Genomic DNA, 142,194 nt, shown 5'->3' with positions numbered 1-142,194 from the left:
CGCGCACAGCTTGTCGGTTCCGCGAGACATGCGGCTCCGCTACAGCCTGCACCCGAGGCTCTTCGGTGACTCCGGAGGCAGCGAGCGCGCCCCCCCCCCAGATGGTGCGGCCGGCCCCCCTGGCACCCCCCATGCTACGCCACTGGGAAGGACTGTAGCTCAGTGGTAGGGCATCTGCCTTGCATACAGAAGGTCCCAGGTTCAATCCCTGGCATCTCCAGGGATTGAACTCCTACAATTCTGATTCTATGAAGAGTCTGTCCGAAACCCTAGAGAGCCACTGCCAGTCAATATAGACAATACCGGTCTGGATGGACCAATGGGCTGACTCTGTACAAGCCAGCTGCCTGTGTTTCTAAGTGGCTAGAAATTTTGGCATCTTTCTGTCCCTTCATTGTCAAAGTCTGGGTCATCCAGTGAAATGGATAGGCAGTAAATTTGAGGCACTGGCTTCTTATGAGTTACTAGATTTGGATCTTCCTCTATCACCTGCCACAAGCTCAGACATCTCTGTCAATTTCCAAGACAGTCTTCCAGAGAGGCATCATTTTTCATGGTGTAGGGTCCATGAAGGGTTGCCATTATTTGTCACCCTCTTTACACTATACACACACGCGCGCACATTATTGGCAACCCAGTACAGAAAAAGAGATTAGCATGAACAGGGGCATCTTGGAAGTGGTTTACTGAAAAATAAGCTGTGAATTTTTGAGGTTAAAAACTAATAACCAGGACTATTCAACATTCTTTGTCCATTAACACAAGGGTAGATTTAATGCTGCTCCCTGGAGGAATCTAATGCAATAGTTGCACTCGTGGAAACCCGTGCTTAGAGAAGGATTTCACAAGTAGGGTTGCCATATAAATTCGATTTCCTGCACTGGCAGACGGTTGGGCTAAATGGCCTTTGTGATCCCTTCCAACAATTCTATATCCTTCGTTACTGGTAGGCCTGTGCAATTATTTTAAAATGTCCCTTTAATGATCTCTTCCTGTTGTTTTAAAATGTTTTCATGTCCCTATGCACTACCCCGATGTTCTGCGAAACAGCGGTGAAGAACTACTTTGATAAATGAACAAAATTTAATATTATTAATGCAAGCGAGAAATCCTTTGCAGAAATGTCAGCTTCCTGTTTCGGACATCATCACTCCATGCCTCTCCACTTCATGCCAGACTAGATAAAGACATCTTCCACTTTGGTATTTCTAAGAACATAAGAAGAGCCTTGAAAGATCAGGCCAGTGGACCATCTAGTTCAGCGTCCTGTTCTCACAGTGGCCTGTGGGGAGCTCAAGAGAAGAGAAGAGTTTGGATTTGTTATCCCGCTTTATCACTACCCGAAGGAGTCTCAAAGCGGCTAACATTCTCCTTTCCCTTCCTCCCCCACAACAAACACTCTGTGAGGTGAGTGGGGCTGAGAGACTTCAGAGAAGTGTGACTGGCCCAAGGTCACCCAGCAGCTGCATGTGGAGGAACCGGGAAGCGAACCCGGTTCCCCAGATTACGAGTCCTCTGCGCTTAACCACTACACCACACTGGCTCTCTTAAGCTCAAAAGCAGGACCTGAGAGCAAGAGGACTTTCTCTCTCCTGTGGGTTCCAGCGACTGGTATTCAGAAGCATTGCTGCCTCTGAGAGCCAGTGTGGTGTAGTGGTTAAGAGCGGTGGACTCGTAATCTGGTGAACTGGGTTCGCTTCCCCGCTCCTCCACATGCAGCTGCTGGGTGATCTTGGGCCAGTCACACTTCTCTGAAGTCTCTCAGCCCCACTCACCTCACAGAGTGTTTGTTGTGGGGGAGGAAGGGAAAGGAGAATGTTAGCTGCTTTGAGACTCCTTCGGGTAGTGATAAAGCGAGATATCAAATCCAAACTCCTCCTCTTCTTCTTCTTCTTCTTCTGACTGTGGAGGCAGAGAGCTTAGTCCTTGTGGCTAGAAGCCACCGATGGCCTTTCCCTCCACAAATTTGTCTAATCGTCTTTCAAAGCCATTGAATTCTCTTGAACATCCTGGAGATCCCGGGCCACAGAGAGGTTAGGCTCGCCTCGACCAGAGCCAGGGCTTTTTCGGCTTTGGCTCCTATCTGGTGGAACGCTTTCACAAGAGACTATGGCCCTGCGGGATTTGACATCTTTCCGCAGGGCCTGCAAGTCAGAGCTGTTCCACCAGGCCTTTGGCCAACGTACAGCCTGACCCCCTCCTTCGGCAATCCTCACAGAGCTCTAGCCCAATGGTTGCCATCAATTTGATTTGAACTGATTTTATAATGAATTGATTTTAGAATGCTGTATTATTTTATTGTTGTTAGCCGCTCTGAGCCCGGCTTCGGCTGGGGAGGGCGGGATATAAATAAAAATTATTATTATTATTATTATTAAAGTGATGGATTTTGACCAGACCCTCCAGATGAAACCCCACAGCAAATCTACTTCAAACTTGGCTGGGTCAACAAAGGGGAAATTACCCAGTCAGCAGGCAAAGAGGAAAAGGAAACGCTCGGTCACATCTGCAGCAGGATGTTTAAGGCAGCATTTCCCCTTCCTGTCCACAGATGTATTTGCCGTGCATCTGCTCTTTGGAGAATACTCCGAGCTCCTCCACCCCATTCTAAGCTAACAATTGCATTGCATGGTTTTTTTATATAGCATAACACAATCAAAGTAGCTTACAATGATACCATAAACACACACAATGCCTTGCGGCACCTTGAAGACTAAAGGCATGTACACATTAGCAGCTCGAAGCACAATGAGGTCATTTCCCCCCAACTCACCCCGGCTGTGTTTCAACCTAGGTTTCACATTGCTGTACACAACATTACCTGATTTGTTTTCCCGCGCAAAAGCTGATTTCCTCTCCATCCTGTGCTTGCAACCTGCAAAACTCTTATCTAGGGTTCAGCAAACTTTTTCAGCAGGGGCCAGTCCACTGTCCCTCAGACCTTGTGGGGGGCCAGACTATATTTTTTGGGGGAGGGAAGAATGAATTCCTATGCCTCACAAATAACCCCGAGATGCATTTTAAATAAAAGCACACATTCTACTAATGTAAAAACACCAGGCAGGCCCCACAAATAACCCCGAGATGCATTTTAAATAAAAGCACACATTCTACTACAGTGGTACCTCAGGTTAAGAACTTAATTCGTTCCGGAGGTCCGTTCTTAACCTGAAACTGTTCTTAACCTGAAGCACCACTTTAGCTAATGGGGCCTCCTGCTGCTGCCGCGCTTCCGGAGCACAATTTCTGTTCTCATCGTGAAGCAAAGTTCTTAACCCAAGGTACTACTTCTGGGTTAGCGGGGTCTGTAACCTGAAGTGTCTGTAACCTGAGGTACCACTGTACTCATGTAAAAAAACGCTGATTCCCAGACCGTCCGCGTGCCGGATTTAGAAGGCGACTGGGCCAGAGGCATTGACTGGCTTCACGGTTTCCCCCACATTGTGATTTCTGCATAACACACACAGAGACACACAAAATGATTTGGAATATATTGCCAGGTCAAAAATTATGAAACCTCTATCACGATATCGACTTGAAACTGGTTTTGGACAATATATCAGCATATTGCCCAACCATACTGCTAAGTTTACTTATTGTTTTTAAAAGTATTGCTATATTGCCATATCACAACATATAAAGGAAGTGTACAACCCTAAAACGCCACTCAAAACAGTAGGAGGAATTCAACACAGCGCTAAGCAGATTGCTCTGTCAGCTTGCTTGATGGACCAACCTGCCCTCTTTCCCCCCTGCAGACCCCTCTCCAAGAGCCAATGGGGTGCACAGAGGGGAAAGCCCCATTGCACCAGTTTAAGTCCTTGCACGGGCTTCTGTCGGTGGGAAATCCCAGAGGATTGCTTCCAACAAAATTCTACTCCAGAGTAGACCCACTGAAATTCCATCCAAACATTAAAAACATCCACAATTAAAATATACAAGACAACAAGCTAGTAAAAAAGCACATCGATTTAAACATTTAAAAGAGCAATTAAAACAACTTGGTCAAGAAGTTCAAGTTCAGGAGAATGTTGGTCTAAACAGGTGTATCTACAAGAACCAGGAGCTGCTGCTGCTTCTTTGACGATCACTCGTAGCCAAGTAAGATTGGCTTCCATAAACACGGTTTTAACAGTGAGTCCATAAGTGACTGTGGAGGCCAATTCTGGATCCACAAGTCCTTCTACAGTGGGGACATAGGTTTCTGGGTAGGACTTGATCATGGTAAAGGTTTGCCAAGCGTGCCATCCTCTTAGCACTTTTCTGCCTTTCATCCTGAGTTTGAGCGCCTTCAAAGCCCATGACACTTTTGGTAAAGGCTGTGCTCCAATTGGAGCACTTGCAGGCCAGTGTTTCCCAGTTGTCAGTGTTTATACTACATTTTTAAAGATTTGCCTTGAGACAGTCTTTAAACCTCTTTTGTTGACCCACCAGCATTATGCTTTCCATTTCTAAGTTCTGAATAGAGTAGTTGCTTTGGAAGACAACAATCAGGCATCCGCACAACATGACCAGTCCAACGAAGTTGATGTCGAAGAATCATTGCTTTGACACTGCTGATCTTTGCTTCTTCCAGTACACTGGCATTAGTTCGCCTGTCTTCCCAAGTGATGTGTAAAAATGTTTGGAGACACCGTTGAGGGAATCTTTTGAGGAGTTGGAGATGGCGTTTATAAGTGGTCTGTGTTTCACAAGCATACGGTAAGGTTGGTAGTACAATAGCTTTGTAAACAAGCATTTTGGTTTCCCTGAGAATGTCCTGGTCCTCAAACACTCTGCACTTCAATCGGGAGAAAGCTGCACTTGCAAAGCTCAGGAGATGCTGGATTTCGACATCAGTGCTGGCCCTTGTGGAAAGATAACTGCCAGGAGTTTGCCAATTCCAATAGATTTTCTCTTATTTCAGCAGGGGAGGGCATTCCACAGCACTGGTACCACAGGTGGAAGAAGCCCATCTCTGTGTCACCACAAGATCATGGGTCCATGGCAAAACTACATAAATTGTATGTTTCTGGTCAAAAGGCCACCGAACCCCGGCAAACCTTCTTTGCGTGTTCTTGATGGAAGTTTGTTCATTTAGATTCCTCTGCAGGAGGGGTCTGTCTGTCTGACCTCTTCCCCTCCTTACTACAGTCTTAAGTTACAAGGGAAAGACAATTTCAGCCAGTACGTCATGGATAAAAGTCCCCATGGCAACTGGGAAGGCTATGAAGTTGCTTGGCTACCGGAGCTTGTTATACCATTTTGCCCCTTAAACACGGAACGAGGCTTTCTGCAATGAATCAGCCTACCAGCTTGCATTGTCTTGTGGCATTTTAGGATCTTGTTTACAACGTACAGTTTTCCTGTCTCCCCGCTTCCCCGGATCCTTTGTGCACATTAAGCAGCTTTTGGCCTGGCATTCTTGCAGAGGAAGAGTGCAAGGTTTGAGGTGCTATGAATTCAGTCTGGTACAGGGAAAGAAGTCGCGTTCACTCAAAGACCTGTGCATCCCGTTCCGTTTTTCAAAGCTTCAAAAAATCTGCTTCGTTTGTTGCATTTATCCTTTTGTGAGTCAGGCTTCTTTACTCCTTTTGTGAGTCAGGCTTCTTCTTTTGCTGCCTAAAACAGAATCACAAAAGAAGCGAGAGGCTGTAAAACAGCGGCTCCCAAACGTTTTGAAGGAGTGTTCTTGTGCCTGGGTCCTGCTTCCAGTAGACATCTGGTTGACCCCACGGAGAAGAGGGGGCTAGATTAGATGAGCCACTGACCTGGTCTAGCAAGACTCTTCTTAAGTTCTTAAGGGTATTAGACAGAGTTAGGAAAGGTAAGGCTATCAGTAAGGCTAAACACAAGGACCATGTTCTATCTCCACTGTTTATCTCCACTCTTCTGCTCAGGTCCTCCTTGTATAAAGGTAAAGGTAAAGGACCCCTGGTTTTGAATTATGGTATTGGAGGAGACTCTTGAGAGTCCCATGGACTGCAAGAAGATCAAACCTATCCATTCTTAAGGAAATCAGCCCTGAGTGCTCCCTGGAAGGACAGATCCTGAAGCTGAGGCTCCAATACTTTGGCCACCTCATGAGAAGAGAAGACTCCCTGGAAAAGACCCTGATGTTGGGAAAGATTGAGGGCACATGGAGAAGGGGACGACAGAAGACGAGATGGTTGGACAGTGTTCTCGAAGGAACCACCATGAGTTTGACCAAACAGCGGGAGGCAGTGGAAGACAGGAGTGCCTGGCGTGCTCTGGTCCATGGGGTCATGAAGAGTTGGACACGACTAAATGACTAAACAACAAAGGACCCCTGGACGGTTAAGTCCAGTCAAAGGCGACTATGGGGTTGCGGCACTCATCTTGCTTTCAGGCCAAGGGAGTCAGCGTTTGTCCGCAGACAGCTTTCTGAGTCATGTGGCCAGCAGGACTAAACCGCTTCTGGCGCAACAGAACACCGTGATAGAAACCAGAGCACAAAGAAATGCAGTTTACCTTCCCACCGGAGCGGTACCTATTTATCTACTTGCACTGGTGTGCTTTCGAACTGCTAGGTTGGCAGGAGCTGGGACAGTGCAATGGGAGCTCACTCTGTCGTGGGGGTTCAAACCTCTGACCTTCCGATCGGCAAGCCCAAGAGGCTCAATGGTTTAGACCACAGCGCCACCCGCGTCCCTCCTCTTTGTGTGCTTCTCATTGGCATCAGGTGTGCCGCTGTGAGAACAGGATGCTGGACTAGATGGGTAATTGGACTGCCCCAGCAGGGCTCTTCGTATGAGATCATGGAATCATAGGGTTGTAAAGTATTTAAGAGGTCATTGGCTCCATGCAACTACAGTACCTATCTCCTATAAATAAATTAAAATGTGGATCCCATTTAACACAATTCAGTGTGGTAGAAGCTCAGACACACATGCTGCACATTCCCACTTCCTGAACCAGGGAGGGGGAAACAAATGCTGGCTGCCTTCTTGAGCTGACCTACTGAACTTCCTGCCATGTGAACCTTATACCGTACTCTTAGGGGTGCTGACCTCACTTCCTCTTCCTTCTTTTCTATGCCTCTCTTATGAGAAGAGACATCTCTCTTTTGAATCTCTCTCCATCCGAGATGCAAGAGCAGGGAAGGCTCAGTGCATCATCACACCTTAGTTAGAACAAAGATCTTTCCTCTGTCAAGTTATCTATTTCCTACAATAAATGTATCTGTATTATTTTCCAAACTCAAGAGTCTCAGTGTGCTTCTCCAGCAGGAATTCAATTTTCCATTCATCATTTTAACTCCAAACAGCAAACCTGAAAACCCAAGATCTCCTTACTGGGTGTAGGGCATCAATTTGCGGAACTACCTCTCTTTTTAAAGAATCGTTGGAATTGCAGCTTTTGAGAATACTGGAAGTTCTTTGAAACTTTGGGGATTCCCAAGAGTTCTTGACTGCGAAACCCCTTCCCCCTCTGATTTTCTTTAGATTTTTAGTATAAAGACATCAGGTCAGGTCTCTTGACTCCTGCTGAAAATGAGGAAATGAAAGCAACTTCTCTGGAAGCCGTTTCTGTATCGGTTTCAGGAGCATCTCTCATATGGCAAAGGACTTTTCTGAAGGTCTTTTCATAGTGTTCTCCTGCTGGATATCCTGTCTGCATCACTTTTATTAGAAGTAGGATATCTGTTGCATTCGCCAGGATAACCTTTACCCTAATCTACCCATTATAGACCTTTAACGGTGACAATAGCAATCTTTCATTTCGCAGTATAAATAAACCCAGCTGCTATCTCGAAACAGAAGGCAGAAATGAACAAGCAAGACTTGTCAAAAGATTAGAGCAATTTATACTTGCCATATTTCCTGCTATTATTTCTCTGGAAGCGGCTGCCAAGATACAGCCCACTGTTAACATGTTGCCTGTTTTGCTTACATCTTTCCTTCTCTTGTCCCCTCTCCCCTTTTAAATATAGCACCCAAATGCAGCTGTGGTGAGTACTCTATCCAGTTAGCACAGCAGCCCCCGTGGGAGTTAATACTTAGCAACCCAGAGATAGAGCATGTGCTTTGCATGCAGCGGATTCCAGGTTCAATCTCCCGCATTTCTAGGTAGAGATGGGAGCATCCCATCTGAAGTCCTGCAGAGCCATTGCCAGTCGGTGTACTGAGCTAAATGGACCAGTGGTCTGTCTTGGTGTAAGCTATATCCATGGTGGCACTGTGGTCTAAACCACCGAGCCTCTTGGGGTTGCCGATCAGAAGGTCGGTGGTTCAAATCCCCACGACGAGGCTGTGGCGATCACACAGGGTCCCTGGACGTTTCACCGTCTATTGATCCCTGTGCCACCAGCTTATTTCTTGCTGACCACCCAAGCCCTACCTGGTACAATACTGAGTCCAGCCAGGGTTAAATCGGAACATAAATTTCTGTTTATTTATTGCAGTTTAACAAGCATGTGGTTTCATAAACAGTATCGGTCAATTACAATCATGGGGTGACTATCCAGACCTATAACTTCTGCTACCTGCTCTCACTCACTAAACCACCTCTCAGATGTTTACTTGTCTTCCTGGCTCCTAACTGTTCCTGACTCAGCTTATTTCGCTGCACTAACTCAACCTACCCACAGACTCTATCCCAATTCACTCCCACTCCAACTAACCACCCAACTCCCAAGGAACTTCCCCCCTCCCAGAGCTGGTTTTATAGTCCCTCTGACTCCACCCCCTAGGTTCTGATTAGGTAACCTGTTTAACTAGTTCACCTCCAGCACTCTCATATGTTAATGTCACAGGGGAGAGCTCCCGTTGCTCTGTCCCAGCTCCTGCCAACCTAGCAGTTCAAAAACATGCCAGTGCAAGTAGATAAATAGGTACCACCACAGTGGGAAGGTAAATGGTGTTTCTATGCTCTCTGGTTTCCGTCACGGTGTTCTGTTGCGCCAGAAGCGGTTTAGTCCTGCTGGCCACATGACTCGGAAAGCTGTCTGGGGACAAACGCCAGCTTCCTTGGCCTGAAAACGAGATGAGCGCCGCAACTCCATAGTCGCATTTGACTGGACTTAACCGTCCAGGGGTCCTTGACCTTTTATTTCCCCCTACCTTTTTATATATTCCTATACATAGGCACCTACTCCCCTGAGTGCCCAAGCACCCACAAAATTTCCCATGAAGGGACTGGGCACCCACAAATTTCAGCGCCAGGGCCATGCACACTGCATGGCACCCATGGCCCTGGGCACCCACGGTTGCGGAGCCAAGTTGGCACTCCTGTTCCAATACCATATCTTTTGGTAGACTGATTTTACTACCCCAGATAAAGCTAGTGATTAATTCAAATACATGAAACTATCTTGTATGCAGACCTGGTTCTCACTGAGTAAAAGTGTCTAGGATGAACTATGTTATGAACCTGGGGGTGGGGCTCCCATGGCTGAATGGTCCTCCCTACAAGAACAAAGGCTGCATACTGAAAGCTAGCAGTTCAGGAGACTAGGCTGAAACGATCCTATAAAGTGCTGGCAAAGTTGTCATTGGAGCATTGATTCTGATGTAACCAAAAGGGCACTATCCACACACAAGAGGTTGAGATAACCTCAAGGGTTATAGAAGTGGATATATAAATTTGCAGGGTGGAGACTTAGTTGATGCTGAGTGTCTGTTGTGGGGAGGAGGGGATGGGAGAGGAAATGAAAGAGCAATGACCGCTGGCTGGCACATTGAAAAGGAGAACTCCACAAGTACAAGTCTCACTTAAGGCTCCCAAATTTATGGTCCCTGTTTAATTACCCGTTCCTTTTTGCCTTTTTGGTTCTTCGTCAACATTTTGTTAGTGTCGCGCTCCAAATTTCAGTTCCTGTTCAGAGTTCTTAGAAGTTAAATCTTAGAGAGATTTACAGGAATCCAGGAATGGCCTCGTAAGGGATTTTTAAAAAACAACCCATGATGGTGATGATTTATTTATTTAATTTACGAATTGCTTCCCGCCAGACACCCCGAAGCAATTTACAATAACATATGTAAAAACAGTTAGAACAAAACAATTGTAAGTATAAAAAGAGTTTCAAGCAATAACGGCCCATACATAAAATCGATTCAAGTCCAGCAGACAGCAGCTGGGATAAAGATTTTTAGAAGGATTGCATTTGGACCATGGTTTTTTTAAGTGTAGAATGAAGGTCTGGTGGTGGAGGGAAGCAAATAAGCAGGGATGTGGCGACAGACGTTTATAAAATTACGTGGTGGAAAGAAAGTGGAAAAACAGGTGGTTTTCTCTCTCTCCCCCCCCCCCCAATAATACTAGATCAGGGTTTCCCAAACTTGGGTCTGCAGCTCTTTTTGGACTACAAATCCCATCATCCCTGACCACTGCTAGCTAGGGATGATGGGAGTTGTAGTCCAGCAACAGCTGGAGACCCAAGTCTGGTTGGCCACCGTGAAAATAAGAGGTTGAACTAGATGGGCCATTGGGCCTGATCCAGAAAGCTCTTATGTTCTTATCTAATGTGTGATTTTTATGGAAGTCACCATCACAAGCTGTGGGGGCAGCTACTGTGGCTTAGATGGCATTGAAAGAGAACTGGGCAAACTCCTGTAGGAAAAGGGAGTCAGTGACTCAGATAAAGCTCCCAGACAAAGAGGCGTTGTGCTGCTAAGCTCCAGTTGTGGGAACAAGGACAAGGGGGCAGTTGCCTTCGTGTCCTGCCTGTGAGCTTCCCAGGAACATCTCATGGGCTCTTCTGCCCCACAGGAAGCTAGGCTAGATGAATCACTGGGCTGATGCAGCAGGTCTCTTGGTAGGTTTCCTTGGCATCAGGAACTGGCTGTAAATGATTGTTTAAGGCACAGCAGGAGTGCACAGAATCATCGTATATTTTTGACTTAAAAGGAGACTTTTTAAAAAGATAGGGGAGCTGCATCATCCATCACGAAAAACATCAAAGGGAATGTCCAACGGGGACCAGCAATAACACTGGTTTACATTTTGTGCATCGGTCACAACAGCAGGTGATGTGCTATTTGGAGACAGCGTCGCTTATTCTTACTTAGCAAAGATTCCCTCTTTTAATGCCAAATCCCTTCAACAGAAGCGGTTCCTTGCAAGACTGTATACTGCGAGCAATAAAGGAGCATCTGATGTACATTTACTCTATTTTTCGCTCTATAACACGCACCAGACCATAACACGCACGTAGTTTTTAGAGGAGGAAAAGAAAAAAAAATATTCTAAACAAAAGAGTGGATATATGATTTTTGTGGTTCATGCTGTGGCCACAGACATGTGATCTGACAGTGAGTTTGGAGTAGCCCAATGCAAAAATCCTGAGGATCCATGTGGATCCATGCTTTGTAACCATGGCGGAGGGAAGGAAGGGGAACCATGGATCCTCTGCTCACGACTGCAGCAGATCCCCCCCCACCCCACCCGCAGGCATTCGCTCCATAACACGCACAGACATTTCCCCTTACTTTCTAGGAGGAAAAAAGTGAGTGTTATGGTGCAAAAAATACGGTATGTTTCACAGACATAATTATGCAGAACACTTTCCATTTTCTCTTCTTTTGCAAGACTTTTCAGGGAATCTTCTTCCTCCAGTCTTCAGGGTGAAACCTTTCACTTGGTCTTCTTACAAGGCAGGGCTGGTGCCCTTTCAGGAAATGCCTAGCTGCTTACACTGCCTGAAGAAGTAGGTGCCTTGCTAAACAAATTTAGGATGTGGGGAGGCAATGGGCCCAGAGCCATTGTTCTCTATTTCACTTCACATGCTAGAAAGAGTTCCATTGATCATATACAGTGGTACCTCGGGTTACATACGCTTCAGGTTACAGACTCCGCTAACCCAGAAATAGTACCTCGGGTTAAGAACTTTGCTTCAGGATGAGAACAGAAATCGTGCTCTGACGGGGTGGCGGCAGCGGGAGGCCCCATTAGCTAAAGTGGTGCTTCAGGTTAAGAACAGTTTCAGGTTAAGTACAGACCTCCGGAACGAATTAAGTACTTAACCCGAGGTACCACTGTAAATGTTAAACAACATAGGGGATAGGATTGAGAATTTGTGGTATTAAAAGTCAGGAGATTTCAACAGAAAACAAAATTTAAAACAAAATTTAAAAATTTGGCTTTGTAATTTGGAATTTATATGATGTGATTTAATTTGATGTGATTGGCCAGTTAATAAAAATTATTAAAAAAAAAAAAGAACGGACCTGCGGAATGAATTAAGTACTTAACCCGAAGTACCACTGTACACAGATACTGAGATTCTCTCCTGATCTCAGAAAATCAAGCCAGAATTGCTCCTGTTACATTCCCACCCCCATTAGCTCTTTTTCTGTATACAGTGGGACCTCGGTTTAAGAACAGCCCTGTTTACGAACTTTTCGGTTTAAGAACTCCACAAAACCGGAAGTAGTGTCCCGGTTTGCAAACTTTACCTCGGTCTAAGAACGGAATCCGAATGGTGGAAGGGCACCGGAGGCCTCATTAGAGAAAGCGCACCTCTGTTTAAGAATGGTTTTGGTTTAAGAACGGACTTCCGGAAAAGATTAAGTTCATAAACCGAGGTACCAGTGTATTTTGATTGCTCATGTTGTTGCTTGGGGGGAGGGGGACTTTCTTCCCCGCTGTGTATCAGCTGGAAACTGGATTCCCACATACAGTGGTACCTCGGGTTACATAGGCTTCAGGTTACATACGCTTCAGGTTACAGCCTCTGCTAACCCAGAAGTAGTACCTCGGGTTAAGAACTTTGCTTCAGGATGAGAACAGAAATCGTGCTCCGGCGGCGCGGCGGCAGCAGGAGGCCCCATTAGCTAAAGTGGTGCTTCAGGTTAAGAACAGTTTCAGGTTAAGAACGGACCTCCGGAACGAATTAAGTACTTAACCCGAGGTACCACTGTACTGTGTAGTATACTGTGGAAGCAGAGGAATAGTTTGGCACCCAATTGCCAACAATCACACAGGATGCAGAGGGGAAAAGGGAAAGCAGGCCCCACAGTGCCCCAATTCCTGCCCCACCCATGCAGACAGAGGCTCTTATGTGCAAATAATAAACAGATCTCTATTCAGGTAAGTTACGGTACAGGCTTGGCAGCAGACAGAGTTCAGTAGTCACGATTCAGGAGTTCAAGATGCTCAGAACTGGATGGAAGCAACAAAACCATCCTGACGGTTTTCACTCCCCGCCATGCTTTTCAAGTTGAGGCATGACCTGCTCTTTAGTGAGACTTTGCAGGAAGCTTGGGATTGCAAACCACACTCCTCCAGGATGGGAAAGTCTGCTGCTCCCACCTGATTTCAGCATTCCTAAGCCTTTAAAAAGGCCAGCCCTAAACTGCCATGTTCTGCCTTTCAGGATGGTTCAAAAACTATAGCCGGTGCAGAATGCAATGAGTTGCACTGCTGGTGGAAAGTAGGCGGTCAGAATTTATGGCGCCAGTATGAGCATAACTGCACTGGCTGCTTTTCTTGCTTTTCACTTTTAAAGGCTTCTGTCTCAGAACCACAATAGCTGACTGACCACCTTTTCCAACAATGGTGTAGTGATTAGTGTTTAATTAGGACCTGGAATAGGGACGCGGGTGGCGCTGTGGGTTAAACCACAGAGCCTAGGGCTTGTTGATCAGAAGGTCGGCGGTTCAAATCCCCGCAACGGGGTGAGCTCCCGTTGCTCGGTCCCTGCTCCTGCCAACCTAGCAGTTCAAAAGCACGTCAAAGTGCAAGTAGATAAATAGGTACCGCTCCAGCGGGAAGGTAAATGGCGTTTCCGTGCACTGCTCTGGTTCGCCAGAAGTGGCTTAGTTATGCTGGCCACATGACCCGGAAGCTGTACGCCGGCTCCCTCGGCCAAGAAAGCGAAAGGAGCGCCACAACTCCAGAGTCGGCCACGACTGGATCTAATGGTCAGGGGTCCCTTTACCCTTTAGGACCTGGAAGACCAGGGTTCAAATCTTCTCAGCCATGAAACTCACCGGGCAACTTTGGGTCCACTGTTGTCTCTTAGCAAAACCCACCTCATGGGTTGTTGAGAGTATGAAGAACATACACCACATGAATGGGACCTAAGATAGTCTGGATCCAAATACCTCTGCCCATTAAAAACAAAATGCCTCTTTCCACCATTTAACTCCGGGGAATTTACTTTCATTTAATCAGTCACTCGAGCTTGTCAGGCGAAGAGCGGAGACACCTGCCATTGAGTTGGAAGGAATTCAGGGAGACAGGCAGTGCTTGGTTTGTTTTCATTTGATTTAAAGCTAAAAAAGAAAAAAGAAAAAGTACCAGCAAAGGAACAGGAGCAATTATGCCACATAAAGGTATCTCGTCTGCTCTGGAAACCTGGGTATACTACTGCCTTTAGCAGATGATGGCTGAAGTATGTTGTTGTACAAGGCCACTGTGTTCATTCTAGCATACTCTCCAATACTCTCAGGGATATGCTTTTAACACCTATATTTTTCATTCCTGGGATCACTTTGCAAGTTGCATTCCCTCTACTATTTATACATTTATACATTGGTGAAGGCTCTTTGCCTTGTGTGTGCTGCATTAATTTACTCTGCATCCATCCACTAATGTAAAAGCTGGAAGAAAGTTTGTTTGCTTAAATAAATACCAGATAAATCATAACTGCTGTATCTCACCAATGGTTTGGAACAGACATCAGTTGGGTTGGGATGTGGCTCAGTATCCAGTCCCCTTGCTCCTCTTATTTATGCAAGTGAGCAAACAAACCAGAAAGCCTTCTACTAACTTCAGCTTTCCACCTGAGACCAGATTTTCACTTCTTGAAATATGGCAGCCCTAGGTTAACAGTTTCAGAAAAAAGCCAAGACATTAAGCCAACCGCAGGCCACGGCTTCCTTCTTTCCACCCTATTTCATAGAATCATAGAGTTGGAAGAGACCACAAGGGCCATCGAGTCCAACCCCCTGCCAAGCAGGAAACACCATCAGAGCACTCCTGACATATGGTTGTCAAGCCTCTGCTTAAAGACCTCCAAAGAAGGAGACTCCACCACACTCCTTGGCAGCAAATTCCACTGTCGAACAGCTCTTGTGGGCTGAGAAATGGAAAGGGCAGAGTGAACTGTTTTAATGAATTTCTCCACAGAGGAGAATAAATTCTCCAACAAATTCTCAGTGGCAGTAACTACCTCTTTCTTCCCCTAATGATTTTAATTTTTTTGTTGCTGCTATAAAGGCGCCTGTGTTGGCAGCCTGGCCTCCATTTCACATCCTCAGAAATGTCTTGGACTAAGCATCATTGTGAGGCACGGTGGCAAGGGAAATGGCAATTCCAATAAGACCGGTGGCGGATAGTTGAGAAAATTCTGCAAAAAGTAGCCTTTTTCCAAGAATGGGTTGACAAAATTAAATATCTCAAAAGTTTCACAGAAACCTCCAATGGAAAGCTTTCTTCTTATTAAACAAATCAGTCATTCACTCTAGAATCACAGCCAAGAAAACTCCTAAAAGGCAGCAGAGGTACAATTAAAAAGGGGTGTCTGTAGAAGCAGAGCATTTACTTAGGGAGGTTCCTGAAGGCCTGGTTAAGTTACTAATGATGTTCTTGGGAATCAGAAGCCGCGTGCTTCCCCGAAACAGCCAGGATCGTTAATATTTGGTCTTTGACTCACTTCTTTCACTGTGCCAAATTACAAGCGGTAATTATGGAACTGAAATACTTGCAATGACTGGAGCTCAGCCTGCAATCAAGGAAAGGGCTCCCCCCACTGAATTCACATTGTCCTTCTAGTACTTAACACTTATTAATGTTTCCTGTTGGCAAAATTCACAGTTCTAGAAGGCCAGAAGTTTTTAAGGCCGCACCGTATTTTAAGGCTTCTCTCCGGAATCAATGTTGGTCTCCAATTGTGATTATTTTTTTATTTTTGCAAGATAGAAAACTGGCCAATGAAGTAATTTTCCATCCAGACTTTTAATGCACGACTGTCAAAACCGGTTGGCCTAGAGGCAAGCAAAGCACAATTTTAAATGCTTCCTTACCCTATGCACAAGGGCTAAAAATGGAGTATGATTTCTACTATTTCCCATATAGAGAGGGGGAAATCACAGTGGTACACCATTACATATCACACATACATGTGACTACTTTTGCTGGTGTAGAATCTACACTGTAAATCATGGGTTGGCAAACTAAGGTCCATGGGCTGGATCAGGCCCAACGGCTTTCTAAATCCGGCCCGCAGATGGTCCGGGAATTGCCGTGTGGATCTCCAGTGCATGCGTTCTTTCCCTCTCCTGGTGGCGCCGCCTCCTCCTCCCGGCTTCTCCCCGCCCTGCCTAGAGGAGGAAGGGGGCTGGGCTTTGTTGCTGCCAGACCCTCTCCGGAGCCCTTTTGCACACCGCTCATCATTGTCCCATCGCCACCGCCAGCCCCTGCTGCTCGCAAGACACAAGGGTTGGCTGAGTGCCCCTCTTGAGCAGCCGCCATTTAAAGCAGCCCCTCTTCAGAGCCCTTTCACGCGCTACTCATTGTTCCTCCGTCACCATTCATCCCCCCCCAAAAAAAATATAGTCCGGCCCCCCACAAGGTCTGAGGGACAGTAGACTGGCCCCCTGCTGGAAAAGTTTGAGGACCCCTGCTGTAGATGCTATTGGAGTCCACTGGAAGCTTCTCATGCACTTGTCACATGATAGCATGTCACAGTATGTGAATAGCATTCAGTTATGTGAACTCTCACCAATGGATGAGGTTCACCACCTCAACTACAGTTTGTGCAATGCACCTAAGGCCATGGATCCGTGCACTGGCTCCCTGCTAAGCCGTTAGGAAACTTGGGAGCCATGCTTGCATGTTCCATACTCAAATGCTCTCTGCTTAACTGTGGCTAGGAATTCTGTCCGTTTAGAGCCAGCCATTTTTTGTTTGTTTCTAAAACAGGGTATTTAACCATACAGTGGTACCTCGGGTTACAGACACTTCAGGTTACAGATGCTTCAGGTTGCAGACTCCGCTAACCCAGAAGTAGTACCTCAGGTTAAGAACTTTGCTTCAGGATGAGAACAGAAATCGCGCAGCGGTGGTGGTGCAGCGGCCAGCGGGAGGCCCCATTAGCTAAAGTGGTACCTCAGGTTAAGAACAGTTTCAGGTTAAGAACGGACCTCCAGAACGAATTAAGTTCTTAACCCGAGGTACCACTGTAGTTTGAAACAGGTTCCAGGTCCTGGGTTAAGGTAGGGCAAATTATTTATCAATATTTCTTGCTATCCTGGCTTTCCTCGGAAGAACTAAGGATGGTACTTCTTCCCCTAGCCTAAGACCAAAAGACTGTGGCTGACCCAAAGTCACCCAGTGAATATCACAGTTGAGTAGAGGTTTGAATGTGGGGCTCCCCATCGCCTGATGCTTTAGCCACAGTTCTACAACAGAATTGCTCCTGGGAGGCCGCATTCCCAAGGTGCGCATTTGCGTACACCTGAACCAGCATTATACCCGAACCAGCTCAATGTGCAGCCTTCTCAGGTATAAGGTATCCTTATCCTGTTGGAAAGTCTAGAAACAACAACAATACAGTGGTGCCTCGCAAGACGAAAAGAATCCGTTCTGTGATTCTCTTCGTCTAGCGGTTTTTTCGTCTTGCGAAGCAAGCCCATTGACGGATTAGCGGATTAGCGCTATTAGCGGTTTTTAGCGGCTTATCGGATCAGCTGATAAGCAGTTTAGCGGCTTAGAAAAAGGGGGGAGGGGAAAAAACCCGCAGGAACTCGCAAGACATTTTCGTCTTGCAAAGCAAGCCCATAGGAGATTCGTTTTGCGAAGCACCTCCAAAACGGAAAACTCTTTCGTCTAGCGAGTTTTCCGTCTTGCGAGGCATTCGTCTTGCGGGGCACCACTGTACATACGTTCAGGTGAAGGCACCTAGTTCACACCTCACACAATCCATCTCTGCCCATTCGCCATAAATGAGCCACTGTTTCCATAAATGAGTCAGACTGGCCAGCTTGCAACATGAAACAGAATGGAGAATTTCTTAGCTTTTTTCACGCACCCTCTTTAAATCTCAACATATTTAATAAGAACGGCCAATAATTAAGAATTGTCTATCAAAGCAAACAAGTACTGTGTGCAGGGGGAAATATTTGGCAGCTCCTACATAATCCTTTGGGAATGTCTCTTTTTGCATTCAGACACCGCAAAATGGAATGCAGATGCATAATAGGGCATAAGCTGATTTCTTAGTGCCTTAACTATTTTGTTTTTTAAATTTCCAGCCGAAGCCAAAAACATCAACATGAACATACAACTACAGTGGTACCTCGGGTTAAGTACTTAATTCGTTCCAGAGGTCCGTTCTTAACCTGAAACTGTTCTTAACCTGAAGCACCACTTTAGCTAATAGGGCCTCCTGCTGCGCTGCGCCACCGGAGCACGATTTCTGTTCTCATCCTGAAGCAAAGTTCTTAACTCGAGGTACTATTTCTGGGTTAGCGGAGTCTGTAACCTGAACAGTCTGTAACCTGAAGCGTATGTAACCCGAGGTACCACTGTATAAAGAATACTATAATCTTTCCACAAAAGAAAGTTCAGCACTCCCAACCTGCCTCCTCTGAACGATAAAGCATTGTGTCTGCAGAAATCAAGGTAATTCTTTTTTATATTTGATGGAAGAATGTAGGAGAACAAAGCATCCATCTTCCAACATTCACCAGGAGAACTACATCATTCTGGTGATTTCCTAGTAATGTCACTTTCCCAGTAGGAATGTTATAAAAGTATTGTTATAAAAGGTTTATGACCTATTGCATCAAACACATGTAGTTGGGCGAGGCATGGAATAATTGCCTGATATTCAGACGCTCTCTCCCACCAGAAGAGCTGCTGTCACCAATGGAAAGCTTTTGATCCTGTGGAGAAATCTTACTGGCGCAATCAGGAGACAATTATAATCAATTCCTGCCTCCCTCTAAAGCCCTCTGCACCCTAAAAATCTGCTGGGGCAACTTGATATTCTATTGAATAGTATGGAAGGTGACATGGGGGAAAGGAAAAGGGGTGGAAACTCCTCCCTTCTTCTGATGGCAGAGTACCCTTCAGTAGATCTTTGCTCAGGGGATGTTCCTGTTGCCAGAGCAACATCTGGATTGCTGCTATTAAAGTTTTCAAAATGATTGTTTCAGTGCTAGCCAGGCAAATTGTTTGCCCAGAAGTGCCTGGGTGGGCAAACATGCCTGCAGCTAAAATTGAGCACTAGAGCAGATTCTTTAAAGCCCTAAAACAAGTTAGTATAAGGCCCCCTTCCATATACTTGGACTTGAACAAGCCTAGAGATTGCCACTAGAGGCTTTGATGTCTGGCCCATCATTAGTAAAAGAGATAACTGGCGAACAACTCGTCCATAGCGGCACTGAAGTTGTAGAATTCTCCCCGAAAGGAGGTTCACCAAGGTCCCTCTTTCGCTTTTTAACAGGTTGCTGAAAACCCTTTAAGTGCATCAGGATTCTTACGATTGATTTCTACTGTTTTTATGTTGTTTCCTTTGCTTTTAATGTTGCTGGTTTGTGTTTATTTGAAATCTTGTGTGTGTGTGTGTTACTTTGTAAACAACTTGGGGGGGAACTATTTCTAAAAGTGGTATATAAATATATTTTCAGGTGCAAAATGTGGTGTTAAAACATGGCATATATACAATAACGGTAAAATAAGCCATGGATAACCGGAAGATTAAGCGAAGCGGGTGGCGCTGTGGGTTAAACCACAGAGCCTAGGACTTGCCGATCAGAAGGTTGGCGGTTCGAATCCCTGCGACGGGGCGAGCTCCCGTTGCTCAGTCCCTGCTCCTGCCAACCTAGCAGTTCGAAAGCACATAAAAGTGCAAGTAGATAAATAGGTACCACTCTGGCGGGAAGGTAAACGGTGTTTCCGTGCGCTGCTCTGGTTCGCCAGAAGCGGCTTAGTCATGCTGGCCACATGACCCGGAAGCTGTACGCCGGCTCCCTCGGCCAACAAAGCGAGATGAGCGCCGCAACCCCAGAGTCGGCCACGACTGGACCTAATGGTCAGGGTCCCTTTACCTTTAACTGGAAGATTAATAGAGTAATAAAATTGTAGAGCTGGAAGAGACCCTGAGGGTCACCTAGCCAACTCCCAGCAATGTAGGAATCTCAACTAAAGCATTAATGCATAAAAAAAAATGGAAGAGAACCAATCAACTGCTTTAAAAAAATTGTCATAGCGGCAGCAGCCCAAGTACAGAGGGTATGGTTCCAATAGTGTTGACTGAGAAGGCACTGTCCCTAACAACCAGAAACCCCCCTGAGACCAAGCCCCTTTCCCAGAGGGGCTTGCATCCTCCAAGGGACTCACATTCCACCAAGGTGGCTTTTCACATACAAAGTGTGCTCAGTATGAGATCCTGGCAGGGGTGTTGTGTCCCATTTCACCGTTTGAGGAGAAACAGGAAGTGCCGCCAAGCTCCGCCTCTAATTTTCAGCACGTTCTCATAAGATCTCGCAGAAATCCCGCGAGGTCATCTTGCACTCTGCGAGATCTCTCGAGATTTCGGTGAGATGCTGCTGGAAAGCAGTGCCAATGGTTCAGCTGCTGCTGCTGCTTCTCTGCCAGGGCAGGCACCTGTGGGAATGCTGCCTCGGGGGCTTTGGCTGCCTGAGGCAGCTGCTACACCCTGTTTCATGGGCAGGCTGGCCTTGGATCCTGGAGAGGCACGGGAGCGCCAGGCTCTAAGCCAGGGGATGTGCACTAATCAGCAAGGGGGTGGAGCCTTGAGAGGGACAGTCAGGGGCACAGCTGAGATGGTTCTTCTCACAATAAGCTGCCAGCTCCCTGGTCTCTGTCCGGGGTCCTGAAAGATCTGCCTTCAGCTGTCATCATTGTTCACATTTATGATCCTTACTGAACCCTACCTTTCTGTTTTCCGCATCTGCATCCTCTAGACCAGCTTTGTCCGACTCCCAAGAGACTGTGATCTACTCCCAGTATAAAAAAACTGGCAGTGATCTACCCATTGTCATTGGAGGTAGGAGGAGTGTGGGTGGATTGCCCAGTTGTTAAGCTATTTTATTTTTTTTAAGGAGTGAAGTGCCCAGAGTTGAGCTTTTTGGGGGGAGGATTGAACAGTTTTTTTTACTCCTCCCATAACTTCTTGTACACGATAAGGATCCTGTGATCTACCAGGATCAGCCAGGGATCTACCGGTAGATCGTGATCTACTGGTTGGAAATCTCTGCTCTAGACCATGGGTAGGCAAACTAAGGCCTGGGGGCCCAATCGCTTTCTAAATCCGCCTGTGGACGGTCCAGGAATCAGTGTTTTTACATGAGTAGAATGTGTCCTTTCATTTAAAATGTATCTCTGGGTTATTTGTGGGGCATAGGAATTTGTTCATTTTTTTTCCCCTCCAAAATATAGTCCGGCCCCCCACAAGGTCTGAGGGACAGTGGACCGCCCACTGCTGAAAAAGTTTGCTGACCCCTGCTCCAGACACACCCATGGGCTTCATCATAGAGGGGGATGGAGATAGGGAAAGAAACTGAAGATTGGATGGAAAAAAACAAACAAACCAAAGTACACAATGTTACTGTCATAGACATAGCCAATATCCACAACTTGGATTGAGTAGAGATATTTTGTTGATTAAGCGGCATATAAACATTGCAAAATAAAAATAAACAGAAGCAAAACACACTGAAGCATTAAAAAGCACATTGCAAATTCTGAATACTGGTGGACCAGTTCATGCTAAGTGAAACCCATGGCACACCCTAAGTATAAAATGAGATGGTCTGCATTCCCAGTTTTTGTAGTATGCAGATTAGCAAAATATTGGTGTTCACGGCATCATTAGATAGCACAGGGATTTTACATCAACAAAGACATAAAATGAAAAATTTATTTGATTAAATTTTTCAAGAACAAACCTGCATTGGCTACATCTAAACACCAATACTTTAAAATAGGTTTACATCAAAGCTATACAAACCAAACATGGTAGATACAAGATAATTGCTATTTACAAATTCATATACATAAGGTAAAACTCACAGATAAAACGGTATCAAGACCTTACAAAAGGAGAAAGACAAAACTTTAAAAATGGAACACAATCAGATGCATTTTAATGAGTTCTAAAATTGTTCCAAGATTCAATGGTTTAAAAAAATTATCCTTCAGCGCCATCTTACCACTAGGACAAAAGAGAAATAAGTGCATCCAGAAATTTGCTCCGGTCTTCCATTTTCAATTCAATAACTAAAACAATAAAAGAAATGTCTGTAACGGCACAAATACTGGAGAGACAGCATATCACAGCATGATGGACCTGTTCTATATTACAGTGACAACTTGATTTAAACATTTTCTGGCGGTAATAATAATAATAATAATTTATTACGTATACTCCGCCCATCTGGCTGGGTTTCCCCAGTCACTCTACATTGCTAAGAGTCAATTTAGAAGCCACCGCTACCAGTATTAACTGGTAACCGTTGCACACTCAGAATTCATTTTAGGACTAGTTAACCTAAGGGTGGTGCTGTGGGTTAAACCACAGAGCCTAGGACTTGCCGATCGGAAGGTCGGCGGTTCGAATCCCCGCGACGGGGTGAGCTCCCGTTGCTCAGTCCCTGCTCCTGCCAACCTAGCAGTTCGAAAGCACGTCCAAGTGCAAGTAGATAAATAGGTACCACTCTGGCGGGAAGGTAAACGGTGCTTCCATGTGCTGCTCTGGTTCGCCAGAAGCGGCTTAGTCATGCTGGCCACATGACGCCAGCTCCCTCGGCCAATGAAGCGAGATGAGCACCACAACCCCAGAGCCAGCCACGAATGGACCTAATGGTCAGGGGTCCCTTTACCTTTACCTAACCTAAGAAAAGCCACTTTTCCCACAGTGGTCAGCCATGTCTGCGGGAAGGCCGCAAGTTGGACATGAGGACAGCAATTCTCTCTTAATGGTTGTTCTCCAGCAACTGCTCCTCAGAGGCACCCTGATGCTATTTCACAGCCATCATGATTAGTAGCTACTGAGAGCATTATCCTCCATTAATTTGTCTGATCCCATTTTAAATATGTCCATGTTGGCAGCCATCACCACTTCTTGTGGTAGAGAATTTCACGTTTAACTATGCCCTGTGTAACATTCTTCCTCTTTCTCAATGTCTCACTCTTCCACTTAGTTGGATGACTATGAGAGAGAGAAAAGGCTTCTTTCTATCCACTTTATCTACACCATACATAATTTTATGTGCCTCTATTATCTCCCTACTCTTACTATTTTCCCTAGAGCAAAAAGCTCCCAACATTGTAATATTTCCTCATAGTTCATTCATTCATGCATACATACATGATCATCAATCAAATCCCACAAGGACTCACACTCAAAGATAAATGTATCAAGTGTTCCCACCAAAAAGCACTTTAGTTGAAAGAATATCAGGTCATTAGTCTGTGATGTGGGGTTATTTTTTTTTCATACATGCCAGTCATCAGTTGGTCTTGTGCTCATCAAGTGATGAGTGTGCACGCTTGAAACTTTAAAACTAGAAGCTGCACTACTTGACTGCCAAGAAGTAAATACTTGGAGCCGATAAGCCTTTTACCTCTTTGATCCATCATCCATGCAAAGCAACAACAGCTACTTGGTTTTAGGGCACATCAGTAGGTGAAGCACATTGTTGGCTCCTGGTGCACATTCCAAGTCTCAGTGATGTTTGACTGCCACAGCTCTTTTACAAGCTTACAAATACTCAGTAAACTACTCAGACTTGCACGATTTTCTCTGAAATGTGCCTCATTAAAAAACAAGTGAACAAAGGCATGCATGGAAAAGCCTAAAAGTTGCTGATGCACTAGTTTATATAAGATATGCAGCATTTACTTACTAGACATGTCAAAATGGTTGTGTAAAGTCCGAGAACTGGTGTTTTCTGCAGCTTTTTCAAATGCTCTTCCGAAAAAGCTAGAGAGGGAGAGAAAAACAAGCATTTTGCATTTCCCCAGAAAGGAAAAGTCAACAAGCATTTAGCCTTTCTCTAAAAAGTACCCCAAGCATCCATTAAATAAGCACACGCACCAAAAATGCAACCATCTAAGGTAGGCATAGGCAAACTCTGGCCCTCCAGATATTTGGGACTACAATTTCCATCATCCCTGACCACTGGTCCTGTTAGCTAGGGATGATGGGAATTGTAGTTCCAAACATCTGGAGGGCCGGAGTTTGCCTACGCCTGGTCTAAGGGCTATAGCCCTTAGATGGTTGTATTTGGTCCTAGAGTGAAGCACTGATCTCTCCCCCCCCCCAGTTACAGCCCCCCATACAGCTCCAGAAAGTCCACCAACCCCCAGGAGCAGTTTTTCAGGGAATGTCGAAGGCTGTAGGGGATTGGCAAAATCCAGGTGCCCCACGTTGCACAAGTGCAAAATCGTTTGATACAACAGCTTAAATTTAACAAGCTGCAAAAATGGCAACTGTGCAAACTCAGCAAAGCATTGCCATGCTCCCTTTCCTCCAAAGAGTTTAGGACCCCGCCAACACCTCATTTCATCTTTGCAACAACAATACAAGGTAACTTAGACTGAAAGATCACCCAGCGGATTTCATGGCTAAGCAAGGTTTTGAACTTGAGTCTCCTTGGTTCAAGTGCAAAATGCAAGCCATGCGGGTGGTGCTGTGGTCTAAACCACAAAGCCTAGGGCTTGCCGATCAGAAGGTCGCCGGTTTGAATCCCTGCGACGGGATGAGCTCCGTTGCTCAGTCCCAGCTCCTGCCAACCTAGCAGTTCGAAAGCACATCAAAATGCAAGTAGATAAATAGGTACCGCTCCAGCGGGAAGGTAAACACCGTTTCTGTGCGCTGCTCTGGTTTGCCAGAAGCGGCTTAGTCATGCTGGCCACATGACCCGGAAAGCTGTCTGCGGACAAACGCTGGCTCCCTCGACCAGTAAAGCGAGATGAGTGCCACAACCCCAGAGTCGTCCGCGACTAGACTTAACAGTCAGGGGTCCCTTTACCTTTACACCAGGCTAGTTCTCAGCATGCACCCAAACAACCATACAGAGTTGGCCTATTTCACTGCAAATGCATATCTGCGGTTTCTCCCCACTCCCCTACTCCAGAACAATGATCAGACTTGGAACAGCCAGTTCAGTTTATGGAGCATCTTATCTAAAGGGGCCAGCAAATAAAACTCTTACTTCTTTTTGTCTGAGCTTTCCAGATGAGGTGGAATCCCCACCATGATCACTGTGCCTTGCTCAGTGTCCATTGGCGCGGCCATAACCATCGGCAGCAGCTTACAGCGCTTGTTTTTTGTCTGGAAACCAGAAAGCACATTGATTACATAAACATCAAAGACAGAATCAGAAAACTTCAGCTCTGCTTTTTAAAGTACTGATGAGGAGTTAATTTGAGGGTTAAAGTTATCTAAAAAGGATTATAGATCAAACATTCGCTAGACGTTTTGAGGTTCCTTAGGCAGCAGTAAGCAGACAGACGTTGTTTCCAGTAATCACATGCACAGATATTTATTTATACTTACTGCTCTGCTAGGTTTATCAGATTTTATCTTACCCATATTTAAAAGGAACTCACGTGTGCCTTACAATAAAAATAGTTTAAATGCTATGGTAAGTTGCTTAAAGTGCAATTTAATAAAATTTAAAAACAGAAATTGTTACAGTACTATGGTGGATGAAATGCATAATTCTTTTTTGAATGTGCTTTTCCTTGGAAAACCTGGTCTTTTTGTAGATTTACAATGTTCTGCCTTACCAAATGATTTAAAAAAATCATCACATGATGCTCAGAAATAAAACTGCCCTGTAGTATTACTCTTCCAATACAATGCCTTGTTTAAGTCAGTTCTTGAGTTCATTTAGAATACACATGAGAAAGCCTGGGGAAAAACAGAAAAATGGGGAGGGGGGGAATGTGGGCTCCCTGCATTGCTCCTTTCCCCCCGCCCAGGCCCTCACATCAAACTCTAGAGCCAAAGTAAGGAGTTATATTAAATTGCAGCAAATGGGGAGGGAAGAATTTAACCCTTTCATCCCTTGCCCCTAACCTAAGAAAAATCGCTCGCCTGAAAGTGCCATTTTTACTGTGAGTAAATTTCCCAGTAGAATCACTGGCACTATTTGCTTTTTAAAAAATCTGCACATTAAATTCAGCTTTATGCTCTTGGAAAAACAAAAATTAAAAAGGAAAGAAAAAGGGGGCAGATCCCCAGGAAAAATCCCACCCAAAATTGCAACTAATGTTTTTTGACTATACAGTGGTACCTCTGGTTATGTACTTAATTCGTTCCGGAGGTCCGTTCTTAACCTGAAACTGTTATTAACCTGAAGCACCACTTTAGCTAATGGGGCCTCCCGCTGCTGCTGCGCCACCACTGCACAATTTCTGTTCTTATCCTGAAGCAAAGCTCTTAACCCGAAGTACTATTTCTGGGTTAGCGGAGTCTGTAACCTGAAGCATATGTAACCTGAAGCGTATGTAACCCGAGGTACCACTGTACATGGTTTTGGCTTTAGGTGTGATCCCTGAAGTTGCAGGCTTACTGTATGCATTGCAAGCCATGTCCTTTGTAATTTGGTCCTTATGAGTACAATTATGTATCACTTCGGCACACCTCTCTCTAGGAGTGCATTTTAAAAGAAAATTGTGCTGTTCGACATCATGGCGATGATGAGTTGTATCCAGCAGGGCCACTCAACACCCCCCTCCTTTAAATGTGTTCAAGAGGTGTAAGGGAGCTCCTGGAGCAGATTATGTGGGTGTGGGGACAGCAGGACATCTATGAAAATTGCTCCCCCGCCCCATTCTGCTGTGGGAAAAGGTCTTGTCTGAGCAACACTGCTAGACGCAGAACATCAGCGTAACTTAAGCAAACCCAGAAAGGGAAACAGAAAATGACTTACAGAACAAACAAATGACTTGAGTAAGTATTTACTAAGCAGGCATAACGATACTGGTCTGGAGAACAGTTTCACATCTGGTGTGCCCTGGGAAGGAAAAAAGAGATATAATTACTAAACCTGCTCCCAAAAGGCAGTAATTTCCATAGGCAGGCTATAGGGCAGGTGGTCCTTTTAGATGTGTGCCAGAGCTTCTACATGTATACCAGGCCACTGGGTCTTTTTTCTCCCCAACAGATTCTCTCCCTGAGATTCGAAAGGTTCTTGTCAAGCAGTATGCAGGGCTATTATTAAGAGAAATAAAAGTTCAGTTGTGCAGCTGCTTTCCTGAAGGTGATTACTGAAACTCCTGGATCACAAATCTACCACCATCAACGTATAGTATTTCTTACCTGCCCTTCACCACAAACGCCCTGGGGCAGGTAATATAAAGTGTACAGTGACTGGTATCCTTGCAAGTTTCACTCAAAGCCCTGTTTTCATGCAGAGTGAAATCTTAAGATGTTAAAGGAAAAAACACTGCACTCTCCTGGGCTCCATAATGCAGGGCCAAACATTGCAGATTTGCAATCAGATCTCTTTACATTTCTTTTAAAAGCACTTCCACCATCTAATCTAAATTTGGCTCTGAAAAGCTGTAGATACAGCATGTGTCAAGTGTGTGAAGCTAAAACCATTCAGTTTAGAACTTCAAGCTTGTTAACGTAAATGAAGTGTTTTAAAAGTACAGCACAGAACTGAGAAACAAGTTCAGGCAAATTTTACCTCCATGAGATAACAGTAAAGGAACGGTCCCTGATTGATTACAAGATTGGTGCAGATACAGCTGGCTATGGTCTGCTGAATTGCACGAAGTTGCTTTTTGGCTAGTTCCAGCCCTTGATGCAACTTGTCCAGGTTACTCCTGAAAAAAAAGGAAAACAGAAAGAAGCTTACTTTACCAGAGAAGAGAAAAACCTGTACTGAAGACTTCTTAATTTATTATCAGTAACCACTTGCTTGGTACATTCTTATTGACCTTGAATTTTTTATGTAACAGTTTAGAATGCCTTACTGCCAATCAGTTGTGGGTAAAAAAAAATTAAAAAGCAAATTTGAATGAGCTTGAAAAACTATGTGTGTTACCTGGAAAGACTATCCAAAGCTTTGATGAAATTGTCAGTTCCACTTTCGTCCTTCTCCATGTTCTCCATTAAAGAAGCAGCTGCATACACTACATCACTTGCTAAAAACTTATTTTTAAAACCAAACTGGATGCTGAAGGTTTGTACTCTTAAATTCTTCATTCTGCAAAACCAAATTAAGCCAACAGAGAGATGTTAAAGGGCAGACCTGTTAGCAGTGCTTTAGTTTATTTTTAAAAAAATTGATGAACTGTTCATAGTTGGTTGAAAGTTTAGTAGAAATGTAAGGGCAAGGGTGGGTTTCTGCTTCTGCTCAGTCCAGACAGGCTACAATACACTTTTAGGCCATCACACAGAGATGAAAAGGTTTACTAAGACTTCCAAATACGTAAAAAAGTGTTTTACCCAAACTTATTTGCAGATTCTTCAATCATCTCCTGTAGATTCTCTTTCAAGGAAATGTCCATTGAGTGGAATTTCTGTTTTACTTGCTTCAAAGGTAAGCTGAGGGAGAGGAGTGGAGGTGGGGAAGAGATCACATTTTCAGTGATGAAGCAAGTCTGCCAAATCACAATCTCTTCATGTTCATTATTCAAAAACTAATAATAATAATAAAATAATATTTTTTTATTTATACCCCGCCCTTCCCGGTTCAGAAAACTGGGCTCAGTGCTGCTAACAACAAATTTAAAACACTTAATTGATGCAACAAAAACAGCATAAAATACAGTATAAAACGTGAGTAACAATAAATTCAGAATTCAAAAATCAATCCATCCAATAAACATTAGATGATCACCAGGGATGGTTAGTTAATGGCTGTTTTCTAACTGAATATAGAAGACTGCCTTAAACTCCATATAGCTCAGTAGGCCATATAGCTCAGTAATTGTCTACACTGAATGGCAGGATTTCAGACCAGTTGTACCTGGAGATGCTAGAGTTTAAACATGGAACTTTCTGGAGACATTCCCAATAGTCTAGGGGAAAGCACGTCAAACTTTGCCTGGCTTGGCAGCCTTGCTCATGACCTTTACTCGAGCTCCACTACCTTCAGCCATCCAAATGACTCTCCCAATTCTCCTTTTGCCCCTTATGCAAAGGCCTGCATGCAACATTATCCATGCAATGCCTCCTCTTGCTTCCTTCAAAATCCACCTTCAAAACCATTCCTGCAAATCCTTTGTCTCAACCCCCTAGTCCAGGGCCAATGAACTGGATCCAGCTAGTGCTCCAGATCCTGACCTCTCCAAGATCTGCAGGGCACTCCTGTCAATCACCTAACATCACCATGACAGCAGATGAAGTATTTCATTCCCTGCACGATTGGAAATCAAACTGCAAGGGCAAAGGCAGAAGGCTTTGCAGACACTGCCAATCAGCAGATTGGGAATGCCTACAAACCCTGCTGTGAGCAGGGAATCAGTCGGGCATAGGGGTCCCCCATCACTGCCCTAGTCCTCATGCCCTACTGTGAATAAGCCTGTTAACTGAAATAAATGCAAATCCCCCCATTATCCTTTTCTCCGTTTTGCTCCCCTTTCTATGTTGTATCTCCTATGATGTGCTTTTTATTGTAAACAATTCAGAACAAGGACCCATTCTCCTGAACTTTGTAAAAGAGCCACACACATTGATGCTGCTATATATTATATACAAACTCTTTATTTATTTAAAATCTCCTTATTAACTCACCCCATATCAGCAAGGAATTCCTGAAGTCTCTTCTGCCCTTGCACAGACCAAAGCTTGAAGCTGGCAGAAGTGTAGCAGGTATTACAGAGGCTTTCATACAGAGACCAATGTTGATAGAGCGCAAGGCACAAGCTAAGACAATCGATAAGAATTAGGAAAAGTAATTACAGCAGGTTGGATCAAAAAAAACCTGCTATCTTCTAGTTCAAAATGACTTGTCTGGATCACAATGACCTGCTTCAGATATGACAGGGCTGCTTCAATAAACTATAGTTTCTTGGAGCATGAACAAATGGCAACCCCAAGTCCTCCCTCTCCTGCGTCTGACTGTTGAGGGACTTTCTTGGTTTCGGAGACCAGCTTCCAGAGGGGAAAGGGAAGGCAAGAGCGCTTGAGTTCATTGCTCGCTTGTGCTCCAATAAACGGGTTGCTTTGAAATAGTGCCATTATGTCTGAACTCACATAGCATAGGCCAGTGGTGGCGAACCTTTTAGAGGCTGAGTGCCCAAACTGCAAACCAAAAGCCACTTATTTATTACAAAGTGCCCAAAGTTTCTGAGCTTTTTTGGGGGGACACCCCAAAGTTGCTGAGCTTTTTTGGGGGGAGACACAACAGAAAAATCCCTGCGGATCTTGCCATCTCCTTCCCTCTTCCCCCCTCCCACCCTGCGCACCAGGGCGCGCTCCCCATCTGGCTAGCTGGCTCACTCTCGGGCTACTGCGATGGGGAGGACGGAGCAGCCCTTAGGCCGGGTGAGTGGCGGCCAGGAGGAGAGGGAGCCCCCCCACCCCAGCCAGCCAGCCCAACATCCGTGGCTGCCTGCCTGTTCCCCACCTGTGATCCCGGCATGGTCTTCTCCATCTCCCTCCCTCCCTCCAGCAACGTCGCCGCGGCAAAGGGGTGAGGCTGGGTTGGGCCATGCATGCAGGGAGGCGGCGGGCACAAGTGCCCTCCTAGCCCAGGTCGGGCCCGCGGGAGGCAAGGGTCCTGTGGAGGATTGGAGCTTGGGGGGGGCGGCGGCGGAAGGGAATGGGTGAGGCCTGGGTTGGAGGGGGGGAGCTGGGAACTACCACGCAGCACCAAAAAAAGCGCAGAAAAAATCACAAGGAGGGTCAAATAACAAATGCTGTTGCACCCAATCAGAAACAGCCACTGCCACAGCCAATTGAAAAACAGAGCAATTGCTGAACACAATTGCCGGCTACCAGGGGGGGGGAAGGGGGGGGAAGAAAAGGTTCTGGGTTTAAGCAGCGGGCGCACGCAGTAGTGTGGGGAGGAGCAGGAACACAAGTGTAAAAAACAACAAAACAAAAGCACAGATGGGCCGATGGCGCGCGTGCCAGCAGTGAGGGCTCCGCATGCCCATTCTGGGTTCGCCACCACTGGCATAGGCAATTCAACAACTGGTACTACAAACCACTTCACCCAAGTCTTAGAAATATTTCCGCAAAGTAATTTAGAAGGATACTCATATTCAAATGCTATTCTCATGCAGTCAATAGAAAGAGAATTTTCTTCATCCCCGTTGCGATGGTTATGCCGAGATACATGCCGCTGTAGAGACCCAATATCTGTTACGTATTTCATTCTTTTTACAAAGAAAACAGATACAAAATAGTTAGTTCAATCTTTTTTCCAGACAGCTCTATTATCTGCCTTTTAAATATTAAATCTCTTTTGGAGAAAGGATGAGCAAAAAAATATATACTGATATCTACCAGTAGATCTCTAGATGAGCAGATTTGCAAGGGTTTATGTTTGACAACAGTGAAGGCGTTTTCTATGTTAGGTTGGTGAAATTAAGAAAAATATGGGAGAAGCCAGAAGTGGAATTTAGGAAGGGCTGCAAGATTAGTTCTGGTACTAAACACAAATTACTGAGCTCAGCATGTGCTTTGTAGATGCCCTGCTCCTTAACGGTATGAAAGTATATGTCTGCCACCCTCACCCACTGTTTTGCAACTAGCTCTGATTGGTGGAGTGCAGGGTTCTATAGAAAAGGAGATAAAGTTTCACCATTTCTGCTTTCAGGACATTCAATGTGGAAAGAAGTCAATTTATTAGAAACAGCTTGCCAGTAAAATGCATGCTGTAAAATTCCTTTGACATTATAAAGGAATGAAGTCTATTGTCTCTCAAATACAATGCAGCCTTAGCAAACGCTATAAATACCGTGCTTCTCAGAAAAAACAAGTTTCCCAGTTCTTTGCAGATTTGGGGATCGCCCCTAACACATGAAACGGGCACGCCGCTTTAAAAAGTAATTTCTGTCCTACCATAATTGTATACATTAAAGGATTCAATTTGTTATAAAATTATTTAATTCCCTCTTTCTGTCCAGTCACAAGGACACCCAAAGCAGCTAACAATTTAAAAATACCTATTTGAATAGAATATTTACTGCTCACTTACTGAGTGATTTTGTCTTGAATCCACTGGTCTGTTAGTCCAACAATAGCCCACCTAAAAAGCAAATCAAAACAACTGAATCAAGAATTTGTAGATATTCTCTGTCTGTCCCTGCTGAGACTGAATAGTGAACAAATATTTAAAAGGTTCCCTGAAGACTTTAAGGTGCTATTCTATACCTTAGCCTACCTCCATCGTACAACTCCCATCAGTCCAGTAAACATGGCCAATAATCAGAGATGGGATTTATATTTCAAAACATCTGGAGGGGAGCAGGATAGAAAGCTGCTATACATACTTACCTGGGAGTAAGTACCATTGAACTTAACTGTATTTTGTTCTGAAATTGTTCTATGGGTCTTTGGATCACAATAAAGATTATATATATATATTTCAGAGTAGACATGTCTAGGACTTCACTTTAAATATTTCAGATAAGCTTTCAGGTACTCACAGGTATGCCTAAATAGCAAGTATAAAATATTTCCCCACAATATTTCCCCAATGGAACATTTGAAGCTGCTTCACACCAACTCAGACTACTGGTATAACTACCCAGTTCTGCCTATTTCAATTGGCAGAAGCCTTCCCAGACCTTTTCCAATTCTGCTCCCTGGATTCCTTTTAACTGCAAATATCAGGAACTGAGCATGGATGATTCTGGATATATTTCTACTGGATTTGAAATTGTTTTGATGTATGAAATTTTTTATTGTTAAATCATCTTGTTTTAAAGGAAGCAATTATTGAATGGAAATAAATAATAGAATGAATGAAAATACGTATAGCTGTGAATGACATTTAATGCCTGTGCCTCAAGGACATTTCCTTTTATATCTGCCTTATTAAAAGCATACAACCAGTGTTAGAAACTCAGATATATAAGCTAGGCGCCAAATTGCTCCTTAAACCAGGGTTACAGTCACCAAAACAGAATGGCTAATTGCCATTTGGGGGCCAGACAGCTCAAAAGTTGTATTTTCCAATATGACTTTCTGATTCCTGAAATTCATTCTGATTGTGCAGATAAAATATCACAGACAGAATTCTACAGGATGTGTTGCTAGTGTGTGAAAACAGTTGAGATGCAAGGACAGCCCAGGCACCCACCTCCAGGTGGTGGAGACGACAGGTGCCATCCTGGCGCCCGGGCATCTTCACTTGGTCGCAAGTGGCCGATAAAGGTAAAGGGACCCCTGACCATTAGGTCCAGTTGCGGATGATTCTGGGGTTGCGGTGCTCATCTCGCTTTATTGGCCAAGGGAGCTGGCGCACAGCTTCCGGGTTATGCAGCAAGCATGACTAAGCCACTTCTGGCGAACCAGAGCAGCGCACGGAAATTCCGTTTACCTTCCTGCCGGAGTGGTACCTATTTATCTACTTGCACTTTGACATGCTTTCGAACTGCTAGGTTGGCAGGAGCAGGGACCAAGCAACAGGAGCTCACTCCGTCGCAGGGATTCGAACTGCCAACCTTCTGATTGGCAAGCCCCAGGCTCTGTGGTTTAACCCACAGCGCCACCCGCGATAGTCAGGTGCAAAATGTGCCTGGCAAATTTCAAACGCTTCATCAAATGGAGGGCCTCATTTGTAGAATTCCACCATTAAAAAACATGTTTAGTAAAGCATCAGGGATTATGATCTCACCCCAAAAAACTTGAAATAGTAGTTTATATGACATCCGTAAGAGCATAATGAGAAATGCTTTCAAGGGATTTTCCTCTTTGGTAGAGCAACTGGCAGGGGCATTTCTATACAGGTTGGGACACATCTGGAAGCAAGTCAGCAATACTACTATCACAAACTAAATTACGTACCACAACATATCATTTAAGTCTTTAGACATTATCCATGCCAAGTCAAACATCATCATGGCAGACTACAAGAGGGGAAAAACAACAATTAATACCTGAGTGTGATTGGGGAAGGACAGATTTTTCCACACAAGCAAATGTTTTCAGCATCTAGCAGGGCCAGCGTTACTACTCTCACAAAAGTAAGGTGCAGCCATGGATTGTTACAGTCTCTTCAGAAACTGAACTAATTACAGCATCTGTTAACTGTTGTTGCTCTTTTCAGAAAGCAGCAGCAGACAAGAGCTCAGCCTCAAAATGTACAGGAGTGACCTGAGCTTTCTGCTCCCTCCCCACACCTGCACATTCAGAATACAGCACCACCACTCAGAAGTCTGTCGGGGGCAGCTGAATATGTAACTCATATCATCACCAAGGTTTGGGGGATAACAAGACAACCAACATGCTTATGTGTAATTAACACATGAAGGGGTTAATATCATAGAGTAAGCTGTCCTGCTGTGTTAGCTTCCTCTCACCTTGGGAGGAACTAGGTAATCATGCTTCTCTTTACCCCTAGTCCACCTATGTAGCTCAACATGTGAGGAGGTCTGAGCTGGTTGCTGCAACTCAGACTGCGTGCCACTCACAAGCCAATCTTGAGTTCCTATACCAATATTTAGGAACTTTCACCACTTTGTAACTAACCCAAGTTTTACCGCCTGTGCAATTTTCTGAAGTACTGTAAACGGTCCTTTGAAAGGTTTGTAAGTAAACCAATTTTTAACCTCCCAAATGTATATAATGTATATAATGGGAGAAGAGGGAAGTTTTGGACTTCACAAGGGCATGTTTTAAAGGTCTAGCAGCCTGTATTTCCATGCTATACTTTGCTGCATATTTTGTGATTTTAAATCTCTGCTGGGGTTCTCTCACCAAATAGTACTTGCCCCAAATTAGATCTTGGCATTCAGGAGTGTCTGTGTGTGTCTGTGTGTGTCTCTGTGTGTTCCCAGTATAGTATTTCCCTGAAGTGAAGATGCACTCCCATTAGAAATCACTTTCTTATTGTTTGTCTATAAGTAACACTAATTGCTAAACTTATTTATCCCTGAAAAGCAGCATGGTTCAAATGTTTCCCCATTCTCATACAAAGGTTAAAAACTACTGCAAAAATGTCTACCCAAGAAGAGGGTCAGGGGCCTTTCTAAAGATGTGGCATGACAAAAGAGCCAGAAACACAGAATTAATTTATAAAGAATATACTATGGCGCTACTAGCTGAGCTTCCTTTCCACAAAGTAAGGCATCCTGAACTAACTGCTATTAATTTTGCAAAGTAATAACATCTTCTCTTGAAAAAATGGTTCTCCTTCAAGGTCTACTGACACTGATATTTGATACTCACTGAAGTACCGTGATATTCATACTGCTCATAGTCAAACAGAATTTCTTGCCTGAAGAACAGAAAGAAGTCATGGGGTTTATTCAATGCAGCACTAAGTTAAAGGCACCTAGCAATAGAGTTGTGCTGAAGGACTGTCATTGTGCAAAGGAAAACACAAGTACATAACTGAAGATTTATTTATTTCATAAAATTTATACAGCGCTTGACTAGAAAAAACTGCACAACAAGAATCATCTGTTGAAAAACAAGCTTCTGCTAGTGTAATTGTTGCTTTGGGTTCTTTTGCTCCACAGCTTTTAAACGCTGCCCTCCACTAGCACAAGGGCTCTTCCACTAGTGGACAAAGAATGCTGTACTCTAACAATTGTTATGTACAAAAGGTTAAACTTGTAAAAAAATATTTCCACTATGTAATGTGGAAAAAGAGAGCCAACCCAATCAAAAGCACCCCATTGTGTATGCAGAGCTCTTACATGCAAAGGTTGCCCTGTTTATTTTCATGCAAGGAAACACTAGATCTAGCTATATATTATAACTGCTGCCTCCACTGAAGCAACTGGGGAGTCTTTACAGGCCAAAAAAAATTGTGCACAGGAGAGATCCTGTACCCACAAGAAATACAGTGGAACCTCAGTTTTCGAGGGTCTTGGAAGTCAAATGTTTCGGCTTTGAAATGCCGAAAACCCGGAAGTAACTGCTTTGGTTTTTTAATGTTTTTCAGAAGCCAAACATGCCACGGTGGCTTCCCTTTTGAGTTTCCCTATTGTATTGAGGCTTCCACTTTCAGTTTTCAAACATTTCGGAAGTTGAAGGGTCTTCTGGAACAGATTATGTTTGAAAACCGAAGTTCCACTGTATTTGGATTTGGGGAGGAAACACAGTCCAAGAGGTAATCAACAAAGCCTTTCCTACTAAAGGTGACCAATTTCTATCCTTGATAATATCCTTTCATCCAATTAATGCCACATCATAGAATCATAGGCTTGGGAGGAACCCCAAAGGGTCATCTAGTTCAACCCCCTGCAATACAGGAATCTCACCAAAGCACCCATGACTGATGGCCGACCAACCTCTGCTTACAATGTGATTGCCTGAGAGCTATATTTGAACCTATAACATATTTTAAAACACAACTGCTGAGCTCAGATCTTTGTCTTCAAGATATATAAGCTAAGCAGTTTTTTAAAAAACAGAATCTAGATTCACCTTCTATGATGCACTAACCACGTCAATATTTCAGAGCTTGCAATCTCCATTTTACCATTAGACAGAAAAACAGAAGTATAATGTGTATAATCTGGAGACATACCTGCGTGCCTCCCACTCTCTTCTTTGTCGTCTTTTCATTGTTCTTTCCACTATTTCCTGCAGAGATTAGAATAGCAAATTACATTTCCCTTCTCTGTCCTTGTCACAACTGATTATAAAGTAATCCCGCAAGTAGTGCCTGAAAGAACAGTTGCCTACTGAATTCTAACTCCCTGAACTTGTAGTTTTTATGTTTATATAGAATGAAGTTCTCAGAAAAAAACAATAACCCATTTGCTTGCTTAGTGCATCTTCCTTCACTTCCTCATAGCAAAGCGGCTAGTAAATTATGAATGCCTATTTATAAACTTTGCCCTGTGATAGAAACAATTATTTCCCTTTAATACATGGGTATATTTTATTTAAGCTTCCATGATTTAAGGAACTAACCTCTTCAAATCGCCTCCGCTTTCCTGAAGGCTCTGAACCATCACTTTCATTACCAGAATCTTCCTCCTCCTCATCGTCCCTAAAGATATCATCATAGGCAGGAATTTCAAGGTCATCGTCTTGCTTTACCAATAGTTTGATCTAGTAAAAGAAAATGCTTAATTAAATGAAACATTTTAATGAAATAACGATTCAAGTGAAAGATAATTAACAATCATTAACAAGTCAATTAAACAATTACAATCTATAAAACACTATTAGGTAAACAGCAATAAAAAAATTAACTAAACTAAGCATCACAACTACAGCAAAAGTCATCTTATATGGTGAACAAATCAATATGGAATTTATGATCTATAAAACAAGACAATCTATTGGAATTTCACCCATGCCAGTTTAAGGAGCCAGAGTATGTCCTAGAAGCAAAGGATCCATGTGAATGGATTCCGGTCAACCATTTTCTCAAGAAGCAGAATTTACCTGTGACTCGTTGTAAACATTCACTATATTGATAGGCCTGTGTGTGTCACAGACAAAGAAAACACAGTCTTCTTCAGGTTGAAGGACATCAAGCAGATCGACATTGGCACCACAATTTATGAGAACAAAATACTGGAACTGCAAATAAGGAAGTCATATTAATATGCAAGCAAGACTGTTGTTGTTTATGAAATGCTGGCCCATATTCAAAAGATTAATGCTTCCTTTAGTCTCATATCCTCAGGGCTATTATGAAATATTAGCTCTTTACGTTTCCTGAGAGAAAATATAGCTAATTCCCTGGGACTACAGAAAGTAATTAGTCTTCCTCTAAGTTGTCCACAACAAACATGAATAAACATGACACTGTTTATTCTGAGAACTCAGGCCACCCACAGCAATAAAAAGTAATTAACTCCCGTGCAGAATCAGTCGCATGTGGAGAAGGGATATAACTGAGTGATACTGCATCTATGTTGCATACAAAAGCCCTCAGGTTCATTCCTTAGCATCTCCAAGTAGGGCAAGCAAAGGAAATTCTGGAGAGCCACTGAATATTACATTATCTGGCTTAGCTTCATATGCTAACTCTTCTTGAGAGTGGGCTGGACTACTGTAATAAGACGTAGAATTATTTGGGAGGAAGCACCAATAGAATTAATAGGATTTCTTCTTATCAAATACACATTGCGCTGTAACACGAGATACTAGAAAGGAAATGGACTTTTTTTATCCTAATTATGTTTTTACCTGATCTTTATGTTCAAGAAATGCAGTTTCAAGTTCTTGCCATCCAGATACTGGGACTAAAGTATACTGCACATGATCACACTGGAATAAAGCCTCAAAAGAAATGAAAGTGACATTTTAGAGGAAGAGGTAGGCAAGCCATCACCATTCGTTTAATAATGCAGTTTATGGCTTTTGCTCAGCAGCAGTTTGAGCAAGGCCAAACATTTATCACACTGTCATATAAAATTAATAAGATTTAGTTGAAGACAAGCACAAGAATCCAAGCAATCAAAAATTCAAGGAGTTCTGTAAAATAAAACATTGTTTAATGATCTATTTCTTAGTACATGTTTTGCACTCTTAATATGGTAAAGTGTCCCAAATAATATAATTGTGAAAAGGATTTCATTGCTTATTAGCCTTTGGCTAATTAAACAATCTATGGCCTTTTAAACTGGTGTGTGTGTGGTTGTTTTTGTTTGTTACTATGGCCTGTATTTTTGTGTTTTTATACTTTGAAGCCTGTGATGCTCAGAAGAAGGGCAGTATAGAAATTTTTTAATAATAATAAATCTACTTATATATACTCCATCTTTTTCCTTGACAGGAACTCAAGGCAGTTTAAAGATAAAACACTGCTTAATTTAGATATAGTTTTGCTTATCAGGTGACAGAATTTTAATTGCGCACAAAAAAAGGCTGCAAATTCCCATCTCTCCATCAACCAACAGAAACTTTCATGCTGGGTTACATCCAATGGAGTAGATTCATTGAAATAAATGGAAACGACAAAGTTGGACCCATTAATTTCACTGTGTCTACTCTCAGTAGAGCTTAGCTGGATACCATATTAGAAAACTAGACTTCCCTCATCTTTGCACACAGGTCAGTTTACACCCATTTTTACTTTTGCACATTAACGGGACATAAAAAGGAGACTTACTTGGAGTATTTTACAAGCACATAACGCATCTACATCTGAAGCAACAAGTAGCAGCACCCGCTACCAAAAATGAAAAGGAGAGAGAACATTTTAATTAGTGTCTATGACAATAGCACACTACGAAATAACAATCTGTAACCACTTCATTCATCACAATTTTGGATACAGAAAGAACTTGAAAGAAACTTCCCTTGAAGGTGTATAAAAAGTATCCTAGTATATGAGAAAGGACTCAGTCTAGCTGCCTCTCCAGCATGCTATATTGCTTGGTAAATGTTGCTTTTCCACACTGCAGTACAGTAGTAGCTTGGGTTAAGTACTTAATTCATTCCGGAGGTCCGTTCTTAACCCCGAATAGTCTTATACAGTGGTATCTCAGGTTAAGTACTCAATTTGTTTCGGAGGTCCGTACTTAACCTGAAACTGTTCTTAACCTGAAGCACCACTTTAGCTAATGGGGCCTCCTGCTGCTTCTGCGCCGCCAGAGCACAATTTCTGTTCTCATCCTGAAGCAAAGCTCTTAACCTGAAGTACTATTTCTGGGTTAACAGAGTCGGTAACCTGAAGCGTATGTAACCTGAGGTACCACTGTATATGATATGTATTTGTATTATTTGGAATATTTAATGTGATTTGATTGGATTGTTAAAATGGAAAAATTAATTTAAAAAAATTTTTTTTAAAAAAAGGTTCTTAACCCGAGGTACCACTGCAAGAATAACAACATCGACCGAGGCCACCCAACGGGCTTCGGGGCTGAGTAAGGCCTTCTCCGTCGGGGCTCTCGCCGGGACCTGCTAACACACACAGCCGGGCTCACCTGGTTCACGACCACCTCATAGAAATCTCTGCGAAAGTCCGTCAGGAACATGGCCGGGAAGGCCGGGCTTTCAACCCCCTGACAGGATCCCGGCGGCAGCGGCGGAGGCGGCGAAGGCGAACTGAGGCGGCGATTCGGTCTCCGCTCAAAGGAAGGCGCCAAACCCCTTTGGCTTCGCCCATTGGTCGCCGCGCTCCGCATCTCGCCCAATAGGCTCCCCGACCCGCCCACCGTGCGGCCTCTCTGGCGCTTTGATTGGACGCGTGTTCCGCCCTCCTCCGCCTATCGCCCAAACGGGCAGTTCTGAGGCGGACCCGAAGAGGCCTTTTTGCACATTAAGATTGGGCGGCAAGGTGAAAGGAGGTGCAGTCTTGTTCAGTAGGACGCGACGTCCGGTTCCCAGTTGCATGTTGGTAGTGGCAGCCTCCATTTGCGAGAAAGAGTGGCGGAAATATTGCAGGGAATGGGTGTAAAATTGCATAGGCGTGGTTTAGAGGCTCCCTTTCCTACCAGGGCTTGAAATAATCATTCCTGTATTTTAAAAAAGCTTGGATCAAGGTTATCACTATTCTCTGGGGCTGCGCTTGCGGGGTGAACCCTGCTAATCTTATTTACATGCTTACGTTGTTTGCTGTGTATAAAATGTATAAAATATAGGATTACACCGACAACAAGGTTTTTCCCCAGGGTGCTGCTTAAAGCTCAAAAAGGGAGGCATAGCCGCTTTCTGCCAAACTTGCCCCGCAAGTGGTCTAATGAGAACCGGAAGAGAGGATTGTGAAGAACACTTCCGTGTCGACCCTAACAACTCTTTGGTCACAAGAGAGGGCGTGCCCATCCACCATTTTGTTCGTTTTAGAAGGGGAGGAAAAAAAAACCCGAAGGAGGGAGCCGGAGTTTTCCATTGTAGGGCCAAGCAACGCCGTGGTCGCCATCTTTGATTCGGGCATTGCCTTTCTCTTTAATGTCCTCCTACACTGTGGGCTGATAAATACACCAAAAAAGCGCCTCCCAAAACCCCAAACCGAGCCAACAACACTGTGATTTTAAAAAAGAGTTGAAATTAAAAACGAGACGTTAAAAAGAAGGAAAAAACACGAGAGCTTTCCCTGCCCCCCTTCATTTGAACTTCACCCGGAACAAAACCTTGGCGGACCGAGCCTTCGAATGGCATTCTGGGAAATGTGGTTTTTGTCGCCGTTGTTGTTAATGCCCGAACGAACGTGAGGGGCGCGATCCGGTTCTGGTTTTCAACACACGGAGATGCCGGCTTACCGGGCGTCGAGTGCAAAGGCGGCTTTTGAGTAAAGGTCGCTGATTTCCAGCCCCTGGGAAAGAAGTCCCCACCCGCTTCCCCCTTAGCCAAGGGATTCCGCCCGCCCCCCACCGCCCTTCGCTCCGTTTCCCTCGGCGCCTCACGAGGCTTCCTGTCGGCCTCGAAAGAGGCGAGTTGGCTGGAGCTCCCCGGCACCTGAGGAGACCTCTGCGAGAGGCCTGTCAATAGCGAAGGGGACGAGGAGGAGGAGGAGGAGACGCCACCATCATGGTAGGGGGCCTTTTGGGGGGGTCTTTCTTTGGATTGGGGGGGGTCTAATATTGGATGTTGGTGGTGGGAAATGCAGAGTCATCCTGGCTGTAAGGAATTGCAAAAGTACACACACACACCATCATCATCATCATCATTTATTATTTGTATACCGCCTTTGCACAGTTGAAAAACAATGCTCGAGGCGGCTTACAGCACAACAGGATTTACATCATTACAAAAGTCATAAATAAGCCACATCAAAAGAATACACAGCAAAATGGGAAACAGTTTCCATCAAAATCTAAAGCTCAGTATACAGCATTCATATCACACTTTAAAATGACATAGGTAAAAAAACAGCAGCAATTTGAACAAAATCAAAACGAAACTGAGCCCTCACACACACACACACACACACACACACACACCTACCTTTGTAGTTCTGTGGTACCTCGAAAAGTTATTAGGATGGGGGGGGGCGATGACAACTCATTTTTCCACTCAGATAATAATATACAGCTCAAAAAACCTTGCAAATCTTTTAGCAGGGACACTAAAAATAAGATCTGTTGTTTGATTGACTTTCTGACATTGCTCAGTTGTTGTTGTTGTTTGTTTATGATTAAAAAAATCAAAAGGAAGCCTATCGGTTCACTGATCTTATCTGCGGAGGAAGGATGATGTGTCAAGTACTGTCATTCACGTCTATGTGAGCCTCTAGAACGTATTTGGTATAGCTAAGCATTTCGCTCTGTCCTCAGTATATTGTATTTTATTTTATTGCTACGGCAAGTGGCGAATGTAAATAGGGTTTCTATGCACTTATGCCTTGCAAAGTAAAAGTAAAGCGACAACATGGGTGAAAACCACAACGAGTGAAAGCTGAAGCGCCCACCTTGGCAGTATGTTTAAATGGAACAAGTCATGCCCAACCCACTTAAAGGTTTAGATTTGCGGCAGCACACTCCCCATTTTACTTTTGTGTGTATACAGCACCGTAGCAGCAGTTTGCGCGACGGACAGTAGATTCAAGCAGGCAAGATCCAGAGAAGGCTGGGAAAAACAAAAACCCCATTAAAATCGAAATGGAAAAAGAGAGTTTTGACTAAAAATTGCCCCCAGGTCAAGTAGGAATCTTAACCAGTCAGTTGCCAGACCGGTTTCCTGGGTTCAGGGTAAACTATATGCAGATTGCAGTCTTACCACGAGAGCAGCTTTTGTGGGCTGTTGTTTATGTATTTATTTACATTTATACAGCTGCCGCTTATCAGAAATTCTGTGAAGTGAAATAATAAAGACAACAACTTTAAAGCACAGTGTACCATTCCTGGCCTGGGAAAGCCCAGATTCAGTCAGCCATGCTCTAAGAACCTCACTGTTGGAGACTACTGCAATGCGTTCTGCGTGGGGCTGCCCTTGAAGATGGTCTGGAGGCTGCCACTGGTACAGGATACTGCTGTTAAATGGGACAGTGAGATAGAATTATATGTGGTTGATCCTTAAAGCACTGCACTGGCTCCTCGTGAGCAACAGAGCTCAATTCAAGGTCTTGGTTCTCGTGTACAAAAGGTTGGAACAACTTGAGGCCCCGGGACTGGGCATATTGCTTTGAGGCCTACTTGTCTCATCAGTGAGTATGTGCTCCATGCTCTGGAAACTTCCAGACTGGATCATTGTAATGTGCTCTATGTGGGACTGCCAGGGATGATGGATGTTGTAGTCCAAGAACACCAGGAGACCCAAGGTTGAAGAACACAGAAGTTGACAGTACTAAGCTAGATAGACGAATTGTCTGATTCAGTATGGCAGCATATTATACAGTGGATGCTCGGGTTGCAAACGTGATCCGTGCGGGATGCACGTTCGCAACCCGCAGCGGCGTGTCTGTGCACACGCGGATTGTGATTCAGCGCTTCTGTGCATGCGCAAAGCACGATTTAGCACTTCTGCGCATGCAAGAACCCCAAAACCCGGAAGTAACCCGTTCTGGTAGTTCCGGGTTTTGGCGGGTCCGTAACCTGAAAAAACACAACCTGAAGCGTCTGTAACCTGAGGTATGGTTCTATATAACTTGCCTCTTCTAATTCATTCTCTTGTTTTTCCTCCCCAGTTTTCCTTCAATATGTTTGATCACCCAATCCCCAGAGTGTTCCAGAACCGCTTCTCGACTCAGTACCGCTGTTTCTCGGTGTCCATGCTTGCTGGACCTAATGACAGGTCAGATGTGGAGAAAGGCGGGAAGAGTATGTGCACATTTTTCTTTTTGAATATTCTCTTGAGGGCTAGATGGTTTTGTGTTTTGCAGGGAGTGGTACCTGAAAGAGCATTAAGCAACACGTGCTGGCTAAGCTCCCCCAAATAGAGAGCATAAGAGGAGCCTACTGGATCAGGCCAATTGCCCATCTAGTCCAGCATCCTGTTGTCATAGTGACCAACCACACGCCTGTGGGAAGCCTTCAGGCAGGACCCAATCACAAGAGCATTCTCCCCTCCTGCTGTTTCCAGCAAATGGGGTTCAGGAGCATTATCTGGATTATTGAAGTCTAAGGGCCACATTAGGGACGCGCTGTGGTCTAAACCACAGAGCCTAGGGCTTGCCGATCAGAAGGTTGGCGGTTCGAATCCCCGTGACTGGGTGAGCTCCCGTTGCTCGGTCCCTGCTCCTACCAACCTAGCAGTTCGAAAGCAAGTCAAAGTGCAAGTAGATAAATAGGTACCACTCCGGTGGGAAGGTAAATGGCGTTTCCGCAACCCCAGAGTCGTCTGTGACTGGACCTAATGGTCAGGGGTCCCTTTACCTTTACGAGCCACATTCCCTTCTGGACCACCTTCCAGGGCTCGCATGCCAGTTCTGGGTGAGGCCAGAGGCACAAGTGGATGGAACAATGAATGTAACGTTTTGCCTTTGTATGGTAGGATAGTTTCTACACACATGCACGCGATGACCCTCTCTGTCATCCTTCCAGACAAGCAAGAGGTATTTTCTGTGGTCAAGGACCCATTCCATCCAGTCAGAGGGGAAGCCTGGGGAGAGTTCCTAAGGGCCAGGTTGAGAGGCCTAACGCTCAGGTGGGGATCCTGTAACTCTCTAGATGTTGATGAACTGCAATTACCAACAACCCCAGCAAGCCTCACCAAAGATGAGGGGAGATTTAGTTCATCAACGTCTGGAGAGCCACAGGTTTCCCACACCTGACCTAGAGGGTCACATTTGGGTCACAGGCCTGGGGTTTTCCCCATCCCTGTGATAGCCTCATGTTGAGTCTCCCTCCCCACTGAAATGTGTAGTATATAGGATACTTACTCTCTTGGTTTTCACACACCATACTCTGAATCAGGAGAAGGAAATCTAGGTGTTATGACATAGGACATTGGATAAACTTCTCTGTGTGTTAATGTCTGCGGGCAGGAATTCAAAGGAGGAATATATTCTCGTATTAAAGTACACGCCTTGATTTTCCTGTGCTTGTTTTCCATTGCCATGCCATACCTAATCTTACTGTTAATTTCCTTTCTTCGCAGTAATTATGCCACCCTCTGCTTTGGATCAACTCAGTGAGTATCTTCTATTCAGCGTACTTATGAAGATGTAAAGTATATTCTCTCACTGCAAATGTTTTTAGTGTTTTCCGATCCACCTTTAATCGAGACGGGTTTAGAGACCCTCATCTTAATTGTTTTAATCTTGTATTTGTATGACAGCAATGCCGTCATCACGCCCCACTTTGGTTCAGGCCGCAATCCAGTTGTGGATCCTGACCTAGCAGTTAAAGATTAAGGTTATAGCTGGTTAAATCAGTAAGAAGCCAATAAGCATTTTCGATTGGTGACATATATGAAATTGCTCCTACGGTAACGCTACAGTTATTTCCTCTTGACATTCCATCCTATAGGATGTACAAAGGCACAAATAATGGTCACCTCTTGTCCCAACTTCTCCTTGCTCCAGAGTCACACAGTGCTCAGACAAAACTATTTTCCTGGTTTTTTTGCCATCACATTACACTGCTACTGAATTAATTTCACTGGCTGTCAATAAGGTACTAGCCTTCGTTCAAGGGGCTGCTACTGGTGTACAAAGCCCTATACAGCTAGGGACCAGGATGCCTAAAATGTTTTCTCACCCCCTTATATACCCAACTGTTATAGGAATTCTAAGGACTCACATATATATAAATCATGTGTTCATAAATCTACATGGCAAATACATACATAAGTATATAAACCACATTTGAAATAGTACAGGAGAGCAATCCTGAAGCCATTTTGACTCTTCCAGTGACCTCAAATATTTTCTGCAGTGAGGAAGGAAATGGAAAAAACCTTCCCATTGTCTCTTTGCTCACAAATCCTGTCTTAAGGGTGTATTTGTGCATGAATAGGGTGAGCCTGTGACCTGGTTTCAGGAACTAAGTAGTTAACATCTCAAAAGGAATGGCTAGGTTGCCCTGGCAAAGCAATCAAGTGACCAGTATCCTGCCAGACAGGATTTCTGTTGTAGACTGCCCCACTGTGATGTATTTTTGCTGTAGCCCACCTCTCTGTAGGAGAGGGTCTCCTGCAGATATCCCATTAGGAGCTCAGCTCTGTATGATTTTAGGTATTTAGGTCCCAAGCCAATTAGGGCTTTATATGTTGCTAATAAGGGACAAGGGTAGCGCTGTGGGTTAAACCACAGAGCCTAGGACTTGCCAATCAGAAGGTCAGCGGTTCAAATCCCCGTGACGGATTCAGTCCCTGCTCTTGCCAACCTAGCAGTTCGAAAGCACATCCAAGTGCAAGTAGATAAATAGGTACCACTCTGGCGGGAAGGTAAATGGCGTTTCCGTGCGCTGCTCTGGTTCGCCAGAAGCGGCTTAGTCATGCTGGCCACATGACCCGGAAGCTGTACGCTGGCTCCCTCGGCCAATAAAGCGAGATGAGCACCGCCACCCCAGAGTCAGCCACAACTGGGCCTAATGGTCAGGGGTCCCTTTACCTTTATGTTGCTAATAACACCTGGAATTTGCAACGCTTTCAGGGCTGGTGTCACATGGTCCTATCAAGATTCCTCACTTACCATCCTGGCAGCCACATTCTGCAATAACTGAATCTGTCTTCAAGGGCAGCCCCATGTAGAGTACATTACAGTAGTCCAAGCAGGAGGCATAGGGATACTGTGTTTAGTGTGGCGGCGCCTACTCCTTGGAACTTGGAAACCAATCCAGTCCTGTACAAGTTTTGTTGGACGCAAATCATACTGAGTTCAGCGAGGCTTACTCCCAAGTAAGCAAGTGTAGGCTCACAGTCCAAGATTCTTTATGCGAGCTTCAAAGAAAATTCTATTTGATATAATGCAGTGCTTCTCCCCACCCCCACCCCCATTTTTCCCTAGGCCGGCTTAATATCACCTATCCTATGTTGTTTAAACTGACAAATAAAAATTCCGACCGGATGACGCACTGTGGCGTGCTTGAGTTTGTGGCCGACGAAGGCATTTGTTACCTTCCACACTGGGTAAGTAGACCCCTTGATTCTCTTCTCAACTTAAAACTTCTACAAGGGTTATATGAAATGAGTTGCCCTCTTGTTTTTTTATTTTTTTAAAAAATCATTTCACTATAGCGCAGGCTCCTGCTGATGTCTCAGACAAACTGCGGATAGACTGTACATTCCCATCACAGAGCTACAATTCTCAGAGTAGTTTATACTGTTGGTCCCTCATCCCAGGGAACTCTGGGAATTACAGCTCCGTGAGAGGGAATTAAGGTCTCCTGACAACTCTCAGCAACTTAACGAACTACAGTGGTACCTCGGGTTAAGTACTTAATTCGTTCTGGAGGTCCGTTCTTAACCTGAAGCACCACTTTAGCTAATGGGGCCTCCAGCTATCGCCGCGCCGCTGGAGCACGATTTCTGTTCTCATCCCGAAGCAAAGTTCTTAACCCAAGGTACTATTTCTGGGTTAGCAGAGCCTGTAACCTGAGGCATCTGTAACCCAAGGTACCACTGTACAGGCCACAGGATTCTTTGCGGGAAGCTCTGAGTGTCTCCCAAGCCATCATTTGAGCACCTGTCTTTGCTTCCTTTTGACAGATGATGCAGAACTTGCTCTTGGAGGAAGGGGGCCTGGTGCAGGTAGAGAGCGTCAACTTGCAGGTGGCGACGTACTCCAAATTTCAGCCTCAGAGCCCTGATTTCCTTGACATCACCAACCCCAAAGCAGTGTATCCTTTTCGTTAAACCTCAGGGGAAGCCGCAGAGGGTGGTTTGAGCTGTGGCGCCAAGGAAGGAAGATGAATTGCCTTTTTCCAACAAGGAACCTCAGGACCAAATGTGGTTCTCCAGGGCTGTCCATCTGGACCTTTGGAACTCTTCCCAGCATGCACTTCCTCCCCAGGCCACACCCCTTCCTGTCTCTTCTTTGGCCTGGCTGACCCTGAGGGTCACGAAGTCCAGCCCCATGCAATGCAGGAATATGCAGGTGACCCATGTGGGGGTTTGCACCTGGGCCCTTGGCATTATCAGCACCATGTGCTAACCAGCTGAGCTAACTGCGAGAAGCCAAGTTACAGGGAACCAGGCAGAGGGCCTTCTCGGTGGTGGCACCTGCCCTGTGGAAGGCCCTCCCACCAGATGTCAAAGAGAACAACAACTACCAGACTTTTAGAAGACATCTGAAGGCAGCCCTGTTTAGGGAAGCTTTTAATGTCTGATGCATTACTGTATTTTAATATTTTGTTGAAAGCCGCCCAGAGTGGCTGGGGAAGCCCAGCCAGATAGGCGGGGTATAAATAATAAATTATTATTATTATTATTATTATTATTATTGGCAGAGCCTCTGAGTGTACTGAGGTAAGAGTTGCATTATCTTCCCTCTGACCTTGCCTGCCATTGGCATGCAGCCCCAGAAGGTTACTTAGGAGAGAAGGTGGCCCCTGGGCTCCAAAAACAGGTGCTATCTGAAAATGAACAAGGGCCAGTTCAGAGACAGCTTTCTCTGATGTAGCCTCACTGACTTCAGTTTGCAGTGGACGCCAGTGACACCGATCTGTGTGTCTCCTTTTCAAAAGCTGGTAACATGCCATGAGCTGGAGACTGAGGAGGGGAGAGTTTATCTTATGAGAATAAGATGTAGGAGAAAGTTGACAGGCCATGTTATTCTAAAGCAGATTTTCTGCACCATGGAAGTTGGGTGTCTATTTATTTTCAGGCATCTTTCCCCCGCTCTGCAGTCAGAAAGGCTCCCAGTGTGGCTAGCGTAAGATCAATAAAGAGTAAGCCCCCCCCCTGCCAACAGGCATAGCACAAAAGGAAAATGAGTGAGGAGGGAAGATGGGGGGGGGGGAGAACGCCAAGCAAATGCAGGCACTGGTTCATATAATGACCAGCTAGAATAGAAAGCTGTTCAGGGAGAAGAGGAGCCTGACAGAGCCAGACCCAGTGAAGTGTTCCTGCTTCACCTCTCTTCCTCTGCTCTAGCCCAGTGGAATGGCAGCCTGCCAGGTGACAATTGAAGGAGAGAGGGAGCCTCAAGGAGACGGGGAGGGTTAAAAGCAGCTGGTGTTGTACCTGCAGTTGTGAAATGTAACCTTTTACGCTACCAGCATGGTTTGTATTTCAATTTAACATCCTGTAAAGATTGGAAAACGCGCTCAGAAATTTCGCTTGCCTGACCACCGGAGATGTTATAGCCATCAACTACAATGAAAAGGTAATACATTGCCATTTAAAGCGGAATAAGCTATACCTCTGGGACTCGGGTGGCGCTGTGGGTTAAACCACAGAGCCTAGGACTTGCCGAACAGAAGGTTGGCGGTTCGAATCCCCGCGATGGGGTGAGTTCCTGTTGTTCGGTCCCTGCTCCTGCCAACCTAGCAGTTCGAAAGCATGAAGTGCAAGTAGATAAATAGGTACCACTCTGGCGGGAAGGTAAACGGCGTTTCCGTGCGCTGCTTTGGTTCACCAGAAGCGGCTTAGTCATGCTGGCCACATGACCCGGAAGCTGTATGCCAACTCCCTCGGCCAATAAAGCGAGATGAGCGCCGCAACCCCAGAGTTGTCCACGACTGGACCTAATGGTCAGGGGTCCCTTTACCTTTACCTAAGCTATACCTGAGGAGCCCTGGAGGGAATGATTAGGCATCATAATCCAGAAACTTGTGCGTGCATCTATCTGTGCATTTGATAATGCATCCAGGGCTGTCTCCTGGTTTTTAAGTGGATTTTTAGGTGACTTTTAGGTATTAGATTGAATTTAAGAGCTGGCATGGGGCAGGTCAGTGTGCGAGTAAAAGAGTAAGGCAACTTGATAGAGATTATATTGATGATGAGATTGGCTGTCTTTTTTTAGATCTATGAGCTTCGAGTGATGGAGACGAAACCCGACAAAGCTGTGTCCATCATAGAGTGTGACATGAATGTAAGTGGGAGATGGGCATCTTCACTCTCACTGACCGCTTAAAACAGGGGTTGGGAACCTTTTTTTAAGTCAAGGGCCACATTACTCCAGTGGAAAGCTGTCAGGGGCCTGTGTTCCAATATAGCCCCCCCTCCCCCAGGTATTTCCCATGGGTTCACATTCCCATTGAAATATATTTAGTTTTTAGTAACTCCGTCCATGTTTCACTTTAATTTTTTTACAGACTTTTAAAAACAGCAACCAAGTTTGTAAGCCCATTATCTCTCCTGACTGTCCGAAAGTGAAAAAGCATCTGGTGTTTCCAGCAGAATGATGCAAAACCCGTCAATGCACACAGCTGGATTGCAGGTCCTGCCTTGCAGCTTTTAAAGGCCTCAAACTTCAAAATGCAATTGCAGAGGCAAAATTCAGGATGTGAATGCAGAATGCACGGGCTGCTTTTTGCATTTTCCCCCCCAAGTACCACAAGCCCACTGGATCCCCTCCTCTGTTTTGATCTTCTTGCAGAGGAAGGAGCTACAATTTTGCACAACATCAAAACCCTTCCCCCTTCCGACTGATGGTCTTGAGGGGGGTTCCAGAGGATCCCGTGAAATCTGGCTGCAGGAATAATAGCTTTAATTCTACTTCTGGGGAAGGGCTAAACCACTTTGGTAGAATAAGGGAGGAAGCCATTTCTTAGGCATGTTGTTCCTGTTTCTTACCCTGATTGTGAATTTGATATTGACTCTATACCCAGCCAGATGGGCGGGGTATAAATAAATTATTATTAATTATTATTATTATTATTATTATTATTATTAATTGTTGTTGTTGTTGTTGTTATGATTATATTTTATTTATACAGGTGGATTTTGATGCACCCTTGGGTTACAAAGAACCAGAGAGACAGACACAGCACGAGGAGTCCACAGTAAGTGGCCTTGTATATTCTTCTCTCTTTTTACTTGCTTTTTCCTCCCCCCCCCAAAAAAAAAGAAACCCCACTCAGAAGAAGCTGTGAATGCGACAAATAAATTGATAAAGCTGGTTGTCGAGTTGATTTACTTCTTGCTTTTCATTTTCTTGATTGAGTTGGTCAACAGAGCGGTCATTTTGTTGGAAGATTCAGGATTTCTTCACAAAGTGCATAATTAAACTGTGGAACTCACTCCCACAAGAGACAGCGATGGCCACCAATTTGGATAGTTTTTAGAAAAGGATTAGACCATTTCACTGTCGGTGGATATATTCCACCTCCACTGTCGGAAGCCATATGTTTCTGAGCACCAGAGTTGAGTGGAAAGAGTTCTGTGGAGCCATTGTAAAACAAGTCAACTTGTTTCCCCGCTTGCTTTCCAGGATGTGGAGGCAGACCATAGCGGCTATGTGGGTGACCTGGGATTCCGTGTAAGTCTCTTTGATTAATTAAACTATGTTTATTAGCTGCTTTTTAAGAAATAACAGCAACAACAGTTTTATTTATACCCCACCCATCTGACTGGGTTTCCCCAGCTACTCTGGGTGGCTTCAAGCACATACAAAAACATTTTTAAAAAGAACTCAAAGCTACTCACAAACACAAAGATTAAAAATAGATATCAAACATCCCACAAAGGGGGACTCAACACCCTCTGCATCGCCCCATATGAAGGAAGCTGTTTATAGATATTACAGCGAACCCACTGAAATGTTTCACTTATGCTAAGACTTGCAGCATGTTGAGAATCCAGATTCAGAATATACCGTACTTTTCTGTGTATAACACGCCCCCATGTATAAGCCCCCCCCCCTATTTTGGGGGACTAAAAATTAAGAAAATGGGAGATTGCACAGAGTTGTTGAGCTTTTTTCAGGGGGGGTTGTCGAAAATCACTCACCCGCCTGGGCAACGCTAACACTTGTGCCTTCTAACGTCTGTTCCCTCGCTGGCAGAAGTAGCCTATTGCCCGCCCAATTGCCACAGCAATACCCAATCCAACGCCACCCTCTGCCGCAAACACCAATAACACGCTGCAGACCATCTCTGGCTCGCGCCATCAACCAATCCCACGTCACCCCTAGGGACTACCCATGTATAAGACGACCCCCGATTTTAAACATAATTCTTCAGTAAAAAAACCCCAAATAGTCTTATACAGTGGTACCTCAGGTTAAGTACTCAATTTGTTCCAGAGGTCCGTACTTAACCTGAAGCTGTTCTTAACCTGAAGCACCATTTTAGCTAATGGGGCCTCCTGCTGCCGCCACGCTTCTGGAGCACGATTTCTGTTCTCATCCTGAAGTAAAGTTCTTAACCTGAAGCACTATTTCTGGGATAGCGGAGTCTGTAACCTGAAGCATATGTAACCTGAAGCGTATGTAACCCGAGGTACCACTGTACACGGAAAAGTACAATAGATATAATTCCTTTCCAAACCATAGAACAGTTGCAGTCTAATGGGCAGCCTCTTAAAGACAATCCTTAGTAGAGTTGTTGTTCTTTTTCTGCTTAGTTTCCTTGGGTGATTGCCTCTGGGGATTTCTTGGATAAATTGGATCAGGACTGTTCAGGTGGATATAGGCGTCATCCTACACAGGCCACGACTTGAGATGCTCCATTTTACGATGATGATGATTTCATGATGATGACTCTGCCTTTCTTATCCCTGCAGGCCTTTTCAGGATCTGGGAACCGGCTGGACGGGAAAAAGAAAGGCGTCGAGCCAAATCCTTCTCCAATTAAACCAGAAGACATTAGAAGGTTGGTTTGCCTTGATGCAATTCTGTGTGTCCTCCAAGTGAAATGACTTGGGCCGTTTCCATCTCTGTCTGCAGCATTGCCATGGCTTCAGTATTTGTGCGAGTTGGATATTCTCGCTTGGAGTATGGTAACATGGCTTGGAAAGGAAGAAAAGAAACAGCAGCTATATCGGAAGCGGGAAATCTCAGGTCCAGGAGGCAAATGTGGCCCCCAAGCCTCTCTATCTGGCCCTTAGAACTCTTCCCCAGACCACACCCCATTATGGGTCCCTGCTTCACCTCCTGAGAGTTTTTGCCTGGTTAGAATGTGTGTATTCATCCCTTTTGCTTGTCTGGATGGAGGACAGAGAAGGGTGTGTAGAAGCAGGTCTTTAGTGGTTAGGCTAAGAATGAGCAACTAGCTCAAGGTCACCCTGTTTGAACCCAGGTCCTCTCTGGTCAATGTCCAGCAGGCTAAAGAAGCCCCATGTCACAACACTTCTCACTGTGGATAATATTGTGACCTTACCTTCCCCAAACCTGGTGACCTCCAGATATTGTGGACTAAAACTTTCATTTATCCTTCACCCTCAGCTGTGCTGGTTTGGGAGTGATGAGATGTGCAGTCCAAAACATCTGGAAGGCACCAAACAGGGAAACGCTGGCTCATTTGTTTACAGCGGCAAGTCTCGCACATGCTAGGATAATGCGTTTCAACAACTCCATCTGATATCAACCTATGACTTAAAGATGCCTTGTGAAGCTATGTGTTTAAAATTGCTGATCCACCAGGAACCAGTGAGGGGGATAATTACTCTTTCAGTAGAAGCCAAGCAAAAGGAGACAGCTGGACCTGGCTTCTGAAGTGCACTATCTATCTATCTATCTATCTATCTATCTATCTATCTATCTATCTATCTCACTATCTATCTATATACAGTCAAACCTTGGCTCCCAAATGGCTCCATTTTCGAACGATTCGGCTCCTGAACACTGAAAATCTGGAAGTAAATGCTCCAGTTTTCGAACATTTTTCAGAAGCTGAACATCCAACACGGCTTCCACTGAGTGTAGGAATCTCTTGCAACCAATTGGAAGCTGTGATTCAGTTGTCAAGCATTTCAGAAGCCAAATGGCTGGCCATGCCTACCTTTAGGAGACCCCATCCTGTTCCCGGCCTCCAGCTTTTCCATTCTCCTTCACCCGCCTAACCACCAGTCAACATTCTGAGCATGCTCAGTCTTCATTGAATTGTTTTTGGGTCCTCTCATCACCCCAGCTTAAAAAATATTAGAACCCAAGTAAAAAAAATTAAAAAAAAATCCTTCTTTCCAAGCAGGAGCAAACCCTTAACTTCATGCTTTTTTCTCGATTTGATTTGGATGTTAATCTTTTTTCTGTAAATTGTGAGCTGGCTCCATAAGGCAGAAGGGAAACGAATATATGAAGCACATGTACCTCATTTGTCTCTTCTGCAGAGGGATTCCCAACTATGACTTCAAAATTGGCAAGATCACATTCATCAGAAATTCTCGGCCGCTGGTCAAGAAAGTAGAAGAAGTGAGTAAAACTGTACCTTTTTCACTTGAGGGACCCAGTGAAGGGACCCGGGTGGTGCTGTGGGTTAAACCACTGTTCCGCTTGGGCTTCCCAATCAAAAGGTCAGTGGTTCGAATTCCTGCAACGGGGTGAGCTCCTGTTTTCGGTCCCAGCTCCTTCCAACCTAGAAGTTCGAAAGCACACAGTGCGAGTAGATAAATAGGTACTGCTCCAGCGTGAAGGTAAACGGCATTTCCGTGCACTGCTCTGGTTTCGCCAGAGGCGGCTTAGTCATGCTGGCCACATGACCCAGAAAAACTGTCTGCGGAAGCGGACAAACGCCAGCTCCCTTGGTCTGTAAAGCGAGATGAGCGCCGCAACCCCAGAGTCGTTCACGACTGGACTTAATTGTCAGGGGTTCCTTTACCTTTACCCTTTCTGTCCCCAGTGAAGTCATCCCATTTGCAGAAGGCCTTCCACCTTTGTAGTGGAATGTTTTCTCTTCCGTCCTGCTCTGCCCCACCCAGCCCTGTTCATGCAGTGTTGGTTAAGATCAGCACTTAAAAACACCACCCAAAGAATCTGACAAGAGAGCTGGGGAAGAGATCTTGGTCAGTCACAATACATCTGTTATTTGCACTGCACCCAAGACAGACCCTAAAACCTGTTTACCTCGTGTAATTTTGCATTTCTAAGCATTTTCAATAAATAAGTAAATAAGCAGAAGTCAGCTCAGCTGAAATCACAGGATCAATGCAAAACTGGAACTACTCATGGGGCCTGAACAGGTCGCTGCCTGAAAAGCCCAGGTCTTCACTTCTTGCATGTCTAATAATGAATAATAATGTGAGTTTATAAAGTAATGTTTCCCATTACCCACCCCTCTGTTTTCAGGATGACTCTGGAAGCCGCTTCATTGCCTTTTCTGGAGAAGGCCAGTCACTCCGCAAGAAAGGAAGAAAACCGTAGCTCCCGGAACCAGGAGTTGGTCGGGAAGAATAAAATAACACTGCAGCGTTCCTGACTTATTTTAGCTTTTCTTTTGTAAAAGGACGTTGTATTGGGGGGGTGGCGGCACTCTTGTTCATATGCAACATAAGGACATTCTAATCTGGTTCTGCACTTTCAAATGAAGTGTGGTTCAGTGGGTTTTACTTAGTAGAACATTGTAAGTTGTGTGTTGATGAAGACAACTCTGGTAACACTGAGCAGCAGAGACACGAAAAGAATGTGGATTTCTGATGGTCCCCCTGGAAGGCTGTTTTTTATTTATGGCAGCAAAGGGTTCTTGAATAAGTTGCTTTCTTGTATGTTAACTTCCCACACTTGGAAAATAGGCATGGTTTCCTTACAGTTTAGGGCAGGGTTTTGGAAGCCTTGTGGGCAACCTTCCAGGGCCCACATGCCAGTGTTGGGCAGGGCCAGAAGCAAAAGCGACATGTATGAATGACTGGTTTTTGTACTCTTACCTTTGAATGCCTTTGTATGCCAGAACATCCAACCATTTGATACCTGACCTGCACTGTGAAGTGTTACAGCTCAGGTTCAGGTTTCTTAGCTAGAACTAGATGGAATAAAATTAGTGGTTTACATGCATGTGGAATGGATGGTAAAGGTACGGTTTCTTAATAGTCGTCCTGGTTAAATAAGAAAAGCCCTGCTTAAACCAAAGGCCTATCTAGTCTGGCCTCCTGCCCTCACAGTGGCCAGCCAGATGCGTATGGGAAGTTTGTAAGCAGGACCTGAACACAACGACACTCTCCCCTCCTGTGATTTCCAACAACTGATAATTCAGAAGACAGTGGAGCTAGAACCATAACTACCAGGGTTAGTAGCCATTGATCGTCTCATCCTTCATGAATGTTTCAGCATAAATAAGCAAAGCAAAGTTTCTACCTTCTGATGGCTGAAGAAATGACCACACCATACTGTTGTGTTTTCATATTGTGCAGTTAAATCATGGGTCAGCAACCTTTTTCAGCTGTGGGCACCATCCCTCATACCATGTGGGGGGCCATACTATATTTTGGAAAAAAAAAATGAACGAATTCTTATGCCCCACAAATAACCTAGAGATGCATTTTAAATGTTGTTAGCCGCTCTGAGCCCGGCTTCAGCTGGGGAGGGCGGGATATAAATAAAATTTTATTTATTATTATTATAAAATAAAAGGATATATTCTACTCATGTAAAAACATGCTGATTCCCGGACCGTCCGTGGGCCGGATTGAGAAGGCGATTGGGCCACATCCGGTCCCCAGGCCTTAAATTGCCCCTGAGTTAAATTAAGTGCTTAGGCAATTACACCACTATGCCTAAGTTGCCATGTGGGGCCTTAGTGACACACTGTAAATTTGGTAGTACAGTGGGAAACCAGTGAATCCAAAAAAAGGACTCATTTAGGCTGCAATCCTGTCCTCAGCCACCTGGGAGAAAGTTCCATTCAATTCAATATTTACTTCTTAGTAGACTGTTAGGATAATATTTATTTGCGTCTTTCTAGGCAACGACCAAGAGAAGCCACTCTAACCAACTGAGCTCTCCAGACTGAGTTGATATTGCTGAATAATAATGTCGTTACTAAATAAGGAACAGGAGTCAAGCCTTTTTTAAAAATAAAATAAAAAAGTCGTTTTCTTCTTCTCTGTTTTGTACAGGCGACAATTATTTCAAAAACACTGGGTGGATAGGGAAAGTGTTTCCCCCCCTTGCCCAACTATCCCCCTAACCAGCCTTTCCCCGCCACTCTTAACCCCCCCCCCCCAATGGCGGAGCCTCAGCCAAACTGCCGCAAACGGGAGCCGGAAGTCTTCTCTAAGCGAACCGCTGGAGCTTTTACCTCTTTGACTTCGACTGCGTCTTGGCTTGCGGCCGGTGGCGCGGCCGGGTCAATCCGTCACAAAGCCCCGCCTCTTTACGGAGAGGGAGGGAGGGATGGACGGAGCAGGGAGCAGCATGGCTGACAGCGATACCTGGAGGGTAAGCGGGGGGGGGGATTAATGTGGGGCTCAGAATAGGAAAGCTGCTTTAAAAAGCCTTCAAGAGAGGCAGTTGTGTGTAAGCCTCAAAAGACTGGTCTGTTGTGGCAGAAGGTGTGCAGGCTGCAGAATTCCTTGTGCGTAATGCAGGTATATGAGTCGAATAGGTCCCTTATAGCGGCATCCAGGTATTCTGGGACTACAATTCCCATTCCCCCAGCTAGCAAGGGATGATGGGAGTTGTAGTCCCAGAACACCTGAACAACTCCCATCATCCCTTGCTAGCTGGGGGGATTTTCAGGGGCATGATTACCCCGTTCAGGACCAGGGGTCTGTCCCCTGTCCCCAAGAACAGTACTTCTTGTCTTGTCAGGATTCAACATCAAACTGTTAGCTGCCACCCCCACCCCCCACCAACCACTTCAGACACTCACACAGGACCTTCACTGCCTCCACTGGTTCTGATTTGAAGGAGAGGTAGAGCTGGGTATCATCTGCACACCCAGCCCAAACCCCCTGATGATCTCTCCCAGCAGCTTCATGTAGATGTTAAAAAGCATGGGGGAGAGGATAGAACCCCGAGGCACCCCACAAATGAGAGCCCAGGGGTCCAAACACTCACCCCCCCACCACTTTCTGGACATGGCACAGGAGGAAGGAGTGGGACCACTGTATAACAGTGCCCCCAGCTCCCAACTCCTTCAGATGGCCCATAAGGATGTCATGATCAATGATGTCAAAGGCCGCTGAGAGATCCAGCTGGACCAGGGAACAGCTTTCACCTCAGTCTCTGGCCTGCCAGAGATAATCAACCATCGTGATCAAGGCAGTTTCAGTCCCATGATGAATCCTGAATCCCGATTGGAAGGGATCCAAATGGGCTGCATCCTCCAGGCGTGTCTGGAGTTGTTTAACAACCCCGTGCTCAATCACCTTGCCCAAGAATGGAAGATTTGAGACTGGGTGATAGTTGGCCATGATGGCTAGGTCCAAAGTTGTTTTTTTAAGAAGCGGTTTAATAACTGCCTCTTTCAGCAGGTCTGTGAAAGCACCTGGAACAGAAGAGCACTTTGTTGCAGTTTCTATGGTCCTCTCTGCCCTGTAGACGAGCGTTGATTCCTTGCTTATATACGGTATTTTGTGTGTACGTTTGGCAGCCCCCACGAGCCTGCAATGACTACTGGTCTGAATGGAAACATTGCAAGAGCATCCCAAATCTGTTCCATTACTACTATACCTATGGGGAGGCGCCTTCCTGTAAGCAGTGGAAGAGAGATTATGAGAACTGCAAAGCATGGGAGAAGACGAAAAGTTCAGAGGCTAAGGTATGCCAAGGGACAAAGCGCGGGTTTGTAGCAATGGAAAAATCCATTCATAGAAAGCTGCCTCTTACTGTCTCAACCATCGATGTACAGTGGTACCTCAGGTTACATACGCTTCAGGTTACATACGCTTCAGGTTACATACTCCGCTAACCCAGAAATAGTGCTTCAGGTTAAGAACTTTGCTTCAGGTTAAGAACAGAAATCGTGCTCCGGCGGCACGGCAGCAGCAGGAGGCCCCATTAGCTAAAGTGGTGCTTCAGGTTAAGAACAGTTTCAGGTTAAGTACGGACCTCCGGAACGAATTAAGTACTTAACCCGAGGTACCACTGTATCTAGCTCAGACTAGTCTTCCGTAGGGTGGGCAGATTTCAGATGTGTCAGGTCTATGTTGCTTTTCTTTACTGTAACCTCAGGATTGACCAGCTAGAGCCAGGTGCAGATAACACACCATCAAAACTAAATAACAGAGTGGCTCAAAACAGTGGTTTGCCTGCTGCTCTCAAACAATGGTTCAACTCAATCCCACACAGAGTAAGTAAAGAGAAATTGATGAGCATAGAGTGGGCGTATTTCTTAATGCCCTTGGGTCTGTTTTGAGTAGGACTGGATGCTGTCTATCATGTGGTTCGTAACAATGGTGAGTACAAACTGGTTTTGCAATACAGGCACCCCCCAATTTACGCTGGGGTTGCATTTTGGGTCATTGCATGCGACAGTGTAGTGCAAACCCACCCCATCCAGGTTACATCCTTTTCCGGGTCTGACCAGGCGTGCGCATGCCTGGAATGCACGCAAAAAGGTCGTTGTCTGTATGTCCTAACCTAAGCACAACAGAAATGCTAAATATATTTGGTTCACTGTATCCCGTGTTATCCATCCTCAGCGCAGACTCATTGAAGTTTAACAGACATAATGAACTTGGATTAATTTCCGTGGCTGTACTGAAGTGAATAGATTAGGTGCGAGGAACCTTTGGCTCCCCAATGTTGCTGAACAACTCCCATCAGCCCCAGCAAGCATGGGCAATGCCCAGGGATGATGGGAGTTGTAGTCCAGCAAGATCTGGAGGGCCAAAGCTCACCCACACCTGCAGAACTAGCTGGATACAACCCTTATTTTCAATACCAGAACTACTTTTGCACACAATCTCACGTCTTGTTGCCTCCAAGTTTGCTTTATTGTAGCAGCATAAATTTTTTTATCAACTATTATTGTTGTTTATTAGTTCCTTTATATACCACTAAATTGCCAAGGCAGCTTCTAAGCGGTTTACAAGTATAAAATCACTAACCAAAATTGTGTTTTTGTTGTTACTATGGGGAGTCAGAACCCCTTACTGATCTACCGATAACCTAGATATTTAACCAGTAGATTCCCCCATCCCATCGACCATAAGCCCACCCTTGATGTACATCAACAGTGATTGGCAGCTGCTCCCCACCATTTCACATAGGTGCTTTTCCCTAACCCTTACCTGGAGGTGCTGGGGATTGAACCTGGGACATTTTGCAGACACATCCTTTCCTTAATACCGAGGGACATAGAAAGCTGCCTTACACTGAGTGAGACCATGGGTCCATCAGTCAGTACTGTCTACACTGGCAGCAGCTCCAGTATTCCAGTCTTTTCCAGTCCTATCTGGAGGTTGAAGCTGGGACCTTCTGCACCCAAAGCAGGTGTTCTACCAGTGAGCCATGACCTACAAGATAGCTCAGTTGGTAGGATTCACGTCCCATTTTGGGCAGAGGTTTCCTACAAGGGGTTGGAATAGATGAAGCTTGTGGCCCCTTCAACTCTATGATTCTAAGATTGCAGACAAAGCTTTCTTTTACCAGCTGGGACCACTGGCCTGCCTGGGTCAGGAACGCCTACCCTGAGATGCCTATCTAGCTCTCCAGGATTTCACAGTTGTTTCAAGCCCTACCTGGAGACCCCAGCTTGAACCCGAGATCTTCTGTTCTGCATAGCACCATGCTCACTGAGGGCATTTTATGAATAATAGTTAACATTATTGTTGATTCTGCCTTTTTCCAGGACTCCCTATGCAAGAGCGAAAGAGAGCGGGTTATGGAGAAACAGAAGTATGCTCCGGTGTGGAACTTGAGGAAAGGTCCTCCCGTAAGCTGGTATCTGCCTCTGGATGAAGACAAACCCAAATGATGAGGCCCTGGAATACCAGGTGTTGGACTTCTGGGTGATGCCTTCTATGGAATCCTAACACTGTGCTGTATAGAAGAGTTCTCAGCCATAAACCCATGCTCACAGCAACCATATACTTCACTATAGTGGTGCTCGATATTTTTTTAAAAGTACAATCTGTTCTGAAGTATTTAGTAAACAGTGTGTTAAAGAGATAATTTGGAGGAGATAACCCTGTTACAAGTCCCCATACTTGCTAGTTAAGAGGTATATTGTCTCCGAACGTGAAAGTACCATTTAACTGTCACAGCTAACGGGCTTTATTTAATGTTGTGAGCTGTCCTCTGGCACCCTGTTTTCCCTCACGCAACAATGTTCTAAACAGTACTGTCAGAATACCACTGACTTTCAGGACAGGGCTACAGTGGACACAATCCTGTAGATTTGTTCACGACGAGTGGAGGTGGTTTAGAAGTTCTTGTGTACAGTCAAACCTCGGCTCCCAAACACCTTCTTTTTGGAACATTTTGGCTCCCGAAAGCTGAAAACCTGGAAGTAACTGCTCCAGTTTTTGGAAGCTGAATGGCTTCCGGGGAATTTTTTTCTTTTCTCTCCATTGACTTTGCTGACCGCCCCTTGATCCCTGGTTGTTGGAACGTTTCGAAAGTCGAACGGTCTTCTGGAATGGATTACGTTCGACAACCGAGGTTTGACTGTACTACAAATGCAGCACATACGTTCTCAATATGTGATAAAGCCGGGGCTGCTAATCTGGTGCTGTGGGACCTGGGGAAGACCTTCGCTTGGCACCCTGACATGAGCCGCAGACTCGTGAGTTTTCATTTTTTTTAAGGTCTCTAGCCTTCCCAGGGGACGTGGGTGGCGCTGTGGGTTAAACCACAGAGCCTAGGGCTTGCCGATCAGAAGGTTGGCAGTTCGAATCCTCACAACAGGGTGAGCTCCCGTTGCTCGGTCCGTGCTCCTGCCAACCTAGCAGTTCGAAAGCACGTCAAAGTGCAAGTAGATAAATAGGTACCGCTCCAGTGGGAAAGTAAACAGTGTTTCCATGCGCTGCTCTGGTTCGCCAGAAGCGGCTTAGTCATGCTGGCCACATGACCTGGAAGCTGTACGCCGGCTCCCTCAGCCAATAAAGCGAGATGAGCGCTGCAACCCCAGAGTCGGCCACGACTGGACCTAATGGTCAGGGGTCCCTTTACCTTTACCTAGCCTTCCCATGAAGCAAAATGTGCAGAAATCCTTCCAAGGGATTTTTGTGAAATGAGGGAGCCTGGTTGCTACTTCCTGTCTGTGTTTTTAGACAATGAGTGGCCAGAGCTGTGATTGGTGCATGAGTTGTTTGAACCCCAAGTGATAGCAATCCCAAGGCCCTAAGCAGCTGCTCTTTCCCTCTTGCCCTTAATGCGCTGTTGCCGCTTATTTTCTACCTAACATACAAGAGGTTGGTTAAGCCTCTTCTCACAGGAAATACAATTACAGTCATACCTCGGGTTAAATATGCTTTGAGTTGAGCACGTTTGAGTTGCGCTCCTCAGCAACCCGGAAGTAACGGAGCACGTTACTTCCGGGTTTCGCCACTTGCGCATGCACAGACGCTCAAAATGACACCACGCGCATGCGCAGAAGTGGCGAAAAGTGATGCGCGGGTGCGCAGACGCGCCATCGCTAGTTATGTTTACCCCTAGATGCAAATGGGACTCCGGAACGCATCCCATTCGTATCTAGAGGTACCACTGTATGGGAAAAGCTTCACCAATATATGCCTACCATGTGTTATGCCACCCTCCCGTGGCAGCTGTTTGGGGACTGGTGTCCCCAGCGCACTCTCAAAATTCAAAACGATTGGTAACCCCATGGGATGTACAATCTTCCGACCTCTCCAGCTTTACAATTCCCACAGTCCTTGTTGTGGGGTGCAGCCCTACCCACTAGGGCTCAAGAGGGGTTGCTGAGAAGCAGGAAAGAACCCTTCCCTCCTCCTCCTCGCATAGCTTTACTTAGAAGGTAGACCCAATAACATATCCTAGCTGAACACATTCTGTCCAAGCTGGTGCTCAGAGCAAAGGTGGCTAGCCAATCAATTTCCATCAGCCCCAAACAGCATAACCAACAGTGAGGGACGATGGGAGTTGTACTCCACACAACAGCTGGCAGACCAGAAGTTGGCTACTAATCAGGAAAAAATGGCGGAAAAAATCATCATAAAAATGTTGTTTATGTCACATATTCTTTGCACAAAGAGAGAAGGATAGTGGATGTCTAGAATGTACCCTGTTCTAAAAGGGAGGCTTGCTCTTGTGATGTGTTCTGTTCGTTTCTGGTAATTCAGAAGTAATGAATGACCACACATTGTTCATGCCATCGTGTTTTGCATTTGCTGAATCTTCCAGTAGTTCCTTGGCAACGTTTCCGAATCACTGTGTATATACTTTGGTGACGTCGACACATTTTCCTTCGGGAGCCTCATACTTAGGCAGCGGCGGTGAGTGCATAAGCTCCTGTCTCTCATAAGGGAACAGACCATCATCTCGCTGAATTGCTGCCTCGTACAGTTCCTCCGATTCAAGGCGCAGTTCTTTTAACGCTGCCTCCTGGGCATCCACAAGGGATTTGATTATAGCTTTCTCCGCCTCATGCTGCTTTTGCTTGTAAAATGACCACTTCTTCATAAGCAGAGCTCGCCTTTCGCTTTCCTCGGGGGAGAGCGGAGGGGTGTCTCGCACCCTAAAAGAGAAAAACAAAACACAATTTCCAATTAAACTTTTTATTCCACTAGGCATAGGCCATGGCATCATTCAGAAGGAGAACAAAAAGAAAAAACAACAATCACCATAAAAATCGTCGGGCACAGACATACAATAAAACCACGGTCACGGCTACTAAAATTATTTGTTGCATTAAATAGAATAGAATAGCAGAAGATTCTCAGATAAGATGTGCCAAATTAAATATCTGAAACCCCTTTGCAGCTGACCACCATTTTGTCTAGTCCCTTCCTAAAAAACAAAACAGTTACAACTTGAGGCCAACCAGTTGGAAGATTATTTTTTACAAGACCTGCACAAGTTCCTAAGCTGTCAATCCTTGTTTCAGAAGGTGAAACTACGAGTGCTAAAATTTCTTAAGCCAAACTGACATTGAATCTCTGGAAAAGAAGCAATTGCAGCCACACTGTTATGCATGGGAATCACTGATGATTACCTTTTTTCATCTAGAAATCTGAACGGTGTTATAAAGTCTTCAATAGGAATTAGTTCTTGAGGGGCTTTTTGTAATTTCTTTATTTTCTTCCTCAACCGGTCTCTTATGGCTATATCTCTCTTTTGATCCACCTTCTTCTTCTTCCTTGGTTCTGCTCTAATGGGGAGAGAAAAACACTTCAAAGGGTTATTATTATAGGCATGCAATATTATCACTCAGGCCAACTATATGCTACATACCAACAATGACTCTGAACCTTGATGGTTTCGAAAACAGGCTGGACCGAAAACATTTCAACCTATACGTTATATTGCAGGATTGGTGAGCTTGTATCCTTCCAGACATTGGACTACAAATCCTATCATCTCTGCCCACTGGCCATGTTGGATGGTAGTCGGAGTCCAACTACATCTGGAGAGGCAACAGGTTTCCCTCCCCTGTTTTATTTGATCATCCATGAAATACCCAGAACTCTTCTTAAATGAACAATGCTACACATGTTTAAGGGACGCGGGTGGCGCTGTGGGTTAAACCACTGAGCCTAGGACTTGCCGATCAGAAGGTCGGCAGTTTGAATCCCTGCAACAGGGTAAGCTCCCGTTGCTCGGTCCCTGCTCCTGCCAACCTAGCAGTTCAAAAGCACGTCAAAGTGCAAGTAGATAAATAGGTACCGCTCTGGTGGGAAGGTAAACTGTGTTTCCGTGCTCTGCTCTGGTTCGCCAGAAGCAGCTTACTCATGCTGGCCACATGACCCAGAAGCTGTGCGTCGGCTCCCTCGGCCAATAAGGCAAGATGAGTGCCGCAACCCCAGAGTTGGTCACGACTGGACCTAATGGTCAGGGGTCCCTTTACCTTTACCTACATATGTTTATTTGAATATAAGTCTTGCTGTATTCAGCTGGGTTGACACCCAGGTAAATGTGACTAAAATTTTCACCTTAGAAACACCCAGCAATGTAGGAATCTATTTGCCCAACATGGGGCTCAAACCCACAACCCTGAGATTGTCCAACTAGGACCAGGGAGACCTGGATTCAGTTCCCCACTCAGCTACAAAGCTCACTGGTGACCTTGGGCCAGTCAAACTCACTCCCACAGGCTTGTTGTGTACCTATAAGATTGAAGCTGACTTGGGTTTTACCTCATAGGTAGTGCTGCCCTCAGTCCAAGAAGTGAAGACTGCCAGTGGTTCGCTCGACCTTGAACATTCCAGATTAGCTGAGAACTAAGAAATAAGCAATATTTCATTCATTCCAATATTTACATAGCACGCAATAAGAAAGATTACAGGCATCACCCAACACCCCATTTAAATCTAGCTCAACCTCCTCTATGCCATCTTTGTGCCCCTGGCGCCCCAATCGTGGGCAACTTCCAGTGACAAACCCAACTGCAAACCCTTCTTCACTTCTGTGATGGTCATTTCTTCTACTCCTGTTTGCAAATGTTTCAAACCAACTTACTGAAGCTAAGGCATAATTGGGCCCATCAGGTCTTTTTTCATTTTTTGTGTAGCATAGCCACCATTTGCCCAGTGCACAGCAATGTCCCAGGAGCAACCTGAGTATTTGAAACTGTCAATAAGCAGCAACTTGGAAGGTGTCACAAGGGTCATCAAGTCCAAGCCCCTGCAATACAGAAAAGGACGCGGGTGGCGCTGTGGTCCAAACCATTGAGCATGGGTAGGCAAACTAAGGCCCAGGGGCTGGATCCGGCCCAATCGCCTTCTAAATCCGCCTGCGGATGATCCAGGAATCAGCGTGTTTTTACATGAGTAGAATGTGCTCTTTTATTTAAAATGCACCTCTGGGTTATTTGTGGGGTATAGGAATTCGTTCATTATTATTTTTTCAAAATATAGTCCGCCCCGCCCCCACAAGGTCTGAGGGACAATTGACCGGTCCCCTGCTGAAAAAGTTTGCTGACCCCTGCTCTTGGGCTTGCCGATCGGAAGGTTGGTGGTTCCAATCCTAGTGAGGGGGTGAGCTCTCATTGGTCTGTCCCAGCTCCTGCCAATCTAGCAGTTTGAAAGCATGCCAGTGCAAGTAGATAAATAGGTACCACTGCGACTGGAAGGTAAACAGTATTTCCGTGTGCTCTGGTTTCCATCACAGTGTCCCGTTGCACCAGAAGCAGTTTAGTCATGCTGGGCACATGACCCAGAAAAGCTGCCTGTGGACAAACACTGGCTCCCTTGGCCTGAAGCGAGATGAGCGCCGCAGCCCCACAGTTGCCTTTGACTGGACTTAACCATCCAGGGGTCCTTTACCTAACTGCAGAAATATTTAGCCTAACATGGGGCTTGAACCCTCAACCCTGAGATCAAGAGCCTCATGCTCTACTGACTGTACTATCTCAGCCTGAATTATTCAGACAATGGTCTAAATCTTTTTTTAAAAAACACCACCCTGTTTTAAAAATGCACCTCCATGCCCCAGTGCAGTTTACCCTGATTGAATGGCAAACCACAGGCCATGGCTACTAATTTTCTTGCAAGGTCAATGTTGGAAAAAGGATGCTGGTCTACACGGATTCTTGGCCTGATATTAGCAGGCACACCTTTTATGTATCTGGATACACATGAGGAAACGTTTTCCTTTTGATGGGTGATGGATGGATCAGCCCTCCCACCCTGCCTTCCATCCAGTGCCGGATTTATGTATAAGCTAAACAAACTATAGCTTACAGCCCCACTCTCTGGGGGGCCCAAAAAAAATTTAAAGGAAAAAACAACTGGATGTGCATTTCCAAAATATAAGATAAAAAACAAATAAAATAAAACCTACATACAGCAACAGTGTTTTGTGTTCTACAGGCAACTTTGATGTAAGTCAGGCTTCCTCAAACTCAGCCCTCCAGATGTTTTTGGCCTACAACTCCCATGATCCCTAGCTAGCAGGACTAGTGGTCAGGGATGATGGGAAGTGTAGTCTCAAAACATCTGGAGGGCCGAGTTTGAGGAAGCCAGATGTAAGTAATGGGGCCCCAAGCAGTTTAAGTTAGAGCTTAATAATTATTTCACTATTAATATACTTCTTAATTGTATTTCACTATTAATATACTAGGGAGGTGGGTGGCGCGTGGGTTAAGCCACAGAACCTAGGACTTGCCGATCAGAAGATTGGCGGTTCGAATCCCCGCAACAGGGTGAGCACCCGTTGCTCGGTCCCTGCTCCTGCCAACCTAGCAGTTCGAAAGCATGTCAAAGTGCAAGTACATAAATAGGTACCACTCTGGCGGGAAGATAAATGGTGTTTCCGTGCGCTGCTCTGGTTCGCCAGAAGCGGCTTAGTCATGCTGGCCACGACCCGGAAACTGTACGCCAGCTCCCTCGGCCAATAAAGCGAGATGAGCGCCGCAACCCCAGAGTCAGCCACAACTGGACCTAATGGTCAGGGGTCCCTTTACCTTTACCTATTAATATACTTCTTCTTAGTTGTATTTCAGTTCAACAATTACTTTGATAAAATACATATTTTGTTATGTGCAAATGGCTTTAGATACCTATTAGGTCCATAAATTACCATATAGCATATATTCAACACAAAAAACTACCCTGCCCCCTACCTAAGTAAAGAGCTTCCTGCCCCGCTGCGAAGGAGGCTCAGCGCCCCAGAAGCGACAGCCTGGCCCAACATGCCTCTTCTCCGCTCTTCAGCGCAGAGAACCTTCCCAAGTGCAGCAGCGCACCAGGTCTCTCCGTTCCGGAAGGGGGACACTTCCGGCGTGCACAACGGTCCTGCCGCCATTGAGGTCCTCCCTACACACGAGCCCTGGCACAAAGGTTCCGGGAGGGGGAAACCGACTCAGTTTGGAGTTGTTTTCCCGTTAATAAAAGAGTTTTATCTCTACAGGTTGTCTTCCATTCTTTTATTGGCTGTCCCAGACTTTTGGGGGATTCAGGTTACTGTATATTAATCTAGGGAACAGTAGAAACCCCAGGCTCCAATTCTTTAGCTGTATTTGTTGTATATATGTATTTACTTTGAAGAATCATATCTAGGTACAGATTAATTAAAAAACGTCTTCAGCAGTACAGATATTTGCCATTTTTTAAAAGGCGGTTGCAAAGGTTGGTGAGTGCAACAAGTAACAATGGAACGAAAAAGGCTGTTTGCCACTGACCCCCTCCAAAATAATAATTTTAAAATGTTAGCAAGCAGTGCACAGGGCATCCTCCATAATAACACTTCAGCAAAACTCAATTACAGTAGGAGACAAGATAAATAAGACCAGGAAAACTGCTTACATGGCAAGATATAAGAGGATAAAATCATCACAAGTAAGCACAATGTACGTGTTGGGAATGCATTAGTAATACAGATGTTAAGTATTCCTGATTTTTACATAGTATGAGGAAGGATGTTGTGGATTGTCTTCTTTATAATTAATTTTTTAAAAGCTCCAATTTGAAGTTAATTTGTCTGTCTTCAATGTACCATGTAAAATGCACAATTTGGGGGTTAGTGGCTAATTTTTCTATAAATGCAATATGTCACACTTTGTGGTACCAGTTCTAAGCACATTCTAAGCAGTCCTATCAATATCCACCTAGAAGTTAAAACCCCACTGAGTTGGTGGGACTTACTCCTGTGCATAGCATTGCAGTCTAAATCAATTCCCTTTAAATACTTTTAAGAAAGGTCTGTAATCTTATTTTTAATAGGACAATTTCATGTAATGTAAACCGAAAAATGCATTCCACAGTGTTCAATGGGATTAGCTGCCTCGAAAGTCTATATAAGGATTGTAGTCAGTTCATTATATGTTGTAGTCGACTTAGTAAATCTGCATTCATTTGCATATGAGGGGGAACAATATTTGTTGCACATGGGAAAGTAACAGTTCTAAAGCAGAGAGGAGGAACCAACATGATTGGATTGCGACTTTCACCAGGCACAGTCAGCATGCCCAATGGTCAGGGATGATGGGAATTGGAGTCCAATAACAGCTGGAGGAAGTCGCATAGCTGTGTTGGCCTGGAAGGGTAACATTTCTTGTTATATTCAATGCAACACTGTTGAAGTCACTTAATGGTATTCTTGTTCCGCTCAAGAATGTTTTGTGCTGGAATAACATTGTTGCACAAGAGAACGCATAAGGTCGCTGGTAACTTCGTTGCACAATGGATTGGGCAATCTCTTGCGTGAGATTCCTCTGTTGCGCAACATTTTTAATCTCTTTGATAAGGAGATGGGCCAGGCTCAGACCAGTGTTCATAATGTATGATATCTGGAAGTATGCTGTACTGTACTGTGTATGAAAAGTGACGCATGCTTTTTCACTGTGCACTAGTATATGAGAGATTTGCTATAGCATAGCAGGTGCTATAAATTTAGACCAGAGATGCAAAAAATGTGAATCTAATACTGAAAGGTTTTTTTAATTTTATTTATGGTGGAAATGCACCAAGGCATATAAATGTTGGATACCATAAGAGGTAATGGAAATAAAAATGCAAGTACAAAGAGAAAACCAATTTATTTATTTATTTTAAACCATACCTGAACATTTCTGAGAGTTAATGTTGTATATCAGGGTGGGGGAACCTTTGGCCTGCAGGCCAGTCTTGGCTGACTAGAGTGTCCAATTTGGCCTGCGATGCCATTTCTCCCAAATCGTTTCCACCTGCTAATCAACCAACATCATTTGTGTATATGACAATCTATATGAATGTTGGCGTCAAGCTTTGTTATGCAAATATTAAATATTAAATTTTGACAATGGTTGAATGGAAATAAAAGTTGCAATGATATGTTGCAATGATAAAGTTTAAGGTGGTCAACAGAAACATATACAGAATTGGGAATCCTTTATTATATTTTTGCACACAGCAGCATATTCTTCAAAAGGTGTTAGATACTTTATGAAATGTTGTAAAGTATATAAATAAAGTTTATGTAATTCTATGGATTATGATTTGGGATATATGAGATTCAAAGACTTTATTAGTCAGTTTTTAGAATGATTAAAATAGAATTAATGCAGAGCTACCTGCACACTCTTGGTCTCAGTTGTGGTTAAGTTTAATTGAAATTAAAACAACTTACTTCTAAGTAAACATGAACAAAATTGTACAAGTCAATAATTAGTCAAGCCCTTCATAAAATCATAGAATTATAGAGGAGGGAAAAATGACAAAAGGTTTATTTATTATTTGTTTCAGGTGGGGTGTGTCTGTGCTGTCTCCCTGTCCTCTCTCAGACTAAAGCCTCCATCTAGACTATGGGGAATAATACCGACTGGGATTATGAGGAAGTCAACAGTACATATACAGCAGAGATCGAGAGCCTGTGGTGCTCTTCAGTCACTCTTGGACTCCAACTTCCACCAGCCCCACCCAGCATAATCAACAGCCAGGGATGATGGAAGCTGTAGCCGTGCAACAACTGGAGATCCACACCTGATATATGAAGGCATTTCAACACCTGCTATATCCAGGATGTTGCTGGGCTCCCATCTCCCAATGCTAAGATTCCTGCAGCATTTAGAGGGCTGCAGGTGGGTCTTGAAGCAACTTCATACACCTGTGGCCTTCTAGATCTTGTTGGACTCCCAATGCACTCAGTCCCAGATAGCAAGTCCAATAGTTGGAGATGATGAAAGAGCTGGGTGTGGGGTGTGTCCTCCTGCAACATCTGGAGGACCACAGGTTTCCCAATATGGCAGGTCTTGAAGCATCTTCATACCCCAGGAGTGAGGATTTGTGTTGGACTCCCAGCTCCCACCATCTGGATTTGTGTCAGACTCCAACTCCTATCCTCCTGACCTACCGGTGTTGGCAACCCTGGCAACAATGGCAATATCCAAATGCACCGTTTCAGAAACAATTGCTAGGGTGGGGCAGTTGGAGGGGTGTGTGTCATGTCATTGATTTTATTTTGCCTCTGGTCCTGAAGTCACTTCAAAGCAATCCATTCCAATCTGTTGCAGCCTGACAGGATGACCCCTCTGGAATTTGTCACACACACACACACACACACACGTGTGAGAAAAATTGCCAATCTGTCTGTGCTTGGCTACCCAGAGCTTAACTACATGACCTTTCTTTCCTCCTCCTCCTCGTTTTACTTTGACAAAGAAATAATCATAAATAAATAAGAATAAAAATGTGCACCCCACCACCGAGACCATTCTATTGTAACTATCCAACCTCCCAAAATTTCAACACCTCTGGCGATGGTTTTACCCCTTTCCGTTTTAACAGTACAAATTCTACAAACACCCTCCATATCTCCTCGAAATCATTTCTCCTGCATATCCCCCGTCTTACCTTAATGCTACATGTCAATTTATCATTAATAGCTATATCCCACACCTCTTTATGTCATTCTTCCATTTTATATTTTGCTTGCCCCTTCCACTTCCTGGCTATAATAATTCGTGCAGCTGTCAATAAATTTGTGAGCAGGTCCTTCATAGTCTGTGAACCTTCCCACCCCATGGTAAATTGATAACAATAATAATGCTACCGCTGGACTTTTCACACACCCTTCCAAACATGTGGAGAGGACCCACAACTTGGCAGAGAGAAAGAAAGAGAGAGAGAGAGAGAGAGAGAAAAATAGAAATAGGAGACAGCCTTTTCCAATTGGAATAAGGGACAATCCTGTATCCTACAGCACAGGATCAGTGCCGGATTTACGTATAAGCTAAAAAAGCTATAGCTTAGGGCCCCACTCTCTTGAGGGGGCCCAAAAAAAATTTGAAGGAAAAAACCACAGGATGCACATTTCCAAAATATAAGATAAAAAACAAATTTTTTAAAAACCTACATACAGCAACAGTGTTTTGGGTTGTTGTGTATGCTCCTATGATGTAAGTATTGGGTCCCACCTGCTAGCCTGCTCCCTAAAATATCACTGGTTTGCTCGTTTCTATATATAGGGTGCCTACATTCTGCATGTGCAAATAGCTTTAGATACCGATTAGGTCCGTAAATTACCATATAGCAGATATTCAAGACAAAAAAACAGTGACAATTTGTTGCTGCCAAAGGACAGCTGGACATATAAAGGGCCCCGTTCCCTTCAGTAGCTTAGGGCCTCATCAAACCGAAATCCGGCCCTGCTTCTGCCCCATGGTAAATTGATAATAATAAGGCAACCTCTGGACCTTTCACACACCTTTCCAGACACGCGGAGAAGACCCACGACTTGACAGAGAGAGAGAAAGAGAGAGAAATAAATAAATAAACAAATAGGAGACAGCCTTTTCCAATTGGAATAAGGGGCAATCCTGTCTCATACAGCTCAGGAGGGACCCCTGACTGCAGTCCAGCCAGTGCCAGATTTACGTATAAGCTAAACAAGCTATCGCTTAAGGCCCCACTCTCTTGGGGGCCCCAAAAAATTTTAAGGGAAAAATTTTAAAGGAAAAAAATAAAGTGAGATGGGCGCCGCAACCTCAGAGTCGATCACGGCTGGACCAATAATAATAATAATAATAATAATAATAATAATAATAGGACATCCCTATTTTTATTCAGTGCCAGATTTACGTATAAGCTAAACAAGCTATAGCTTAAGGCCCCACTCTCTTGGGGGCCCCCAAAATTTTAAAGGAAAAAAATAAAGTGAGATGGGCGCCGCAACCCCAGAGTCGATCACGGCTGGACCTTTAATAATAATAATAATAATAATAATAATAATAATGCTACCTCTGGACCTTTCACACACCCTTCCAGACACGTGGAGAGGACCCACGACTTGACAGAGAAAGAGAGAAATAAATCAATAGGAGACAGCATTTTCCAATTGGACTAAGGGACAATCCTGTATCCTACAGCACAGGAGGGACCCCTAGCTGCACCCCCCCAGCAGCCCACCCACCTCTCGGGAAAGGGGAGTCCAGGCAGCTAGTTGGCTGCAGCTGCTCTCCCCTTCCTCCCACTGGATCTCGCCCCGTCCCCACGAGCGAGCGAGCCCGGCCGCCCTTTCCCTCCCCGGCCCCCGGCCTCCTCCCTGGGCGTCGCCTCTTGTTTCCCGCCGGGCCGCTTAGGTCGTCGCCCTCCGCTGACTTCCGGCGTTGCCGGGGAGCCGCCGGGAGCGGGGGATGCTGCCGGGCGGAGGCAGGAGGGGCGGCTGGCGGGACGGGCGGCCGGGATGGAGCTCCCGTGAGGCGGCGGCGGCGGCGGAGGAGGCGGCCGGTGGTGGGAGCGGGGCGAGCGCAGGAGGAGGGTGGCAGCCCATGGCGGCGGGGCGCCGGCTGTGAGGCCAGCGGCGGCGGCGGCGGCAGCGACTCCCCAGCCCTCGCCTGCCTTCCGCCGCCCCCAGCACCCGCAGCTCCCTCGCCAGCCTCGCGGAGCCTGCCCCGACCTGCAGCCGCCCTCAACACGGAGGCCCAGGCACCCGAGCGGCGGGAGGAGGAGGAGGAGGAGGAGGAGGAGGAAGAAGAAAAGGAGGAGGAGGAAAATGAAGCTCCTGAAGCCGACCTGGGTCAACCACAGCGGTGAGCCAGAGGGGGGCGGGGGGGGGCTTCTCGGGGGGGGGGCAAGGTGTGCGAGAGCATGTGCAGAGAGCCGGCCCACGCAGCCCACCCCACGCCCAAGGCGCTGGGGAGCTGCTCCCGGATTCTGTGCATGCGCCCTGCCTCTCGGGCAGGGAGAGGGCTGAGCATGTGCAGAGTTCCGCACACACCTGTTCTCCTGCTAAAGGGGCAGGGTTGGCTCGGAGCGTGTGCAGCTCAAGGGAGCTCTGAGCATGTGCAGAGTTCCACACACCTGTTTTCCTAAAGAATTAGGGTTGACTCGGAGCATGTGCAACTCAAGGGAGCTCTGAGCATGTGCAGAGTTTCTCAATCTCACACACACCTGTTCTCTTCCTAAAGAATTAGGGTTGGCTTGGAGCATGTGCAACTCAATGGATCTCTGAGCATGTGCAGAGTTCCATACCCACACACCTGTTTTCCTAAAGAATTAGGGTTGCCTCGGAGCATGTGCAACTCAAGGGATCTCGGAGCATGTGCAGAGTTTCTCAATCTCACACACACCTGTTCTCTTCCTAAAGAATTAGGGTTGGCTTGGAGCATGTGCAACTCAATGGATCTCTGAGCATGTGCAGAGTTCCATACCCACACACCTGTTCTAAATACCGTAATTAGGGATGGCTTGGAGCATGTGCAGCCCTTCACGGTAGGGCTCCAGAGAAGCTGAGAGATCTCTGAGCATGTGCAGAGTTTCACACCCACCCACACCTGTTCTCCCGTAAAGGAGTAGGGTTGGCCCGGGGCATGTGCAGCCCTCCACGGTTGGGCTCCGGATATCTGGGCATGTGTGGAGTTTCACATACAAATACACCTCCTCTCCTCCTAAAGAACTCAGAGCATGTGCAGAATCCTCAGTTGGGGTCCGGAGAAGCCGAGGGATCTCTGGGCATGTGTAGAGTCACTCCTTTCTTCGTTGCTGAGGAAGCCCCGATGCAGTTGACGGGTGTTCCACAGCACACACCTAGGATCCTGCTTTGCATTGAATCAGGTTGTCAATCTGTCTCCGAAGGGTCTCTGAGCATCTGCAGAGTGGTGGCCCCTTCTCTTTATTACTGAGGTATCCATTGGGCATACCCCACACACTTGGTGTGAAACAGGGGTTCCCAGGGTGCAGTTCAGCGAACGTGACTTTCTCTGAGTAATATTTTTACTTATTTTATTTCCTTGCATTTACATTCCATCTTACTTCCATCATGGAACCCAGGGTGGCTTAGCTTTAGAAAAGTAGTGGCTCTGCATGCCTTCAGACCATACTTTGGGACATACAGGGCAATCTCTGAAAGTTTCTGAGCATATGCAATGTTGGAAACTCATATATACGTATACATATAAAGGTAAAGGGACCCCTGACCATTAGGTCCAGTCGTGGCCGACTCTGGGGTTGCGGCGCTCATCTTGCTTTATTGGCCGAGGGAGCTGGCTTATATCTTCCAGGTCATGTGGCCAGCATGACTAAGCCGCTTCTAGCGAACCAGAGCAGCGCACAGAAATGCGGTTTGCCTTCCCGCCGGAGCGGTACCTATTTATCTACTTGCACTTTGATGTGCTTTCGAACTGCTAGGTTGGCAGGAGCAGGGACTGAGCAACGGGAGCTCACCCTGTCGCGGGGATTTGAACCACCAACCTTCTGATCGTCAAGTCCTCGGCTCTGTGGTTTAACCCACAGCGGCACCCGTGTCCCTGCATATACATATACATATATAAAATACAAAGCTAGGTGCCAAATGGCTCCTTAAATCAAGGTTACAGTTGCCAAAACGGGATGTCTAGTTGCCATTTTGGGGTAAGATGGCTCTAAAGAACTGCTGGTGCAAGTCTTTACTGCACTTGTGCAGCTTGGAAAGCAAAGCAACCCCATAGAGCTCTTTGCATTAAGCTAAGTAAGTTTTACAAGATGTCAACTGCAAACCCTTAATCTGACAGTTTGCCAAAGGAGCAGGGCAAGGAAAGAGCTTTTCTGTGCTACTTTAAGTAGGTGTTAATAGCATACTGCTGCAGTATAATCATACCCCATGACAGCAGTGGGAAACAGGGCCTGTGGGGGGTGGAGTGGGGTCATGTTGTTTGAGTCTTGAGGCCATTTTGATCAAGTCATACCTACCTCCCATACACCTGATCAGGTGTGTTGCAGGTAAAGATGTGGCTGAGCAGAAACAGGGTTTGCAGGTACTGCAAAGCACTGTGCCCTTGGCTTTACAAACTCTGATGATCAGTTGGCCATTATGTATGTATGTATGTATGTATGTATGTATGTATAAAGGTAAAGGGACCCCTGACCATTAGGTCCAGTCGTGGCCGACTCTGGGGTTGCAGCGCTCTCGCTTTAGTGGCCGAGGGAGCCGGCATACAGCTTCCGGGTCATGTGGCCAGCATGACTAAGCCGCTTCTGGCGAACCTTAGCAGTGCATGGAAACTCTGTTTACCTTCCCGACGGAGCGGTACCTATTTATCTACTTGCACTTTGACGTGCTTTTGAACTGCTAAGTTGGCAGGAGCAGGGACCGAGCAACGGGAGCTCACCCCATTGCGGGGATTTGAACCGCCAACCTTCTGATTAGCAAGCCCTAGGCTCTGTGGGTTAACCCACAGCGCCACCCGCGTCCCTGTATGTATGTATATGTTGCTTATATTCCCAAATGGCTGTGTGACAGTGGCCTGACTTGGCAAGCTCCAGCAATGAGCTGATCCTTGGCACTTGCAGAATGCTATTCACAGTACTAAGTTCACAGGACCGGAGACCATCAGTTGATCCTTGACACTTTCCACTGTGATGTCTGGTGATTAACAGGTGGGGCAGCCCCATCTTCCTGTCAAATGTGGCCTGGGGCAAGCGGGGAGGTGATAAGGGAGATAATGATTTGGACTGTGGGTCACATACAGTTCTCTACCTTTGCTCTGATATGTAACCGCCTGATTGTATGGTGAAGACAGTGGGAATGTGTATCAGGCTAAAGAAAGGATCTACAGTTTTTAAAATGCTGTTGTTCCTCTTGGGGTGGAGTTTGACCAGAGAGGTTCCCAAGACTGGTTGCTTTGTCATTCAGAGAGAATTAGATTATAGGATGCAAATAAATGGTTCCACTGGACCAGACAGACTGATTGGGTTGCATAGCAAACCTCCTTATTGCATCGGACCGGGCCCAATTTAAATATTATTTACCCGATGCACAGAACACAAGAAAGTGCATAGTCTGAGGACGCGGAGCATAACTTTTTAAAAGCCCCTTACCAGGTGTGCATAATCCAGATTTCTGAGCTTCTGCAGTGCTTACAGCACAGTCCTGACCATGTCTACTCAGAAGTAAGTTCTGTTGAATTCATCAGGTCTTACTCCCAGGTAAGTGGGGTTAGGATTGCAGCCTTAAACTTTGTTCTTTGCATACAGCATCAATAAAAATAAGTGTTTTTTTCGGTGGGTGGGGGATGTGTCTTCTTGGATTAAATAACATCTGAAGTGGGTCACCATTGCTCTGTCCATTTATTCAGCACGGGAGACAAGTGTATCAGAGAGTTGAGCTTTAATCTGGAAGGATAGGAAATTGGATGTCTGTTTGTTTGAGGAGAGAGGGGCGAAGTAATCCACCCCACCTACCACATGCTGCAGAAGTTCAGCTGGATACTGTATCATTTACCTTGTCTCAGAAATATCCCCTTTCCTGATGGTCTGCAAAGACAGGCTGGTGCGACTTCTTTTGGTGTTTAGGGTGGTTTAGTGTTAGGATAGCTTGCTGTTGTTTAGGGGTGCTTTAGAGCCCTGCTAGGGACGCGGGTGGCGCTGTGGGTTAAACCACAGAGCCTAGGGCTTGCTGATCAGAAGGTCGGTGGTTCGAATCCCCACAACGGGGTGAGCTCCCATTGTTCGGTCCCAGCTCCTGCCCACCTAGCAGTTTGAAAGCACGCCAGTGCAAGTAGATAAATAGGTACCGCTCCGGCGGGAAGGTAAACGGTGTTTCCGTGCGCTGCTCTGGTTCGCCAGAAGCGGCTTAGTTCTGCTGGCCACATGACCCAGAAGCTGTACGCCGGCTCCCTCGGCCAATAAAGCGAGATGAGCACCGCAACCCTAGAGTCATCCACGACTGGACCTAATGGTCAGGGGTCCCTTTACCTAGAGCCCTGCTAGAGCAGGTTAGAAGGAATTCCCAGGGCGCATATGTCCTCAATTTATTCTGGATGGGTACATAGTTCTGTCACTGCCCGTTCTACTATTTAACACTTTTCCCTTTTCAAATCACTCTTTGTCAATAGTCTAGAATAGTTGGTCTATGAAGCAAGCTTACTTAACTGGAAGCCCCATGCTTTGTGGAAGAGGTTTCATGCTCTAAGGTTGCATCTCTGTGTAGTTTCATATATAATGCTGCAGTTGAGAGCTCCTTTGGAAATTTGTTGTAAAGGCTGATCCGGTCCCACTCTGAAACACACATACACATTAATGAAAAGGTTGGGTCATGTGGCAAAGACCTCCCTGCAAGAATACAGGGGTTGGCATCCCTCGGCTAGGACTTTCATGCCCTGCTGGCCTCTGGGAAGCTCACATCTATGATCTATTCAGACACTGTAGGAAGCAGAATGCCAGATTAGACCTTTAGTCTGATCCAGCAGGGCTGCCCTTTTTGAGTTAAGCCTGCTTTAGAGGTCTGTTGCTTGTGGATTTCGAAAAAAGACTCCGGCAAAGTCGCTGATATTGAAGAGCACTATTAACCACGCTAAGAATTCCGACTGAAAATGCTCAGAGGCGTTGGTTTATGCCGTGGTCCTCTTCAGTGTCTGAGTAATATCTTGCGTTGGGCCTTCATAAAGCGGCAAGTTTTCATGGTTTGCAAAGTGCAAAAGAAGGTACCAGTTCCGAAGAGGATAGGTGAACACAGATGTTTTAGCCAGTGGAAGGAAAATGATTAAGTTTTTAACGTATCAGATGCGGTCTGTGTTCTTGATATCGTCTATCCCTGGAGGGCGGGGAGAGGATGCCTTAAAGAAAATTAGTGTGACTTTTGATGAGAATGCTTTCAAAGTGTCAAGGTGTACTTATTTACTACACTTACCGTATTTTTCGCTCTATAGGACACACCCGACCATAAGATGCACCTAATTTTAGAGGGGGAGAACAAGAAAAAAAATTATTTCCCTCTCTGCACAGCACCCTTTCAGCGAAGCGACAGGAGAAACGGAGCCCCTTCCATTTCTCCTCCCGCTTCGCTGAAGGGGCGCTGCGCAGAGAGGGAAAGCTGTGCAGCTCCTCTCCAGCAAAGCGAAGCCAGGAGAGCAAGAGGGATCAGTGCGCACCGACCCCTCTTGCTCTCCAGGCTTCAGCGAAAGCAACGCGAAGCCTCCGGAGCGCAGTGGGAGCTTCCGCTGCGCTCCAGAGGCTTCGCGTTGCTTTTGCTGAAGCCATGGAGCCTGCATTTGCTCCATAAGAGCGACACACATTTCCCCTTAATTTTTGGAGGGGGGAAAAGTGTGTCTTATAGAGCAAAAAATACGGTATCTATCTGCTTTCTTCTGTCATGGAACTGAGGGTGCTATGGACAGGGTTTGCCAGGCCTAGACAGTGCCCTCAGTCCACTGTAAGAAATTAGCCAGGCTCGTTTGCTATTGGCACGGGTCCAATTGTGACCATGTGGAGATCTCTGGCAACGGACATCTCCATCTGGCTGGCCCCTGTAGCAGGTAAGCAGAAGAGCTCATTTATTGCATTCACATCCTGCCCTTTTTCTCCAAGGAGTCCATGGTTCACAGACCACCCCACCATCTCAATTAATCTCTACAGTGACCCTGTGAGGAAGGTTAAGAAGGTTGGACTTGGCCAAGGTCACACAGTTAGCTTCATGACTGAGTGGGGATTTGAACCCTGATCTCTCAGGTCCTAGACAGCATCTTAAAAAGCAGAGACATCACCTTGCCAACAAAGGTCCGTATAGTTAAAGCTGTGGTTTTCCCAGTAGTGATGTATGGAAGTGAGAGCTGGACCATAAAGAAGGCTGATCGCTAAAGAATTGATGCTTTTGAATTCTGGTGCTGGAGGAGACTCTTGAGAGTCCCATGGACTGCAAGAAGATCAAACCTCTCCATTCTGAAGGAAATCAGCCCTGAGTGCTCACTGGAAGGACAGATCCTGAAGCTGAGGCTCCAATACTTTGGCCACATCATGAGAAGAGAAGACTCCCTGGAAAAAACCCTGATGCTGGGAAAGACTGAGGGCACAAGGAGAAGGGGATGACAGAGGACGAGATGGTTGGAGTTTGACCGAACTGTGGGAGGCAGTGAAAGACAGGAGTGCCTGGCGTGCTCTGGTCTATGGGGGTCACGAAGAGTCGGACACGACTAAACAACTAAACAACAACTCTCAGGTCCTACACTGGCTTCCTAGAGTACTTCTTCTACTTTGGGTCAGCTGTATAAATTAAGTAGGTAAATAAATATGGGGAAAGCAGAATGCCAGTTGTAGAAGGATCTGAAATATTTTACTTGAAGCTAGAATTGGTTTTATTCTGGATTGTTTTATTTGATATTTTAATGTGTTGTAAACCACTTTGAGGTTTCCCCCAAATATTCTTTAAAATACAAAGTGGTATAGAAATGAAATTGGGGGGGGGGAATACTTCTAATTGTAAAAAAAAATAAAAAAAATGGCGCCTAGGCATTCCATTGTGGCGACCGGAACCTAGGTTTAAGGTGTGCCATTTGGCGGTTAGCTTATATTTCTGAGTTTCTAACACTCTTTATGTTCCTCTTGTTGTGACTGTGCAAGCTTGGCAGGTACAATTTGTTAGCTAGGCCAAAAGCTGTACCTACTGAAATTTTATTTTCTGCACCAGTGTCAAAGGTAGAAAGAGTTCCTTAGACCTTCTGTTGCTTCTGTGCTTTTTCTTCCTCATTTATTTCCTCTTTTAAAAACAAAACGAAAACCTAAATATGCAAGCAGAAAGAGATTGTGGTAGAACCGCTGATGTGGCTAGGGCTGGGTGATGGTATATCAGTATAGCGTCCAAAACGGGTTTGAAGTCCAAATTGTGATACTGGTTTCATAGTTTTTGACCTGCCCAATATATTGCAAATCATGGGGTGTGGGTGTGTGCTATGCAAAAATTGCATTGTGGGGAAAAGCATGAAGCCAGCCAATGCCTTTACATAGCTCCATCCTTATTTCTGACATTGTGATATATCAGTATATTGTGATGCTTTGTTGTTGTTGTTTAGTTGTTTAGTCGTGTCCGACTCTTCGTGACCACATGGACCAGAGCACGCCAGGCACTCCTGTCTTCCACTGCCTCCTGCAGTTTGGTCAAACTCATGCTGGTAGCTTCGAGAACACTATCCTTGTGCCCTCTATCTTTCCCAACATCAGGATCTTTTCCAGGGAGTCTTCTCTTCTCATGAGGTGGCGAAAGTACTGGTGTCTCAGCTTCAGGATCTGTCCTTCCAGTGAGCACTCAGGGCTGATTTCCTTAAGAATGGATAGGTCTGATCTTCTTGCAGTCCATGGAACTCTCAAGAGTCTCCTCCAGCACCATAATTCAAAAGCATCAATTCTTTGGCGATCAGCCTTCTTTACGGTCCAGTTCTCACTTCCATACATCACTACTGGGAAAACCATAGCTTTAACTATACGGACCTTTGTTGGCAAGGTGATGTCTCTTCTTTTTAAGATGCTGCCTAGGTTTATCATTGTTTTCTCCCAAGAAGCAGGCGTCTCTTAATTTCGTGGCTTGTATCACCATCTGTAGTGATCATGGAGTCCAAGAAAGTAAAATCTCTCACTGCCTCCATTTCTTCCCCTTCTATTTGCCAGGATGCTTAACTGGTGATATATCACGAAGCTGAAAACCAGATATTGCCCAGCCTTAGTTGTGACCTACCTTAGACCAGATCTCGTCTTCCATGAATGCTAGTGCACACTTCCAAACGCTAATAGCAGAAGGCTTAGTTGGAGCCTGGTAATGACCCCTTCAAAGGTGGGAAACCCCGTAACTGTGAAAATAACGAGACAGAAAGCAACCTGGGCCATACCATTTTGGAATGTGTACCTTAGGGCAGTTCATATTGACTTCAGGGGGAAACGGAAGAGTAAACGCTAGTTCCTGCAGCATAATGTACTGTTGTGGTTGGTGCTTGTGTGCGGCGTGCCTTTGGGCTGGAACGCTGTAGCTTGGATAGTTGCGGAAGAAAATTTTGTCCCAAACTACACAAGCATTCCAAACCAAGGCAAGCTGTCATTAGGGAAATTACTATAACTAGGCAACTTGTTCATAAGAATGCTGATTGTAGGGTGTTTGGCTAGCAAAGCTGGTTGTAAAGTGATGCCCGTAGAAAATAACGGCATTGATCTGTCCCCATCCAGCCATCGTAGCTCTGAACTGCTGTAGTAAGAAAGGAAAGAATCGGAAACCCTCTAAATTAAGTAGTATTAAGAGGCATATCGGGATGTGGGTGGCGCTGGGGGTTAAGCCACAGAGCCTAGGACTTGCCGATCAGAAGGTCGGTGGTTCAAATCCCCGCGATGGGGTGAGCTCCCGTTGCTCGGTGCCCAGCTCCTGCCAACCTAGCAGTTCAAAAGCACGTCAAAAGTGCAAGTAGATAAATAGGTACAGTTCCGGTGGGAAGGTAAACGGCGTTTCCGTGCGCTGCTCTGGTTTGCCAGAAGTGGCTTAGTCATGCTGGCCACATGACCCGGAAGCTGTACGCCGGCTCCCTCGGCCAATAAAGCGAGATGAGTCAGCCACGACTGGACCTAATGGTCAGAGGTCCCTTTACTTACCTTAAGAGGCATATCACACTCCTTCCTAAGTAATAAAACATTAGGTTCACCGTGGAGATACTTCCAACAGAGGGAGAAATGCTTGAAGCATGTAGATGTTCTGCGAAAAGGGTTGGCAATTTTTTTTAGCGGCGGGCTGGTCCACTGTCCCTCAGGCCTTGTGGCAGGCTGGGGGGGGGGAGCTGGAAGAAGAGGTGAGGGGGGCAAGTACCGTATTTTTCCATGTATAGACTAGGTTTTTTCCCTTTAAAATAATGTCAAAAATAGGGGGCATCTTATACACGGGGACATCTTATAGATGGAAAAATATGGTATTCCTTCTCTCTAGCCCCAGCTGCTGTGCTGCTGCCACTGCCACCACCACTGCCACTGCCACCGCCGCGTCTTCTCGTGGGTAGGCAGAGTGAGCTCCTCCACTCTGCTGTCTGGCATAGCTCAGTTGGTTAGAGTGTGATGCTGATAACACCAAGGTTGTAGGTTCAATCCCTGTGTGGGACAGCTGCATATTCCTTTATTGCAGGAATATGATTCTAGCATATTTTAACTCTGAGATCCTAGCATGTTCAGGCTTTTAAGATCTTTGGAATAAGTTTGTCCTCAGGAAAAACAGAATATACTCAAGCATATTGATTTAAATATTTTAGGGAGGAATGGGACCTCAATGGTTTATCAAGTGCATTTTCCTGCACGAAGCTAAAATCCTTCCCAAAACTATCAGTTTTGGTAGGTTTGCAAATAGTGCTATGAAAACATAGCTGCGTGTACGGTTCCTTATCTTGCTGTTTCCAGACAGCTAATCCCTGTAATCCCAGTGTTTCATTCTTTGCTCATCTGTTACCAGATGCTCAGTCCATGGGGGAAGAAGGTGTTCAGTAAAGTAGCCGAAACTTCATTCAGACCTCCAATGACAGGCAGTGGGCAGTAATATCACCAATCCAAAAGATTTCAGAAAACGTTATCATCCAAAATGCACATTTGGATAAACTTTTACTTAGCATTGAGTCTTTATTCTTTTCTCCCCCCCCCAAAAAAAACACACCAACCTGGAAGGTTTTGAAGGGCTTTTACAAGGTCTGCTTCAGTACAGTGGCACCTTGGTTCTGAGACTTAATCCGTTCCGGAAGTCCGTTCCAAAACCAAAGCATTCTAAAACCAAGGCGCGCTTTGCCATAGAAAGTAATGCAAAATGGATCAATCTGTTCCAGACTTTTAAAAACAACCCAAGAACTGCAATTTAACATGAATTTTATTATCTAACGAGACCATTGATCCATAAAATGAAAGCAATAAATTATGTACTGCAGTCACACAGTCAATCAGTTAGTAGTTGAATTGGGTCCACACAGTCACAAAAACAAACAAAGAGCCGCAAAAAAACAGACCTCAAAATAAATAGCAAAAACAGACAGACCTCGGCGTAAAACTCACAACAGAAGTCTGGCACTCAAAATGGAAGTGTGGCAATCAAATCAGAGGCGTAACACTCCAAACGGAGCACGTTCAACTTCCGGAAAAAGTTCGCAATCCGGAACATTTACTTCCGGGTTTGCAGTGTTTGAGTTCCAAGTTGTTTGAGAACCAAGGTACCGCTGTATAAGGACAACCTGTGCGCCAGACTGTCACCTAACAGCAGCTATTCTAGCAAGCTGCAGAGCAAAGGGGGAGAAGGGAAGCAGGACTCTTCCATCCGTTCTGCTGAAATACCAGCTTCCCAGACTAAGCTGCCTGAACATTTTCCATTCTAGCTGGTCAATATAAAAAACTGAAGCTTCAGAAACAGGTCCCTCCACACACTGCCTGCTGTTCAATCGCCATCTTTCTCTTTTCAAAATTTTGTGCCGTGTCTAAAAGATTGTAAGCCTGAGAGCAGGGACTCTCCTGGTTTTCTTTATTGTTCTGTAAGCCTCCCTGACAAACTCTTTGACACTTAAAAGCAAGGTAAAAATGCTTAAACAGACAGTGTAGAAAATGGTTGAATTTTATTCTGTTTGAATTTATTGATCCCTTTCATAAACTGGCGTGTTGCCACCCCCCACTAAAATAAATGTTTTGTGCTTTGATAATAGGTGGACATTTATTGTAAGGTGTTTTTAGCACAGCTCAGTGTGGAAAAGAGGCATACAAATTAGCTAAATCAGTCAATAAAAGCATCTTGCTGTTAGCTGAAAAATGTGCGCCATCATTCCTGCAATGGACACGTTTGGATGCAGGATACAGTGGTGCCTCGGGTTACATACGCTTCAGGTTACATATACTTTAGGTTACAGACTCTGCTAACCCAGAAATAGTACCTCCGGTTAAGAACTTTGCTTCAGGATGAGAACAGAAATCGTGTTCCGGCGGTGCGGCGGCAGCAGGAGGCCCCATTAGCTAAATGGTGCTTCAGGTTAAGAACAGTTTCAGGTTAAGAACGGACCTCCAGAATGAATTAAGTACTTAACCCGAGGTACCACTGTATATGGCTAGCTACAGATAGCCCTATGCTTTGCATCCAGCACTTTGTTGGACGAGTGAAAAGTCAGCAGAAACCAAGAAGAAGTGCCTTCTCTGTCAAGAAGTATTGAAGAAATATTTTACTTTTGCTTTTCTGTTTTCCTTTCAAAAAAAGTTGACATCTTACTAAAGATGCGATTACTTAAAATATTTTGGGAGTATCAGACCTGCTGGATTTGATTACAGTGGTACTTCAGGTTACAGACGCTTCAGGTTACAGACTCCGCTAACCCAGAAATAGTACCTCGGGTTAAGAACTTTGCTTCAGGATGAGAACAGAAATCGTGCTCCTCCGGCGGCAGGGGGAGACCCCATTAGCTAAAGTGGTGCTTCAGGTTAAGAACAGTTTCATGTTAAGAACAGACCTCCGGAACAAATTAAGTTCGTAACCAGAGGCACCACTGTACTGTAACATTTGAGCTCTGGAAATTTATTTTAGCATGCTTGAAGAAGCATTATATTATTTGTTGATTTGCTATTTGCCGAATTTCTGTTTTTCCTCCTTAACTGGTCAAATTTCAACCTAAGCCCCGAGTTTCCTTTTTCTCCTCATGCCTGTGCCAAATAGGGCAGTCATCAATCCCTGTCAGACAGGAGCAAATACCTTTTTTGGCTTGTTTCAACAGGATATAAAAATAGGCCAACTGTCGGGGGAAGAAGAGGGACCAAAGAATAACGCAGCCACTGCAAATCCAAATAAGTTGTGGTGTTGGTGCCGGGAAGTGAAGTAGCTACCTTGACAGATGCCTAAGCCTTTAGCTTTTGAAAGTTCCCAAATGGGGCAGGTCCAGAGTGGGAAAGGGCAGAGGATGATGATGGTGATGATTTAGTTGATGAGCCACTTCCTATCAAGCATCTCCTAGCAATTTCACAATACAATAAAGAAATAAAGCCAGTTAGCCAGTGTGGTGTAGTGGGTTAAGAGCAGTAGTCTCGTAATCTGGGGAACCGGGTTCGCGTCTCCTCTCCTCCACATGCAGCTGCTGGGTGACCTTGGGCCAGTCACACTTCTCTGAAGTCTCTCAGCCCCACTCACCTCACAGAGTGTTTGTTTTGAGGGAGGAAGGGAAAGGAGAATGTTAGCCGCTTTGAGACTCCTTCGGGTAGTGATAAAGTGGGATATCAAATCCAAACTCTTCTATTACATACATGTTTGTGTCCAGTTTCGCTCCCTAACAATCCATAATCTACAAGTCAGTAACAGAACATGGTTTGAAGTCAGACTAGCAGTTGTGGCTTGTTGGGGAGAAACAAGCCACAATCTTGGATTCAGTCATAACGCCAGGTCCCCTGTCCCTTGTCTTTTTCTTTTGCAAGGAGGGAGTAAGGTAAAGGGCCCCCTGACCGTTAGGTCCAGTCGTGGCCGACTCTGGGGTTGCGGCGCTCATCTCACTTTATTGGCTAGTGGAGCCAGCGTACAGCTTCCGGGTCATGTGGCCAGCATGACTTAAGCCGCTTCTGGCGAACCAGACCAGCGCATGGAAACACCGTTTACCTTCCCGCTGGAGTGGTACCTATTTATCTACTTGCACTTTGATGTGCTTTCGAACTGCTAGGTTGGCAGGAGCTGGGACCGAGCAATGGGAGCTCACCCCATTGTGGGGATTCGAACCGCCGGCCTTCTGATAGTCCTTTGGCTGCAAGTCCTAGGCTCTGTGGTTTAACCCACAGTGCCACCCGCGTCCCAAGGAGGGAGTAACGCAAGAGAAATGAGGCTGCGTGTCTTGGCACAGTTTATTGAGCAAAATTTCTTGTCTTAACTCGGAAGTTCACGGAGGTAAAGGCTGTCAGCAGCTACTAGACACAGTGGCTTTACTCTGTGTTTATGCTTGGATTCGGATTGCGTCAGTTGTTGGAAACTGCAGGAGGGGAGAGTGCTGTTTCACTAAAGACTTGCTTTCCGGCTTCCTGCATTCATCTGGTTGGCCACTGTGAGAATGCATTGGACCATGGGCCCATTTAGCTCAGCATTGTCAGCACTGACTGACAGCAGCTCTCCAAGGTTTCAGACAGAGAATTTTTCCTAGCCCGACTTGGAGATGACTGGGATTGAACCTGAGACCTTCCGCATTCAGAGCAGATGTTTTGCCACTGAGTTGTGGCCTTTCTGCAAAAGTGTTAGTTCAAATCAGGCCTCCGTCTCCAGCTATAAAGCAGCCTTTCTATGAGTGGAACATGCCTTCCCCATTCGAAGGGCACTATTGGATCCAGCCCGATGTTCTGTTTCGGCAAAATGCAAATACAGAGAGCTGCTATTGTGCTGGAATAACAATTATACTGCACTCTGGGTAACTCTCTTGCTGTGTTTCTTCTTTCTCTTCCCCCACCTTCCTGCCACACACACACAACTCTGATTCCCCTTTGTTTTTAGATTCTAAGCCCCTTGGGCTATGATCAAACTTGTTTATTCTAAAGTGCCATGTGTATAATATGGCGCCAATTAAATAAATTGCATTCACATAACTCACACAAATATCATTCATGTAACTTAATGCTTGGTACTGAGGATCTGTTGGAGGTACTCAGTACCATAAGGTGTGATCTCTTATTTGACTTTTTATCCCACTGGGTTCAAAAGATGGAGAAGCTGTCATAAGATCTTCAGATGAGCCACCTTTTGAACAAATGTACTGTCAATTGGTGCAGTGTGCTAGGTATGTTTAAAGGAGAGGGATTTGTCTATCGTGCCACCCAGCTTAAGGAGGTTCAACACATGCCAACTTCAGGCCTTCTTCTTTGCCTTTTTTGATCCACCATTTTAAAACTAACTTTACAGCCTCTGCCAGCTTTTCAGTTTCCTAAATCATTGGATTTTCTCAGTGGTTGAGTTGTACACTGTCCTGGAATCCGTTGGAAGTGGTATAGACATCTTAAAAACATGATTTCCTGTTGCTTTTCTAAAAATAAAAGTGTAACACCTGCCATCAGTCATGTGCTGAAATGATGCCTGCTTTCAGAACAAATTTCAAAAGTCACACTCAGTGCCAGATCGCTGTTTGGCTTGGACTGTGCTGGTGGTTTGGATGGCAGGGAGACATTTGGTATCGAATTCACTTTGTGTACAACCTGGTACATTGTGGGAAGAGGCTCCCAAGTCATGTGATTTTGTTCCTCTTACTGTTTTTCAGGGAAGCCGATATTTTCAGTTGACATTCATCCAGATGGGACCAAGTTTGCAACTGGAGGGCAAGGTATGTTCACAGATTATATCCTCTTGAGAAAACTCTGTTTCCAAGTTGATTACTGGTCACCTTGAAAATAAATCATGGATCATGTTTTTTCAATGCAGTACCAAAGAGTTACGTGTGGGGCTGATTGTATGATAACCATTGCAAACCATACATATATTTTAAATTGTTGCAGAGGTGGAAGGTAAAATTGCATAAGCCATTTCTCATAGTACTGATCTACCCTCCTTTCATGCACATAGAAGTAATGAACCACAGTTTGTGGCTTAATGTTACGTCTGAACCAGTAATCTGTTTCATTTGTTTGTTAAGCCAAGGTGTGTCCTTGGCTTTTGTTGGCATAAAACAACCCATGATCCTCAGCTTGGATGTAAAAGTGTGCTGTGGTTCATGGTTTGCTGCTCTTGCTTGTGCAATAGGAGAAGCAAAATGCGAGAGATCTTTGCATTCGGGCTAAACTATGGTTTAGCATGAGGTCCAAACCATAAATGAGACTTGCTGTAAATCTTTCAACACTCATATTTTCTGTAAAGGTAAAGGGACCCCTGACCATTAGGTCCAGTCGTGACCGACTCTGGGGTTCCAGCACTCATCTCGCTTTATTGGCCTAGGGAGCCGGCGTACAGCTTCCGGGTCATGTGGCCAGCATGACTAAGCCGCTTCTGGCAAACCAGAGCAGTGCACGGAAACGCCATTTACCTTCCTGCCGGAGTGGTACCTATTTATCTACTTGCACTTTGACGTGCTTTCAAACTGCTAGGTGGGCAGGAGCAGGGACTGAGCAATGGGAGCTCACCCCGTCGTGGGGATTTGAACCACCGACCTTTTGATCGGCAAGTCCTGGGCTCTGTGGTTTAACCCACAGCACCACCCGCGTCCCTCATATTTTCTGTAGGATGCCCCATATAACATATTAAGACATTTCTTCCTTTAATTACCGTACAGTCAAGCTGCCCTTATTCTGTTGAATAGCGTTCCTGTTGAGATATGACAGGCGGTCACAGTCTGTACTTTTCAGGAACAATGGAAAAGGCTTTTGTTCCAACAGGCTTTCCCAGCTGCATAAACGTGTCCTTGCCATGAGTGTGTCTATTTGGCATTGTTTTAGTTTTGTTTAATTGTATCAGTTGTGTTTTTGTGTGTGGTGACTGCCTTGAGATTATTGTGTGAAAGGTGACTAATAAATGAATGACAATGATAATTCATTGCTGTTTTACACCAGTTCAGGGCTAGCTCAGATCTTTGACTCCTGTTGATACTGTCCTTCACACAGGGAGGAGGGGTTGGAGTGCACATATTATGCTGTGACAGGTGTCTCTCCCCTCTCCCCCCGTTACCTGTGAATCTTTGCCTCCCCACTTAAAATAGGTGAAATAATCACAGATAACACGCAAATGGCCATTTCCCTTATCTGATAGAAATTGAAGGGGGTGGCAGCATTTCAATGGGGACAAAACCCGATACTTTCCCTGCCACACTAGAGATCCCATTAGGCTTTTTCATGCATCACACGGAATGTGGGTGCACTGTATACATGTGTTTGTTTGAAAGCGGCGCTTACTTGTTCATTTGTACAGCTCAGCTAGCACATAAGGATACCTACAGACTGTGCACTTGCTGCTGGTTACATGTGAATAAATTTTCAGTCCAACTGTTATGTATAAAGATTGTGTGCTTGTTGAATATGTGTTTGTGTGTGTCTGTGGGCTGTGTAAATATTGTAAGAAAAGGAAACAGACAACGGAATGTTATTAAATCACACATTTTAAAATCACGACAAGCAACACATGCTTGTTTATACAACTAATATCGCTCAGGTTCTTCTCTCCCAACCATTTCTTTTCCTCGTTAAGTTTTCAAATTAAAAAGTAATAATTTATTATTAGTATCATTGCTGATGCTATTTTAACTGTTCTTTTCCAGTGCTCGGAGTGACATGATTTTAAAACTACAGAAATAATAAAAAATCTATAACCTCACCATAGAAAAGAACAGAAACAAGAACTGGCAGCAATGTATAACTGCTAGATCATCATCACAATACAGCTTTGCTTCATATAGATAGACCTTCTCCACACAAGTTTCCCCTGCCACAATGAAGGGCATTTTGTTAGCTTACATTGATCTTGCCATTGCTCAGCGTAGTTTAAAATGTGTAATTTAATAACAGTCTATAACTGGTTTCCTTTCTTTGCTTTATTTACATTGGCCGGCTCAACCTCATTTCTGTTAATCAAATCAACAATGCAAGCAAACCTTGTTGCTGTTTCTGAAGAGTGACATTTGATAATCTGACTAAATCGTCTTGGCCATTTTCCTTTCTTAGGTTATAAGTTTGAATAATCATTCTAGCTATTTGTCTCCATATGATGCTGTTTTTGTTGTTTTGATTTCCTCCTGGAATCCAACCTGCAATTGCACAATCCCTTAAACCCTGTCGATTTTAGCAAATGTGGTGCATCTGTATGCTATGGGCTGGACTGCAACTTTTGTTTCTGCGTAGACAATTTAGTGTCCCAGGGCCAAGGGAAAATTAGCTGAATGTACAGTGGTGCCCCGCAAGACGGAAAACCCGCTAGACGAAAGAGTTTTCCGTTTTGGAGGTGCTTCGCAAAACGAATCTCCTATGGGCTTGCTTCGCAAGACGACAATGTCTTGCGAGTTCCTGCGGGGTTTTTTCCCCTCCCCCCCTTTTTCTAAGCCGCTAAGCCGCTTATCAGCTGATCCGATCAGCAGATAAGCCTCTAATAGCGCTAATCCGCTAATCCGTCAATGGGCTTGCTTCGCAAGACGAAAAAACCGCTAGACGAAGAGAATCACAGAACGGATTCTTTTCGTCTTGCGAGGCACCACTGTATTTTGAATGGGAATGTATGGGATAGCTCAGTTGGTAGAGCATGAGACTCTTAATCTCAGGGTCGTGGGTTTGAGCCTCATGTTGGGCAAAAGATTCCTGCTTTTCAGGGGGTTGGAATAGATGAGCCTTGTGGTCCCTTCCAACTCTACAATTCTATGATTCAGCCTTTCTGAATTCTGTGGTTCTATGAAACACCGCTTGGGTGCCAAAGAGTTGTAGGCTGCAATCCAGGGGTGCCCAGACTTTTTTCAAAGAGGGCCAGATTTGATGAACATGCGTGATGGCCCACCAGAGCTGTTGAGCTTTTTTTTTTACCATTCCCCCCCCCAAAGTTGTTCAGCTCTTTTTGGGATTTTACCCCTATTAAATCGACCGGCGGGCCAGATTAGGACTTTGCACATGCCTGCTGTAATCCTATATAGTTTTACTTGGAAATAAGTCCCATTGGACTCAGTGGTGCTTCCAGCCAGTGGCCTTCAACCAGTCAAGACTTGAGACCCACCTCTGACTTCCAAGCTGCAACATAGGACCCATCTGATTTATAGCAATGCATATGATTGAACCCTAAAATGGCAATTCACAGAGCAATATACATAGTGTTACTTCTGCATCACTGCTGAATGAAAACGAATCCTGCAGCGTGGCAAGAGCGTGAGCATGCAGTTGCCAAGAAATAGGCATTTTATTTTATTTTTTAAATGGCTCCTGCCTTCCTCCTTCTACATTGCAGCACTCATGGAAATTGATAAAATGAGCATTTTGTCCGGCGAATGCGTCCTGGTCCAGATAAGCATATAGTGCTCCTTTGGTCTGCTCAGCCGAAGCTGGAATCCAACATGGCGGCAACAGCTTTGCTGAGGACCACCTGGTGTGGCCTATGTCCTGAGCAGATTTGTTGTGTGCTCTATCCAAAGCAGCAAGTGCAAGTATTTACTCTTTTGCAATGGAATTTACCCCCCACTCTCTTGTTACCCCCCAAAAAAGAAATCAGTTCTGGGGGCCCCCCAACCCTCTGGAGCAGATTGGAGAGGAGGGTGCAGAGTGGGCTAGGGGGAGTTCTGTGCAAATGTAAATGGAACTCTGTAGTTGCAACCCACCCACCCCACAGTGTTGCACTGTCAGTCTTTCTCTATTTGATCAACATCATCATCATCATGGCTGCATGCAGGTAACGAAAGTATTCTCTGTGGAAACACCAGCGCTTTCCTGTAAAATGGCATGTTGGTTTCTCTTTGTCCTTAGGACAGGATTCTGGGAAGGTTGTGATATGGAACATGGCTCCCGTCCTCAAAGAGGAAGACGAAAAGAACGAGAATGTACCCAAGATGCTCTGTCAGATGGACAATCATTTAGGTATTGTAGAACAGGGAAGCGCGGACTTCAGGTTTGTGGAATCCAGGAGAGCTCCAACATCCACCAGGGGTGCAACAGGCATACAGTGGTACCTCAGTATACAAACGGGATCCGTTCCGGAGCCCCGTTTACATCCTGAATGGAACGTAAGACGTGACGGGGCATCTGCATGTGCACAGGTCGCGTTTTGCCACTTCCGCGCATGCGCGTGACGTCATTTTGAGCGTCTGCGCATGCGCGAGCGGCGAAACCCGGAAGTAACGCGGTCCATTACTTCTGGGTTGCCGCGGAGTGCAACCCGAAAGTGCTCAACCTGAAGCACATTCAACCCGAGGTATGACAGTACTGTAAGGATTAAAGGATTTTGAGACCTGGAATTTGTTTGGCTGCTTTTTAGTACAGTACCAGAAATGGACAGAGCTCACAATTCTTCAGCAGAGAAATCCACTTCTGGTTTACCCTTCACCCCCCAGCTTTCGTAATTTCAGACGTATAATTTAAAGGGGCCAGGGCCGGAATTTTGTTCTTTAATAATTGATAGTCGGAAATCCTTGGCCATTTACTGAAAATTGCCCATAGATATAACACTACATCTCTTATCTACCTTCTATCTATCCCTTCTGGAGAATTACATTTCCATTTCGGTGCTGTTTGGTCAGTAAAGTGCAAGGAATGGCATGGAGTCGTGTTCTTCAACGTTGGGTCCCCAGAAGTTGTTGGACTACAACTCCCATTATCTTTCACAATTGGCTTAGCTGGCCAGGGATGATGGGAGTTGTAGTCCAACAACACAAGGGAATCACAGGTTGAAGAACTCTGGTGTAGAGAACCGTGGGCCTTAATTGCATATCAGAGGATTTTAGAATTTGAAAACTGCTTTGAATGTTACACTAAGCCATGGTTTGGTGTTAAGGAATGACCCATCTTCTTGCATGCTCTCCCCCCCACACCCGCTTGTTCCACTTTTTATAAATACCTTTCTGATGTCCAGAAATGAGTGGGTTGTACTATAATGCCAGATGGTACCCATTCTCAATTGCACCATTTTTAAAGGACCTTAAGTTATGCAACTGAAATATTTGCTCGGTGACCCATTCATTTTAAAGGAGAACAGAAGGCTGTAAAGATTTAAGTGCTCATACACACCACCTCCTCCAGTATGACCCTGCCCACATTGTGAGATCAACATCCATGGCCTTGCCCTTTATCCACCACCAGAACATGTATGTGGGTACAAAAGTAGTAAAGGAGACCTGAAGCATTGAGCATATTGAATCTTGCCATTGGCAGTTAATACCTGCTTATCAAACGAAGCATATTGCTATTGAGTGCATTGATATTTCTTCGCCTCTGATGTTGCTGAGTTTTCGTTTCATTTTATTTTGCTTTCCTGGGTTACTGTTTTACAGACATGACATTATGCCGCTTTGCTCGGCTTGTAAGCTATTTTGATCATCGCAGGTGGAAAAAGTTAAATTCCAAACAATAAGTACATTTCAAATACTTGTTTGTTGGATACACAACATCTCTGAAGAAAAGCATTGTTTGAAATGTAGGCAATCACATTTCCTTCCCTCTTCATTCATGGTTAGTTCCCCCTCCACTCGTACTGTTTGTTGGGTGCCGCCCTCACCTCCCACCAGTGGGACAGAAACACAATCAGTTTCTGCAGCTGAGATCCAGTGCATGAACACTGCAGAAAGATAAAGACGCCATTACGATTATCAGAAGCATACAGAGAGAATTGCGAAGGGTGTGAACCCATAAAAAATGAGCACTATGTGACATGCCTCGATATAAAAATCCACCTTCTTTCCGTTTGTGTGTGTTTCTTCCATTTTAGCGTGTGTGAACTGTGTACGATGGTCAAACAATGGCATGTATCTGGCTTCCGGGGGAGACGACAAGCTGATCATGATTTGGAAGAGAGCTGCGTAAGTGTGCTGCCCGTCCCCAAATTTACATCTTTCCTTGTTCTCTGAACATTTGTTGAATTATTCCTTGTTTCTTATCTCCAGAGTTCTGTAAACACTTTCTAGAATACAAAAAGCTACTTTTTTTGACCCACCAGGTTGCACCCTGACTTATGTGTCTTAATCCCCTGAATTCCAGTTTTACTTGCTTTTACAGTCGTACCTCTGAAGTTGAACGCCTTGCGAGTCGATCGTTTTGGCTCCCGAACGTCACAAACCCGGAAGTGAGTGTTCTGGTTTGCGAACGTTCTTTTGGAACCCAAATGTCTGATGCAGGTTCCGCGGCTTCCGATTGGCTGCAGGAGCTTCCTGCAGCCAATCAGAAGCCATGCCTTGGTTTCCGAACATTTTGGAAGTGAACCAACTGCCAGAACGCATTCTGTTCGACTTCCGAGGTACGACTGTATTTATATTGGTTTTGTTTGTTTTAGGTTTGTATTTTTGTTCCAATGAATGTTTTTTTTTCTATCGTACAGAGTCTACACTGCTTAGAGATTTTTTTTAAAAAAAATATTGTGGTTAGGCTTTTGAATAAAATGAACAAATTAAATAAATACAGGCTCCCTATTAAAAGTCTCCTCTAAATGTGGGGTGGGGTGAGGTTTTTGTCTGCTAAAACTCATTTCAACTGTTGTGCTGGTTCACAAAGGAATTCTGCCGTGTGGTTGCTTTTGGTAACTCTTGTTCCCGTCTTCCATAGGTACATTGGGCCGAGCACAGTGTTTGGTTCCAGTAGTAAACTTGCTAACGTAGAACAGTGGAGGTGTCTCTCAATCCTTCGAAGTCATTCGGGGGGTAAGTGTGTCTGCAACACTGGAAGGTGCTCACAGTGCATTACTTGATCTCTCAACCCATCCCAAAGTTCACTCCCCGTTATCTGGTCTGCTTTAGATAGATGCTATTTGGCACCCAGTAGAATGGTCAGCAGGGATGCTGTGGGTTAAACCACAGAGCCTAGGACTTGCTGATCAGAAGCTCGGCGGTTCGAATCCCCGTGACGGGGTGAGCTCCGGTTGCTCGGTCCCTGCTCCTGCCAACCTAGCAGTTTGAAAGCACGGCAAAGTGCAAGTAGATAAATAGGTAGATAAGTAGATAAATACCTCCAGCGGGAAGGTAAATGGCGTTTCCGTGTGCTGCTCCGGTTCACCAAAAGTGGCTTAGTCATGCTGGCCGCATGACCCGGAAGCTGTACGCCGGCTCCCTCGGCCAATAAAGTGAGATGAGCGCCGCAACCCCAGAGTCATCCGCGACTGGGCCTAATGGTCAGGGGCCCCTTTACCTTTACCTAGAATGGTCAGCATTACTTTCCATTGCACTGCTTTGTGCAGTTATTTACATCCTCACTTAACAGGAGGCCGGCTAGATAAAAGGCAGCAAATAGCAAGAGTCATACCCTATGAACTCATCAAATAGTCATTACCGCACTTTTCTGTGTATAACACGCCCCCTATTTTGGGGGACTCCCAATTTCAGAAGATGTTGAGCTTTTTTGGGGGGAGAATTGGAGTTGTTCAGCTTTTTTTGGAGAGGATTGCCCAAAGTTGTTCAGCTTTCTTGGGGGGGGGGGGATGCAGTAAATCACTAACCCGACAGTTAAAATCGCTCGCACCACTCGCTGACCATCGCTCGCGTCTGCATAAAGCAGACGGCTGTGAATTTCAGTTCTCTGAACTCAAAGGGATGGGTGGCTAGTTTTCTGTTTCCCCTGAGAAATGGTTCACTTAAGGTGTGTGTGTTTTTTGTATCCCCTACAGATGTCATGGATGTGGCGTGGTCTCCTCATGATGCTTGGCTGGCCTCTTGTAGTGTGGATAACACTGTTGTCATCTGGAATGCTGTCAAATTCCCAGGTATAACGCAGAGTTTTGACTATCTAGAGGTCATGGTTTGTTTCGCGGGGGCTGCCGCTCAATATGGCAAACCTTTTTGAACAAAACAAACAAACAAACCCGGTTCACCCATATAGCGCTAAGCGAAGCCCGTGGTTTAGCACAAATGAGCATCACGGGGGTTCCTGGAACAAGCACTGTGCCCTCTCTTGGTCCTGCTGCTGCCCTACTACCTAGGACTAAGCCATGCTTTGGCTTAGCATTGTGTTCGCACCTGGGCCCATGGTTTGTCTTGCTCCAGAAAAACCACATGCTGTAACCAGGGTTTGTTCTCAGTTTACTACTTATGATTTGTCTGGGGAAGGCTAACCATGAGCCCAAACTCAGATGTAATGTTAAGCCAAACCATGGCTTATCCCCAGGTAGCATGGCAGTGGCAGGACTGAGAGAGGAGTGCAGGGGATGCGATCTTCACTCTGGAGACCCACATATTTGCTCTTCTGCAGTAAGCCATGGTTTGACTTGGGGCTACATGCAAACTGGGCTACCCTGCTGACCTCATGAATATTACTGACCCCACTAACATTATTGTCAATCTTCCAACGTCTTCTCTTCCACCGCCTTGCAATTGTTAAGCTTTAGAGCAGGGATGTCCAGCAAGCCGAATATCCAGTGGGGCTTCCGATTGACTGCAGGAGCTTCCTGCAGCCGATCAGAAGCTGTGCTTTGGTTTTTGAACGTTTTGGAAGTTGAACAGACTTCCGGAACGGATTCCATTCAACTTCCAAGGTACAACTGTATTCTTTCATATCTCCTAGTTGCATTTGTATGCAAGCGTCCTTTAAAAACAACAACTACTATGAATTCAGCATGATTGAATACCAGCTTGTACCAAGACATTGTCAGGCTTCAGTAGCATTTTAAAGCTCTCTCAGCTTTATTCAATTAAATCGTTCTCTGAAAAAGTAAGCATGTATTTTATTTTATTTTAAAAAAATATTTTTATCTCTTTGCTGCATGCAGAAATTCTCGCCACTCTGAAGGGACATTCTGGCTTAGTTAAGGGGCTCACCTGGGACCCAGTTGGGAAATACATTGCATCGCAAGCAGATGACCGAAGCTTGAAGGTGTGGCGTACCATGGACTGGCAGCTAGAAACCAGCATCACCAAACCGTTTGATGAGGTGTGTGTTGTGTTAACCGTCTCAACAACTCATCCCGTGAATGAACATAACTGCATATGTGGGGTAGCTTTTTTAGCACAGGGGCTGCATTCCTTTGCAGGTGGAGTGATGGGCAGGGCTGGAGCTGGAGGAAGAAGTGGGAGGAGCAATAAATGTAATTTTAAACCTTCTTACAAGAGATGTCTTTCAAGACCTCCACAAGGGATTATTTATCTGTCCCTTATGCGTATTCAACCCCTAGCTTCAGATCAAGATGTCAGGGCTCCCAGGTTTGCAGTTCTGGCTCGCAGGACAAATGCAAACCATTGTTTGGCGGTCCACATCCTGCAGTCAAGGGGGAGGAGGAAATTACAATCTGCAAAGAGAAGTGGGCAAGTGTGAGTCCAAGGCACCTGCCACCCAAGACAGGACTTTGCGCCAAACATCCAGGGCCCCACTCAGCCAATTAAGTAGAACGGCCCCCAAACACAGCAGAGTAATTGAAGTAATACACATTGGCCCCTAAAGTTGTACATCTGTTAATCTCATATGGTCAAACCTCGGTTGTCAAACGTAGTCCATTCCGGAAGACGGTTTGACTTACGAAACGTTCGACAACCAAGGCACAGCTTCCGATTGGTTGCAAGAGCTTCTTGCACTCAAGCGGAAGCCGTGCGGGACATTTGGGTTCTGAAAAACGTTCAAAAACCGGAGCATTTACTTCAGCGTTCGGGAGCTGAAATGTTAGAAAATGGAGCCGTTTGAGAACCGAGGTTTGACTGTAGTCTAAAAGCACCTAACTGAACTCCTGCTTCCTGGTCTGTTCTTGATCTGAGCCGAGCCGTAGCAGCTGACCGGTTTTGCCTTCTTCAGTCAGGTGCCTTTGAAATGAGCAGATCCCATCATTTCCAAACTGAGCACCTTGTGCGGTTTTCTCCATATATATTTGGGTGCATGTGGCTGTTCTCTCTCCCACATATAGCTTAGGAATTCAGTGCCTGTTCTCCCCAGTTGCTGCATTCTGAAACGGGGGGTTCACGTAGTATAGGCTTAAGAAGGTTGCAAATCGTAACCTCTGAAAACATAAGAACATATAGAGAGCCTCCTGGAAAAGGCTAACGGCCTTCTAGTCCAGCACCCTGTTCTCACAGTGGCCAAGCAAATGCTTGCAAGCAGGACCTGAATGCAACAGCAACAACTGGTATTCAGAGGCGGACTGCCTCCAACAGTGAAGATGAATGCAGCATCCCCAGCTAGTAGCCATTGGAAGCATTATACTCCTGGAAGCCAAAGTGGTTGGGTGACATGGGCACATGTGAGTGCCATCCCGGATGATGCCAGTGACAGATAATACGTGTTGAACCTGGTTACAGATAAGGGTGTCATTTATTATCCATGAACATTGGGCAAAATTGATGGTCAGTCCCTTCTGCGGCCTGATTTTACTTTTCAGTGTGGAGGAACGACCCATGTTTTACGTCTCAGCTGGTCACCCGACGGACACTATCTCGTCTCTGCTCATGCCATGAATAATTCTGGTCCCACGGCACAGATCATTGAGCGAGACGGGTGGAAGACCAACATGGATTTTGTTGGCCATCGCAAAGCAGTGACAGTGGTGGTAGGTTCATTTATTTAAAAGCGTTTATGAACTGTGATATATTGATATATATACACACACACACACATACATATACATACATATACATACGCACGCACGCATGCGCACGCACACATACACATGCACACATATACCTCCTGCCAACCTAGCAGTTCGAAAGCACGTCAAAGTTCAAGTAGATAAATAGGTACTGCTCTGGTGGGAAGGTAAATCACATTTCCATGTGCTGCTCTGGTTTGCCAGAAGTGGCTTAGTCCTGCTGGCCACATGACCCGGAAGCTATACGCCGGCTCCCTTGGCCAATAAAGCGAGATGAGCGCTGCAACCCCAGAGTTGGTCATGACTGGACCTAATGGTCAGGGGTCCCTTTACCTTTACACACATATACATGTATATATACATACACACACAGAGAGAGAGTGGTACCTTGGTTCTCAAATTTAATCTGTTCTGGAAGTCTGTTCCAAAACCAAAGCATTCCAAAACCAAGGCATGCTTTAGAAAGTAATGCAGAATGGAGTAATCCGTTCCAGACTTTTAAAAACAACCCCTAAAACAGCAATTTAACATGAATTTTACTATCTAACAAGACCATTGCTCCATAAAATGAAAGCAATAAACAATGTACTGCAGTCACGCAATCAATCAGCAGGCTGAACTGCGTTCCACACAGTCACAAAAACAAAACAAAAAGAGCCACAAAAACACAAACCCAAAATAAATAGCAAAAACAGACGGACCCCAGTGTAACACTCAAAACGGAAGTGTGGCACTCAAATTGGAAGCGTAACACACAAAATGGAGCACATCCGGCTTCCGAAAACAGTTCGTAAACCGGAACACCTACTTTCAGGTTTGCAGTGTTTGAGTTCCAAATTGTTTGAGTACCAGGATGTTTGAGAACCAAAGTAAAGGTAAAGGGACCCCTGACCACTAGGTCCAGTCGTGGCCGACTCTGGGGTTGCAGCGCTCATCTCACTTTACTGGCCAAGGGAGCCGGCGTACAGCTTCCGCGTCATGTGGCCAGCATGACTAAGCCGCTTCTGGCAAACCAGAGCAGTGCACGGAAACGCCGTTTACTTTCCCGCCGGAGCGGTATCTATTTATCTACTTGCACTTTGACGTGCTTTCGAACTGCTAGGTTGGCAGGAGCAGGGACCGAGCAACAAGAGTTCACCCCGTCACAGGGATTTGAACCGCCGACCTTCTGATCGGCAAGTCCTAGGCCCTGTGGTTTAACCCACAGCGCCACCCGCGTCCCTGAGAACCAAGGTACCACTGTGTTAAAAAACTAAGCAACGTACTGCATCAAAAACAAACAATGTTATTAAACTAATAATAAAACATAAAAACATATAGAAATAAGTAAAAACAGGAATGCAGGACATTCAAACAACTGAAGATAGGGCTTGATCTTACCAGTCAGGCAAAAAGCTACACCTTTACAAGATACCTGAAGCAGGTGAGAAGCTGCTACCTTGTGCGTATGGCGGGGGAAGGTTGTCCTATAGTGCAGGAGCAATAGCAGAACATGGCCATTTTCAGGTCAGTGCCCTGTTATTTCTTTAAGGTGTGGCACCACCCCTAGATTTTCCCCAAATGGTCTAAATTAGTCCCTGTCCTGATCGTAGACAGAAGTGAAGCAGAACCGAAGAGACAATTGTTCTTATTTTAGGTAATTATTAAGCCAGGTCTTGCATGGGGTGGCGGGGTGTGTGTGTGTGTGAGGATAACAGAGTAGGCTTCAAGAACAAAAAGTGACAAATGTGCTTATTTTAGCTATTTATTAAGGTCTTGAAAGAGAGCAGGAGGGTAGTCAAGGAGGCTATAGGAGCCAAAAGAGCTTTTTTCCTTTTCCTTTTTCTTGCAATAATTGTATTTCATTGCAGCCATCCCAGAAATACACAGAATAGGCTTGTTTGGAGAGATTTATATAATTCTTTGTTTGGGTCAGGCCTGACATACAAGTTTTAGCGAGGACCAAAAATACCTGCTCGGTCCTCCTTTGCACCTTAGTTCGGCTTCTTAAAGCAAATTAATTTTTAAGAGGACCCTCTGGTTGTTTCCCCTTCCGTTTTCTAGAAATTCAATCCAAAAATCTTCAAAAAGAAGCAGAAGAATGGGAGCTCAACCAAATCTAGCCACCCTTATTGCTGCTGTGCTGTCGGCAGCAAAGACCGGTCTCTTTCTGTCTGGGTAAGTAAGTCTTCTCTTCTAGCTGACATGGCCCAGCTCAGGCTGAGGTAGACGTGTGTATCTTGAACAGTAGGCCCCACTCTGGTTCTGCCTTTTAGGACAGGTCTATGAACTTAATCAAATTGTTCATAGGAACAGCTGGTTGTAAGCCGGCTGTGCAGAGTGCTGATTGGCTAGTCTTTGCGACCATCATGAAGCCACCTTTCTCCCGCCTTCCTGTCAGGCTGTGGAGAGTGCTGACTGGCTGGCCCTTGTGGAAATCACAATACTGCCATCAACCACCCTGTAGTGGCTGTTTAAAGAAAGCTTAAATGAACTGAATTAGCTGGTTGGTAAGCTCTTTCTTTTTTTTTTAAGAAAAGAGGATCTAAATTATAGTTACCAGATGTTTTTCAATGAATCTGGGGTCACTTTTTTCCTTTTCTTTTTTAAGCTGAGTAGCAACAGGGAGTCAGTATTGGGGATGGTGAGGCAAAAGACCCTGGGCCCAAGCACACATGCTTATTGTATAAAGGTGCAAAGCCCTTCTTTCACACCTTGTGAAACATAAAGGCGCAGTTTCTAAAAAACCGGGCAACGGCACGCCCGTGACTCCTGAGCCTCCCCCATCTCCTGCCCCCTTCCACCTTTGTTTTCACAGATAGGGGAGACTCAGGAGTCGTGCGTGGGCGGCCGTTGCCCAGGAGGGGCTCAAGGCGCACGGTTTCTCTGCCAGACAAGGTGCAAAGCCCTTCTTTCACAGTCTGTGAAACATAAATACGCAGTTTTTTTAAAAAAACTGGGCAATGGCCGCCCACCCACGACTCCCGAGCCTCCCCTGATCAGTCAAAACAAAGGGGGAAGGGGGCAGGAGATCTGTACCACCGAACGTCCCTGTTTCCCTTTTGGCGGTGGCGATAGAAGCCCAGAGCCAGCCTGGTAGCGCTATTGGCTCTGGCTGACTTCAGGAGCTGCTCACAGCCGTGGCACCCGCCATTTTTCCTCTCCGGAAGTCCCCATATGAAGTGTTGCGCACAAGACACATCATATGGGGACTTTTGGAGAGGGAAAATGGTGGGCGCCGCGAGCAGCTCCTGAAGCCAGCCAGAGCCAACTGCGCTACCAGGCTGTCTCTGGGCTGCTGAGGCTGCCACTGCCACATTTCCCGGGGACAGATTTGCAAATCTGGGGACAGAATTTGTTTGGGGACAGATTTGCAAACCCAGGTACTGTCCCCGGAAACCGGGGACGTCTGGTAACCCTAGTCTAAATAATTTTTTAATTGGATGAATATGCTAAGTTCCTGGAAGAGAACATGGGTAGTGGCAGGGGACGAATTTCTGTTAGTGGTAGAAGGGATGTAGTTCCGTTATAGAGCTTCAAGCAGAAGATCGCAGGTTCGATCCCCAGCATTGCCAGCCAGGGCTGGCAGACACCCCTGCTAGGAAACCCCGTAGAGCCAATGCCGGTCTGTGTGGACAATACAGTGGTACCTCGGGTTACGTACTTAATTCGTTCCGGAGGTCCGTTCTTAACCTGAAACTGTTCTTAACCTGAAGCACCACTTTAGCTAATAGGGCCTCCCGCTGCCGCCACACCACCAGAGCACGATTTCTGTTCTCATCCTGAAGCAAAGTTCTTAACTATTTGTGGGTTAGCGGAGTCTGTAACCTGAAGCGTATGTAACCTGAAGCGTATGTAACCCGAGGTACCACTGTACTGAGGTAGACTGGCCAGTGGTCAGACTCAGTATCAGGGCCGCCTTAAGCATATCCGGTGCTGTGGTGCAAAGATTCCTCCAGCACCCCACCTCCCCTTTCCCAGAGTTGTCGACCTTTTCCCAAGCCTCTGCGTGGATCGCTCTCCTCCTGCCGGGGCTTGGGAAGGAAGCTGCACGCCCACCAGCCCATATAGTTGATGGGGCGCAGGCGTAAGGAGGGAAAGGGGAGGCCGCTGGCAAAGCCATGCAGCTCCCCAACTTGCTGAGGCGCCCCTTAGAGCCTGGTGCCCTGGCGCAACGTGCCAGTAAACCCAATGGGAAAGACGGTTCTGCTCAGTATAGGGCAGCTTCTTTTGTTCCTGTATATTTAGCAGTAAAAAAGCGAAGCTTAGGGGTCGGGGAGAGTCACAACAGTAAAACCCATGCTTGTTCCTAGGAGTTATGTCTGTCTCTGCTAGTGTGTGGTGCATTATGGCCCAGTTGCTGTTTTACCGGGAACGTCACTATACTTTTCCTCCCTCTCTCCCTCTAGGTCAGGGCAGCCCAAGTAGGCCGCAAGAGTACTTCAACGCAGAACCCGTGGGCCGCAAACTGCCTTGTCAGGCAGGGGGTGGGGGGAGCGAGGCCTCTAATTACGCCTTGGGAAGAAGGCGGGATGACTTTAGGACCCTGTCAGAGCCCTCACGCCTCCTTCCCAACGCCCAGCACCTCGCTTACCCGCCTTTGGGAAGACAGCTTGAAGGCTGGGGGGGGGGGGGCGTGTGGTGTCAGATGTTGTTGAGGGCCACCAAAATGGCCTTGAGAGCCTCATGTGGCCCATAGGTTGTGCGTTGGACCACCTCACTCTAGGTTTTCCATTGTTGGGTATTCAGCTTGCATGAATTAATATGTTTCATGATCTTCCACATGTTGATGGATCTTGGAGAATGGGATGTGAGACTTGTGTATGACAATAACCACCATGCAACTTTCTGTTGTTTAGCTGACGTGTCTGAAAAGGCCTTTGGTTGTCATACATGAGCTGTTTGACAAGTCAATCATGGACATCTCGTGGTAAGATATTATTCATTAACTACGTTTTAAATCCCCCCTTTCCTCACAAGAGCAAGGTAGCGGCTACTGTTATCATCACTTCCGTTCTATCCTTGCAACAGCCCTGTGTGGTAGGTCAGGCTGAAAGAGAGTTGCCCAAGTTCAACCCATGAGCTTCATGACTTGAGTGGGGATTTGAACTTGCGTCTCTGTGGTGTTAGTCCAGTGATCTAACCACTGCACCACACTGGCTGTCAAAATATGGCTTGGATTGCGACAAAAGATATTTCCTTTGCTGTTCACTGGGAAATAGTGATCTCCCATCGGCAGCAAGCCCAGTCATTCTGCACTTTCATTAAACTGTATCCTTGTGGTCAGCCATCAGTTCCCATTTAATTCTATAATGTTTGGCTTCCCAAGTTTTCAGCTATTTTTTTTTAACAAAATAAAAACATTGTGGTTTACAACATATCCTTGATTTTGTCTTTTGCTTGTGGCTAAGGCACCATGGTAGGGATGCCAATCAGAAGGTCGGCGGTTCGAATTCCCACGACGGGTGAGCTCCCGTTGCTCGGTCCCTGCTCCTGCCAACCTAGCAGTTCAAAAGCACGTCAAAGTGCAAGTAGATAAATAGGTACCGCTCCGGCAGGAAGGTAAACGGCGTTTCCGTGCGCTGCTCTGGTTCGCCAGAAGCGGCTTAGTCATGCTGACCACATGACCCAGAAGCTGTACGCCGACTCCCTTGGCCAGTAAAGCGAGATGAGCGCTGCAACCCCAGAGTCGGTCACGACTGGACCTAATGGTCAGGGGTCCCTTTACCTTTACATTAAGGCACCATGGGGAGTGCCTTAGAAACAATAAGAAGTCTAATAGACTGCAGTGCAGTGCAAAAACAAATGGAAGAAATTTCTGGGGCTCTGTTCAGGTTGGAAAGGCAGGTGCGGTGACTGGACTCCAAGACATAGTTGACAACGCTCAGTTAAACTATGGAGCTCCTTTCCCCAGGAGGCTATGTTTATGTTCTTATGCAACGTTGCAATGATACCTCCCTGCCACTTGAAGGCGCCGCAGTGCTACTTCAGTTTCACTAAAAAGCCTGTTCCCTCTCTCCTCTTCCTGGTTGCTCCCTCTGCTGGTTTGAAATGATTAGGTAGTAAGAGAAGCAAAGCTGATGATCTGGGCCTTAATTGAGCTCAACACGATAATAAAAGGTGTGCCTAAGCAGGAAGTGGGTGGTTAGAAAAAGTGCTTCCCTTCCCCTTTGTTTAAAAGATTTTTAGGCTGCAGATTTCAGCATTGCTTTCAGGGCGGAGTGTACAACCAGAGTTGTAATTCCCAGTGGCTTTTTTTTCTGGAAAAAAGGTGGAGGAACTCACTACGAAGTTAGTTCGTTAGTTAGTTCGTTCGTTCGTTCGTTAGTTTAGTTTATAGCAGGCCCAGTCGCAGCGCCGCCCCCCCCCAAGGTAGTGGCTAAATGTAAGATGTGATTAATAAACTCAAGCAGACAATGATCTGGATTGGCCACAACTTTATTGATTACAGATATAGGTGGATTTTTGGCTCAGGCATTGGGTGTATATCCATTCCAGAACAAAACAAAAAGAAAAAAGAGATTATTATTTAATTTTTAAAAATTGAGGGAACTTAGTTCCACCGAGTTCCTGCTAAAAACACACACACACACACACCGGTATTACCAATAGTATAACGTAAGACCACAAATTTAGTCCCATTAAAAGGAGAGAACAACACTGTAAAATGCCCAAGAAGGTTTCGGCAAAGTAAAATGAAACCATCCATAAAACTGATAACGGCAATCAAATGAAGTCTGGCGGATGTCAGGGTAGGTTGCCATGCCTGGCTTGTTTAGTGAGCACCCAAGTAAGTAAAGCACGTTAACATCTCCAAGGAAATCTGAGGGTTTGAATTTACATTTTATTCCTGTTTGCGTTTATTAAAAAGGAAAGGGGGGGGAAAGGTTTGTTTTAAAGCAGGCTGTTTTCATTGTGAGCATCCTACTTTTTTGTATCCCACCCACCTTCCCAAGAAGCTCATTTTATTTATTTATAAGAAATATTTACTTGCTGCTGATTCATAAAGAAAATACTGAAACAGTTTCACGACAGCTGTACATAATACCATATGAAAAAGGTGAAATTGGATAACTGTTGTGGAAAGATGTGGTCTGAGTTGCCGGCATAAGCCTGACTGAATAGAAAAGTTTGCAGCAGGTATTTAAAAGCTGATGCAGAAAGCAGCTGCTGAGCTCCAGGGAAGGCTGCTACTGTCTGTAACACACCCAACACATTTTGCATTTGCACACCACAAGCTATCTTTCCGGAAGCTTATCTGTGGTTCTTTTCTGGCGAGTTTCCCTATAAGCGGCTGAAGAACCTCCAGAGTCTCTGGAATATGTTTCAAAAACCGTTGGCCTGAACCTTTTTGTATCCTGGCAAAAAAGAAGACATAGTTATAGAAATTTGTTGTGGGAAGGAAGTATTTGAGATGGCTCAGTCTTTTCCTATTGATCTTATGAATTCTGTAATGACCATTATTTACTCATGTATGAAATACTATGGTATTGATCATAACAGCAGCATAGTCACTCGCCAGTTGTTCCCGCTTTCGCTTGAAATGGCGTTGTGAGTGTTTGGCTGATTTGTCGGTCCGTTAGCATGTTGTTATGGTATAAAGCAACATGGACGGCCAGCTTCCATTTTTGAATAGCTGCACAGGGAATGGTGACAGCACAACATAGGGTCAGTAGGGCATGGTTTGCCTGCTGCCCCATATACATAAAGCCATTCCTCTGACCACAGTTCCATGGCAATAGACTCCTTTCTTAAGGAGTGCAGTTCGTGCATGCTCTGAAGCTGAACTGTGTAAAACCAAGGCCATCTGAAAAGCACATGCAAAAAAAGGCCAGAACTTAGAGTTTCTCATCCTGCTCCCTGCTGCGGTATTTGAACACTCATTTATCTTCTGCAAGACTTTCTTCAGTAGTAGGGAAGTTAGGTCTGGGTATTCCTGTTGCCTCGATGGCATGAGAGCTTCTGCAGTGCCACTCTTTCCCGCTCCGCCAGGGTCACGTTAGAAGTTCCAGACCTGCCATGTGGAGTTTCACTCTGCTAGCTGTCAACTTTGGCTCATGCTGGCACGAGGAGGGGCTGCAAGGAGGACTTCTCCCACTGTGCTTGGGTCTCCCCATGTTAATCCTGGCATTGCAGGAAGGAGCAATTTCTACAGCAGCTCCCAGGATATGATGAGTACTTGGGCTCAGAAAGCATACTGCACACTGCTTGGGTTTGCTAAGTTTCTCGGGAATATCATTCAGGATGCCTGACAATTTTGCGGGCTGGTTGATGTGAGAAATTTGTGTGTGTGTGTGTGTGTGTGTGTGTGTGTGTGTGTTCCTGGGTTTGCCAGCAGGTTAACTACATCCCACCAAACCGCTGGTTTTCCAGTTACATGAGCTGTTCTCTCCAGTCTAAGGTACTAATCAAAATCCTCCATCTTTGTCTTCCCAGGACCTTAAATGGGCTTGGCATCTTGGTGTGCTCCATGGATGGATCAGTAGCATTTTTGGATTTTTCCCAAGATGAGCTTGGCGACCCTCTGAGCGAGGAAGAGAAGGTACCCTGCGCTATTTTATTTTTTTAAAAAAATAATATTTATTACTTTTCCAACAATTTAAACACTACAAAAAAAGAACAATACAATACAATACAATACAATACAATACAATACAATACAATACACAAACACTACATAACACTAACACATTAAACTAACAAAACAAAACAAAAACAGTTTAAAACACATCAAACAATTTCAATATCTTATCTTTCATTGACTTATTTCAACGACCTCCTCGCACCTCCCTTTTTGTATTCCACTTCTATTAATTGTTTCAGCAATTCCTTTCCATCTTCCTCTGTTTTCTATCCTATAATTATCTTAACACATTCTTGCCTTATTTTTTCCCTTTAATATTCTATTAATCTATTTATACTTAATTCCTTATAACATTTCTACTAAAGCCATATAACCCTGCGCTATTTTGGATGGGCTTGCTAATTAAGGCTGCAGCCCTAACTTCACTTACCTGGGAGTAATCCCGATTGGATTCTGAGTAGACATGGTTAGAACTGTGCTGATCAGTCGCATCTGGGAGAACCTTTTGTTGCCAGGGTGGGGGTCATATTGCCAGTTCTAACACATCCTTTGGATCACAGGAAAATGTGGCAGGTGCACTATAAACAGGTTATGTGCATGTATTCCTGCACTCAACAGATACCTGGTTTTTTGTGTACATCCCTATGCTTTTCTTCTTTTCTTTTTCTGCCATCATTGAAAGGGGAGGTCCCTATAGCTCAGCGCAGCATTCCTCAACCTGGTAGCTGGCAGATGCTTTGGAATCACCCCCCCCCCCCCAGTATGGCCACTGGGCAGGGACAATGGGTTTTGCTGTCCAAAATATCTGCAGGGCACTGGGCTGGAGAAGGCTAGCTTAGTGGGGTTGTACACGCTTTGCATCCTCAGTCTACAGCATCACTGGTGTTTGAAATGCCCTCCATCGCTTCCTTCAGAAATTCTCATTTATCTCTTGCTTTTCCTTAGTCTACTCTCTTTTATGCTCCTCTGGTCCCTCCTGTCTGCATTCTCTAAACCTCTTTCTCAGCGTCCGTCTCCTGCCTTTATTTTTGCATACCACCTGAATCATTTCTAAATAATGGTGAAAGCCGGCAGACAAATGCAGCCAGAAATAAATGAGTCAGTACAGCTGAAGGTTTCTGCATTATTTGGATATTCAATCTGTTGCCCGAGTCCTTTGTTATTTTTGATCAAGATTCGTGCACGCAGTTTAAGCGGCTGCTTTTGTGTTCTCACCTTTTCGCCCCTTAGAGCAACATCCACCAGACCACTTATGGCAAGAGCTTGGCTATAATGACCGAGGCACACCTGTCTACTGCTATAATTGAGAATCCAGAGATGCTGAAGTACCAGCAAAGGCAGCAGCAGGTGGAAAAGAAGAACGAAGCAGCGAGAGACGCAGCTGGCTCAGCAGCAGCACCTAAAGTAGCAAGCATGGTGAATGGGGAGAGCTTGGAAGACATTAGGAAGGTGGGTGACTCTGATGGTGGTTCTTTTCCTTCATGTCACCTTTGCAAAAGGGGAAAGTTTGGCATCTGGCTCCTCCTTGACGCAGCACAGAAGGGTTCTTGGTGTGGTTCCCATGTGTCATTTACACAGACCTCCAGCCACTCATGCTTAGTCCTGGAGAGGCTGTGACATGGACAACTGGAGCCTTGGTGAGGCATTGAGTGATTCAGTCATTTCTTAGATCCATTTCAATCTGGGTTTGGCCCGGGGTTTGGCTCAGAAACTGCTTTGGTGGCCCTGTGGTGTAGTGGTTAAGAGTGGTAGTCTTGTAATCTGGGGAACCGGGTTCGCGTCTCCGCTCCTCCGCATGCAGCTGCTGGGTGACCTTGGGCCAGTCACACTTTTTTGAAGTCTCTCAGCCCCACACACTTAACAGAGTGTTTGAAACTGCGGAGTGGGCTTATCCAGAGTTTTGGACTTGGGCTCTCGGAGATTCAGCAGGCGTAATCAGTTCTAACTTCCAGACAGCTCCTCAAGCCTTTTTTCATCACAATAGGCCTATTTACCTGCTCAAATTTTCTTATGATGAGCCGGCTATCGTTATTATTTTGTATTCTCTTTATGGTACCTTACATTTTATTATAACTGTTTTATTGTAAAGGTCCTATGTGGCCTTGTTGTTTTATATGAGTGGGAGGGGTAGGAGTATTTTAACAAACTGAATAAACAAAATGTCCAGTTTATAGACTTTTGATGCTTTGCAATAGGCCTTTATAGCAATTAGAAGCAAAAGTTCCAACAGCCATCTTTCCCCCCAACAGAATCTTTTAAAGAAACAAGTTGAGACTCGGACAGCAGATGGACGGAGAAGAATCACACCTCTCTGCATAGCTCAGCTGGATACTGGGTATGTATGTCTGTATGTGTGTGTATATATATTCCTCTCACTCTATAGGCCGAGGGAGCCAGCGTTTGTCTGCAGTTAGCTTCCGAGTCATGTGACCAGCATGACTAAGCCGCTTCTGGTGAACCGGAGCAGTGCACGGAAACGCTGGAGCGGAAACGCCGTTTACCTTCCCGCCGGAGTGGTATCTATTTATCTACTTGCACTTTGATGTGCTTTCAAACTGCTAGGTGGGCAGGAGCAGGGACCAATCAACGGGAGCTCACCCCGTCGCAGGGATTCGAACCGCCAACCTTCTGATTGGCAAGCCCTAGGCTCAGTGGTTTAGACCACAGCGCCACCCGTGTCTATATCTCTCTCTATATCTATCTATCTATCTATGAAATATAAAATGACAGGTTTTATATTTTCTTCCGTTGAGATTTTCTTAAATCATTTGTATACTTAAATCATTTGTATACTTAAAATGATTTTCTTAAATCATTTGTATACTTAAAAAGAAACCCTCATGTCTTCCTGTTGTGAAAATACTTCTATATTACTCTGCAACTTGTCTTTTGATGTATGTACTTTTTCTAAGTTATTGATGCTTCTTAAAGATTCAGGGTGAGAGTCAGCTAATGACTTATGTAAGCGGAAGCCCTGTGCAAGTTCTTCAGATAACCTAGACCTAAGCAGTTTAGGTTCTTTCGGGGTCTGCAGGCTGGTTGCCATTGCTCACACCCTGGTAACTGCCAAACCCATTGACTACTGCGGTGTACTGTACCTGGGACTACCCTTGGGAAGACTTCCCGGGAATTTCAAGTTCCCTGCATTAACTGGTAGCCTCCGACTGTTTCTGACACCACAAGGGTGGGGGGCAGTTGCTACAATGGTGAAAATGGCAATGCCAAATCGAACGCAGCCATTTCTGATTGTGTGACTCAGATATGCTGAGAATCCCAGAAGGAGGTTGATGTACTCACCTCTGACTCTGCATGCTGCATAAATCTTTGTGATGATCGAACGTGTCTGTCAGGGGTTTAGGAGCAGAGGCAAGGGCAAGGGAGGAAACAGAGAGCGAAGGGGAGGAGGCAGAAGAAAAGATGAGTGATGATGACGACCCGAGATCTCCGAGTCTTTCCAGTGAATCAGAGGATTCACAGAAAGGAGCACCAGTGGCCAGGGCAAGGGGGGAGTCTAGGGGGGCACCCCAGGAAGATAGAGCCAGAGGGGACTCAGAGGAGAGCAGTTGGAAATCGGGACCAGCGTCACCGCCAGAGAGCAGGGAAGAGGAAGGGAGCCAGGGGGCAAGCGCTGGCAGCTCACCACAGGAGGGAGGGCATGAGTCAGGAGTGGCCACACCTCCATCGGGGAGCGAAGAAACGGTTAAGAGGAAAGTGGAAGGTTGGGCGCGCGCGCCAAGTTCAAATGCAGAGGAAGGCGGCGCAGTAAGCAGCCCGGAAAGGGAGCCAGGTCCTAAAGCCCGGCGCAAGGAGGCAGGAGGGTCCGGGTCAGCGTCAGAAGAATCCCGGAAGGAAGAAGCCCCGGGGGGTAGAGGGACCCAGAGGAGGACAGTCAGGCGGAAAAGGTGGAGCAGGGCTAGGATATTAAGTTGGTGCGCACGGGGCGGAGACTCAGACGGAGCTTCGTCGATCTAGCTACTAGACGTAGAGTTGCGCGCAGCAGCGTGAGAATGGAAACTGTAATTCAATAAAGACTTTGACTAAATGATCGCTGGCTAGCGTGATCCTCTGTGAGCTAGGATCTTCAAGCAGCTCTGACAGTAAGCTCCGTCTCCAAATTGTGGGCATCTACAGCCCCGAGGAGGGGAGAGAAACAGGTGCCTACTAGTGAGCTCACGAACAGCAGACGACATGACGGCTGAGCAGCAGATAGAGGAACTCAGAAAAGCAGTGGCACAACTGAATGCCGAGGCTCTCGCATCCAGGAAGAGAGAGGAGGAGGCAGCTGCCGCCTGCAGGGATCTCCAGATCAGGTTAGACGTGCTGACGAAGCAGACACCCCGGCAGGAGGGAATTGGGTTGGCGAGACGAACAGGCGGGCTGGTCTCTCACTTCGATGGGAACCTGCAACAGTATCCCAACTTTAGAGCAGACGTACTGTGCGCACTGCAACTGCTGCATAAAGACTTTAGAGATGAGCAAGAGAGAGTGGGATTCATCATGGCCCATTTGCATGGGGATGCTAAAGCATGGCTACGCAATTTATGGAGGGATAAGGATCCGGCGCTCCAGAATGCAGAGGCCTTTATTAAAGCGATGGATGGGTGTTTTTTATCAAGTATTGACGTGGATCTTGCCCGGAAGGAGGTGCATGGGCTAAGACAAGGGAGGGCCAGCGTCAGACAGTATCATGCACGCTTTTTCGCCTTGGTCAGTGCCCTGGAATGGGACAGAGATTCGGCCCCTGTAAGAGACCTCTTTTGGGAGGGGTTGCACAGCTTGATTAAAGATGAGATCGCGAGGGGGGAGAGACCCCGAACCACCCAGGAGGTCGTTCAGAGGGCACTGGCAGTGGGGGTGAGGCTGGAAGAACGTCCGTGGAGCAGGGACGAAGGGCGTGGAGGGCGCGAATCAGCCAGGGGCCCCTCCTTCCTTCCCAGAGAAGCAGCGCGGGCGCAATCCACGCCTCCGCCAGGAGGAGGAGCCGAACCTATGGAGGTTGGAGGTGCAAGGGCTCAGTCAGCAACCAGAGCCCTAGCACCGGCAGCAGTGAAAGCGAAGCCTCCTAGAGGGAACAGGAAGTGTTACGTCTGTGAGGAGCCAGGGCATATGGCGAAAGAGTGTCCCCAGAGGCTCCACAAGCTCACTGCAGCCTCAGCAATGGTGACTGCAGCAACGCAGCAAGGAGAACCACAGCAGGGAAACGACGATGTCTGGCTGGAGGAAGAGGCACTGGGGCCCAGCCAGACATGTCAGTGAAGCAGTCCCCAGAGATTTTACAGCCCGTGAACCCCCTCCCGCCCAAACCAGTGGTGAGGCTCACCGCATCTCTCCAGCTGCCCAATGGAATCACCATGGACGTGCCAATTACCATCGACTCGGGCAGCAACGCGGACTTTATAGGGTAGGAGTTTGTCGACAAGCACGCTATACAGTTGCTGCCTGCCACGCTGCCCCTGCAGGTTGTCACGGTGGATGGAAGGGAGTTGCTAGGGGGGCAAGTGGTGAAGCAGACGCCGCCAATGGTGATGCGACTTGGGAATCACAGGGAAATCATCAGCTTCAACGTCACTCAGCTATCGGACACGCCCATTGTATTGGGCATGAGTTGGCTGGACAAGCACAGCCCGGCGCTGGCTTGGTACCAGAGGCAGCTGACCTTCGGCTCTTCCTTTTGTGCTGAACACTGCATCATGCCCCAGCAGGAAGGGGAGCAAGAGGAGTCACAGCTGCAGCTAGGCACGCTGCAAGCGATTCCCCACAAGTACGCAGAATTTTTGGAAGTTTTCTGCGAGAAGGAGGCGGACAGGCTACCCCCTCACAGACCATATGACTGCAAAATTGACCTGCTGCCGGGGGCGGCGCTGCCCAAAGGGAAGCTGTATTCCATGTCAGAGGACGAGCTGCAGGAACTCAAAGAGTTCTTAGATCATAATTTGGAGCGCGGTTTCATCCGAGAGTCCAAGGCAGCGGGGGGCAGTCCTGTATTCTTTGTTAAAAAGCGAGACACGCCCCAAAAAAGACTGGTCGTGGACTATCGCATTTTAAACAATGGGACCAAGCCGTCGGACTTCCCCATGCCACGAATCGACGACCTCCTGGCGAAGGTGCGGAAGGGAAAAGTGTTCACCAAGTTAGACCTGCGAGGGGCGTACAACCTCATTCGCATGCGGGAGGGAGATGAGTGGAAGACGGCCATGTTCACGCCACTGGGTACCTACGAATACAGAGTTATGCCTTTTGGATTGCAAAATGGCTCCCACGTTTTTCAAGCTTTCATGCATCACGTGTTGGCGGGACTTCTCTACAAGACGTGCGTCTGTTTCTTAGATGACATCCTGATCTTTTCGGAATCGCAGCAGGAGCATGACAGACACGTCAAGGAAGTGCTGACCAGACTAAAGCAACATAGGCTCTACGCCAAGCTGGAGAAGTGCCAATTTGACGTGACGGAGGTGGATTTTCTGGGCTACAAGTTGTCTGACAAGGGGCTCGCCATGGACAGCGCCAAGGTTCGAGCGGTATTGGATTGGAAGAGTCCACGCAACCGAAAAGAGGTCCAAAGGTTTGTCGGCTTTGCGAACTTCTATCGCAAGTTTATCAAGGGCTTCGCTATGCAGACAGCGGCCATCACAGACACGCTTAGCTCCAAGAAAAAGAAGTTCGTTTGGACAGAGGAGGCGGAGCAGTCCTTTCAGGCACTCAAGCGTCTCTTCGCGTCGGAAGAGCAGCTGCTTCACGTCAACCCCAGCAGGCCGATGAGGGTGGAGACAGACGCCTCGGACAGAGCCGTGGGGGCGGTCCTGCTGCAAAAGGACCAGCAGGGGGTGTGGCGGCCAGGAGCGTTTTACTCCAGGAAGCTCAGCAAGTCCGAGCAGAACTACACCATCTGGGACAGGGAGTTGCTGGCCATTCATGCAGCGTTCAAAGCGTGGAGGCACTTCCTGATCGGCGCCAAGCACACGGTGCAGGTTTGCACGGACCACAAGAATCTGGAGCACTGGCGCACGGCACAGTTCCTAAACCAGAGGCAGATACGTTGGGCTGAGTTTTTTGCGAACTTCGACTTCCGCATAGAGTATGTCCCGGGGGACACTAACATCATGGCGGACGCCCTCTCCCGTAAGCCACAGTATCTGGAGGACGCAACGCCAGCGGCCGCCATGCACATCTTCGCACCAACAGTATGGGCGTGCGCCGCGGCCACCGTGGACCTGGAGGCGGTGCGACGAGCGTTGCAGGATGACTCCTTCGCGCAAGCAAAGATGGCAGAGGTGCAAAGGGGCAAGGCTGCGGCCGACGGTTTCCAGCTACGAGATGGATTGCTCATCCGTAAAGGGGCCATCTACGTGCCGGGAGACGACCTTCGCGCCAAGGTGCTGCAGCAGCTGCACGACGCGCCCACGGCCGGGCACTTTGGCAAGGAGAAGACGGTGGAATTAGTAGCCAGGGATTTCTGGTGGCCTGGAATGAGAGGGGAGGTCGCAGACTACGTGGCGAGGTGTGACACCTGCCAGAGGGCCAAACCAGTGCACAGACCGCCGGCAGGACTGTTGGAACCGCTGCAAACTCCGGTCGAACCTTGGGAAAGGGTGGCTCTGGACTTTGTCACAGATCTGCCCAGCTCGAGGGGCAAGACGGCAGTGCTGGTGGTGGTGGACCTGTTTTCCAAGATGGCACATTTCATTCCGTGTGCGAAGGTGGCCACGGCGGAGCAAACCGCCAAACTGTTCATAGACCACGTGTTCAAGGTTCACGGTCTGCCACGGTCTATTCTGTCCGACCGCGGGCGGCAGTTCATCTCGAATTTCTGGCAGAAGCTGATGGGCTTCCTAAACGTCAAGATCAACCTGGCGTCGGCGAGACACCCGCAGACCAACGGGCAAGCGGAGCGGGTCAATGCCATCATGCAGCAGTACCTGAGATGCTATGCGAATCAACAGCCTGCGACGTGGGTGGATTACCTGCCGCTTGCCGAGTTCGCCTACAACAACACGAAGCACGTGTCCACGGGGGTCACGCCGTTCTTCGCCAACAACGGGAGGCACCCCAGAACCTTCCCGGGACTGGAAAGAATGGGGGAGGGGGAGCCGCAGACAGCAGATGCGTTCGCGTCGGAGCTGCAGGAAGTCCACGATCAGCTGAGGCGCCACCTGGAGCTGGCCAAACACGCATACAAGGTACAAGCGGACAGGCACAGAAGGGTTGGCGAAGAGCTCCACGTGGGAGACTGGGTCTGGTTAGCAGCCCACGCAGTGCCGGCCAGGTCGTTGGCCAAGAAGAAACTAGGGCATAAACAACTGGGACCCTACCAAGTCGAAGAGCAGGTCAACCCGGTAGCTTTCAGACTGGCACTTCCGGAGGGTTCCAGAATGCATCCGGTGTTCCACAGATCGGTGCTCACTCCCTACAAGGCACCGCACAGGTTCCAGGAACCCGGAACGGCGCCGAGTCCGGTCAGAGACAGAACGGGGCACGCGGGAGTGGCACAGAAGGAGCGCATCAATGACGTCACGGAGATTTTGGACTCCAGATGGGGGGAAGAGGGGGTAGAATACTTTCTCGCCAAGGAGGGCACCCTGGCCAGTGCGAACAGCTGGGTGCCGGGCTACGCCTTGGACGAACCTCTACTCAAAGACGAGTTTCATGCCCTCTTCCCACATAGACCTATGCCAGCAGACTTTTTCGACGACTGGCTTTTCACGCCCACGCTTTCGGCCAGCACTTTCCGGGGGTTCGACTCGGACGAGGACCCGACACAAGACGTCCGTTCCCCGGAGGGGTCACCCTCGGGATCTGCATCAGAACCCTCGTATTGGTGGGACGATAGACCAGAGGAGCAGTTCCGCAGAAGGTGGCTGGAAGGCCCAGGACGAGCAACGCCGCCAGGAGGAAGTGAGGGAGAGACGGACATGGACGTTTTCAGGGACGACCCTGGTTTCGAGCACGGCGGCACAGAGATGGAAGCGGAGGTGACCGTCGTCGACGAGAGCAGGGAGGAAGACCCGCGAGACTTCAGATGGAGGCCCGCCACGGGAAGCGAACGATATCCGACGTTCGTCCCTTTGCAACAGCACACCCCAGCTCCAGCACCGGAAGGAGGGGAGGGGGGAATGGGGGGCTTCGAGGGGGGATGGATGTCAGGGGTTTAGGAGCAGAGGCAAGGGCAAGGGAGGAAACAGAGAGCGAAGGGGAGGAGGCAGAAGAAAAGATGAGTGATGATGACGACCCGAGATCTCCGAGTCTTTCCAGTGAATCAGAGGATTCACAGAAAGGAGCACCAGTGGCCAGGGCAAGGGGGGAGTCTAGGGGGGCACCCCAGGAAGATAGAGCCAGAGGGGACTCAGAGGAGAGCAGTTGGAAATCGGGACCAGCGTCACCGCCAGAGAGCAGGGAAGAGGAAGGGAGCCAGGGGGCAAGCGCTGGCAGCTCACCACAGGAGGGAGGGCATGAGTCAGGAGTGGCCACACCTCCATCGGGGAGCGAAGAAACGGTTAAGAGGAAAGTGGAAGGTTGGGCGCGCGCGCCAAGTTCAAATGCAGAGGAAGGCGGCGCAGTAAGCAGCCCGGAAAGGGAGCCAGGTCCTAAAGCCCGGCGCAAGGAGGCAGGAGGGTCCGGGTCAGCGTCAGAAGAATCCCGGAAGGAAGAAGCCCCGGGGGGTAGAGGGACCCAGAGGAGGACAGTCAGGCGGAAAAGGTGGAGCAGGGCTAGGATATTAAGTTGGTGCGCACGGGGCGGAGACTCAGACGGAGCTTCGTCGATCTAGCTACTAGACGTAGAGTTGCGCGCAGCAGCGTGAGAATGGAAACTGTAATTCAATAAAGACTTTGACTAAATGATCGCTGGCTAGCGTGATCCTCTGTGAGCTAGGATCTTCAAGCAGCTCTGACAGTGTCTCTTAGTGCTACTTTAGATACAATCTCTTCCTCCTTTGTATTATATAATTCAATGCATACAATTGTGTTTAAAATGTATACACCTTCGATTATGTGGCACGTATATAATCCAGCTAATCTCTTGACTGTTGTCTGTTTGTTTCCCCCCGAAAAACAGAGATTTTTCTACAGCTTTTTTCAATAGTATTCCTATATCTGGATCCTTAGCAGGCTCAATGATGTCGGCTTCTCAAACCAATCAGTTGATGTCATTAGATTACAATGCAACCAATATCCTCTGCACGTCTAAGCCTGCCTTAGAGCCGGTGGCAGTGAGTGTTAAACCAACCGAAGACGCAGGCAACAAAGATGGGTCAGTACTGGGCAACGGAGATCTTGTCTTCTAACTTTTTGTGACTTGGGGGCTCTGTCCATGTACTGCATGTCGGTCGCTCTGCGACTCTTGTTAGCTATGATTTTGTGTTTCTGAATGAGCCCATCACGGCAATAACTTTCATATTGCCTCTCGCTGATCCTCAGTGATTTGAAAATGTGTTTGAACAAAAAACATTCTGTGTAGTTCTAACAACGCAACTGAACGGTGGTGGGGGTGCGAATCTCTCTTGGGACTATGTTAAATGGTTACAGGGAAATAGTCAGACACCACTTAACCACCGCCGTATTTTTCGCTCTATAAGATGCACCCGACCATAAGACGCACCTAGTTCTAGAGAAGGAGAACAAGAAAAAAAATGTTCTCTCCCTCTCTGCTCAGCGTCTCTCCAGCAAAGCGGGAAGAGAAACGGAAGGGGCTCTGTTTCCCCTCCCGTTTTGCTGAAGGGGCGCTGCGCAGAGAGGGAAAGCTGCGCAGTGGCTCTCCAGCGAAGCGAAGCCAGGAGAGCAAGAGGGATCGATCCCTCTTGCTCTCCTGGCTTCAGCAAAAGCAATGCAAAGCCTTCTAAGCACAGCGGGAGCGCTCCCGCTCTGCTCAGGAGGCTTCGGGAGGCTGTCCCTGAAGCCAGGAGAGCAAGAGGGATCAGTGCACACCAATCCCTCTTGCTCTCCTGGCTTCAGCGAAAGCTGCGCAGCCTGCATTCGCTGCATAAGACGCACACACATTTCCCCTTACTTTTTAGGAGGGGAAAAGTGCATCTTATAGAGCAAAAAATACTGTAATCATAAACTGAGGCTGTGTACGAACAATGCATTTAAAACACACAACAGCAACACTCCCAAGAATTCTGGGAACAGTAGTTTGTTAAGGGTAACTCTGAAAGGTAAACTACAATCCCCAGGATTCTATTGGATAAACCACGTGCTTTGAATGTATGGTGTGTGTGCAGTCTTAACTTTGTGGGATTCTCAAAAGCACACACAGACCCATTAAGAGTTGCACACCTGCTTGCATCACTTGCCAACTTGATAATATTTTAAGTTTGTCAAAAAATAGTCTAGGAACATAGAAAGTTGCCTTATATGGAGTCAGACCATTGGTCTATGTGGCAATATCCCACACTCTAACACAATATCGGTTGGTATTACTTATCAGTTGTTTAAATACATAAGCTGGAGTCAGATACAGTAAACGCTTTCCAGTGCAGTCGGGAATTCATGGTGATATAATCACCAGCCACTTTGTCAGAAGTGAAAAGTGTAGAAAACACCAGCCAGATTTCCTACAACTGCTAGTATGCAAAGTGCTAGATGCAGAGGTGTCAAAAGTACCTTTATCACAAGCCTGGCAATTCTAGACCTATACCTGATGATCTGTTGGAAGCTGATAGTCTTTACTTTCCCTTTGTTATTTTAACTCACGTGCAACTACTCATCCCGCATACGTATTTTATAGTTTCCTTTTTCATCTTTTAATTTTTGCCCGTTGTTATAATTGTTCTCCCTGTTTCATATACAGGGGTATCTTGGTTCTAGAATGGCTTAGTTGTCAAACAAATCGGCTCCCGAATGCCGCAAACCCAGAAGTAAGTGTTCCGGTTTGCGAACGTTTTTTGGAAGCTGAACATCCAACGTGGCTTCCGCTTGAGTGCAGGAAGCTCCTGCAGCCAATTGGAAGCCACACTTTGGTTTTTGAATGGTTTCGGGAGTCAAACGGACTTCCAGAACGGGTTAAGTTTGAGGACCAAGGTACCACTGTAATTTCATAAAATGAAATTTAAAAATAACCTTCCCAAAGAAGTACCTGGAAGACATGGACAAGGCAAGTCACTGGCTTCCAGTGGCTTCATTCTAGTTCTCTTCACTCAGCTGGAGGCCCTTCCAGTTACCCAGAGGGGCAGAAGGGGACACTTTACCCAAGATGTGCAATGGTGCCTCGCAAGACGAAAAGAATCCGTTCCGCGAGTCTCTTCATCTTGCGGTTTTTTCGTCTTGCAAAGCAAGCCCATTAGCGGATAAGCGCTATTAGCGGCTTAACGGGCTTAGCGGATCAGCTGATAAGCGATTTAGCGGCTTAGCGGATCAGCTGATTAGCGGCTTAGCGGATCAGCTGATAAGCGGCTTAGCGGATCAGCTGATTAGCGGCTTAGCGGCTTGGGAAAAAGGGGGAGGGAGGAAAAAAACCCCGCAGGAACTCGCAAGACATTTTCGTCTTGCGAAGCAAGCCCATAGGAAATTCGTTTTGCGAAGCACCTCCAAAATGGAAAACCCTTTCGTCTTGCGGGTTTTCCGTCTTGCGAGGCATTCGTCTTGCGGGGCACCACTGTACCATGTTAGGATGAAAAACAGCTTCCATCCTGGGGACTGATGTGAAACAATGGGGATTGATGTTGCCATTTTCCACTGCTTGTGAACTTTCGTTTTGTTGTTTTGTTGGCCTGTAGAACACTCCCCCCCCAATATATATTGCCCCAACTCAGCTTTCCCCCCCTTTTTTTACAGTGTAAATGCTACCTCTGCTTCAGCTGCTCCGCCTGCATCTTCGCCCTCTGTGCTGCCAGCCTCTTCCAAGATAGAGCCAATGAAAGCGTTTGATTCGAGATTCACGGAGCGATCCAAAGCCACCTCAGGGACTTCTGCCATAACACACACAAATCAGATTGCCATAGACAGGTGAGGAATGAGCTGTGCCCAGGTGAGAGTGAAGGAGGAAATTCCACTTCCTCCAAAGTTGCAATATCTTAAGACTCCGTTTTCTTGTTGTGTAGCCTGGTACATGCAAATGAACATTCGCTAACCCTTCCCAGCAGAAAAAAAAAATGTATATGGGCAATAACCATGGAAACCTGCACTGTGGCACGTTATGTTGTTGTTGTTGTTTAGTCGTTTAGTCGTGTCCGACTCTTCGTGACCCCATGGACCAGAGCACACCAGGCACTTCTGTCCTCCACTGCCTCCCGCAGTTTGATCAGACTCATGCTGGTAGCTTCAAGAACACCATCCAACCATCTCATTCTCTGTCGTCCCCTTCTCCTTGTGCCCTCCATCTTTCCCAGCATCAGGGTCTTTTCCAGGGAGTCTTCTCTTCTCATGAGGTGGCCAAAGTATTGCAGCCTCAGCTTCAGGATCTGTCCTTCCAGTGAGCACTCAGGGCTAATTTCCTTAAGAATGGATGCATTTGATCTTCTTGCAGTCCATGGGACTCTCAAGAGTCTCCTCCAGCACCATAATTCAAAAGCATCAATTCTTCGGCGATCAGCCTTCTTTATGGTCCAGCTCTCACTTCCATACATCACTACTGGGAAAACCATGGCTTTTACTATACGGACCTTTGTTGGCAAGGTGATGTCTCTGCTTTTTAAGATGTTGTCTAGGTTTGCCATCGCCTTTCTCCCAAGGAGCAGGCGTCTTTTAATTTCGTGACTGCTGTCACCATCTGCACTGATCATGGAGCCCAAGAAGGTAAAATCTCTCACTGCCTCCATTTCTTCCCCTTCTATTTGCCAGGAGGTGATGGGCCCAGTGGCCATGATCTTCGTTTTTTTGATGTTGAGCTTCAGACCATATTTTGCGCTCTCCTCTTTCACCCTCATTAAAAGGTTCTTTAATTCCTCTTCACTTTCTGCCATCAAGGTTGTGTCATCTGCATATCTGAGGTTGTTGATATTTCTTCCGGCAATCTTAATTCCGGCTTGGGATTCATCCAGCCCAGCCTTTCGCATGATGAATTCTGCATATAAGTTAAATAAACAGGGAGGCAATATACAGCCTTGCCGTACTCCTTTCCCAATTTGGAACCAATCAGTTGTTCCATATCCAGTTCTAACTGTAGCTTCTTGTCCCACATAGAGATTTCTCAGGAGACAGATGAGGTGATCAGGCACTCCCATTTCTTTAAGAACTTGCCATAGTTTGCTGTGGTCAACACAGTCAAAGGCTTTTGCATAGTCAATGAAGCAGAAGTAGATGTCTTTCTGGAACTCTCTAGCTTTCTCCATTATCCAGCGCATGTTTGCAATTTGGTCTCTGGTTCCTCTGCCTCTTCTAAATCCAGCTTGCACTTCTGGGAGTTCTCGTGGCACGTTATAGGAATGCAATAAATCAGCTAGGCAGAACGTTATAATTAACCTTAGGCTACTGAGCTAGGAAGAAACAACTAATGAATAAGACAATTAATCAAAAGTTAATGAATGAAGACACTGAAGAATGCGTGTTTATTCAGAAGTTAATAAAGAAGGACATTGAAGAATGTATTCAATCACATATTATTAAAAATGGAAAGTTAGAGAAGGGTATTCAGAGGAGCTAGAAGATTCCTGAAATATGTACACAGAAATATATAAGAATGCTTTGTAATCATACCACATTGCAGTCTTCCTCTGTTTTTCGGGAGACTGTCCCTGTGTGCATTTGTAGCCATTAAGGCCTAGTTTTCACCTAAAGACCATATAAAATAATAATCATAATAATCATAATAAATATTTTATTTCTATCCCGCCCTCCCCAGCCGCTAACAACAGTAAAATGATACAACATTCTAAAATCATTTCATTATAAAATCAGTTCAAATCAGATTAATGGCAACCATTGGGCTAGAGTTCTGTGAGAAATGCCAGAGGAGGGGGTCAGGCTGTGCCCTGACCAAAGGCCTGGTGGAACAGCTCCGTCTTGCAGGCCTGTGGAAAGGCCTAGCAGTTCGAAAGCACGTGAAAGTGCAAGTAGATAAATAGGTACCACTCTGGCGGGAAGGTAAAAACCATTTCCCTGCGCTGCTCTGGTTGGTTCGCCAGAAGTGGCTTAGTCATGCTGGCCACGTGACCTGGAAGCTGTACGCCGGCTCCCTCGGCCAATAAAGCGAGATCAGCGCTGCAACCCCAGAGTTGGCCACGACTGGACCTAAAGGTCAGGTGTACCTTTACCTTTACCTTTATTTTGTCCTTACTGCTGCTGCTAACGCTACATCCAAAGTGCTTGCTGCTGAACCTGGCCATTAGCCCATCTAGTCAACATCCTGTTCTCAAAGTGGCCAACCCAGTGTGTATGGGAAGCCCAAAAGCAGGAGCTGAGTGCAACTGTGGTCTCACCACTTGTGATTCCCAACGACTGGCGTTCAGAGGCTTACTGCCCCCAACAGTGGAGGGAGAAGAACCTAGTCCTCATGGCCAGTAGCCATTGGTAGCTTTAGCCTGCGTGGAATTTGTCTATAACCATCTTTTAAGGCTGTCTAAATTGATAACCATCACTACTTCTTGTTGGAGTGATCTCCGTAATTCTACTGTGCACTACGTGAAAAAGTACAGTCGTACCTTGGTTCTTGAACAGAATGCATTCTGGGAGTCCGTTTGACTCCCAGAACCGTTCGAAAACCAATGTGTGGCTTTCAATTGGCTACAGGAGCGTCCTGCAGCCAATCGGAAGCTGCGCCAGACGTTCAGCTTCTGAAAACCGTTCAAAAACCAGAACACTCACTTCCGGGTTTCGATTGTTCAGGAGCCTATTTGTTCGGGAGCCAAGGCGTTTGAGATCCAAGGTACGAATGTACTTTGTCTGCCCTGAATTGTCCAGGGTTCCACTTTGTTGAATGGCCCTGAGTTCTAGCGTTGTGAGAGAAGGGGGGGAAACGTTTCTCTATCCACTGTCCCAACACCATGCACAATTTTATATACCTCTGTCATGTCTTCTCTGCCATTTCTCTAAATTAAACGTCTCCAAATGTTGTTTGAAAACGTGTGGATTCTTAATCATTAGGCCACCCCCACGAACCAGCCCAGAAACTGCTTTTGAAACTTTGTCGAATAACCCTGTGTTTCTCTTGCAGATTGAAGGAGCAGAACTCAATTAGGGAAAGCAAACCTAAGGATATCTTGGAGAGTAGCAGCGACAGTGAGGAAAAGATCCCAGCCAAGCCTATGATTCTGTCCAAGCGTAAACTGGACCTTGAAGTAGAAAAGAAGAAGAAAGGCAGGCCTCGAAAGGACTCAAGACTGATGCCCGTTACGCTAACAGTTCAGGTAACTGGGGTGCCTGTCATCTTCTCTTGTTCATTTGCTTATGAAAAAAAAATATTTATCTGTACTCGATTTGCATCCTGTCTTTTGACTGGCAACCTTGAAGTGGCACATCCTTTACCAAATACACAAAGAGCTCATAGCCCACCTACTCTCAGCAGCCAGAAACATCATAGCCAGACACTGGAGAGACCTGTCAGGAGTAAGCATAGACGAGGGGTCAGCAGATTTTTTTCAGCAGGGGGCCGGTCCACTGTCCCTCAGACCTTGTGGGGGGCCGGGTTATATTTTGGGGGAAAATATGAACGAATTCCTATGCCCCACAAATAACCCAGAGATGCATTTTAAATAAAAGGATACATTCTACTCATGTAAAAACATGTTGATTCCTGGACCGTCCGCGGGCCGGATTTAGAGGGCAGTTGGGTCGGATCCAGCCCCCAGGCCTTTGTTTGCCTACCCATGGCATGGACCAATGGTATCAGATAGTATGGGAAACAACCTTATTAGAAAAACTAACCAACAAACTGAAACTGACACAGAGACAAATAGAAGAAGATGCCTTCATCCCGGTATGGTTACTTTTTGCAGTGGTGCCCCGCAAGACGGATGCCTCGCAAGACGGAAAACTCACTAGACGAAAGAGTTTTCCGTTTTGGAGGTGCTTCGCAAAACAAATCTCCTATGGGCTTGCTTCGCAAGACGACAATGTCTTGCGAGTTCCTGCTGGTTTTTTTCCCCTCCCCCCTTTTCCTAAGCCGCTAAACCGCTTATCAGCTGATCCGATCAGCAGATAAGCCGCTAAAAGCAGCTAAAAGCCGCTAATAGCGCTAATCCGCTAATCCTTCAATGGGCTTGCTTCGCAAGATGAAAAAAACCGCTAGACGAAGAGAATCACAGAACGGATTCTTTTCGTATTGCGAGGCACCACTGTATCACATACACAGCCCAACAAGACAATGACAAGAATTTGCCAACAGCATTCGAATCAATCTGGCTAACCTGATCCAAACACGCACACACGGAAACAAATTTCACCACAGCCAGTCAAAGACAACCAGCCACCCCCTAGGCCACCCCCCAACCTCTCTCACCCCCAAAGGAATACAAGCAAATAGTAAAGAGAACTCACACAAGTGACGTTGACACAAAACCTCACACATACACTAAGCAGAATAGAAACATTGCCACCCCAGCCCACTCACTATTCCCCCCTCCACCTCTTTCCCCCCTTTCTTCCTAATGTAACACTAATGTCTCAACAAATGAAACTGATCTGTAGAAAATGTAACTTGAAAAAGGAGACATTGTACATACATTTGTAAACCAAGAAATCTTTAATTTAAAAAAAACCCAAAAACACAGATATGTAAAGAACCATGAAAAAAACAAAACTTTTGGTGGAGCAAGAGCGGGTGGTAAAAATGTCCCCTTCCCACTGAGAGCTTCGTGGAAAAGAATCTCCAGGAAGGAGAAAAGCAGGTGAAGTCTACAGCGTGCACCTGCTCCTTCTCCTTCTCTCTTTCCTGGATTCCTTTCCACAGACCGCTTGGTGGGAAGGCAACGGCTCCCAGTGGCTTAGCGTGGGGGGTGCAGGGGGGGCCAGCCGCACCGGGCGCAACAACTGGGGGCTAGGGTTAGGGGGCGCAAATCCACGGGTTAGGGGGCGCAGATTACTTGCCTTGCCCCGGGTGCTGACAACCCACGCTACGCCACTGACGGCTCCAGCTGGTGTTTGCAATTAAATCGACGACAGGCATCTTTACGCCAATCAGCCTGGTTGAGTTCTCCTTCTTGCCTTTCAGTCTCCAGCAATCCTGGCTTCTGAGAAGGATGGTGCTTGCCACAGTGCACCGCTAGCACTTAAACTGCCAACCCCAGTCCCTCAGAAATCATTTGCATTGCAAGTAAGTGTTGGATAAAGAAAACCAAAAAACTACACTGACTCTTCTGCAGTTAACAGCAGGTTAGTTCCAAGAGAAGCGCTAGGATCGGCGTGGACAGCCAGCTGCGGAAACTCCGGAGCATAAGGAGCGAAGTCTTCACAGTTTCCCAAGGCAGAGGTTCCCAGTAAAGTGTTTGGGGTATAAAAGGGATTGGGAAAAGATGACATTTTGGTCCTGCCGACAAGCCGGACCCATAGAACCATATTTGATCCGGACGTTCCCAGAGATAAGAAAAATTTATTCCTTTACGCAACAGCAGCGGCCAGAATACTGATTGCAAAGAACTGGAAGGGGGAGAAAATACCGTCATTATTAGAATGGCAAAGTAAACTCTGTGTGTTTGTGGAAATGGCAAAAATGACGGCAACTATTGGAGGCCATTCAAATCGGAGAATAATTCAAGAGTGGGAGGGAGTGAAGGAATATATGAAAAAATATGGTTCCGGAACTGGAATATTAATAGATAACGTGTAAAATGTGCAGGGGTAAGCAAGGAAATAATAAAAAAACAGCTGAACAGTAATTAAATTATAACAACACAACAAGACGGAAGAAGTAAAAATAAAATAAAATAAGATCACACATGGGTGAAGGGGAACGGGGGGTATAGGGGAAATTGAAATATTATTTATAATATAAAAGCTTTAATATAAAATTTCTAACTGTGTTGTATTTGTATACAGGAAAGAGAAGTAATTAGGTATATTTTAATTTAGTTAATTATGTAATAGGTTTAAGTTAGAAAATGAATATGGATGTTGAATTTGATGTTTGTAGTTTTTCTTTTTTCGGTTTTTTGGGGGGAAATAAATTTAAAAAGGGGGGGGGAAGAACCATATTTGATCCGGCCAGCTTCCTCGTTTCAGCTTGTGCCTATTAAAAAGGATGGAGCTGAATCCCATATGCTTTATTTATTGCATTTCTAACCCACCCTTTTTCTCCAAGTTGCTCAGGGTGGCGTACAGGGTTCTCCCTCTCCACATTTCATCACCACAAACAACCTCGTGTGAGAGGGGTTCAGCTGAGAGGCAGCGACTGGCCCGAGGTCACCCAGTGATCTTCATCGCCCAGTGGGGATTTGAGCCCTGGTCTCCCAGGTTCATCCAACACTCTAACCACCACACCCCACTGCCTCTCTGTTAACTTGCCAGCTTGGTTCAGAACAACAGAGGTAGTGAGAAAACAAAGGGAAAAGTCAGATAATAGGTGGTTGCTAACTTTGGGTTAAAGTATCAGGTTAAATTATAAATGGTAGCATTTCACTTCCTTTGTAATGAGCCCTTGTTCTCAAGTATTGGTATAGCATGGAAGTTCAGATGTGCTGTTTTGCTGTATTATGCCCTAAATGATTTATTGGGTGTGGGATGTACTGTACAATTGTCCCTTGGCAGAATAATAAAGATTTGGATTTGGACTGCATTGACAGAGCAGATTAACTGTACAGTCATACCTCGGGTTGAAGTAGCTTCGGGATAAGTATTTTCGGGTTGCGCGCTACAGCGACGTTACTTCCGGGTTTCGCCGCTCGCGCATGCGCAGACAGTCAAAATGACGTCATGTGCAGAAGCGGTGAATCGCGACCCGCGCACACGCAGACACGGGTTGCATTCGCTTCCGGATGCGAACAGGGCTCCAGAACGGATCCCGTTCACATCCAGAGGTACCACTGTACTTAAATGCTGTTCCTTACCTTTCCTCTCAAGTCTGCAGTTGTAAACTGCAGAGAGCTGTTCTTTAGGAGCAGTATGTAAATTTAACAAGCAAATAAAATATGGGAAGGGCCTGGTAATAATGGTGATTCTGAATAATGCTGCTGGCAGGCACTTTTAATAATGTTTCAGTTATTACTACATAATACAGTAGCTGTGAACGGGCTGGTATTTCAGATGAGCCCCCGTGTTTGAGCAATGTGTGTTCTTAAATAAAGAATCTACCGTTTTCGATGCTGGATAACGGCACCTTCAAATTTCCAGGGTGTGTTGTTGTTTTTTTAATTGTTTGGATTGGAATATATATTTGACTTTCTCTTGCTCAGCTTTCATTTTAAGAAAACCAACTTTTGCAGGTCAGCTCAGATCCCTCCATGTACATTGAAGTGGAGAATGAAATCACCACAGTGGGAGGTTCAAAACTCAGCAGGTTAAAGTGCAACCGGGAAGGAAAGGAATGGGAAACGGTCCTCACCAGCCGAATTCTCTCGGCAGCAGGAAGCTGGTGAGTGTGTGTGTGTGTGTGTGTGTGTGTGTGTGCGCGCGTGCATGTACAAACACAGCCACAACCAGGTTGAAGGCATCAACTTGGTATATAAAGCCCTTAATGTCTTGGCATCAGTTTACTCATGGGATCACCTTACCCCATAATCACCTCTTCAGGCGCTGTGATCTGTGGAACCATCTTCTCAGTGCTTAGCGACCTCCTGTTCCTGTGCCCCCAATCACCAAGTCCCAAGGGCTTATCTGATTAGGATAAAAACAAAATTAAAAGTACATCCTGCGTGTTCCACCAGCTGATGGAATGCTTCATATTGATAACAGAAGGACAGGATGGGAATGTCTTTCAGAAATATACCGTATTTTTCGCTCTATAAGACGCACCAAACCACAAGATGCACCTAGTTTTTGGAGGAGGAAAACAAGAAAAAAAATATTCTGAATCTCAGAAGCCAGAACAGCAAGAGGGATCGCTGCGCAGCGAAAGCAGCGATCCCTCTTGCTGTTCTGGCTTCTGTGATAGCTGCGCAGCCTGCATTCGCTCCATAAGACGCACATACATTTCCCCTTACTTTTTAGGAGGGAAAAAGTGAGTCTTATTGAGCAAAAAATACGGTATTTTAGGTTTTCGGGTGGAAGCTGTCCCGTTCTCTCAAGCTTTCTCTGGGATGCAATTAACAGAGATGTTTGTAGCTTTCCCCTCTTGTTTACCGTGGAGGTCGGGTTGTGCTTTTTTAAAATGTGTTTTTATTTCTCACTTTCTTGTTGTGTTTTCGTTTTGTTTGCAAACCACTTTGGGGACTGTTCATGCAAAGCTTGACGCGTCGGTCTTATTAAATAAGTTCTGAGTTGATTTCTCTCCCCCGTCCCCTGGCTCTTTTCCAGCAAGGTAGTGAGCGTTGCTTGTGAGAAGCGGACCTTGTCTGTGTTTTCGGCTTGCGGCCGCCGCCTTCTCCCTCCCATCGTATTGCATTCGCCAATCTCCACTTTGCACTGCACGGGCTTCTACATCATGGCTCTCACTACGGCTGCAACCCTCTCCGTCTGGTAAGCACTAAGCTGTCGTCGTTTCAGTGGCCCTCAGGAAGGTTACAGTCAACAGGTGCAGAGGGAGGAATCCAGCGAGTGCAATGGCAGTTGATTCATTTCAGCTTACCAAATGAAGCAATCCCCATTCTCCTTCCCTCTTACACTGTTCTTGGGATTCTCCCCTTCCCCCACAAGAGCCAATTTTGGGGGCAAGGGAGACAGTGGGGGGACCTCATTGTGCTAGCACAGGGGTCTGCAACCTTTAAGACAAAAAGAGCCACTTGGACCCGTTTTTGAAGGAAAAAACAACTGGGAGCCGCAAAACGATTGCGACATTTAAAACAAATATATCTCCGGAGCCGTGATCTGACAGCGGGCAGGAAGGTGACGTCGGGACGGTGCGTGACTAATGCACGCACCGCCCCCATGCGACGTCACAGCCAGTACAGCATCCGCCACAGTGGGGAGTGTCGGGGCGCACAATGCGCCTCCTCCCCTCGCTAGTATCCGCCCCGGAGCCGCAGCGAAGGTATAAAAGAGCCACATGCGGCTCCGGAGCCGCGGGTTGCAGACCCCGTGCTAGCACAACTCCTTGCCTGAACTTCCGCTGCCATGACTCATTTGTTGAACCTGACCCAGAGAAACAACAGAGAAAGGAGGTGTGTGGAGGCATGGGAAGCATATGTGATTGCAGTGATGCCCCGCAAGACAAATGCCTCGCAAGACGGAAAACTCGCTAGACGAAAGAGTTTTCTGTTTTGGAGATGCTTCGCAATACGAATTTCCTATGGGCTTGCTTCGCAAGACGACAATGTCTTGCGAGTTCCTGCTGGTTTTTTCCCCTCTCCCCCCCTTTTTTCTAAGCCGCTAAGCTGCTTATCAGCTGATCCGATCAGCAGATAAGCCGCTAAAAGCCGCTAATAGCGCTAATCCGCTAATCCTTCAATGGGCTTGCTTCGCAAGACGAAAAAACCGCTAGACAAAGAGAATCACAGAACGGATTCTTTTCGTCTTGCAAGGCACCACTGTATTTCCATTGCACTTACTTTGCAATAAGCCCAGGGTCACCAACGTGCTGCCCATGGGCATCACTCTGCCTGCCAGTCCCTCCTCTGGCACCTGCAAAAGGTGTCCTTCAATATCCTGAAAGACCTACATTGGCTCCAGGTATGTTTCCGAGCACAAATCAAAGTCTTGGTGCTGACCTTTAAAGCTCTAAACAGCCTCGGCCCAGTATACCTGAAGGAGCGTCTCCACCCCCATCGTTCAGCCAGGACACCAAGGGCCTTCTGGCTGTTCCCTCACTGCGAGAAGTGAGGTTACAGGGAACCAGGCAGAGGGCCTTTTCAGTATTGGCGCCCTCCCTGTGGAACGCCCTCCCATCAGATGTCAAGGAAATAAGCAACTATCTGACTTTTAGAAGACATCTGAAGGCAGTCCTGTTTAGGAAAGTTTTGAATGTTTGATTATTTTTTTAAATATATATATTGTTGGGAAACACCCAGAATGGCTGGGGAGACCCAGCCAGATGGGCAGGGTATAAATAATAAATTGTTATCCCTTCTGAAATCCACAATATATGGGAGGCTGTTGGCTCCCTTCTTGCTCCCTTTGTTTTTGGACTGCCTCAGCCTCTCCTATACTGAGCATACCTATATTTTATTGGATGCCAGGACTGGACAGCTACCTTCCATTGTGAGCAGAGCTGAGGTGCAAAGGGTTTCTCTCTGTGAGCAAGCATGGCGGCAACTGTAGGGATAATGAGAGGGTTGGGGTGGAGATCTAGAGGTTTCCTGGAAAAGGTGAATGAGGAAATAAAGAGAGGCGATCACTCAGAGGCATTCCAGGAGGCAATTCTAGTTATAAGAGGCATCAAGGGAAAATTTGAGGAAGCAGGAGGCTTTGAGGGTCGTATGTGTGGAGGAAACACCAAGATGGAAAATGGACCTTGTTCAGACTCGCTGAAAACAAGCTAACACTGACACCATCTCCCATCTTCTGGATCAGGCGAAGGGCCGTCTAATCCGGCATCTTGTTCTCACAAGCAGGACCCTAGCACAAGAGACCTTTCCTCACCTGTGATTCCCATCAACTGGCATTCAGGGGCTTACTGCCTCTGATGGCGGACGCAGAACATAGTCATTGCAGCTTGTAGCCATGGGTAGCCTTATCCTCTAATCTTTCGGCACAGCTTCTCAAAAGCAGGACCTGGTTCATTTCAGGCTTTTCCATGTGAGCCGGTGCCACCGAAGCGATAGTCCCCTGAATCTTACCAAGAATTCTATCGGTGCGACACTTAGCATCCTATGAGACTGGTGCCAACGTTCCAGCGGAAATTCCTTGGTTTTCAGTTTAAATACTTCACCGTGCCGTGTTTCAGTTTCTCCCTTTGCAGAAATGCCTCTTCTGTGTTTTGCTGAACTGAAATGCCATTCCCTTTCTGTGCTTTCCAGGAATGCTCAAAAACAGGCAGTCGTGGTGAAAGACGAGTCCCTGCAAACAATTTTAGCAGGTAACGAAATTATTTCCAGTTAGGGGTGCTTTGTAGTGCTATGCATTAAACCAGGCACGGGCAGACTCGCCCCTCCAGATGTTTTGGGGCTACAACTCCCATCATCCCTGACCACTGGTCCTGTTAGCTAGGGATGATGGGAGTTGTAGTCCCAAAACATCTGGCGGGCCGAGTTTGCCTATGCCTGCATTAAGCATCCTGTGTGGTCAAAACACATCACCCTAACACTTCATTGCCACTTATCCCCCTACTCCTTCTCCTTTTCATCCCCCTCCACATTTATTTTCTTCAGACATGATGGATTCTACCCAACTAAGTTCTACTTAGACTTGTAACTCTGCTCTTGACTTTGCTCCAAGGAAGTCTCATTATCTGATTTGATTTTTATAGGAAGCGAAACAACTGTGTCTCAGATCTTGTTGACACAGCATGGCATCCCTTTAATGAACATGTCTGATGGAAAAGCCTATTGCTTTAACCCTTCTCTGTCTTCTTGGTAAGCACCTAAAGGGTTGGGGGGGAATGGGTTTGTTGAGTGCGTTCCTTTGTCCGAGGGGGGAAGCTCTAAACTTGAAAGCCAACCTTTGCTTATTTGTTTATTTAGAGCATTTGTACCCCACTCTTCAGCCAGTGTAGGCTCCCGGCATGTCTTGCATATAATCAATTAAAACAAGACAGTTCCTTTCTGCAGGCTTACAGTATTAAAAGAGAGAGAGAGAAGACACAAAAGGGGAAACAGGCAGGGAGGGAAGTTGGGGGAATCAAACTCAGGCACCTGTTCTTAAACAGCTGTTCTTACAATGATCTGCTGGCACGGTTTGGGGGCAAGAGGTGCCTGATGGAGCCGGGCTTTTATCAAAGCCAATGGAATGAACCCTTCTTCTCATCTCTTCCTCTGAGGCAGTCTGCTGGAGTGGCAGACTGCCCCCGTCCCAGGTGACAGGTGAGGTAGAAGAGGCCTGATGGGAACGGCCTCGTTTGTGACACTCTGCTTTACCCAAAACATGTTTGCAAGCCACAATTTCCTGCCTAAGCAAACAGCTTTGAGCACTTTGGGTTGAGACCCTAGGTAAAGGTAAAGGGACCCCTGACCATTAGGTCCAGTTGTGGCCGACTGTGGGGTTGCGGCGCTCATCTTGCTTTATTGGCTGAGGGAGCCGGCATACAGCTTCCAGGTCATGTGGCCAGCATGACTAAGCCGCTTCTGGCGAACCAGATAAGCACACGGAAACGCTGTTTACCTTCCCGCTGGGGCGGTGCCTATTTATCTACTTGCACTTTGACGTGCTTTCGAACTGCTAGGTTGGCAGGAGCAGGGACCGAGCAACGGGAGCTCACCCCGTCGTGGGGATTTGAACCGCCGACCTTCTGATCGGCAAGCCCTAGGCTCTGTGGTTTAACCCACAGCGCCACCCTTGTCCCTTAAGTAATTTAATAGTCACCCCCTGTTTAACCCACAGAGCCACCCGTGTCGGTTGAGACCCTACTTGTGTATAAATATTAAAACTAAGTAAATATCCCCCCTCTCATTTCCAATTTAATCTCCTCCCCACCCCCTCCTTTTTAATCCCCTCCAAATCTTTTTTTGTCTTTCCAGGAACCTTGTTTCTGACAAGCAGGAGACTCTAGCGCAATGTGCGGACTTCAGGAACAGTTTGCCATCGCAGGAGGCTATGCTGTGTTCAGGACCGTTAGCTATAATACAAGGGAGAACGTCTAAGTATGGACTTACTAAGCCTCGTGTTTTTCTTATTGTTGATGCCTCCTCAGTAGTTTCCGTGGCCTTATCCCTGGCAAGTAGCCGAATTTTGCATAGCTGGGGGCTAGTTTATTCCTCAAGGTTCGCACGCCCTTCTCACTTGGTGCAAAACCTAATTGTGAGAATCTAGAGCCACAAAAGCATAGAGCCACTGCCCTACTGGATTGGATTAAAGGTCTTTTTAGTCCCGCATTCTGTTCCCATCTGGAGGGCCAGGGAATAAAGACCAAGTGTGTGTAACTGAAGTAATTGAATAAAGGTAAAGGACCCCTGACCATTAGGTCCAGTCGTGACCGACTCTGGGGTTGCGGCGCTCATCTCGCTTTGTTGGCCGAGGGAGCCTGCGTACAGCTTCCGGGTCATGTGGCCAGCATGACTAAGCCGCTTCTGGCGAACCAGAGCAGTGCAGGGAAATGCCGTTTACCTTCCCGCTGGAGCGGTACCTATTTATCTACTTGCACTGGCGTGCTTTCGAACTGCTAGGTGGGCAGGTGCAGGGACTGAGCAACGGGAGCTCACCCCGTCGCGGGGATTCGAACCGCCGACCTTCTGATCGGCAAGCCCTAGGCTCTGTGGTTTAACCCACAGCGCCACCCTCATCCCTTAAGTAATTTAATAGTCACCCCCTGTTTACCCTGGTGCCCTTTTTCCTGCCTCTGTTGTCTCCCTCCTCTCTCCCTTTACACTGTGAGCTGTTTTGGGTAAGGACCTGCTCCTCTTTGTGGAGCACCATCTACAGGGACGATCCAATATTAATGGCAATAATTCAGAAGCATCTGCTGTTGTTGGCTTGCTGTTACAAGCACAGATAGCTTCTGGCTCGTGCAATCCTTCGTCCCCCTCCATTCCCGATTTGTGAGCAGAAGCTTCTGATCTCTTGGCGAAGCTGTGTGGAGGTGGAGCAGGGAAGAGAGAGTGTGAGCTCAAGGTTGCTGTTGAGTACAGCATAGATACGGACACCTACAGTTGAAGCAGTTGCTTCTTCCCTTCTGAAAACATTCCTGTCACTGTTCTTCATTGCAGCTCCGGGAGGCAAGCGGCAAGATTGTTCTCCATGCCCCATTTGGTGCAGCAGGAAACGACTCTGGCGTATCTGGAGAGTCAGGTAGCTGCAGCGCTGACTTTACAGTCAAGTCACGAATACCGCCACTGGCTCCTTATCTATGCACGGTATCTAGTTAATGAAGGTGAGGCTCCGAGTATGTATGTATGTGCTTCTTTGAGCAAATTTAACAAAAGAAAGAAGGAAGGAAGGAAGGAAGGAAGGAAGGAAGGAAGGAAGGAAGGAAGGAAGGAGAAAAAAGAGAAAACATTAGCACACTTTAATGAACATTAATATATCTCTCTCGCTTTAGACATATATAAGTTGATAGATATTTATTTAATTATTATATTTTATATACCCCCGTTCATCAGAAGATACCAGGGCGGTTCACAAGATAAAAAAGCACAAATAAATGATTAGAACAGGAGCAATAAAGCAATATCCCCCCCATCCCACAAACACATTTAAAAAGCTGTAGAATATGAATTGTCCGAAAGCCTGCTTGATGAGGAACGTTGTCACCTGGTGCCTAAAAATATATATGCCATCCAGATTTCCTGGCAGGTATCCAAACAAAATTGACATCTGTAAGAAGCGCATTAAAATAGCAAGGGCAGTCAGCTCCTTAGACCACCTCAGAATAAATGGTGGGTGTTTAAATGGTGGGAGATACCTTTCCCTCCCCCTTCCATGTTTCTCTCAATGCTGCTTATGCATCTCTTGTTTGAGAGTTTTTGTCCCCAACTCACCTTTGTTGCCTTGACCCCCTTGTCAGTACCATGGTCAGCAACTGGTCCCTCTCCTTATGCGCTGAGTTGCTGCAAACTGACCCACAAGGAACTCCTGCCCCTACAGACCCTCCCAGATGTTACAGTGAGCAGAGGCGGCTCTCCGCTGCCCTCAGAATTTTGGGTGGAATAGAGGTGGCCACGAGAGCTGCTAACTTGTCAGATTCCCTCTCCAAGAGGTGCATCAGGAACCATCATTACAGTGGTACCTCTGGATACAAACTTCATTCCGGGGGCCAATTCTTACCCTGAAACATTCGTATCGAGAGGTGCGCTGTTCTGTGGAAGCACAGGCAGCGGTAGCCCGCTTCCGCACAGGCGCCGGCAGCGGAAACCTTTCCTTTACAGTCAGACCTCGGGTTACAGGTGCTTCAGGTTGCGTTTTTTCGGGTTGCAGACCGCCGAAATCCGGAAGTACCGGAACGGGTTACTTCTGGGTTTCAGCAGTTGCACATGCGCAGAAGCGCTAAATTGCACTTTGTGCATGCGCAGAAGCACCGAATCGCAACCCATGTGTGCACAGACACGCCGTTGCGGACAATGTGGGTTGTGGACGATGCAGGTTGCGAACGTGCATCCCGCACGGATCACGTTCGCAACCCGAGCATCTACTGTAGAGTGGTACCTTAGATTAAGTACTTAATTCGTTCCAGAGGTCCATACTTAACCTCAAACTGTACTTAACCTGAAGCACCACTTTAGCTAATGGGGCCTCCTGCTGCCACCGTGCCGCCAGAGCACAATTTTTCTCATCCTGAAGCAAAGTTCTTAACCTGAAGCACTATTTGTGGGTTAGTGGAGTCTGTAACCTGAAGCTTATGTAACCTGAGATACCACTGTACTTCCGGGTTTGCTGTGTGCGTAGCCCAAAGCATTCGCAAAGGGGGCAGTTCATATCCAGAGATACCACTGTATGTAGTTTCTGTCATATGTTGAAGATGAACCTCTTTACCCTTGTCTTTGACACCGAACATGCAGTGGCGTAGCGTGGGGGGTGCCAGGGGTGCCAGCCGCACCGGGCGCAACATCTGGGGGGGCGTGCTCGCTGCCTCCGGAGTCGCCGAAGAGCCTCGGGCGCAGGCTGTAGCAGAGCCCCATGTCTCGTGGAACCGACGAGCTGGCAGCGGCTCTCAGCGCTCGCCGCGGTCCCCGCACGTCAGGGCCACGGAGGGCGCGCCAGGCAGCCCCTCCTCACCGACGGGCAGCGTTTGCCTGCGGGGCTCGGCCAGCGTGCTGGGCTGGCCGCGTGGAGTCGCCGAGGAGCCGCCGCCACCTGCCATGCCGCCCTGGCTGCTTCAACCGCGTCCGACAGCCGGCTCAAGGCTCCTTCCGGCCGGGTCTCCCGACGGGGTGCTGCGGGCGGAGGCTCCGGCACCAAGCGCCACGCCGCCCAGGCTCGGGTCGCTGTCTGGACGCGCGCAGCCCGCCAAACGCGCCATCGGCGGCGCTCTAGTGCCTACGCGCCAAGACCGCCCACCCGCCCCGACGGGCCCCCCCACCCGCGCCGGAGGCCGGCCGACGCACTGGCCCCAGAGCCGCCCCCTCCCCGCGCCAGAAAGAAGCCGCGTCGGGACTAGCCGGGCCGGGGAGGGAGACCGAGAAGGCTGCGCCGCGACGCCCAAAGACGCGCGTCTTGGCGTATTAATGACCATGGTTAGGTGTTAGGGGGCGCAAGTTACTTGCCTTGCCCCGGGTGCTGATAACCCACGCTATGCCGCTGCGAACATGCATATTTTAAGGACCCACCTTATTCCCATGACTCTCAATTTGTCTTAAACTGTTTTACATACTGTGGTTTTAAATTGTTGCACCCTACCCTGGAACCTTATGGTGCAGAGCAGGCAATAAATCAAATCTAATAATAGTAAACCATCAAAGTGTTGGTGCTGACCTTTAAAGCCCTAAACGGCCTCGGTCCAGTATACCTGAAGGAGCGTTTCCACCCCCATCATTCTATCTAGATACTGAGGTCCAGCGCCGAGGGCCTTCTGGCGGTTCCCTCATTGCGAGAAGCAAAGCTACAGGGAACCAGGCAGAGGGCCTTCTCGGTAGTGGCGCCCGCCCTGTGGAATGCCCTCCCATCAGATGTCAAAGCGATAAATAACTACCTGACATTCAGAAGACATCTTAAGGCAGCCCTGTTCAGGGAAGTTTTTAACGTGTGATATTTTACTGTATTTTTGGTTTTTATGGAAGCCGCCCAGAGTGGCTGGGGAGGCCCAGCCAGATGGGCGGGGTATAAATAATAAATTATTATTATTATTATTATTATTATTATTATTATTATTATTATTATTATGCTTGGATTCAACTGAAGCAATTCAGCTGCCTCTGAGTTTTTTCCTGACATTAACTTGACTAGCTCAGTCACAAAGTCAGTCCTTCGAAGAATGGAATAATATGCAGTGTCACTATCCATTTCTGGTTCTTAAGTGTGAATCAGACAATAGACAGAACCTTAACTGTCATGAACATGGATGGTCAACTTTTTTAAAAAAACAAACAAACAACCAAGTTCATAACAAATTCTTAACTCTGTCTTCTTGTTTTTGTCCTATTTCTTACTCAAGCAATTTATGGTACTCCTGGGATCTTGTAAGGGCTGCCCTCACTACGTTCTGCTATATGATTTATGTAAAGGATTTATTGTGATGCCTCTGAACATGATTTCACCTTCTGTCTTTTATCAGGGTTTGAATATCGATTGCGGGAATTATGCAAGGATTTATTGGGTCCAGTCCACAGCTCAGCTGGAAGTCAGTGGGAAGCAACTGTTGTGGTAAGGTGGCTTCCTTTCAGAATAGATTACACAAATTCCTTGCCTCTCTCTCTTCCTTTGTGACGCGGCAAAGTTACCAAGGAGAAGGTCCAAAACATATAGTCCTGGCATTCTGACAATCCAGCCACTCATCAAACAAGCAATCATTTATCATACAGTCACAGACCCACCAAAAACAGAGCAGAGAAAGAATAAAATCACACTTGTTTAAAATACAATACAATGCACAAGGTGAAACATATACATATGGGTTACAAACTACAACTAAATGAGAGCATCATATTCTAATATCAGCCAAGAAAAGTTTCAGGTACCATTCTGGTGTCCTTCCTGGGTGTTCCTGATAAGAGATGGCAAAGTAGTCTGTCAGGGAACTGACATCGGAGGGAGAGGCGAAGGGGAGGCTCCCAGATGATGCTGGCGAAGGACCCAGCAGCAGGGGGAGAAACAGCTCAGTAGAGGGGGAAGCCATTCAGCGCAACACCAGGGATGAAGGGGGGCAGATGGGGGAATTGGAGAGAGGGCTCCAAGACTCTTCACTGGACATCAGTGAGGAGAGCCCAGGTCCTCCACTACCCACACCTTCCCTGCGCAGAAGACTCCCGCGCAGTGAGAGGAGGAGGAGACTGGGTGTCAAACAACTTTTATGTTGGAAGAGGTTCAAGAAACGCCCACTGACGGATTCTGCCAGTGACTGAGGCAGCCGCGATGAGAAGGGGCTGTGCAGTCAGAAAGGTTTAACAAGGCAAATTAACCGAGAAAGGCACCAGCTTACGCACGAGTAACTCATACCTATTACATAGTCTATTACATTCTACTCCATGAACGTCACTTTCAAAGAAAACAGGACCCAACTTTTCAACTACTTCACCTGCAATGGGACACAGACAGCCCTTATCTGGGACACCTGGATGACGCCCTTCCAATATTGCTGAAGGGAGACAGTTATATCTGCCTTTAAAATAGATGGCGATACTTGGGGATAGTCAAATTACCTAGCAGTAGAATAAAAACCCATTATCTCCATTCAGAACACAAGCATCAAAATTGAACTCAGTAGTTTTACCCAGGCATTCCTTTGCTCACAAACTGCAACATCGTGTCCTGGGAGGCTGAAATTTTCTGCTACTCTCTTGTGAATACTGTCCTTCCTGATGTCAGATCTGTTCCCTTTCTCTTGCCACTGAGAATTGTATTGGTTGAGAGCTACAAATTAATGTTGCTTTTGTAAATATACATATATATATAAACAAAACAAGGAAAAGCGTAAGTATTAATAGTACTGTCATCCCATTAGTTGAAGAGAGGCTTTTAATGTGTTTTAATTCATTGGAAGCTGTCTAAAGTGGATGGGGCAACCCAGTCTGATGGGTGGCATATAAATAATAATTTATTATTACAGTCAAACCTCAGTTGTCAAACATAATGCGTTCTGGAAGCCTGTTTGGCTTCCAAAATGTTCGACAACCAAGTCGCAGCTTCCAGTTGGTTGCAGGAGCTTCCTGCACCCAAGCAGAAGCCACATCAGACATTCAGCTTCCAAAAAACATTTGAAAACCGGAGCATTTAGCTGTGGGTTTTTGGCATTTGGGAGCCAAAACATTCCAAAAACGCAGGCGTTTGGGAGTCGAGGTTTGACTGTATATTATTATTTTCTAGGGTTTTTTCCCTGTGAAGAAAGAGAAGGAAACCCAGCTACCCAGAGCACGGCTCACTTGTCTTTGAGGGCTAATAGTCCCTTATTTTCAACCAGTTAATTCACAGCTTTCCAGTCTCTGTGTCGCAACACGTTAGTGTGTAGGCGGCAGTGTGTAAGTGTGTCACGCAAACATTTCCCGTGCTCCTCCTGGGGCTGGAAAGGGGTTAGTTTAACGTCCTGTTTGCTAGTAAAAAACGAATCACTGTGTCTAAAATGTGTGCCGCCAAAGTGAAGAGTTAGGAAAGCTCTGAGTTAATTTGATGGCGAGGCCGGAAGCGGAAGCCACCTGCCTCTCCAGTGCAGGACCCAATTTGTTTTATGTCGGGAGGCAACAACAAGCATGTTGCTGGCTGCTCCCAGGGATGAGCAGTTGGGTCCTATTCCTCCACCCACCTACCTGTGTGATTATCCTTGGGCATGTATGTGAGCCAGTGCCTGCTTGGGAACATTATGCATCAATTTATTCTCTGTGAGTGATATGAAGCACTTTCCAGCACAACTGTGACCCTCTAGTTTTTCATGCAATACGTCCTCCAGGCAGACACTTACTTTGGGACAGTTGACGCAGAAAGAGAAAGCCCCCAATCTGCACAAGCCCACCATAGCTATAGGGACACGGGTGGCGTTGTGGTTTAAACCACGGAGCCTAGGGCTTGCCGATCGGAAGGTCAGCGGTTCGAATCCCTGCGACAGGGTGAGCTCCTGTTGCTCAGTCCCAGCTCCTGCCAACCTAGCAGTTCGAAAGCATGCCAGTGCAAGTAGATAAATAGGTACTGCTCCGGTGGGAAGGTAAACGGCGTTTCCGTGCGCTGCTCTGGTTTCACCAGAAGCTGCTCAGTCATGCTGGCCACATGATCCGGAAAAACTGGACAAACGTCGGCTCCCTTGGCCAGTAAAGCGAGATGAGTGCTGCAACCCCAGAGTCGTTCACAACTGAACTTAACTGTCAGGGGTCCTTTAGATTTACCTTTTCTCATAGCTATACAGGTGATTCCCCACTTACGCAGGGGAGAGCACCCTCCAAACACCCTTGAAATGCCCTCTCTGCCACTGTCTCTCCAATCCAGATTTAAAAAACCCATACACTTTACCAAAAATATCCACAACTGGAATTGAAGCTCTGGGGCCGGCAGAAGGCTGGAGGACACACACAGTTGTTGTTGCTGATGCTGCTGCTGCGCTACCACACACATTAGATGTTAGGTGGGGAGGCTGAGCAGCCTAAACAAAGTCCCACTGAGCATCCAGTCTCTTCTCCGTCCTTACTGATGTCCTCTTAGGCCTTTGTGGAACATCTCCTCGCAAGCCACAAGTACTCCAGCTCTCCTCTTCCATTTCCTGGTATGAATTAAATTACCATATTTTTTGCTCTATAAGACTCACTTTTCCCTCTTAAAAAGTAAGGGGAAATGTGTGTGCGTCTTATGGAGCGAATGCAGGCTGCGCAGCTATCCCAGAAGCCAGAACAGCAAGAGGGATTGCTGCTTTCGCTGCGCAGCGATCCCTCTTGCTGTTCTGGCTTCTGGGATTCAGAATATTCTTTTTATTGTTTTCCTCCTCCAAAAACTAGGTGCGTCTTATGGTCTGGTGCGTCTTATAGAGCGAAAAATACAGTAATTGTTTCCCAGTGTGCATACGTGGTTGTGCATATGTCAGTCAGATGTGGGGAGTCTCCTGTAATCCCACAATCAAACTCTGGTATTTGCCGTGTGATGGACATTAAAGGATTTATTTTCCTTTCCCATGCAGGGCTTACGCAAGCGAGAGCTCCTCAAGGAACTGCTTCCCGTCATCGGTCAGAACCTTCGTTTGCAACGGCTTTTCACCGAATACCAAGAGCAGCTAGATATCTTGAGGGACAAGTAGCGCCTCTGCAGATCTTTCTCTGGCCTAAGGGAAAAAAGAAACCAATTGCAGAAAAGCATTAATAACAGGTGGAAACGGAAGGGGCTATAGTCAGAACGGAATACTCCTGGGAGAGATGCGAAGAAGAACCAGGCCCCGGGGTGTTTTAATGAGCAAAATACTGATGATTTTTTGAAAGGAGGTGACAAGAGGAATGTGTGGGGGAAATGGGGATGAACAGAGCATGCTTTTGCACCCCCCCCTCCCCATGTGGAATTTGAGCATCGCTGCCGTGGCCCGTGGCCGCCATGGAAAAGTTCTGGAGAATGTCCTTCAGGGGTCCTTTTGATTCTAGATCTCATAGGGACAAATATCAAAGAGACTACCTGGGGGACCAGTTGGGTTTTGGATATCCCGTGAAAAGCACATTACAAGAAGATAAACTGAATATCTTATTAACCCTCATTCTAGGGTTCTTTGCTAAGGATTTATTGAGGCTCTGTCCTATATTTGGGTTATATAAGAAGAAGCCCCATAAAAGAAAAGGAAAAATTCATAAAATACTTAAGGAATTATGCAGCCAACAGACTCTCTTAACTGTGAATAACAATAAAAATTAAAAAAAAATAAATATTACAGGCTGTTCTATCACATGGACTATTTTTGTACTAGAATTTGCTAACTTGTAATATGAAATTTTATTTGGCCAATAACCAGAATTCCCCGCCCCCTTTACCCAAATCACCCTGGTTGTAATGAAACGTAACCCATTAATTATGACAGCTATATTGCTGAATAACTGTACCAAAATTAATGTCATCTGGTTTTTAATTTTTAACTATTTGTAAAAGGCATTTGTGGGGGAGGTGGGATGGGGAGGTAGCTGAAAAGGGAGGGGCTGGGCTTTTGGGGGAGGGGTTTTGTAAGTACAAATAATAAATGAACATTGCATTGATCTAAGAACAAAGTGGAAGTTATTGTGCTGCTTGTAGTAGCATTAAACTGTACGGGCCACAGCCTGTTTAAAACAAAAACTGAATGCAGCCTTTGTTTTCAGTCGGTAGTCATTTGTACAGTCATACCTGGGGTTACAGACGCTTCAGGTAGCGGGTTTTCGGGTTGCACACCGCGCCGAACCTGGAAGTACTGGAACGGGTTACTTCCGGGTTTTGGCGCTCGCACATGTGCAAAATCACTAAGTCATGCTTT

The 142,194-nt window shown here is 46.2% G+C and overlaps 5 protein-coding genes across 6 annotated transcripts; 3 read left to right on the top strand and 2 right to left on the bottom strand.

Annotated features, from left to right (window-relative positions):
* Nucleotides 1-21,818: 21,818 nt before the first annotated feature.
* CDC45 (cell division cycle 45) lies at nt 21,819-40,170 on the bottom strand. The gene is made up of 18 exons (XM_082203219.1): nt 39,955-40,170; nt 39,135-39,194; nt 38,210-38,302; nt 37,460-37,597; nt 36,980-37,120; nt 36,591-36,646; nt 35,282-35,330; nt 33,899-33,960; nt 32,085-32,135; nt 31,141-31,260; nt 29,672-29,803; nt 28,382-28,480; nt 27,978-28,139; nt 27,618-27,756; nt 26,856-26,939; nt 25,131-25,249; nt 23,820-23,896; nt 21,819-22,191 (listed from the first exon to the last, which is right to left on the bottom strand). Exons 1-18 carry the CDS (start codon nt 40,153-40,155, stop codon nt 22,127-22,129), a joined length of 1,848 nt encoding a protein of 615 aa, XP_082059345.1. The 5' UTR covers nt 40,156-40,170; the 3' UTR covers nt 21,819-22,126.
* A 966-nt stretch (nt 40,171-41,136) lies between these two features.
* UFD1 (ubiquitin recognition factor in ER associated degradation 1) lies at nt 41,137-55,141 on the top strand. Of its 2 annotated transcripts, XM_082203423.1 has the most exons (12): nt 41,137-41,500; nt 43,593-43,725; nt 45,005-45,037; nt 46,857-46,978; nt 47,558-47,688; nt 49,103-49,175; nt 49,815-49,883; nt 50,731-50,796; nt 51,225-51,272; nt 52,517-52,605; nt 54,062-54,143; nt 55,017-55,141. In XM_082203423.1, exons 1-12 carry the CDS (start codon nt 41,498-41,500, stop codon nt 55,089-55,091), a joined length of 924 nt encoding a protein of 307 aa, XP_082059549.1. In that variant the 5' UTR covers nt 41,137-41,497; the 3' UTR covers nt 55,092-55,141. The 2 variants fall into 2 exon arrangements, with proteins under 2 accessions (XP_082059549.1, XP_082059550.1); XM_082203424.1 differs by lacking the exon at nt 41,137-41,500.
* Nucleotides 55,142-56,953: 1,812 nt separating this feature from the next.
* Nucleotides 56,954-60,705, top strand: LOC309521157 (synaptic plasticity regulator PANTS). Its single transcript, XM_082203536.1, has 3 exons — nt 56,954-57,101; nt 58,258-58,425; nt 60,460-60,705. The coding sequence occupies exons 1-3, from the start codon at nt 57,057-57,059 to the stop codon at nt 60,583-60,585; spliced, it is 339 nt and encodes a 112-aa protein (XP_082059662.1). The 5' UTR covers nt 56,954-57,056; the 3' UTR covers nt 60,586-60,705.
* Nucleotides 60,706-62,778: 2,073 nt separating this feature from the next.
* Nucleotides 62,779-67,547, bottom strand: MRPL40 (mitochondrial ribosomal protein L40). The gene is made up of 4 exons (XM_082203476.1): nt 67,351-67,547; nt 64,925-65,008; nt 63,784-63,939; nt 62,779-63,306 (listed from the first exon to the last, which is right to left on the bottom strand). The coding sequence occupies exons 1-4, from the start codon at nt 67,530-67,532 to the stop codon at nt 62,997-62,999; spliced, it is 732 nt and encodes a 243-aa protein (XP_082059602.1). The 5' UTR covers nt 67,533-67,547; the 3' UTR covers nt 62,779-62,996.
* A 5,381-nt stretch (nt 67,548-72,928) lies between these two features.
* HIRA (histone cell cycle regulator) lies at nt 72,929-141,873 on the top strand. Its single transcript, XM_082203060.1, has 25 exons — nt 72,929-73,233; nt 87,643-87,705; nt 91,802-91,912; nt 93,756-93,846; nt 94,586-94,680; nt 95,640-95,735; nt 96,738-96,898; nt 98,331-98,498; nt 100,581-100,694; nt 103,376-103,446; nt 106,953-107,058; nt 108,331-108,549; nt 109,350-109,435; nt 117,151-117,345; nt 119,868-120,038; nt 123,184-123,376; nt 125,179-125,280; nt 127,385-127,533; nt 128,415-128,576; nt 131,012-131,070; nt 131,461-131,566; nt 132,668-132,790; nt 133,853-134,016; nt 137,353-137,441; nt 140,890-141,873. The coding sequence occupies exons 1-25, from the start codon at nt 73,197-73,199 to the stop codon at nt 141,004-141,006; spliced, it is 3,048 nt and encodes a 1,015-aa protein (XP_082059186.1). The 5' UTR covers nt 72,929-73,196; the 3' UTR covers nt 141,007-141,873.
* The last annotated feature ends 321 nt before the right edge of the window (nt 141,874-142,194 follow it).

Source organism: Podarcis vaucheri (assembly GCF_965113315.1).
Source record: "Podarcis vaucheri genome assembly, chromosome: 16".
NCBI classification, from domain to species: domain Eukaryota; kingdom Metazoa; phylum Chordata; class Lepidosauria; order Squamata; family Lacertidae; genus Podarcis; species Podarcis vaucheri.
This window is presented reverse-complemented; position numbering and strand designations above follow the sequence as displayed.

Coding starts and splice junctions, on each gene's coding strand:
- CDC45 (XM_082203219.1), bottom strand. CDS start 40,155: ATGCGGAGCGCGGCGACCAATGGGCGAAGCCAAAGGGGTTTGGCGCCT. Junction 35,331..36,590: donor AGAGAGTGGGAGGCACGCAG/GTATGTCTCCAG, acceptor TCTGTTCTTCAG/GCAAGAAATTCTGTTTGACT. Junction 25,250..26,855: donor TCAAGTCATTTGTTTGTTCT/GTAAGTCATTTT, acceptor TCTGGTTTCCAG/ACAAAAAACAAGCGCTGTAA.
- UFD1 (XM_082203423.1), top strand. Junction 49,884..50,730: donor TCATAGAGTGTGACATGAAT/GTAAGTGGGAGA, acceptor TTATTTATACAG/GTGGATTTTGATGCACCCTT. Junction 51,273..52,516: donor TGGGTGACCTGGGATTCCGT/GTAAGTCTCTTT, acceptor TTATCCCTGCAG/GCCTTTTCAGGATCTGGGAA.
- LOC309521157 (XM_082203536.1), top strand. CDS start 57,057: ATGGACGGAGCAGGGAGCAGCATGGCTGACAGCGATACCTGGAGG. Junction 57,102..58,257: donor CTGACAGCGATACCTGGAGG/GTAAGCGGGGGG, acceptor TACGTTTGGCAG/CCCCCACGAGCCTGCAATGA. Junction 58,426..60,459: donor CGAAAAGTTCAGAGGCTAAG/GTATGCCAAGGG, acceptor GCCTTTTTCCAG/GACTCCCTATGCAAGAGCGA.
- MRPL40 (XM_082203476.1), bottom strand. CDS start 67,532: ATGGCGGCAGGACCGTTGTGCACGCCGGAAGTGTCCCCCTTCCGGAAC. Junction 63,940..64,924: donor AGGGCAGCACTACCTATGAG/GTAAAACCCAAG, acceptor TCTCCCCATTAG/AGCAGAACCAAGGAAGAAGA. Junction 63,307..63,783: donor AGATTTCTAGATGAAAAAAG/GTAATCATCAGT, acceptor TTTCTCTTTTAG/GGTGCGAGACACCCCTCCGC.
- HIRA (XM_082203060.1), top strand. CDS start 73,197: ATGAAGCTCCTGAAGCCGACCTGGGTCAACCACAGCG. Junction 93,847..94,585: donor ATGATTTGGAAGAGAGCTGC/GTAAGTGTGCTG, acceptor CGTCTTCCATAG/GTACATTGGGCCGAGCACAG. Junction 127,534..128,414: donor CTCTCGGCAGCAGGAAGCTG/GTGAGTGTGTGT, acceptor GCTCTTTTCCAG/CAAGGTAGTGAGCGTTGCTT.